At 43.4% G+C, this 144179-nt stretch overlaps 1 protein-coding gene across 22 annotated transcripts; it reads right to left on the bottom strand.

Moving 5' to 3' along the window:
* Positions 1–38840: 38840 nt before the first annotated feature.
* DUSP22 (dual specificity phosphatase 22) lies at positions 38841–132271 on the bottom strand. 22 transcript variants are annotated; one of them, XR_002787623.2, is made up of 8 exons: positions 131389–132271; positions 95756–95789; positions 88882–88964; positions 63766–63815; positions 48446–48520; positions 46077–46248; positions 45203–45610; positions 38841–43736 (listed from the first exon to the last, which is right to left on the bottom strand). XR_002787623.2 is itself a non-coding variant. In XM_023557621.2 (8 exons), the coding sequence occupies exons 1-8, from the start codon at positions 131440–131442 to the stop codon at positions 43690–43692; spliced, it is 588 nt and encodes a 195-aa protein (XP_023413389.1). In that variant the 5' UTR covers positions 131443–132268; the 3' UTR covers positions 42106–43689. The 22 variants fall into 22 exon arrangements, 21 of the variants coding, with proteins under 21 accessions (XP_023413380.1, XP_064135827.1, XP_064135837.1 ...); XM_023557621.2 differs by having other exon boundaries at positions 42106–43736; positions 45538–45610; positions 131389–132268; XM_023557612.2 differs by having other exon boundaries at positions 38841–45610.
* Positions 132272–144179: the final 11908 nt, after the last annotated feature.

The raw sequence follows: 144179 nt of genomic DNA, 5'->3' as shown, positions 1-144179 counted from the left end.
GGTGTGCATATATCTGTTTGTGTGAAGGCTCTTGTATCTCTAGGGTATATTCCGAGGAGTGGGATTTCTGGGTTGTATGGTAGCTCTATTTCTAACTGTTTAAGATAACGCCAGATGGATTTCCAAAGTGGTTGTACCATTTTACATTCCCACCAGCAGTGTATAAGAGTTCCAATCTCTCCGCAGCCTCTCTAACATCTACTATTTTGTGTTTTTTGGATTAATGCCAGCCTTGTTGGCGTGACGTGGAATCTCATCGTAGTTTTAATTTCCATTTCTCTAATGGCTAATGATAGAGAGCATTTTCTCATGTATCTGTTGGCTGCCTGAATATCTTCTTTAGTGAAATGTGTGTTCATATCCTTTGCCCACTTCTTGATTGGGTTGTTCGTCTTTTTGTGGTTGAGTTTTGACAGAATCATGTAGATTTTAGAGATCAGGAGCTGGTCTGAGATGTCATAGCTGAAAATTCTTTCCCAGTCTGTAGGTGGTCTTTTTACTCTTTTGGTGAAGTCTTTGGATGAGCATAGGTGTTTGATTTTTAGGAGCTCCCAATTATCGGGTTTCTCTTCATCATTTTTGGTAATGTTTTGTATTCTGTTTATGCCCTGTATTAGGGCTCCTAGGGTTGTCCCTATTTTTTCTTCCATGATCTTTATCGTTTTAGTCTTTATGTTTAGGTCTTTGATCCACTTGGAGTTAGTTTTTGTGCATGGTGTGAGGTATGGGTCCTGTTTCATTCTTTTGCAAATGGATATCCAGTTATGCCAGCACCAATTGTTAAAAAGACTATCTTTTCCCCAATTAACTGACACTGGTCCTTTGTCAAATATCAGCTGCTCATACGTGGATGGATTTATATCTGGGTTCTCAATTCTGTTCCATTGGTCTAGGTGCCTGTAGTTGTACCAGTACCAGGCTGTTTTGACTACTGTGGCTGTATAATAGGTTCTGAAATCAGGTAGAGTGAGGCCTCCCACTTTCTTCTTCTTTTTCAGTAATGCTTTGCTTATCCGGGGCTTCTTTCCCTTCCATATGAAATTGGTGATTTGTTTCTCTATCCCCTTAAAATATGACATTGGAATTTGAATCGGAAGTGCGTTAAATGTATAGATGGCTTTTGGTAGAATAGACATTTTTACTATGTTAAGTCTTCCTATCCATGAGCAAGGTATGTTTTTCCACTTAAGTATGTCCTTTTGAATTTCTTGTAGTAGAGCTTTGTAGTTTTCTTTGTATAGGTCTTTTACACCCTTGGTAAGATTTATTCCTAAGTATTTTATCTTCTTGGGGGCTACTGTGAATGGTATTGATTTGGTTATTTCCTCTTCGGTGTTCTTTTTGTTGATGTAGAGGAATCCAAGTGATTTTTGTATGTTTATTTTATAATCTGAGACTCTGCCAAACTCTTCTATTAGTTTCAGTAGTTTTCTGGAGGACTCCTTAGGGTTTTCTGTGTATAAGATCATGTCATCTGCAAATAGTGATAACTTTACTTCCTCCTTGCCAATCCAGATACCCTTTATTTCTTTGTCTAGCCTAATTGCCCTGGCTAGGACTTCAAGTACGATGTTGAATAAGAGCAGTGATAAAGGGCATCCTTGTCTGGTTCCCGTTCTCAAGGGAAATGCTTTCAGGTTCTCTCCATTTAGAGTGATATTGGCTGTTGGCTTTGCATAGATGCCCTTTATTATGTTGAGGAATTTTCCTTCAATTCCTATTTTGGTAAGAGTTTTTATCATAAATGGGTGTTGAACTTTGTCAAATGCCTTTTCTGCATCAATTGATATTGATAAGATCATGTGGTTTTTATCTTTTGTTTTATTTATGTGATGGATTACATTAATGGTTTTTCTGATGTTAAACCAGCCTTGCATACCTGGTATAAATCCCACTTGATCAGGGTGAATTATTTTTTTGATATGTTGCTGGATTCTATTGGCTAGAATTTTGTTGAGGATTTTTGCATCTATGTTCATGAGGGATATAGGTCTATAATTTTCTTTTTTTGTAATGTCTTTACCTGGTTTTGGTATCAGGGAGATGGTGGCTTCATAGAATGAGTTGGGTAGTATTCCGTCATTTTCTATGCTTTGAAATACCTTCAGTAGTAGTGGTGTTAACTCTTCTCTGAAAGTTTGGTAGGACTCTGCAGTGAAGCCGTCCGGGCCAGGGCTTTTTTTTGTTGGAAGTTTTTTGATTACCGTTTCAATCTCTTTTTTTTTGTTATGGGTCTATTTAGTTGTTCTACTTCTGAATGTGTTAGTTTAGGTAGGTAGTGTTTTTCTAGGAATTCATCCATTTCTTCTAGGTTTTCAAATTTGTTAGAGTACAATTTTTCGTAGTAATCTGAAATGATTCTTTTAATTTCATTTGGCTCTGTTGTGATGTGGTCCTTCTCGTTTCTTATTCGGGTTATTTGTTTCCTTTCCTGTTTTTCTTTAGTCAGTCTAGCCAATGGTTTATCAATTTTGTTAATTTTTTCAAAGAACCAGCTTTTGGCTTTGTTAATTCTTTCAATTGTTTTTCTGTTCTCTAATTCATTTAGTTCAGCTCTAATTTTTATTATTTGTTTTCTTCTGGTGCCTGATGGGTTCTTTTGTTGCTCACTTTCTATTTGTTGAAGTTGTAGGGACAGTTCTCTGATTTTGGCTCTTTCTTCTTTTTGTATGTGTGCATTTATCGATAAAAATTGGCCTCTGAGCACTGCTTTTGCTGTGTCCCAGAGGTTTTGATAGGAAGTATTTTCATTCTCGTTGCATTCTATGAATTTCCTTATTCCCTCCTTGATGTCTTCTATAACCCAGTCTTTTTTCAGGAGGGTATTGTTCATTTTCCAAGTATTTGATTTCTTTTCCCTAGTTTTTCTGTTATTGATTTCTAGTTTTATTGCCTTGTGGTCTGAGAAGATGCTTTGTAATATTTCGATGTTTTGGACTCCGCAAAGGTTTGTTTTATGACTTAATATGTGGTCTATTCTAGAGAATGTTCCATGTGCGCTAGAAAAAAACGTATATTTTGCAGCAGTTGGGTGGAGAGTTCTGTATAAGTCAATGAGGTCAAGTTGGTTGATTGTTGTAAGTAGGTCTTCCGTGTCTCTATTGAGCTTCTTACTGGATGTCCTGTCCTTCTCTGAAAGTGGTGTGTTGAAGTCTCCTACTATAATTGTGGAGGTGTCTATCTCACTTTTCAATTCTGTTAAAATTTGATTTATGTATCTTGCAGCCCTGTCATTGGGTGCATAAATATTTAATATGGTTATGTCTTCCTCATCAATTGTCCCTTTTATCATTATATAGTGTCCTTCTTTATCCTTTGTGGTGGATTTAAGTCTAAAGTCTATTTTGTCAGAAATTAATATTGCTACTCCTCTTCTTTTTTGCTTATTGTTTGCTTGATATATTTTTTTCCATTCTTTGAGTTTTAGTTTGTTTGTGTCTCTAAGTCTAAGGTGTGTCTCTTGTAGGCAGCATATAGATGGATCGTGTTTCTTTATCCAGTCCGTGACTCTCTGTCTCTTTATTGGTGCATTTAGTCCATTTCCATTCAGCGTAATTATAGATAAATAAGTTTTTAGTGCTGTCATTTTGATGACTTTTCATGTGTGTTGTTGGCAATTTCGTTTTTCCACATACTTTTTTGTGCTGAGACATTTTTCTTAGTAAATTGTGAGATCCTCATTTCATAGTGTTTGACTTTATGTTAGTTGAGTCGTTACATTTTTCTTGGCTTTTATCTTGAGTTATGGAGTTGTTATACCTTTTTGTGGTTACCTTATTATTTACCCCTATTTTTCTAAGTAAAAACCTAACTTGTATTGTTCTATATCGCCTTGTATCACTCTCCATCTGGCAGTTCAATGCCTCCTGTATTTAGTCCCTCTTTTTGATTATTGTGATCTTTTACCTATTGACTTCCATGATTCCCTGTTGTGTGTATTATTATTATTATTTATTTTTTAAATTAATCTTAATTTGTTTGTTTTTGTGATTTCCCTATTTGAGTTGATATCAGGACATTCTGTTTTGTGACCTTGTATTGTGCTGGTATCTGATATTATTGGTTTTCTGACCAAACAATATCCTTTAGTATTCGTTGTAGCTTTGGTTTGGTTTTTGCAAATTCTCTAAACTTGTGTTTATCTGTAAATATCTTAATTTCGTCTTCATATTTCAGAGAGAGTTTTGCTGGATATATGATCCTTGGCTGGCAGTTTTTCTCCTTCAGTGCTCAGTATATGTCGTCCCATTCCCTTCTTGCCTGCATGGTTTCTGCTGAGTAGTCTGAACTTATTCTTATTGATTCTCCCTTGAAGGAAACCTTTCTTTTCTCCCTGGCTGCTTTTAAAATTTTCTGTTTATCTTTGTTTTTGGCAAGTTTGATGATAATATGTCTTGGTGTTTTTCTTTTTGGATCAATCTTAAATGGGGTTCGATGAGCATCTTGGATAGATATCCTTTCATCTTTCATGATGTCAGGGAAGTTTTGTGTCAGGAGTTCTTCAACTATTTTCTCTGTGTTTTCTGTCCCCCCTCCCTGTTCTGGGACTCCAATCACACGCAAGTTATCCTTCTTAATAGAGTCCCACATGATTCTTAGGGTTTCTTCATTTTTTTAAATTCTTTTATCTGATTTTTTTTCAGCTATGTTGGTGTTGATTCCCTGGTCCTCCAGATGTCCCAGTCTACATTCTAATTGCTCGAGTGTGCTCCTCTGACTTCCTATTGCGTTGTCTAATTCTGTAATTTTATTGTTAATCTTTTGGATTTCTACATGCTGTCCCTCTATGGATTCTTGCAACTTATTAATTTTTGCACTATGTTCTTGAATAATCTTTTTGAGTTCTTCAACAGTTTTATCAGTGTGTTCCTTGGCTTTTTCTGCAGTTTGCCTTATTTTGTTTGTGATGTCTTGAAGCATTCTGTAAATTCGTTTTTTATATTCTGTATCTGATAATTCCAGGATTGTATCTTCATTTGGGAAAGATTTTGATTCTTTTGTTTGGGGGGTTGGAGAACCTGTCATGGTCTGCTTCTTTATGTGGTTTGATATGGATTGTTGTCTCTGAGCCATCACTGGGAAACTAGTTTTTCCAGAAAATCGGCTGACTGGTACGCTGGCTCCAGGCTCTGAAAACAATTGCTGCCTCCCTGTATTTGTTCATTCTCCGTCTCTAAATCTGTGTTTGTTGTTCAGGGTTTGTAGATTGTTATGTATGTGATTGATTCACTTGTTTTTCCGAGTCTTTGTTGCAAGAGGGATCAGCGGTAGCGTCCACCTAGTCCGCCATCTTGGCCCCACCTCCAGCCTTACATTCTTGACCTCTGTATATTTGTATGGTTCCCAGGGGTCCATGGAGAACTTCAGAGTTGGGTTTCCCTAAGCATCCTCTTCCCAGCCCAGCTTTGGGCTTGCTCTTAGCACATCCTAAACAGTACTTTCTCCTTTGCACTCCAAGGTAAGGTTCTCCTAGTTGGTACATGGAGTTGACAGGTCTGGTGAGGAGGTGATGGGGGATTGATCTGCCTGATCCCAGCATCATCCTACCCATGCTCCTGACCCTCCCTGTCTCTGCTGAAGAGTGTTCAGAACCCTGTAGAATACAATAAAGTATTTAGTTGGCCCAAAGATTTTACAGAACAGAATCTTCTGAGTATTTTGGGTAAAATTTTCCCTGTAGGTATCTCTTCAACTCTGGAAAAGGTACATACAATGATTCATAATAACAAACAGGTGTTACTTTGTGACACACATCATAACATAATTGTTATTAAAAAAAATTGTTATTACTGTACATAAAAGTGGAAACAAAACATAATTGTTATTACTGTATGTTAAAGTGTATCTGGAAGTGTTTCTTTAATGTTTTTATGCATGAAAAAGTGCTTTATATACTGTATACTAAGACAAACATTTGACCAACTGACATTAGATACAAACCATACCTAACTGTTCCTACTTATGTACAAATTCTACTTAAAGACATTCTTAGGAACAGAACTCATTCGTAATCCAGGGACTCCCTGTAGTGTTTTTGATTTGTAGCATTATGTTTTGATTATTTCTTAGTGTTTCCATCTCTCCGTTTGCATTACCCATATGATCTTGCATGATGTCTGCTTTTTCCATTAAACCCCTTAGCAAATTAATCATATGCCCGTTGCCATTGCATTAATTCCGATTAACAGCAATCCTATTGGACAGAGTAGAACTGCCCCATAGGGTTTCCAAGGAGCAGCTGGTGGATTTGAACTGCAAGCCTTTTGGTTAGCAGCTGAGTTCTTTAGTATTGCGCCACCAGGTCTCCCAAATTAATCATGGTTATTTTAAATTCCTGGTCCGATAATTCCAAAACATGTCATATTTTAATCTGGTTCTGATGCTTGCCCTATCTCTTCAGACATATTTTTGCTTTTTAAAATGTCTTATAAATTATTTTGTTGAGAGCTGAACACGATGCATCAATAAAAGGAACTGAGGTTCTTTTTGTTGTAATTCTTTGTAAAGCCCTGTTGATGTTGATGTGGTGATCAGATGTTGGAAGAGAAGTGTTATATAATCCTGTGATTAGGTCTTAGTCTTTAGTTAAGTGAGTCTGTGACTCTGGGTTCTGACCTTCATAAGTGCTTCTTTTTATTTTATGTTTTTTTTACCCTTAGGTAAAATAGAAAGGCTAATTTAGTTGACCGTAGTTGGCTATTTTCCTTTCCATAGTCAAAGACTAGAAGGGGGCTGAATTTGAGTAATTCCATTCCCCAACATGAAAGGTTAGAGGGGGCTGTACTTGGGTATTTCTCTTCCTGTACATTAGTTAGACTTTGATACTACCCATTGTCTAGGCTCTGGTAAAGTATTATCCTTGGAAGGCAGACTGTTGTTAAGGAGAATAGAGCACTATTTCAAAATGATTTCTTTTACCCTCTCCCTCCAGAAGCAGAAGGGAATTCTTCACAGTGAGAACCTGGTGGGGCTCCTGGTAGCAAAAATCACAAAAGTGTGGACTCCCCTCAAGTATGGGCCTTGAATAAACTCAAGACAGTACTGAGTTACCCAGAAGTAGGGTAATCATATACCCCTGTGTACCCTGGTAATGCCTATTGTCCGAATACAGTTCTTAATAATGACTCATTTCACTTTCAAAGTGTCCAATTTGGGCAATCCATTCTTTGCCAACCCTACATTTAAAGGAAAGATATAAGCGTGTCATAGGTTTCTTCTATATCAAACTAATATCAGGAGACCATAGAACAATGGCTTCAGAGTTTTGAGGGAAGAAGTTTGTTACCCAGCCCTTCAGCTACGCAAAGACTAAGAAAGTACACATTCCATGGACCCTTCTTGAAAAAGACATTTTCTATAGCCAAGGAGTGAGATAAAATACAGGAAATCTGAAAGGGGGAATGTTATTTGACAGAGTTACTATAAACATTGAAACCAATTATACAGAGAATTAAGTATAAATAATTGTTGTTGTTGTTAGATGCTGTTGAGCTGATTCCGACTCGTAGTGACCCTATGTACAACAGAAAGAAAAACTGCCCGGTCCTGTGTTAACCTCACAATTCTTGTTATGCTTGAGCCCATTGTTGCAGTCACTGTGTCAATCCACCTCCTTGAGGGTTTTCTTCTTTTTTGCTGACCTGCTACCAAGCATGATGTCCTTCTCCAGGGACTGATCCGTCCTGATCACATGTCTAAAGTATGTGAGACGTAATCTCGCCATCCTTGCTTCTAAGGAACATTCTGGTTGTACTTCTTCCAAGACAGATTTGTTTGTTCTTTTGGCAGTCCGTTCAGTATTCTTTGCAAACATCACAATTCAAAGGCATCAATTCTTCTTTGGTCTTCCTTATTCATTGTCCAGCTTTCGCATGCATATAAGGCTATTGAAAACACCATGGCTTGGGGCAGGCACACCTTAGTCTTCAAGGTGAGATCTTATTGTAGGCATTATTATAAAACACAACCCAAGTGTCATTAACAAGTCTTGAAAAAGAAGATGGCATAAAAGTACACACAATAATCTGTGTCTAAAAGCCCTGACTAGATCATCATCAGCAAAAACAAAATGAACTCTTGGCTTTGAAGGAAAGGATCATGACAAGGTGTTCCTAGAGGGTGTTCAAGCTGAAGGGCAGGTTTTTTAAGGGTGTGTAGCAGGGGCAGGGGCAGAATAACCAGTAAGCAAGGTAGGCATGGCCTAATTGTGTTTACTTACTAATCTGTAGTACACGATTTCACATGGGTTTCACCACACTTTGATGTGGTGAAATTGTGCATTATGGATTAGTAAGCACAAGTAAGCCTGTGTGTGCCTTGCTTACTGAGTAATCTGTCCCTGATGTGTAGATGAATTTATGTGTTAGTGGAGAGGGAAAGTTTAAGATAGAGGAAAGAACTGGTCTCATGGATGGAATAAAGTGATAGAAGAAATAGCAGATGTGCTTTGGAGAGCAGATTAGAGGCTTAGTCTTGGAAAGGGTGCCATTCCTTTCTCTGACACTGGTGGGAAGATGAGAAGGATAGATAAAGGTGAGGAAGTCTGCAAGTATGGAAGGAAGCAACTACAAGTTGCCTGGAAGCCTTTATTTGTTCTGTGAAGTACAAGGAAAATCCATATGCTGAGAATTAAGTAGTATGGGATGTGGTGAGAAGCTGGAGCCTGGGTAAATGCTTTAACACTTTATGCCTCAGTGAGACCCTGGAACTCTAACTCATCTTCACACAGAGATTCTGCTGGAGTAAAAAAAGCTGTTTACCAAATATCTATCCTGGATGAACATGGAATTTGCAGTGAATGTGTAGGCAGTGGTGGCAGCCTATAGAGCTCAAAAGAGAGCAAGGCCATGAATGTAATGGATACAGTAAGGAGAGAAATAAAGTACCTCATTTTCAATCCTCCAGGTAGTTGTGGGGGGCATCTTTCAGGAGAAGTAGCAACAGTAGCTTGAGCAAGAAACTTTTTGTTTGCACAGTACCAGTTTTGTCTCATCATGTATGTCTCCTGATGGAATCTTCTGGCATTCAGCTTTTGTCATTCCTATGTTAATGTTAACGTTGTCATTCATCTTCTCTGTTGGTGAGTCACTCCACTAACCACAGCTGAAATTGCACTGGGTTCAGTCCTAGGGACATCAATGGCATTATTGACATTCAGTTTCTGAAACCAAAAAGCACCAATGTTCCCATACTTAACAGCCCTCTTCACAAGGACAATTCTAATGTTGCTTGAATGACTTGTCACTTTTTTGTCCCTTGTACTTTGTTAGCACTCTCCTCTTCTACCACACAAATGCAAGCTTTTCCTGCATGACCTTCAAACTCAAGTTTCTGGGTGATTTTGTGACCCTCCCCCCCCCCGCCCCAGGTGAGCAGAGCAAGGTTCCTCTCTGTCACCTTCCCTCTTCACCTGTACACATCTTTGGTTGGGCACTTTTGGAACTGAGAACTTCTGGCTAATTCTTCTTTATTGGCAGAGGAGCAGCTTTAGTTCATGTTTGAGTTGCGAAAGGATGAGTGAGCCAGTGGATGAGTTATGAGGAATGAGGGCCCTGCTCTCTGCTCACACTGGGAAGGAAAGGCTCCTTTGCTGAACCTCTTCCTCTGACCACCTTTATATGTTGTTCTTCCCTGGGCTTAGTCTGTGGTCTTCTCATTCACCTTACTTGCTCCCTCTGGATGATTTTCCCCACCCTTTTTTTTTTGTGTGGCTTAACATCCACCTCAATGCTGGGTGTATTAGTTTCTTTCAGCTGCCGTAACAAAGTACCACAAACTAGGTGGCTTAAAAGAATGGAACTGTATTCTCTCACAGTTCTAGTGCCTGTTGTTGTTGTTGTTAGTTGTTCTCCAGGAACTGATTCCTCCTGATAATATGTCCAAAGTATACGAGATGAGGTCTCACCATCCTTGCTTCCAAGAAGTACTCTGGCTGTATTTCTTCCAAGACAGACTTGTTCATTCTTCTGGCAGTCCACAGTATATTCAATACTCTTTGTAAACATGATAATTCAAAGACATCAATTCTTCTTTGGTCGTCCTTATTCATCGTCCAGCTTTCTTGTGCATATGAAGTGATTGAAAATACCAGGGCTTGGGTCAGGCACACCTTAGTCTTCAAGGTGACATCTTTGCTTTTTAACACTTTAAAAGGTCTTTTGCAGCAGATTTGCCCGTTGCAATAAGTCTTTTGATTTATTGACTGCTGCTTTCATGGGCGTTGATTGTGCATCCAAGTAAAATGAAATCCTTGACAACATCAATCTTTTTTCCCATTCATCATGATGTTGCCTATTGGTCCAGCTGTGAGGATTTTTATTTTGTTTATGCTGAGGTGTAATCCCTACTGAAGGCTGAAGTCTTTGATCTTCAAGTCCTCTTTGCTTTCAGCAAGCATGATTGTATCACCTGCATATCACAGGTTGTTAATGAGCCTTCCACCAATCCTGATGCCACATTCTTCTTCACATAGTCCAACTTCTCGGATTATTTGCTCAGCATACAGATTGAATAAGTATGGTGAAATGATACAACCCTGACGCACACCTTTTTTTATTTCAAACCATGAAATATCCTCTTGCTTTGTTTGTTTACTTGCTTTGTAAGTACAGGTTCCTCGTGAGCACAATTAAGTGTTCTGGAATCCGCTTTCTTCACAGTGTCATCCATAATTTGTTATGTTCCACACCTTTGAATGCCTTTGCATAGTAAATAAAACACAGGTAAACATCTTTCTGGTATTCTGTGCTTTCAGTCAAGATCCATTTGACGTCAGCAATGATATCCCTCATTTCACATCCTCTTCTGAATCCGGCTTGAATTTCTGGCAGTTCCCTGTCAATGTACTGCTGTAACAGCTTTTGAATGATCTTCAACAAAATTTTACTTGTGAGTGATATCAATGATATTGTTTGATGATTTCCACATATGTTGGTTCACCTTTCTTTGGAATGGGCAGAAATATAAATCTCTTCCAGTCGGTTGGCCAGGTACCTGTCTTCCAAATTTTTTGGCATAGACAAGTGAGGACCTCCAGTGCTGCATCCATTTGTTGAAATATCTCAATTCATATTCTGTCAATTCCTGGAGCCTTGTTTTATGTCAATGCCTTCAGTGCAACTTGGACTTCTTTCAATACCATTGGTTCTTGAGCATACGCTACCTCCTGAAACGGTTGAACATCGACAAATTCTTTTTGGTACAGTGACTCTGTGTATTCTTTCCATCTTCTTTTGATGTTTCTTGTGTCGTTCAATATTTTGTCCATGAAATCCTTCAAAATTGCAACTAGAAGCTTGAATTTTTTCTTCAGTTCTTTCAGTCTGAGAAATGCAGAGTGTCTTCTGCCCTTTTAGTTTTCTAACTCCAGGTCTTTGCACATTTCATTATAATATTTTACTTTGTCTTCTTGAGCTGCCCTTTGAAATCTTCTGTTCAGCTCTTTTACTTCATCATTTCTTCCATTTGCTTTAGTGACTCTACGTTCAAGAGCAAGTTCAAAGTTTCTTCTGACATTCATTTTGGTCTTTTCTTTCTCTCTTGTCTTTAATGACCTTTTACTTTCTTCATGTATGATGTCCTTGATGTCTTTGGTCATTAATGTTCAATGTGCCAAATCTATTCTTGAGATGATCTCTAAATTCAGGTGGGATATACTCAAGGTCATACTTTGGCTCTCATGGACTTGTTTTAATTTTCTCCAGCTTCAACTTGAACTTGCATGTGAGCAATTGATGGACAGTTTCACTGATGGCCTCTGGCCTTGTTTTGACCTATGATATTGAGCTTTTCCAACATCTCTTTCCACAGATGTTGTCAATTTGATTCCTGTGTTTTCCATCTGGTGAGATCCATGACTATAGTTCCAGTTTATGTTGTTGAAAAAGGTGTTTACAATGAAGAAGTAGTTGGTCTTGCAAAATTCTACCATTTGATCTCCGGCATCATTTCTATCACCATGCAATCTACCACCATTGTTTCAGTCTATGGCCGTATTTTCCAACTACCAATCTTCTTCATTTCCAACTTTCAAATTCCAATCACCAGTAATTACCAATGCATCTTGATTGCATGTTTGATCAATTTCAGACTGCAGAAATTGGTAAAAATCTCCAATTTCCTCATTTTTAGCATTAGTGGTTGGTGTATAAATTTGAATAATAGTGCTATTACCTGGTTTTCCATGAAGGCTATGGATATTATGCTATCACTGACAGCATTGTACTTCAGGATAGATCTTGAAATGCTCTTTTTGACAATGAATGCAACACCATTCCTCTCTAATTTGTCATTTCTGGCACAGTAGACCATATGATTTTCTAATTCGAAATGGTAAATATCAGTCCATTTCAGCTCAGTAATGCCTAGGATATCAATCTTTATGTATTCCATTTCAGTTTTGATGACTTCCAATTTTCCTAGAGTCATACTTAGTACCTTCCATATTCCAATTATTAATTGGTCTTTGCAGCTGTTCCTTCTCATTTTAAGTCCTGCCACATGAGCTTATGAAGATCTTGGAAGCTTGATTCCATTAAAGTCAACTCTACTTTAAGGAGGTAGCTCTTCCCCAGTGGTATTTTGAGTGCCTTCCAAACTGAGGGACTCATCTTCCAGCACTATATCGGATAACATTCTGCTGTTATTCATAAGGTTTTCATCGACCAATTTTTTCAGAAGTTAGACTATCAGGTCCTTCTTCATAGTCTTTCCTAGTCTGAAAGCTCCACTGAAACCAATCCACCAAGAGTGGTCCTGCTGGTATTTGAAATATTGGTGGCAAAGCTTCCAGTATCACAGAAACACGCAAGCCACCACAGTATGATAAACTGATAGACTCTTGGTGGTCTGGTGCCTAGGAATCTGAAATCAAGGTTTGAAGTATATGGAAGGCATCCAAGCAAGGATGTGTGTCTGGTAGGCCATAGGGCATACAGCCTGGAAGCAGGAATTGGAGGATGTGGAGAAGATGTAGACTTGCCTGTTATCAGCTCTTATGGATTGAATTGTCCTCTCAAAATGATATATTGAAGATCTAACCTCGAATACTTGTGACTGTAACCTTATTCAGAAATAAAAAGAGGGCTATGCTTTCTATGAAATCTCCAAAGAAGGGCATGTGGGTCAGGTGCACCTCACAGCCTTTCTCTTAGTTTCTGGTATTCCTGGTAATCCTTGGCATTCCTCAGCTTGTAGACTCATTTCTCAGTCTCTGCCTCCATCATCACATGGCTGCCCTCCCTCTGTCTGTCTGTCTGTTCTTTTTTGATAAGGACCAGTCATGTTGGATTAAGAGCTCACCATAATGACCCTATCTTAACTTGATTACATCTGCAAAGACCCTATTTCTGAATAAGGTCACATTCACAAGTACTGGAGGTTTGGACTTCAGCATATCATTTTGGGGGGACACGATTTAATCCATAATAGCCAATCACTGCCAAATCTAGACCTCCTCCACATCCCCCAATTCCATCTTCCAGGTGGCCTACCGGACACCCATCCTTTCTTGGATGCCCTCCACATACCTCAAACTCAAGTTCTCCTCTGTCTCCTTCTCCCAGCAGCTGGCCACCATCCACACAGGTACTCAAACCTGAACTTCTTCTCTCCCTTGCCCTCTGTGGTATGCAGAATAATGTCTCCCAATGAGGCCCATGTCCTAATCCTTGGAAACTGTGTCTATGTCACCTTACATGGCAAAAGAGACATCGCAGACGTGATTAAATCTAAGGATTTTGGCATGGGGAGATGATCTTGAATTATCCAGCTGGGCCCAATCCAACCATCACATGAATCTTTAAAAAAGGAGAACTTTTTCCAGCTATAGTCAAAGGAATGAGCGGTGGTCGTTTCACCTAGAATGCACCTTATACACTGCGTCCACTCCTGATGAAAACCTGCTCATCTCTCAGAAATTGCTCAAGGTTTCCCAAGCCTTTCTTCACCCCCATGCCCTCTGGAGGGACAGACTGATCCCTCCTTTTGTCCTGCATGTCCTTCTAATGCATATCACACTTCCTAGATGACAAGCCTAGGAGGGAGGACTGTCTCTAGTCCATCTTTGCATCCTGGAGCCTATCATGGCCAGTCCATCTTTGCATCCTGGAGCCTATCATGGCCCAGAGTGCCCATGCACAGTGGTAGCACCAGACCCATGAGTTGAGTGAGACTGAGTCAGAAGCGAGGGTTGGACCATGCCGGCAGAATGAGCATCTGTAGGGTGTTGAGGCAGATGATCCTCCTAAATAGACTGAAGGGAAAGATTATTTTTTGGTAAATGTGGAGGACCAAGGGGCAGAGGAAGCAGCCCTTACTTAAACAAAAAAGTGGCTTATTCAATCATAGGTGGCCTTTACTCAGCACTTCCTGTGTGCCAAACACTGCTCTAGTGGCTTTTCTATTGACCCTTTCATCTCACAAATACCCTATGAGGGAGATACCATGACCTCAATCTTGTTCAGGAGGAACTGAGCCCCAGGTCACATGCCAAGGGCAAATGCCAGGCCAGTGGAGGGCTGGTATTCAGGCCCATGGGTGCATCTATGCTCCCCATGGGGCTGGGGATGGCAAGCACAGGGACCCAGAGCCACGTCAAGATGGCCCGGTTGCACTGAGTCAGACAGCAAAAGGAGCCTGACCCAGGGGCCCCAGGGTCATCAGCATAATCTGGACTCAGGGACATCCAGGAGAGGTGTGCAATTGACACAAATGTAGGAACATCTCCCTTTTAGGGTTCCAGGGACCCTCAGCTTTAGTTACTGCAATGGGCAGTGGCAGCTTCTGGGGCCAGTGGAGTAGAGTCAGAGCAGCCATGCTGGGCTTGGATTACTTCTCAGCAGAAAAGGTCTGCGTAGGCACACAGCTCTAGACTTTGGCCCTGGAACAATCCTCATGATGAGACCGAAGGAACTGCTCTGAGGAAGACAGACCTTCAGTCCTGGTACCACCACTGCCCCAGTGTGTCACAGCATTCACTGCATGCACCTGTGCCTGCCCTGGGAACCCCTCTTGCAGTACAGTGTTCGCCTACAGGACCCCTTCTTGGGAGGAGGGCTTACAGAAGCAGGATGGGGAAAACCTTTTTACACAAGTTTCAAGACAGGATTATGTCCCGAGTCTGAACAAAGCATGACTTTTTTTCTGCAGTTCTGTGGTGTATTTGTAAGGCCTAGCACCAGGTCTTGTGGGAGATATGCAATGGTCAAGGCGTACAGCTCGTCTGCAGGGGACACTCCACTCCCGTGGATATCATATGGCAGACTTACAAACTCACCCAGAGAAGGTGTCAACATGGAGGAGGTGGCCCTACCCAGTAAGTGAAATGCAACATAGTACAAACTCTGAGCCATAATTAAGATAAAACAGGAGGGCGCTTCAACTCCGGGACTTAAAGAAAGTGTGCGAAGAAGGCATTTGACCTAGACTTTGAAGGCCAAGGTATCGATACAGAATAAGAAGGGAAGGACATTCTAGCTGATAGTAGCATGGCCCAAAGCCCTATATGTAGTAGTTAAAATGCCCAGAAGCACCAGCTAGCCAGGGCAGGTGTGGACGCAGTGGAAAGGCCAGCAAGGCTGGAAGCCAATCAGGGAAGGTCCTGGAGGGCCTTGAAACCAAATTGATGGGTTTGTTCTTGGTCATAGAACGTTAGTTCTTAAACACCACTGTGTGTCAGCAGCACTGCCCCTAGAGTCTGTATCTCTACTGTACAGGCCAGGGTTTGATCCCCAGGGTCTGAATACAGCATATAGAAGGAGGGGTAGTGGCAGCACAGCACAGCACAGCTGGAGCCGGGAAAGGGCAATCCAGTCAAGCTCTAGGAGGGCAGCTCTGGAAGGGGTGAGTACCTGGCCTGGAGGAGAGTGGGGGTGGGAAGGCCAGTTCTATTTGGATGATGATTCAGGACATGGCCTCAGGCACTGGGCATGGCTGGAGTGGAGGCCAGAAGGAGGAGGACCCCCCACAGGGATCTTGATCCCCAGTGTCCCTGAGAGTGCAGTGTCTGACCAGAGATGGGAAATAAGGACAGTGGTGAAGTTTAGGATGGAAGGTCAAGTCTGATTTTGGGAACTTGGGCTTGAAGTGCCAGAGCACACTGTTCTGTAAAAAAGACCAGTACCAATTGTTGCTGTCTAGTCAACTTCGACTCCCGGCGACCCTATGTGTGTCAGTAGAACTGTGCTCCATAGGGCATTCAGTAGCTGATTTTTTGGAAGAAGATCACTAGGCCTTTCTTTCAAGGTGTCTCTGGTGGTCTTGAACCTCCAATCTTTTGGTCAGCAGCCAGTGTGTTAGCCATCTGCACCACCCAGGGACTCCTAGTCCTGTAAAAAGCAGGTGGAAGTCATACCCAGAAGCAGGCTAGGCAGATGGAGCAGGCCTGGGCCCTGCTGCTGCTCTGCATGCAGGGCGTATTGTAGGTCTTGTGTTTCTCAATTTTCCTGCCATTACTGGGAGGCTGGGGGCAGGAGAAGGTCAGGAGGAAGTAGATTTCCTCTGACCATGACGGCTGATCACTTCCCACCAAGTCAATTTTATTTAGCATAGCTCTGGAGTCTTTTGGGTGGCAGCAGCCCAAGAACACTTCCTTCTGAGACCTGCTCAGGTAACTGGACTCTGAGGAGACAACATTATATGATGCCAGGACTCCTCAGGCCCACGGGCGGGCCTTAGAAGGGGGCAGAATGCTGTCGACTTTACTATGAATTCAGGGATTCTTCTTGAAACATTAAGCTGTTGTGTCCGTGCTGTATGGATTATATTTCAGTGTGGATTGCACCTCAACATGAAGAAAACAAAAATCCTCACAGCTGGACCAATGAGCAACATCATAATAAACAGAGAAAAGGTCGAAGTTGTCAAGGATTTCATCTTACTTGGACCTATAACCAACAGCCATGGAAGCAGCAGTCAGGAAATCAAAAGCTGCATCACATTGGGTAAATCTGCTGTAAAGGACCTCTTTAAAGTGTTGAAGAGCAAAGATGTCACCCTGAAGACTAAGGTGCGCCTGACTCAAGCCATGGTATTTTCAATTGCATCATATGCATGTGAAAGCTGTACAATGAATAAGGAAGACCGAAGAAGAATCGATGCTTTTCAATTGTAGTGTTGGCGAAGAATATTGAATATACCATGGACTGCCAAAAGAACAAACAAGTCTGTCTTGGAGGAAGTACAGCCAGAATGCTCCTTAGAAGCAAGGATGGCGAGGCTGCATCTTACACACTTTGGACATGTTGTCAGGAGGGATAAGTCCCTGGAGAAGGACATCATGCTTGGTAAAGTACAGGGTCAGTGGAAAAGAGGAAGACCCTCAGTGAGGTGGATTGACACAGTGGCTGCAACAATGGGCTCAAGCATAACAACAATTGTAAGGATGGCACAGGACCGAGCAATGTTTCGCTCTGTTGTGCATAGGGTCACTATGAGTCAGAATTGACTCGATGGCACTTAACAACAACAACACAACCCTCGATGTAAGGACACATTCAGCCAGGAACCTCTAGCTGCCCTCTCGTAGACCTCTGTTCCATGGCTGGGGTGCCTGTAGGCAGGACGTGTGTTTCTACCGGAGCCTGTTGGACCTGCACTCAGGAACCACCTCATGTTGGGTCTGTGCCTGCCATGTGGAACTTTCTTCATGGATTTTGAAATCGCTGGTATTAAGAAACGAGCCCAATAAGATAAATACTGTCATACATGTCCAGCCACATTTATAGTGACAGGAGGGACCCCTCAGTTTAGGAAGCTCTCCACAGAGACCCACGGTGCCTGCTCTCCTTCCTCCTGGGGTATTCACTCAGTGCTGCCTTCTCAGGGGGCCTGTCTCACCCACCCCCAACCCACACACTTACTCCTTTATCCTCTTTCTCTTAATTTTTTTGTGTAGCATGTATCACCTCATAGTATTTCAGCCCGCTGCTTGTTTGTTCTCTCGACCATTTGTCTCTCCATGCAGGCAGGACTTTTGCTATCTTCCTCACTGGGCATCCCAGTGCCTACAGAAGTGCCCACACGTGTTAGATGTTTAATAATTTTTTTTGAATAAGTGAATAAAGGAGTGGATGATTATTAAAAGAGAGAGTAAAGTCACCATTCATTAAATGAGAATACACAAAGATAACAAGTGTGGTTGAAAAGAACACATTCCTTCTAGAAAGCAATCTGACATTCTTTTTCTAAGATGCTCCTCTCAGCATTAGTTACTGAAAAACTTAGATATAATTCAAATATCTAATCATTGGGGAACAATTAAGTGCACGTTGGCAAATCTATACAGTTGGAAAATTGTATGAAAATTTTTGTAAATTTGGGGGAAATGCTGATGATGTGAGGGAAAGGGAAGAGAGCAGGATGAAAAACTACAGGTAGGATAACCACCTTAACCCCAACACGTTAGCAATAGTTGTTTTTGAGTGGTGAAATTATATACAACTTATATAAAAATTTTTTTCTGAATTTTACACTTCTGGAATAAACATATATCATAATCAAAACCATAAAAATTTTCTTTTGAACAGAAAATTAACACACATTAAGACTGGCTAATCAGGTTGATTTCTGTCAAATCCTATGACAATGTGTTGACCTTCCTCTTCTTATTTATTCATTCATTCCTTAAACGTATCTTTCATACACATTTGTGCCTCTTTTTGGATTGCTTGAAATCTGGCTTTGGTTGAAGCTATTGGCAAGGAGACATAGAACCCCAGTGTCACAATTAAGTATGATATTCTGGGCTAGGTGTTTGGGGAAGTACAAAGATATATTAGAATGTGGTTTCTACCCTCCATGAATTTTCAGTTGAATAGCTCTTGTTCTCTGGTCTTTACCTTGGGGGAACTATTTTTACTAAAACCACCAGGGACATTCTTCCTGCAAAAACCCAATGGCCTTATTCCTTTTCTGTACCTCTGGGCCTCTCAGCGACTCTGTAGAGGCCCATTAGCCATGTCCTCTGTGACATCCCTCTGCTCTGGTCTTCAGGGACCTTCTGCACTCTGAATCATTGCTTTCATGACCTGTTGAGCGTCTAACTGCTCTCCTTTCCTCATTCTCAGAAACTCAAGACCTTACAAAGCTCTTGAATCAACCTCAAGCAGATACTTCAAAGATCTTTATCTTTATGACACCAATTACTCCCATGACATTTGGCTTAGTGGCCTGTGCTGCCCTCTTCAACCCAAAACAAACCCATTGCTATCTTTCACTCCTACGTATCTCCATCTCCTAACGATTCCGTGGGTCTGTCTTAGGCTTTTTATGCAGGCCTTTCTCCATCCCATAATACTCTTTTTGCAACCCTAATTCAAGCCACAGTTGGACTTCTTCCTGGACTAATCCTATTTGTCCCACTCACCTTTAAGAAAAAGCTGCCCCTTTTCTTAGCACAAGGCTATACATCTCAGAATGCCTGTAACATCTATGCATGCATTTTTGATCTTCGGTTTGTGTATTTCTCTTGTAATATCCTACTTCCCCCCTATTGAGGTGTCTCATATGTTCTATTTATAATTTTTCACAGGACTTAAAGTAGTGCTCTGTACAAGTCAGCTGACAGGCAAAATCAGGGAGCAATCTCAGGCAATTTTCAAATAATACTTTTTTTTTTTTTTGCTAATGAGAAAAATAAGAAAGTTCACTTTGCACTGTCTTACATCTTCCTCCACTTTGACCACGTTCAGGTGCTGTATTCTCTCCATTTCACTCTAGCCCTACAGAGACCTCGGAGCTACATTCTACTGACTCTCAGACTTTCCGTGTAACACCCAATTCCTGCCAGGATTTGGAGGCATCTCTTTATCCTAGCCCTCAGCTCTTTCCTTTTTAGGAGAGCATTTCATTCATATTTTTGTCGTTTTTATTTCGAAATAATTTCAGACTTTCAGAAAGTTATACAAACAGGTCAGACATTTCTTGGGGGCCTTTACCCAGTTTCCCCAATGTTAGCATCTCACGTAACCACAAAGCACTGGTCAAAGCCAGGGAATTAACATTGGAATGTCCTTTTTTTCCCCCAGGGTCCTGTCCAGGACACCACATTGCATTTCATTGCCATATCTCCTTGATCTCTCCAACCTGAGAGTTGCTTGTTTTGCATAACCCTGACGTTTTTGATGAGCACTAGGCAGTTATTTTGTAGAACGTCTCTTATTTGGGTTTGTCTGATGTCTGCTCATGATTGTATTGAAGTTCATGCTTTTTTAGCTGGAATACTGGAGAAGTGAACTGTCCTCAGTGCATCCTACTTTCAGGTGGTGTTGGCAGGCTTTCTCTTTGTAACTGACGAATCTCTTGGGGGAGATAAGTTGAGACTATGCAAATATCCTGTTTCTCCCCAAACTTTTGCCCGATGATTTAGTATCCATCAGTGAATCTTGCCTGGAACAATTATTACTGTACTGTTTGCCTGCTGGTGATTTTGTACTTTCTTCATTCTTTCTGCATTTATTAACTTGAATTCTTTTTTAAGGAAGAGCTGCCCCTTCTCTGCTATTTATTTATTTGTTCAATTATTTATTTACATCTCTATGGACTCATGGGTATTTATTTTATTCTGTGGGTTAGAATCCGATACTGTCATTATTTATTTTGTTGCTCAAAATGTTCCGTGTGGCCATGGGGAGCTCCTTCAGGTTGGCTCTGTGTCCTTTGATATGCCCCTTTCTTTTTTGAATACGCCTTACTTTCTGGCATTGTAAGATGCCCGAAGTTTCTCTCACGTGTTCCCTGCGTCAGCCCTGAAATCAACCACTTGTCCGTAAAATCAACCTCCATATTTTTGAATCTTTGTTTCACAATAGCAAATTGCATTCCAATGGCCAATCTTCTGATGGAGTTGTTGGTTCAAGGAGAGCAAGAGCCTTGCTTATACCCATGCCACCTAAAGCAGCACCTGGCACAGCTTAGGGGCTCACCAAAGGATCACCAAAGGCTGACTGTCTCCTGGTTGTTTGGTAGCTTTCTTTTTTAATTTTTATTGTGAAAGTTTACAAACCAAGTCCGTCCCTCATACAAAAATTTATATATACCTTGCTATATGGAGTATATAGCAAGGTATATATAAATTTTTGTATGAGGTATATAGCAAGGTATATATATAGCAAGGTATATATATATATGTATACAAAAATAAATATAATATATACAAAAATATATATAATATATAGCAAGGTATATATATGTATACAAAAATAAATATAATATATACAAAAATATATATAATATATAGCAAGGTATATATATATGTATACAAAAATAAATATAATATATACAAAAATATATATACTATATAGCAAGGTATATATATATGTATACAAAAATAAATATAACATATACAAAAATATATATAATATATAGCAAGGTATATATATGTATACAAAAATAAATATAATATATACAAAAATATATATAATATATAGCAAGGTATATATATGTATACAAAAATAAATATAATATATACAAAAATATATATAATATATAGCAAGGTATATATATATGTATACAAAAATAAATATAATATATACAAAAATATATATAATATATAGCAAGGTATATATATATGTATACAAAAATAAATATAACATATACAAAAATATATATAATATATAGCAAGGTATATATATATATGTATACAAAAATATATATATACCTTGCTATATACCTCATACAAAAATATACAAAAATTTATATATACCTTGCTATATACTCCATATAGCAAGGTATATATAAATTTTTGTATGAGGGACGGACTTGGTTTGTAAACTTTCACAATAAAAATTAAAAAAGAAAGCTACCAAACAACCAGGAGACAGTCAGCCTTTGGTGATCCTTTGGTGAGCCCCTAAGCTGTGCCAGGTGCTGCTTTAGGTGGCATGGGTATAAGCAAGGCTCTTGCTCTCCTTGAACCAACAACTCCATCAGAAGATTGGCCATTGGAATGCAATTTGCTATTGTGAAACAAAGATTCAAAAATATGGAGGTTGATTTTACGGACAAGTAGGGTCACTAAAAGCCAGAATCGACTAGACTGCACTGGGTTTGGTTTTTTTTTTTTTTTTTTTTTTGGTTATACTCCTAGTTGCTCTCCCTCTAATGAGACAGCACACCCCTTCCCTCCACTCTCTATTTTCATGTCCATTCTGACAGCCTCTGACCCACTCTGCCCTCTCATCTCCCCTCCAGACAGAAGCTGCCCACATAGTCTCACTTGTCTACTTGATCCAAGAAGCTCGCTCCTTACCAGTATCATTTTCTATCCTATGCTTCAGTCCAATTCCTGTCTAAAGAGTTGACTTTGGGAATGGTTCCTGTCTTGGGCTAACAGAAGGTCTGGGGACCATGACCTCTGGAGTCCTTCTAGTCTCAGTCAGACTGTTTGGTAACTGTCATCATGTAACCAGCAGAGTTCTGGCGGGTGGGACCTAGCTCCCTGCTTCCTAGAGACAGCATTGGTGGCTTTAAAGCAATTCCAGCTTCTGCCAGCCTGGGGAGCCTGATACCAGGAATCAAACCTCTGTCCTTATTTTTCTTTAAAATAGTTTTAAAGAAAACAGGATCCAGGAGAGCTGAAGTCACTCCACAAAGCAGAATGCTGCTTCAAGCCACCAGGAAGCAGGAGAAGTTCTAGGACAATTCAGCACCTATTTCATCACCATTCTTGGTATTTAGTGTGCAAAGCAGACTTGAATTGTGAAGAATTTATCAGCACATGCATGCAAAATGTATAAGCCTACATTTGAGAAGCTGGCAGAGGACTGCTCAGCAGGGCTATAAACGAGCAGAACTGACTCTGGATGGATGGAAAGGTGTGATGCATTAGAGCTGTGCTACTTATTGTTAGTAAATTCAGCAAAAATAAAGTATTTGGAAAATCTATTATCATCAACAGAAACATTGTAACTAATTGGACACTTCAAAAATACAATCTGAATGACGTGAGAGAGGTGGTAGTGCTCTCCGTTGTCAATACTACACTGCTACAACGAGGAGACTCACGACTGGGATTCAGAGAGGTTCATAAATGCAGTGTAAAAAAAATGTAAATAACCCCTTTATGCTTGACAATAAAGGGTCAGAGGTTTCTGAATTTTACAAAGTTGAATGTCAGTCCTGGTGCACGGCAGTGAATTGCTTTTACATGGCCCTTTTATCCATGGTCTTATAACTTCCACAAAATGATTGGGTGGGGCTATGTAAATGAGGTGAGTAAACCTCTTGCCAGGATTTGCTGAGGTATTCAAATAAAGTGCCTGTGGCCCACCGAGGAGATTGGTCAATTTTGCCATCCTGCTAGGCTTAAAAAGTTAGTGGGTTAGGCTTAAAAAGAGCCAATCCCAGAGGTTGAGGGGGAACCTCACTACATCAAGAAGAGGAATGGAAGCAGAGTGCGTCCTTTGGATTCAAAGTCCCTGTGCTGAGAACCTCCTAGACCCAGAAGACAGAGCTGTAACACTGGAAAACAGCAGTGGCAGAGGACCAGCAGGCAGATGCCGCTGGCTGGGCGACCCATGGAGTGAGAGAGCTGAGTGCCTTTGGGCAAGAGGCTCCCTGGAAGAGGGGAGTCCTCTGGGCACTTATCAGTGGAGCTAAAGAAAAAGCTATAACACTTCCCTGAGGAGGGCAGAAGCCAGGCCCCGAGCAAGGCCTGATGACAGCAAGACCCTAAACAGGGCCTGGTAGCAACAAGACTTCAGCAGGGCCCAGCAGCAGCAGTTGAGAAGAAGCTGTCCTGATTGAAGAAGTGTATCCTGAGTTGTTCCTATTGCTTCTGAGTTGATACTGATCCTGAATTGCATCTATTACTTCCCTAATAAACCCCATAATTGTGAGTAGGGTCTGTGAGTTCTGCGTGGCCGTTGCAATGAATTATCAAACCCAGCAGAGAAGTAAAGTGTGCTGTGGGAGGGACGGCTGGTATCAGAACTGGTAAAAAGTTGAAGGCTGGAGGTATGTCTGACCTCCACCTCAAAGGAATCAGCTTTGGGCTGTTTACGAACTTGATTCTCATCTCTCCCCCTGAAGTTAGACCAGGTCTGATGTCACCGTTTTACATCTGATTATACTCACTTTGAGAGAGGAGAACCAGAAAGTTGAGTGAGTTTTTGGCACAAAGGTTAAAGGCTTTATCCATTAACCAACTCTGCCCATTAACCAAAACTAAACCAAAACTAAACCAAACTGTTGCTGTTGAGTCAATTCCAACTCGCGGCAACCCCAAGCATTACAGAGTAGAACTGCTCCGTAGGGTTTTCTTAATTGTAATCTTTACAGAAGTAGAGTGCCAGGACTTTCTTCCACATTGCCTCTGGGTGGGTTCAAACTGTCAACTTTAGGTTAGTAGTCAAGCTCAAACCACTTACCCTACCCAGGGACCTTTCTGCCCATGGCAATACTTTAATCTTCCAGCCTTCATTCCCCCATCTGTTCAACAGTGATAATAATACTACTCGCTCACTGGACAATTCTATATTGAGCAGCTATCATGTGCCATGTTCCATGCTAGGCCCCGAGAGTAAGAAGTGAGGACAACAGATGGGTTCCTGCTTTCACTGAGTCTGAACTTTTTATATCAATACAAACTCATGGATATTTATTTTATTCTATAGATTAAAATCCAATACTATTATTAGTTATTTTATGGCTCAACTTGTTTCATCTTCCGCCATCGGGAGTTCCTCCAGCTTGGCTCTTGTATCCTGTGATATGTCCCCATTCTTTTCTGAGCGCTTCCATGCTTTCAGAGCACATTTCTGGCTCCATAAGTTGGAAGGAGATAAAGAATTAAACGGTGACAATAACAGGGATAACTACCATGTGTGAGGTGGGTAATCTGGAAATGCTGCCGCCTATTTTTTTTTTTTTTTTTTTAAGAGAGGTGACTTCTAAGCTAAGGCCTGTGGGGTGAGTGGGAGACGGGCTAGAAGGGTTGGGGTGGTAAGGATAGATGGTTGTTCCAGTGAAAAGTGCAAAGGGGAGAGGGTATGATGCTTTTGAGGAACTGAAAGAAGGATGCATGCGTGGGTGCTCGTGGAACTGTGGCCAGAGGGCTAAGAGGGGCCAGAACGTGAAGAGTATTGCAAGTCAAGCGAAGGGGCCTGGACATTATATTAATTCAGTTTTGAAGCCATTAAGCATTTTAAAAAAGGGCTGTTTGAGGATTAAATGAGATAATGTCTAGTATAGTGTTCAGCACGTCGGAGGAATGCAAGAAAGAGGGCCATTGCTGCCACTGCTGCTGCCATTTCTACTACTTCTGCTACTAGTGCTATTTTTATTGCTACTGCTACTATCACTACTGCTACTACTACTGTCTTTACTGCTACTACTACTAGTGCTTCTATTGCTGCTGCTACTACTATTACTACTGCTACGGCTGCTACTACTACTGCTACTATTGTTGCTACTACTACTACTACTGCTGCTGCTATTGCTGCTACTACTACTATCACTACTGCCACTACTACTACCACTATTACTACTGCTGCTATTGCTGCTACTACTACTACTACTGCTATTACTACTATTGCTGCAATTACTTCTACTGCTGCTGCTGTTGCTGCTATCTTTACTACTCCTAGTTCTAATACTTCTTGTTCTACTATTACTCCTTGTTCTTGTAATTAACCCCTATCTGGGAAGCTGTAATTAAAGCTCTTTTTAAAAGTGAACTCTTTGCATATCTGAAGACCCCAAACTGGACACTGGTCACACCATAACACCCTCTGTAAATTTAACAGTGGAGTTGTTCAGATTCAACGGGGCCAAGGGTGTGAGTCTGGAGGTCCTTTCAGCTGATGGGAAACCCCAGTTGAAGAAGACAGGCTACATCTCAGCTGACCAAGAGAACATGGTTCCATGTGAGCATTTTTTTAATTGCCAACTTATCAGCCCTCAATTCATGAACAGATGATTTCAAATTCAAGTGTCGTTTTCTTATTTGGTAAGTCTCTATGGAGTACCTACTCTATGCCAAGCACTGTCCTCAGGTCTGGACAAGGCACACAAAACTCCCTGACTCCACCCACCCCCCATGGGGGCGTTCATTCTTAGTGAGTGAACACAGGAGGTGGCCCAGAGCAGTGCCTTCCAAAGGATTTATCAGAACATCTATTTCTATTCATTTGAATCTAAAATATATAAAAGTAAGCTTAACTAATCTTTAACCTGGGCCATGACAGTGGGGCCTCAGGCCATTCTTGAGACTATGATGCTCTGCACTCCATGTGGGACCCTAGGGGGCAGGGCCTCAGAGGCCAGCTAGAAGCACCTTCCCACGGGCACTGCCATGCTGCCGTGTGCGTCAGCTGTAAGTGGATACAAGTAGACAGATCCCACGAGATCAACACAGACACCGTGAGGGAGAGACAACACCAAGAAGCACAAGCAGACTAGGATGGCACAGCTGGTCTTTACTCCTCTGGGGGAAGGGGCTTTATTGGCTACATTTTGAGGTTATAGACAACAGCACAATACTAACCAGGCCTGACCAGAAACGTACACATGCGTTTGAAATTCTTAAAATGACTATTTGAAATAAGGATTTACATCCTCTGTCACTACAGTGACCCTCATGCTAGAAGTATGCTTTGCCTTGAGTTATTAGCTAATTACATCAAACCTACCCCAGCAGAGGGGAGGCGAATGCTTTAACTTGCTTTTCTCCCCAGTGGGGATGCTTTATGTAAAAGTCTGGAGGACTAGAGTCACTCAATGGGTGCCATAATTCAGTCATTAACACTGATGTCAGATACCATGTTAGAAGTCAGGGATACTGAGATGAGTAAGATACCATCCCGACTCCAAGGGGTGTGCGTATACACACACACAGAGACATATCACACATGCAAATACATACACAGACAGACGCAGAGACACACTACACACACAGAAACATAGACACATTCAGAGAGACACATCGCACACACACAAAACAGACATACCACACACACACACACCAAAAAACACCACATGCACACACAGACACACACACAGAGACCCACCACACACAGAGGCACATCATACTTACAGACACAGAGATGTAGCACACACAGACACAGAGACACACTACACACACAGAGACACACATTCAGAGAGACACACTGCACACAGAAACACATAACAGACACACCACACACACACAGACACATACACAGAGACACAGCACACATAGAAACACATAACAGACATACCACACACACACACACACAGAAACACCACACACAGGCACACTACACACACAGGCACATACACAGACACACCACACACACACAGGCACACACACAGAGATATACCACATACAGACACATACACAAACACCACACACGCACAGACACAGAGACATACCACACACACACAGATACACCACACTCACAGACACACACAAACACCACATACACATACACAAAGATACACACACTCACACAGATACACACTCACTCTTAGACACACAGACTAGACACACTCTCTCACACACACACACACACACACAGTGCACATGCAGTGTGATAAGTGATATCAAGAAGGCGCTGACTTCTACTGTAGGAAGGGGCTCTGGGCACACAGGAATTCACCAGGAGGAGCAGAGAGGGCTCAGGAATGAGGAGCTAAGTCATGAATGACAGGGAGCTCAGCTGGCAGAGATGAGGGGCCAGCTCAGCCCACGCGTGAAGTTTGCTGGAGAGATGGCAGAGAGTTCCGGGGACTGGAATCTGGGAGGCCGATGAGAAGGGCAAGTGTTTCCAGGCAACCAGGCTCTGCAAATCACATACAACAGTCTTCCCCAGAAACTGAAGTCCTGTGGCAATGCCATGTGGTCCTTCCAGACAAGTGCCACGACTGTCCTTTAGGTGTGCCTCGCAAGCCTGATGACAGGACAGCTCCACAGGATCTGCACTGACAGGCCCAGCAGGAGGGGCCGGCCAGAGGTGAAGGCCCCTTGACTTCACAGCCACCCAGGCTCTGGCCCTGCCCCTGCCCCTGAAGAGCCCTCCACCTTTGTGATTCTGGACCACCCTCCTCCCATTTCTTACCATTCCCCTGCATTTGTGAACAACACATGGCATTTGTTGCCTTTTTTTTTTTTAAGGTTATATAAATTATGTCTATAATGTTTTATTTCTTTTGTACAAAAAAAAGAAAAAAATTTAAATTACCAAGTCTTATAGCAGGGAACTGGCTGTTTGCTATATGTACTTTGTTTATTTTGCCTTTCTTTTCTTAAAAACCCAGGAAAGCATGGAGCCCAGAGGCTGACAACCTCTCCTCAGCCCCACTCCATTCCAGTCCCAGAACCCAGGAGCTCTTATCATGAGCTCCTGGGAGCAGCTTTGTAAGTCCTTGGCAGGGATGGGAAGGCACTTGCCCTGAAGTGGTCTATGTGGTCCTCACCAAGGATGGCTGTGGAAGCTGGCCTGCCTCAAGGCTATGCAAACCAATGAATCTTCGGGGCCTCCCCACCTGGGGGCTGTCTCACTCTGGACCTGCTATCTCTGGACTCTTGTCTCTGTCCCTTGGATCACGGGACTGAGCAGGAACTGGGGTTGGGGGCAGTTGGGTGGCCTCTGCCCTCAATACCTAGAGTGGGCCCAGCTCCCACAGTGCTGAGTAACAGTCAGGAGCACTGGCCTTGGAGCCTACCCCCTTAGGTTTGAATGCTGGCCCCATCACTTCTAACTGTGTGACCATGAGCAAGTTTCGTGACAGTCTGGGCCTCAGTTTCCACACTGGTAAAGTGGACACATCAGCCCAGACCTGGGCTTGTAAACATCTGGCCTGGTGTGTGAAAGGCCTTCAATCAATGGCACTGTTGCTAGAAGTAGGTAAAGCTGAATGCTGACTGAACCTAAGGGTTAATAGTGAAGATGATCTTTCTCTAATTGTCACACTGCTCTCTGTGATGGAATAAAAATAAAACAGAACCTTTTTCTTTCAGGATTAATGAAAAACATCTCTTCTTCCTAGTGACAGTATTATGGTGTTAAAAAACTGTCGACAAAATGCGTGTTGTTCTTTGGTAGAAAAGATAGTGTATAAATACAAAATACTATGTCCTCTTCTTGATGCAGGGAGCTGACATCTGCCAAGTTTGGGATGGTTTTCCCATATTTCATCATTTGGGATTGACATCACGTCCCCTACCCTCTACCCGCTGCTGGTTGCACTTTAGGTCACTGTATGTCTCCAGATTTAGGATTAATATTTCCTGACTGCCAGAGTCCCATTTAAAAAATTGTGGTAAGTGAAAAGCTCTTTGGGGTTTCTATTTATAAGAGAACTTGGTTTCCATCCCGGGTCCACTATTTCCCAGCTATGAGGCTCTGAGGCTCATCAGTTTCACAAAAGAGTTTATATTCTAAACATTTGTAAAAATTAGGCAAACAAAACCTCAGTGGAATGACATGTAGTACACTCAAAGGAACCATTTCCAGTATGGGACACTTGGTTAAAACTAAAATATGCACCCCAATGACAAGGGGACCTTCAGGAAAGTCTAACCCAGAGCTTCTTAACCTCAGCTTTATTAACATTTTGGGCAGGATAATTCCTGTTGTGTTGGGCTGACCTGCGCACTGTAGGATGCTTAGCAGCATTCCTGAACTCTACCCAGTAGATACCAGTAGAATCTGCACCCCTGCCCCAGTTGTGAGTACCCAAAATGCCTCCTGAGGGCCAAGATGTCCTCAGTGGAGAACCATCAATCCAACACACTAGTGATCAATTCTTAACTCAAATAAAAAACCAGGTGAGTCAATAATGCAAATGAATTACTGATAGATGCTACAGCATGAATGAATCTCAAAAACATTATGTCAAGTGAAAGAAGCCAGACCATACATGTTGTATGATTCCACTTACATAAAGTGTCCTGAAAAGGCAGAAATTACATTTGTGGTTGTCTGCGTTGGGGGCAGGAGTGGGGATTACCTGCTAATGGGCATTAGGGATCTTACTGGAATGAGTAAATGATGAAAATGTCCTGACACTGGATTGTGGTAATGATTGCACAACTTGGCAGATTTAATAAAAAACCATTCAACTGTCCACTTAAAATGGGCAAATTCATGATAGGTAAATTCTACCTCAATAAAGTCGCTTTTAAAAAAAAGAGCATAAAAAAAATAGAAGGGGGAAATGTATTACAGAAGAAGAGTCAAAATAGGAGGACAGACTCAACCCCAGTCATTTCATGTAACTATGAGAAATAGTCTCCTCAAAACATAGTGGTCAGATTCCCCATATTCTACCAACTCAAATGACCGTTAGAGCAAAAAAAAAAAAAAAAAAAAAAAAAAGCCCACAATATTTTCGACAGTGGGGCAGCTGCGATGTCTGTTAGCACCTGATGTAGTTTAATAGGCTGTTTAATGAGTTCTGGTGTGTATTTTTCTATGGAAAATAATGGGTATGCATGGTCACCCATGGCCATCATGAACAGGAAGAAGACACGGCAATAAGAACAGGCTTGTCTTGTAGGACATTATATGTTTTCTCTTACTGTATCAAATACTTCTGTTATTGTATCAAATATTTCACATTGATGAAGAAACATGCTTGGTGTGATATGATATGTAAAAGGGAAAATGTTTGAAACCACCTAGAATTCCCCATTGCCCACTCAAACCTCTAACAGAGTAGAATTTCTTTTTTCTATTTCTCTCTCTTTCGGTTTGCATTAAGCTACATCTGTTGTTATTATTCAAAGAAATCCTAGGGACTCTCTTATTGTAAATGGGACAGCACATGCATTTCTTGAAGAATGTTCAGCTGCTGATCATTTACTATAAAAAATAGTCACTCTTTACTTAGAGACCTAGTGATTTTCAGGGGGTTCATGACCTCTCTGGGATGCCAGGAAGGGGGTGTTTGTCCACTACAGGAAGGGTTTTTCCTGGCCATTTTCCAACTTGGCTGATAATACACCCTAAGCCAGGCAACACCCTAAATTTCTAGGATCTTCAGCTCTGATGGAGCTAACCAAGGGAAAAATGGGTTAGAAAGTGGGGCTTTTGGATAAATTATCTCAAGACCTCAATCTGGTAAAGTTTTGGGTAAAGGAAGGTAGCAATGGTGTATTCGTTATCTCCTTTTGCATGGAAACTATAAGGACAAGGCCACATAAAGAGAGACTCTTTCTTCTTTTAATGATTCTACATCGGATACACTAGAAAACAGAGAAATTCTGAGAAATCCTGTCCCTATTTTAAGGCCTCGTAAACTTGAGACTTGAATCAAGCTGTCCCTGGGTAGGGAGGCCACCAGGAAGATTGTGTGTCTCACAGCACCTGATGTCATTTTCAGGAAAAACAATTGAATTAATACACAATTCAGATTAGGCCTAACTTACAAACTGGAGGTTGATGGTGGAAAGGTGTTGATCTACCTGATTAAGTCCCATCAGGTTCCTGAAACATGTCATGTTGAAAACTCTCTTTGATTTTTATTGATCATTAATGGTACTGAGAGATCTCTAGGACAGCAGCATACGTCCCATTCACGTTCTGTGAAATACGCACCACAGTTTTAATACAGTAACATCTGGTTGAGCAGGATTCAGGTAACAAACATACATTAAAAACAAGCATCTCATCAAATATGGAGATAAGATAAAAGTGATGTAACTGGAGAAGAAGCGAAGTTGTTTTTCTTTCTTCCTTGAACATTGCCTTTCTCCTCTTGGCAAATAAATAAATACAAGCTTTAGAAGTAATTTTGAAAAGTTTTCTTTCCATATATTGATACTGCATTATCAGGCCAAGAAGCACATGACTGGGGACAAAATAAAATCCTTGCTACCTAAATTAGGTTACTTTCCAAAATACCAAGTTGTCTTTTACTTCCAAAGAACATCATGGTTTTCTGCTTCCTAACCTTTGAGTTTTAGACTTATAGAAGCAAAAGAGGAAGTGGAGGTGAAGAGGGATTTATTTAACATGTTTAGCAGGTTTATTCTAAGAAAGTCAGAGCTATATTCACCGTTCTTGTTAACCACTGTCTTTTTAAAATAATTATTTTAATACCAACTTTTCAATTGCTCCATTGCTTTTTTTCCTACTCAAACTTTTCTTTTGAAAAAGTCTATTATTTTTGATGGACTTGTGATTTTTTTGGGGGGGGGAACATTTTGGAGCAAAATAATTCTTACCTCTGGGGCAAGAGAGCACTTACTCCATGATCTTACAAGTATGTTAACTTACGTATTGAGGGGGTTGGTGTTAGACTAGATAGCTGTTGTTGATAGCAAGGATTTTATTTCTTAGGATACATAGCTTAGCAATCAACTGCCCGTGCAGTTTCATAGGAGCACTGGGACACTCCTTCTGTTGGAGTACCTGCTCCTGACTCAGATCAGATTCCTTCTGCTCTGTATGCTCCACTCCCTTTTCCACTTCTGCCAGCCCTCATGCTTTTTTTTTCCTGGTCCTGCCATTGGCTCTTCTAGCAAGGTACCTCCCAGACAGGTGTGTCTATGTGCTGCCCTTCCTGATCAATGTGCCGCCACCAGATAGACCAGATCTCCTCATGGGATCCCAGACACAGCCCACTCAAGTCTACAGGCTTCAGAGATGGGTTCAGGTTCAAAGTCCTACAGACTAGCAAGCATATCCTTGTTGAAAGCAGTTTTCCTACGTAAATGTATTATGTGTGAACAGTTTCTCGTGGATTAGTTAATTGTGGTCTCCTCATGGAAACCCTGGTGGCATAGTGGTTAAGTGCTATGGCTGTTAACCAAAAGGTCAGCAGTTCGAATCTACCAAGGGCTCCTTGGAAACTCTGTGGGGCAGCTCTACCCTGTCCTGTAGGGTTGCTGAGTCAGAATTGACTCGACGGCAATGGGTTTTTTTGGGTTCTACTACTCATGTTTTTGAATTAACTTTAAAGTTAATCCATTTAGAACTGACTGTCATATGGTAAAAAAGATATGGCAGTCTGCTTCCATAGAGATCCACAGCCTTGGAAACCCTATGGTGTCGCTATGATTTGGAATCAACTTGATGGTAGTGGGTTTGGTTTTCAGGTTTGGTCACATGATAAAGTTGCCTTGACCTTTGTTTCTACATTATTTTGGCAGGATGTCTTTGTTCTGCTTGTGTGAAAAGCTCATTCATTATCCACTGGTTCCAGTATGTTGTAGTGCAAAGACAGCTGGACCAAGAGTTAGCCTGCATCCTAGTTACCCGGAAACAAATTAATGCATGTGAAAGTACTCTAAAAATGGAAACCACTTCATAGAGTATTGTAGAATTGACCAAATAAAAGTAATTTTCTGAATTCCATTGTGGACTTCTGTTATTTTCATAACCTCAGAAAGTAGCTGTTGGACAGAAGATCTAGAGGGTTGGCCTTTTTTCTGAGAAGCTGGAGGAAAAGATTTGCAAACTAAAGCAGGCTGTGCGCCCGGGTACTGCTGGTGCACTGCAACCTCAGCCGGGCGCTGCTGGGGGGACCCAGGCATCCTCGTGAGGGGCCCCCATCCTTGGCGTCAGCCGGTTAGCAGAGGGAGCATCTCTCAAAGGTTCAGTGTTAACTCATGTTTTTATTGAGAGGTATGGGATTCCAGCACCAGAAGCTGTGTATCTCTCAAAAGAAGTTGCTTTAAGCTAACGTTTCAATGGTGTAGTGAACTTTGTTCAGAGCTAATCTCACAGCAAATAGTCAGCATCATCAGCCTTTTCTGAGAAATGAGTGTAAATTGTGAGATAGGCAGAGAATGCAGAAATGCAGGAAACAACAAGGCTATCAGATAGTAAGTGCATGGATTTGAGTGAGAGGTGACAAGAATGAGGTCAATGATATGGTAAAAAATCGATACCAGCTCAAAGATTCAAGCCAGAGAAAGGCAGGAGAGGTCTAGACGTGGGTAGACGTGGGTCAGGATCTAGGGGCAGTGGGCCTTGGGTGGGTTTAGTTATAACAAACTGCAGAGGTTGACCATCAAACAGGCATCCAAATGCAGCCAGGACCCTCTGAGTTGGATCCCTGGGGTCTGCAGGGTAAGGCTCTAGTACACTGCAGGGGACACAGGGCACAACCAGTAATGTCCACTGATTAACTGACTGAAGTACAGTGAAAGGCGATTAGCATGTCAACACAATTTTTTTTTTAACTTAAAAAGGGAAAAAAAACAAGGTTAGGATGCTAGTAGAAAGGTCTTGATTAAAAGGTTTAAGAAGCTAAGATTCAGTTTCCAAAATGTCTGACTTTTCTTTAAAGGCTCAGAGACAAATATCGGCACACGGATTGATTATAAAGTTCCAGGCAGGCTACACCAGTCCTTCCCATTCCACAGTACACTCAAATTCCCAAGATTCCCAGTGTGCTACATGTATGGATGGCAAAGAAGGCCCCAAGATCTCTTGGGGCCTTCTTTTAGGACCCAGTACTAGAGGGTCCCAGGCTGATGTTAAGCCAGCGTGTGCAGAGAGGGCAAACCTGAGTCCAGGCTCCGAGGGCCACTCCCAGGGAGACAGAGAAGTCCTGAGATGCAAAGCATAAACATCTTGCCCTGGGGCTCTGACTTTAGGGCAGGAAGGGTGGCCTGGAGCCAGAGGGCCTCTAAAGCAGTATGCTGGTTGAGGGGTGCAGTATAGCCTGGAGGAAGCAAGGCCACTGGGACCTTCTCACACAGGCAAACAGTGATGTGCAGAGAGCTGCAGAACCAATGATCTGCCAAGAGTTCACAGGTAGAACATTCATTGAGCACCTCCTGTGGGCCAGGCCCATGGAGGCTGAGTCTGCCTCCATGAGACTAGTAGCACTGTGTCAGAGACTCAAAGAGAGGCACACGAAAATGGTGGCAGAGGCAGGGCCTCTTTGATGCTGAGGGGTCCTAAGAAACCCAAAAATGTTTACACTGGGGCACATCACCAAATAGAGATGCACTATGACTTTCACAGTAGAGGCAGTCTTAATAAGTTGTATGTACACGGAATTATTATAATTCTCTGAAGTGCACCAGGGCAAATGATAACCTAAAGACACTCTAATGGTAATTCTACGACCAAGAGAAGGCTGTTTGATTAGGGGAAGATTTAGCCTCCATCTGCTGCATGTAAAATGTAGATTTTTTTGACTATTGAGTCTCATATTGAAAGGGATACCCACAGGGGAAAGCAGCATAGGACAATTAAAGCAGGATCCTCAAAAATAACCAAATTTTCAATTTATCTCTGAAGACCAGAAAAAATGAAAGGAAAGTGTGGCAAGCCAGAGAACTTTCATTATTTTTCATTTTTTTTCTCTGTAGAAAAAATGAAATGTAAACAATAGGCCAAGTCTCAGTTGTGAGAGAAATCTAATAAAACCAAATTAGAATAGAGAAACAGTGTGCCCACTGAAACAGACTGCAGTGAAATCAGATGGGCTTTGAGGGCCTCTAGTTATTTCCTAACAAAAGGGGGTTGATGGAGAAAGAGGATAGTGAAGCATAAAAAAGTTTACTTTGTTTTTCATGAAGGACTTTGTAAGACTGTGTATAAACACTGGATAGAAAATGGTTTCCCAGAGGCATACCTCATGTATTTGACACCCCCCTCCAATATATGACAAAATCATTTTCAGCAATGATGGTGAAAGAAAACAAGTATTAATGAGACAGAAAAGAATAACATTCAGGAAAAAATTATTTTATTGAATTTTCTACACATTATTATGTTAGTAAAAACCAAAACAAAAATAATATTAAGGTAAAAAAGAAAAATTCATGAACCAATACTTTTTAATTTCAACAATACATATTTTGAAAGATGGGGAAAACCATATACCTATATATTGATCTGTCACATTAATGAATACTGACAACTTCCGATTACAAGCCTTGTTATTGAGTGTCATCGAGTTGATTCTGACTCATAGGAACCCCTCGTGACAGAGCAGAACTGCCCCACAGGGTTTTCTTGGCTGGCTGGAATCTTTATGAGAGCAGACTGTCAGGTATTTCTCCTGTGGAGCTGCTGGGTGCATTTGATCATCAGCCTTTCAGTTAGCAGTCAAGTGCTTAACTGCTCCTTTATTGAGCCATAACCTACTCACATTTGTTAACGATTTTGCCAAAAGCGAGCTTCATGTTCAATAAATAGGAGAGCCAGGTTTGTCAATCTATCTTCATTCTTTATTGATCAAGAAACACTATTTATTTCAATTTTCAAAACTTTTACATTAAGCAATGGATATATAAATACGAAAAGGGTAAAACAAAAAAAAACAAACAAAGACTGGGAAGGTTCATAAAAATTCCACTTCACATCAAATTCCAGGAACAGCACATCTGTGTTTCTTTGGGGTCAATTCTAGTGGCTTTCAAATCTCTCTGCAGACAAACATTTTAGACAAATACTTCCAGTGGTCTTATCACTGGTTATTGTGAATCTACTCATAAATGCAGAAATGGGACTCACACACTGGGCTGGGGGCATTAGCAGCCCCCACAAGCTGGAATGATCCCATACCACTAGGATTTACCCACAAAATGACTGTAGGTGAGTTGCTGTAACTTCCATGTAGGTGTTGTTAGATGCCACAGAGTTTGCCCCCTACTCATGAAGCATACTTTGGTAACTGAAGGATGCATGACCAGAACATGCTAAATTGAACTTTATATACATACTATTAAAACTCTAAGGCAAATGCAGCAGTTGTTTAGCCTGGGAACTCAGAACAACAAAAGGTCTTTTGGGAAGGAGTATTTTATCACTGAAATGGTTTAGGATTCTGGTTATTTGCTGAGGACTGTTTTTATAAGTCTATGGAGTCTGCACCCTGCTCCTGATACCATCAGTGGCTCCTGGGGCTGCAGTCACCCTTACACACCCCCCACACATGCCACCCTGTACACATGCCACCCACCATACACGCCACCACCCTGCACACACACACTCCTGCACACATGCCACCCTGCATACGCATGACTCTACACACACGCCACCCACCATACACACTGCCACCCTGCATACACACAAGACCTTATACACGCGTTATCCCGCATGTACATGCTGCCCTGTACATGCCACCCCCCCATCTTCACACACAAGCTTGCATTCATGCCGCCCTGCATGCACATACCATCCCACACACACACACACACACACACACACACACACACCCCAAACAACCTCAAACACATCCCACTCCCCATGCACATACCACCGCACGTACACGCCACCCTGCACACACATTTTACATTCCTGCAAAGTACTGTATGACCTCAGGGCATCCCAGGACTCTGACAGCCACTCCAGGAAATTACTGTCAGAGGCACGTGTGATAGCCACAGCACCTGTCCATGAGCAGTCTTTGGCTGAAAGAAGAACTGCATTTCCTGTGCACCACTAACCATCTGCACCTTCATCACCCCACTCACACTCCACAAAGACTCTCATCTCGGGAACCCACTGTCCGAGGAAAGGGTTAACAGAATGCGTGTGTTCACCAACACTGCACCAATACTGGTCAAGCCTCAGCCCACTTTGGCCTGAGTTGAAGAAATCAGACCACGTAGATTCCAACCCTAACTCAGCCACTTTCAGATTGCAGGGCTAAGCAGGTCACTCAAGCTCTCTAGAACTTGGTTTCCTCATCTGACACTGAGGATAATAACAATAGCATCTGTCTCGCAGGATTGTTGTGAGGCTGTAGGTTACAAAGAAAACAGTGCATGAAGCCTACACGCCAGCCCTTCCCTACACTTAGAGCCCCAGGACTGGGCCGTGTGGGTCTTGTCATCTCAGTGGGCAGCACTTTGGGGTCTCCTGGGGCCTTCTCAGACACCTGAGGAAGCCTGTATGTGAGGCTGGCTCTGGCCACATCCATGTGTCACCAGACTGGGTGTCCTCTGGTACCCTTCATTTCTTCCAGGGAGTTATTTCATGCCAGTCTTGAGGAGGAGGTCCCCACATGAGTGGGCTGCCCCCTGGGACTTCCTCTCACATTCTGGAGAACCAGGATCACACTGGACCCTACTGGGCCTGCTGGATGTGGGACTGATGTGCACACCTGGCCTGGGTGCAGGGCCTGGGGGGGGGTCTCATCTGGAGAGGCACTCTTGCCCCAACTGTCCATGGACCTGCACCACTGTGCTGTAGGCCAGGGTGGGGTGACTGTGAGGGGTTCTGGCAGAGCAGAGGACACTCATCTCAGCATGCCTAACCCACGGACACCTAAAGCCCGCTTGGGGCACCCTCCCTCTCACCTGCCACCACACCAGTGTGCTTAACACAAACCCAGGATGAGCCCTCTCAAGGAACTCCTGGGGAAGGTTCGTGCCAGAGGGGCCTGTCACACTTCTTCAAGCAGAAGGTGACCTTTCTCTAAAGCTCATGTAGAGCTTTTTTGTTTTCGAAAAGGCTCCATCAGTCCCATGGGGAAACCCAGGGCCAGCCAAAAGGCAGATGTACTCTCCAGCGAGCATAGCTCCTATTGGTGCTTGGGTGCTCTGGGGGTGGACAACGGGGCCAGAGGCAGGTGTGGTACAGGTAGACTGTGGGGAGTGGACACAAGACCATGAGCAGGTATAGTGCAGGTGGACTGTGGGGGGTGGACATGAGGTCATGGGCAGGTGGACTGTGGGGGGTGGACATGAGGCCATGGGCAGGTGGACTGTGGGGGGTGGACATGAGGCCATGGGCAGGTGTGGTGCAGGTGGTCTGTGGGGGGTGGACACAAGGCCACGGGGAGGTGTGCACAGGTGGACTGTGGGGGATGGACATGGGGCCATGAGCAGGTGTGGCACAGGTGGACTGTGGGGGGTGGACACAAGGCCATGGGCAGGTGTGGTGCAGGTGGGCTGTGGGGGTGGACACGAGGCCACAGACAGGTGTGGCACAGGTGGACTGTAGGAGGTGGACATGGGCAGGTGTGGTGCAGGTGGACTGTGGGGGGTGGACATGAGGCCACAAACAGGTGTGGCGCAGGTGGACAATGCGTGTGCTTCTTTCGGGCAGGAGGACCACCGTGAGCCAACACAGCCCTTCGGGTCAGGCTGGGAAGATGACGAACAGTGTAGCTAGACTATTTCTTAACATTGTCCCAGGCAACATCATTCCTTGAAGTGCTGAGGAAATAGTAACCCAAAAAGAATCTAATAGATTTTCCTCCCACTCCCACCTGAGTTTCTTAAAACAGGACTTTGTACACAGGATGTGTTCAGCAACAATCCCATTTGAAATGTCTCTGCCATTAAACTTAGCTCTAAAGAGCCAAAACCACATTCTGTTAGAATACTGAGCTGGTCAGTACTTTCAGATATCTCCGTGAGTTAGGTGTGCCAACAGGTGTGCCTGCAAAAGTGGCTCTTTAGACACCAGACTTAGTAACTGAACTTAGAAGCTTCATGAAAGCTTGTGTTTTACAACTGTGAACTACTAACTCTTTATGACCAACAGTTTGCATAAACATCTAGAGCAAATATAACCCCAAACTCACAGATGTTCAAGCACATACTGGCAATTTTTTCCCCTGATGGGAAGAGACTCAGACTCAGCAGTTGCAAACTTCAGTCACATGCTTATTTAAGTTGGTTAAGCCTGAGCTGCAAAATAGAACTTTAGTTTTCATACTGGCACAACTGTTGCTAAAATAAGTGTACCCATTATTGTGGTCACTTGTCTCAAAAACTCTTATGGGAACTGGAACACAAGAAAGCAAAGCGTCCCTCTTTCTGTGCCCTAAGGTTTGCAAGACACGCTGCTAGTGACACGCTAGTTCACACCCTCTGCTGGGTTTTGTCCAGGTAGAGGCACGGGAGACCTTACTGAATCCTACGCAGGGAATGAAAGCATGTTTTCAAGCCTCCAAGTGACATGACAAATCAAGGGAGATTTGGGTTGTTTTCCTTTTTTAATTTTCTTCAGTTTCTCCCTTTCCCTGGGCAATAAAAAGGAAAGGGAAGAGGAACTACCCTCTGCAGTCCTGGTGACTTCTTGTTAAATGTATACATAAATGCATACGTGTTGAAAGCACATTCTTAATAACAGTATTAATAACTCAGAGTCAGGATGGGAGGAGCTACCTAATGTGGGACCACAGGGTGCCGATTCTATGTTCCTTATTTTGTGACTAGATGCTGCTGTGCAGAGCAGCCCTGATGTTCTGGAGATGTTTCTGTGGGCTCCATAGGTACCTGCTACTCAACTGTGACTGAGCTCAACACACTCCTAGCAACTGCAACTCCCCTGAAGGCTAGAATATCTTTACAATAAAACCAGTAAACCACACACATGTGCATATGTGTACGCGTGAGTGCACACACACATCCCAGTCCCCAGAATTTATATGTTGTCTGTACATTGGAGTTATCACCACTTAACCCCAGGAATTGGAAATGGGGTACCCTGGTCAGTCAGAAACTAGAAAGAACCGGCACCCCATAACAAAACAGGTCACTCTCAGGACCCAGCCTCAGAAAGAACTGCAGCATTGCTGAAGGGACTCAAGGATGCCCACGTTTAACCAAGGTGCTCTGAACAGGTCTTAGGTCAGAGCCACCTTGGGCAGAAGGTGTGTACACAGAGGGGTGGCTGGCCCAGCAGGCAGACATGGTGTGTGAGGAAGTGTGAGCTTGGGCCATGGCTCCAGCAGGTAGCACCAGGCCAGGATAAACCCCGTCTGTCATGCTCCCTCTCTGACAGTCAGGGCTCACCACACAATGTCCAGTGACCAATGTAGTCTCCCAAAAGTCTTGATCAGAAGAGAAAGAGAACCTGGCCAAGGGATAAGATTTGTCCCTTATTCTGTCCTTTACAATAAACTAATATGCTGGCCATGTGAACTCATGAGTCGCAGTGAGTCTGGCTGCTGGGAGTCTGCTCTGGGTGCACTGATAGGCTGAGGGCCTAGGCTGTGAAGCTGGAGTTTGCCAGAGACGGAGGCTATGGTGTCACCTGGAAACACACCCTCTGGGGCCCTCCATCCTGGCAGTCTCTCAGCTCCAGCCTCCACTGCTGAAGCCTGCCACGGCTCCAGGTGCAGGGCAAAGATGGACACAAAATAATTCTGCACTGGAGTTGACCCCCAGAAAGGGGCAAACCACTGGGCTCACCCGCACTCATCAGTCACTGAGAACACCTGCTCTCCCTTCTCAGTCTCTCAAATCCTCTGCCCCTTTAGCCTCCTTCACCTCCACAGCCATGCCCCCATTAAGGGCCATCTTCTCTAACCCAGTCCAGTAAGAGACCCTGCTCTTCACGTGCAGCTGTCTGACCTGTGCCTGGTCCTGCTACCAGCCCGCTTGGTCAACACCAGTGTCTCCCACATCTGCAGAAGGGTGCCCACGCTGCTCAAAGGACACAGAGCAGAGGCATCGAAGTCTTTTCTGGAGTTGGACCTGCAGGAACGTGAGCAAGTTAACCTTCCTGGTTAGTTCAAAGGGTTGGTGTAAGAATTAAATCAGCTAATGTACGTCAGGTACTTAGCAGGCATTAGAGAAATGGCTGCGGTTACTACGCCTTCCCAGGCCTTTCCTGTTGCAGCCTTACCTTGCACAACCTGCCACTGCCACCTGCCCTCTAGGTGCCTGCACCCCCCATGCATCATGCCCAGCTAACTCATCACTTATGCTTCAGGTCTCAATGAGCTATCGCTTTTCCCAAACCAGATGTACCAAGGAGCACCTGTAATAGCACTTGGCACCCTGCTCTGCGATTTCAGGTTTTCTTAGCCGCCGAACTCACCCAGCCAGTCTTTCTGAGCACTAGCAATGTTGTCTGAGGAGTCAGGTTTAGCCCATGGCACCTACCATGATGAGGGGAGTGAGTAAGGTGGAAGGAGGGAAGGGCAGGCAGGATACTGTGCCCTACCTCCAGTGTGGCCACAGCTGCTGAGTCTGGTGACCAACAGCAAGGGGCCTCCGGCAGGTACCTCACATCTACCCACAGTCATTACCGTCTCCACAGGAAAACCCTGGTGAGCTCCCAGAGAACTGTCAGAGGTGACTGCCACCCACAGTGGCCCCAACAACTCCACAGAAACTAGGAAAAAGCGGCCAAAGCAAGTTTCTGGTTCTGAGTTGTGCTGACACTTTGCACGGGTCCCAGTTCTCCCTTTCCAAGGCCCAGAGTGTGGGGGCACCTGGATGAGTCCCCAGTCCCCTTCCCCAGCCCTGGCTGTTGCCCTCCCTGCCTCCCAACTTGCCCATTGATTGGGAATAAAAAGACTCAGGCTCAGGTCCAGCACCTGTTTGGTTTTGGGTATATTCCCTGGCCTCTCTGTGCATGAAGAAACTGAAATAGTACCTTCTCTACAGATATGTGAGGCTTAGGGGCTATGCCCTATGGCCGGCAAGGCTCATCACAACTGTGAAATGACTGTCGGTGTTGGACTGTCCCAAGTCAAGAAGGATGCGGGAAGGAGAGGGCACGAGACAGGGAGAGGTGCATGACCTATTACACTGGAGCTGATGCCAAAACCCACCTACGCTCGGTGAGCTCCTGCCTCATATCCCACACACAGCAAGTTTTCCCTCTGATTCTGTGCTTGGTACTGGCTGCTACTGCCTGAGTTCTCTACATAAGACAAGGCACCAGACACCCTCAGAGTTGCTAGGAGAGCTGCACAGGGACCACCCGTGTCACGCTGGGGCCTACAGGCTGCATCAGAGCGCACTTTCTAATGCCTGCGGGTGTGTTGTTGTGTGTGTGTTACCCACACCCACCAGGGGCTGCTGGCAGCCTGGAAGGTGCTCTTCGTACATCTCCTTGTCCCCAGGCATTACAAGCTGATCAAGACACAAGCCTGCCACCTACAGTCAAAAGGCTCACACATTAATGCTTGAGCATACCTGCTTTCAGTTCAAGCCAAGCCTATCCCTGGAGTAAAAAGTTAAATTTCTTTCCTCCCTCACTGGATCTATACAGGAATATTTAGAAAATTGACCTATATTGCTCTTCAAGCCAGTTTCTGCTCTATCAAACTAAAGCTCAGTGTGGAATCACAACCACTGTATCCAGCAGTGCTCAGTAAATGCTCATGGGGTGCCAGGCACAGCAATTCCGGGGTGCAAACACTCAGTCCTACCCTGTACAGGCAGAAAACAATACCTACACCCTCATTTCTTTCAGCTCACATTGAGGATCCTTTTTTCTCCCGTGGAGAAATCAATTCAGTTTTCCTGGTACCAGCCGCTTGCTTCACGGAAGAACACAAGAGCTTCCACAGAACAGCAGCCCGGCCCACACGGTAGGCAGGGGGCTCTAGTCACCATGGTCCTCACAGGCAGAACCCCGCCCCCACCACAGGAAGGAAGAACACAGTACACATAAAGTGAAGTTTGGATAAGCTGCCCTTTATTAACATAAAAGTGTAGCTTTTGGTAACTTCCACCACGGGGGACACAAACCATAAGAAACACACACACCAGAGCTGAACAGCACCTGTGCAGTCTACGCAGTTAGACCCGGCCTCCCGCTCCCCATGGCTGTCTGCTCAAGACAGGTGATCACCGGTACTAAGGGTCACCTAAGTCATCAGAGAGAGGCTAGAGAGAGCCCAGGCAGCAGTGTTAAGGTAAAAATGAAAAACGTTTTCTCTTGTTAAGAGTTTGCTGTCAACATTTGACATCATGACTGCATACCGTTCAATGTGAAATGGAAAACATGCAAGTTTACGAATCACGCTGGGTACTTAAACTCTAGGTTCTTTTTGGCAGCATGGGCCTATACACTGTGGCTTTCCAATATTTCAGCAACTTCAGGTACATTACACTCTTCTGAGGAAGTCCAAATATTTCAGAATTCCAGGAGTGGCTGCAGAGAAAGAACATCACTGGCAACAAATATCAAAACATTTTAAGACCTAGTGGAATACAGAGATGTTTGTAAACGTACACACATACTTACACATTTGAGCTAGAACTCTAAATACTTTTTCTATTAATATATTGACACTTCTTTTTGGTTTGAGGAAAACATAAACTTTGCAAGTAAATCTGGTTCAGCCATGGGGATGTGGTATGTGCAATGGGGCGCTTTCATTCCCCTCCCCAAAAAGCTCACCTCAACATGCCCTCTACTTGCCCAGCCTCTCTTCTTATTCTGGTGCTTTCTTGGTGGTGAAATCAGAGACCGGGCTACAACACCCCTTTAGGGAGAGGGCAGGTGTATTTTTTTAGGCATGTAGCTGTGTACTTCCAGAATGTGAGCTGTCATGAAGGATGGGACACAGACCTGCACAGCACCCAGGGGCTGCCCATGCTCTGACAGCTCTCCTGCCCTCTGGCCCAACCTGAAGGTGGAGCTCACCCCGCTGGAAGCATCCTTATTGGAGCCCAAATCCAAACCAGAAACATCACAGAGTTCAATGGAATTGAAGCTTTTCCATTCTAGCCTCAAAGCCATAGTGGCTGAATGTTTGAGACAGAGTCAGGGTAACAAAAAACACCTTTACAAAAAACTTTAATGAGGTAGCTGAGGTCAAACACCAAATCCAAAGCATATGCAAAGGTGCTTAATAAATGCTCAAGGCATTTTTAAACACAAATGACTACTGGACCTGATGGGTGCATGCAGACCGTGAGGCTGGCCTGACGCAGAGTAGGAGCAACAAGAGGGAGCCATGCACCTGGAGAGCTGAAGGGTGAAGGCCCTGGTGCACACCAACTTCAGATCCAGTGGGCTTGCAGCCAGGGTGCAGGGCCAAATGCCCAGATAGCAAATGACCAGCAGAAGTCAGCTGCATGGGTAAGGCAGTAGGGAGCCAGGACTGGCACCCACACTGTGGGAAAGGCAGTTTAGAAACGCCCTCACCCCTATCAGTCTAGGCCCCAGAAATCAGCCATTTGCCCTTGCCCTCAGCCCACCTAGAGACCAGCCATTTGACTTGCTCCCAGGCCCGGATGCTGCTTTCTGCACAGCCTTTTTCAGATGTGGAGCTCACAGGCCCTTCTGGGGCGGGGGGGGGGGGGGGGGGGGGCAGGACAAAGAGAAAGATGGTGGCACAAGTCCTAGTAGCATGCATTTTGTGACTTTTATGGCAGTATTGATCTTTAGGTTACACACGCACACAAGGTGCATACCTCCACACACTGCACGTTATGCACCCACCCCATGGTGCACACGGACACACTGTTGTACGTTACACCCCCACACTCGGTGAACGCAAACACCTGCATTCACGCATTACACACACATGTAGTGCACACCCACACATTACACACATGGGGTACACATGCATGCACACACAGACACACACTCACAGCTCTGGGCATGCACACCTGGGTGCTGCATGGCAGAAGAGCAGCGAAGGTGTGGGCAGGCCATGGTGGGGCAGGGGGTGCCAGTGAAGAGAGTCTGGAGAGCTCCACCGCTGACACCACCCTTTCCTGCTGATCCCTGCCCCCATCCCAGGTGGCAGAGGCATCCAGCACACCACTGTGCACACGCAGGGCACACTGAAGACAAGCAGGGCGAGAGAGTGAGGACTACCAGATCCCTCTCCATTAGGTCTCTGTTGTATAGTCACTGCAGGACAGAGGAGCCAGGGTCGAGAAGCCGCTCCACCGCCTCGTGCCAGGCTGGGCCTCCACGTGCCCTTGCTCTTTATATTTACCCAGAATGGTTTTGGCTTCTTCAGCATCCTGCAAAGGGCTCTCTCCATATTCCTCCTTCAGCCACTGCCGATACTGGAGAGGTTGAAGACAAAAGGAAAAGTCACACTTGGTACCCTGCATTCATGGAAACTTTACCTATCACTTTTTTTTTTTTAGGGGTGCAGGTTTTGCCAAATATGCACAGGAAAATAAAGGTGCCCTGGGCAACCATAGCACTGCTGTGGATCTGCCAGTGCTGAGCAAGAGAAATGTATGCTTTTTCAAAGTTTTAGTTTGGAATGAAAGTAAGCCAAACCAAGAAAAATGGCACATCACCAAAAGGGAGACACCCAAAAACTAATTTGGGGCGCCCAGAGCAGATACCACACGGCGAAAAGTACACAGTGTCAAAGTCTATGGCTCCACAGTGGTGACTTCCACAGACTCATGAGCTGGGCTGTCCTTGGACCAGATAACCCTTGTGCCTGTGCACAAGAAGACAAGGGCATCACCCTGGGGCTTCTGCCCGCAACTTCCAGGTCCCCTGAGGACTGATCACCTGGTGGACTTCATGCTCCTCGAACTCCTGGAGCTGCCTCTGGAAGCCCAGGTTGGGGTTGGCACAGGATCGGCCTGCACGCACAGTGTACAGGGCGTCTTCCCAGCCAAAGTCGGTGATGGTCATGATGTATGCCGTCACAAGGGTCACACTCCTGGAGACGCCAGCCAGGCTGCAGGCCAAAAGGTCAGCACATGTGAGGGGCCCCAAAGGTAAGTGCAGACATGCAATCCTGTCACCCATCCTCAGGGAGTGGGGGCAATGAGGCCACCTTTTAGAGTCTTACCGCCTTGGATTATGTGTGAATGGCAAGCAGGCGACTGGGAAACTGCTTAGCAGTAGAACCCAGCTTCCCTCTATTTAGCACCCTGACATCTCAGGCATTTTTTAGGTATCGTAGTGTCATTTGTTATTGATTTCCTACTGACATGACTCTGGACACTTTAGCTTTATGATTCTCTATTGCTCCTGGACCTTCCTCAGACAGATAAAACACTGAAGTGCACCAAGGTGACCTGTGGCTCCCAGGATCTATGTGCTAAATCCATTTATAACCTCGGTTTAGAATGCATCACATTTTTTAAAAATCTGGGCTTTTAAATCTGAGGGCTATATCTGTAACGTTTAAGACCCACTAGATACAGAAGCCCTTAGCGATCTTACTTTCATGTTCTGTCTCATAAACTGGGCTGAGTACAAATGCAGGCACACTCCATGCCCTCAGCCAGGCTCTCCGGCAGGTGGTCAAGGGGATGCTTTTTAGGCAATAACGGTTCATGATCTCTAGCAGGCTGAGTAAGGACCAATTTTAAATGCGTATGCAAATCAAAGGCAGTTACAGAAAGGTCGTGCTGTGTCAAACTTAGAGTCTTCTGAGCAACGGTTTAAGACGGGGAAGTTTAGCAAATGTTTGACTTTTGAAAAGCATTATCTTTAGATGTCACATTATAAGAACTAAGGTCCCTAGACTACCAGACCTACTCGTATTCAAATATAAATAATAAAAATCACACTCTCAGTGGAGGCTTCTCCCTGGGGCCTCCCATCACAGACCCACAGCTCTTAAGGTCTGCGTCCTCCTGGGCCAAGGCGGGAGAGGCTACTTCCGCAGGGCCGAGCAGAGCTGAGGAGCAGGGTTTCAGAATACCCCTTTAAACAACTCCAATTGCACCCACCCCCTTAAAGTGCTTCAGAGTCAACGTAAATGAAAGTTACAAAACTGCAATTTGTATTTATGATACTTCCTGCTCATTTTAAAAGTGAAATGAAAAAAATCAGAGTATTTCAAGAACTGCATAAAACTGCAAAATACCATTCTTAAGCAACCAAACTGTTTAGTCCCCTCCACCCCTGCCACGGACTATCTGTCGTTACAGCAAACCTTGCTTCCCAGGGGGTTCTCTCTGGAGCTCATGCGACTACCCTCCCTGCCAGGTGGGGTTGCCCCAGCCTCAACAGCAGCCCCGAGGAGAGACTACATCTCCCAAGGGCACACACTTCAGTAGCAACTTTTTTTTGGAAAATCAGAAGATTGTTAACACTTCAGTTTAGTAACAGTATACCTCATTCAAGATAGAGAGGTCACATGTTCAACCTACATCTGAACAGACAGCAGAGCCCTGGCTCCAGAGTGTCGGCTACTGGGTCCCCAGACAAGTCAGCTCTGTGATCGGGGTGATTATATGGTTGCTAGCAGCAAGAACAGTAACAGCCTGCGTTCACTGAGAGTTTACGAGGTGCCAGGACAGTAAACAGCTCAATATACATTATCCTTGGGGGCATGTTATCACAGCTTTTTTCACAGTGTGTGCGTATTCATATGCATGTGTGTACATACACACATGCGCTTGTGCAAAGTACATCTGAGCAGGGGGCAGCTGTCCATAAACAGTTTAATTCTAAGAGTCTATCCTGGTGCTTTCAAAGCAAAAGAGTAAGCCAAAACACATAAAAAGCCCTAGTCTGTAAATGGAGAAGCAGCTGTCATTTTGGGGTTAAAGCATGCTGACACCCACACACGTAATCCAAACTCTGCAGGAAGAATTTTGAAAATGTCCGGGATGAGCCTCAGCCCCTGCAGGAGGCTGTCTGACAGAATACAAGGGGCTAGTAAAGGACAATGTCTGTTGTCCAGCAAACTCTACAGTTCCCACAGAAATCCTAACAAGGGGTGGAAATGAAAAATTAGGTGCTCTTTGACAAAAGCAAAGGATGACTTACAAACAGCAGAGGCCAGGGTGGAGTGTGTGTTTGAGATTTGTAGGGTAGAAAAAATGATTAGGATGTCAAACAATCACACCCAAAAAAGTTCTCAATGAGAACCAAGGTACCCAGAGCATGGTGGTGCTCTGCAGTGGGTACATACGTACCAGTGCACAAGACAGCCCTCGCCCTTCAGCCGGCACTCGTGGATAAACTTGATGCTTTCTTTGAAATGCCTCGCCCTGGAGAAGAGAAAACAGGGAAATGACATCTTTCCACTTTATTCAACGTGGATGAAGAGAAAAGCCTGCTAAGGCTTTTAGAGAAGGCCTCAGAGCCCCACCACACCACCAAGGCCCTGAGTGCTGTCAGGGCCACAACACCTGAGCACCCACAATACTGAGGTCCTGGGAAAGTGGCTCAGCTTCGGAGTTTTCAGAATTTCTCTACAAGGAATCCCTGCTCTGCTCATCCCCTGGGTTCACTCTGAGCCTCCACTACTCAGCAGCCCCGACTGCCCCTCATGCTGCCTGGACATTCTGCAGCCATGTTGACCAATAAGAACAGCACCCACACCGTCTCCGTCCCCCCCACACTCCTCTGATGATTGAGAAACCCAAAACTACTCTCCAATTCTGGTCAGCTTCAACTTTGATAGGTTCCACCTTCCTTCAGGTCAGCAGACTGTTGTGGGGGATGGGAATGATGGCTCAAATTCCTGCTCTGCTACTTACCTTGGGAGTTACTTTGCTTCTAACCTCATTTGTAAAGTGGGAACATGAGACAATACATGTAAATATGCTTTGTGAACTATAAAGTCCTATGTCACTACAGGTACTGAGGTCCTCACTTACTCTGACCCTTTAGCTTATGGGCCCCCTCCCTTCTCCAACTGTTCACTCAGTCAACAGCCCTCTATAGAGAACCTACAACATCCAGGGCACTGCTCTATATCCTCAAGTACAAAGATGAACAGGGTCCATGTTCTGCCTTGGTGAGCCTGCAAACCACAATGTATACACCATCACTGTGCTGGCTACGTTTTAAAGTGTGCTGTGTGCTAAGTACAGATACTCTATGAGAAAGTACAAAGCACATGCTTTTAGATGCCTTCTACCTTGGAATAGTTCATCAAGCACTAGAATACCAAAAGTTACCCATTAACTAAATTCATTCTGCTTTAAACACTGATTGAGTACTGACAATTTGCCAGGGACTCTAATAAGCTGCAAGAGATTCAGAGATAAGTAAGATATAATTTTGATTGAAAAAACTCAGTCTACCGTCTCATAAGGGATGACAGAGCAAATGAATGTAGTAGGGATGGGAAATGCAGGCGTGCCACAATGGCCTCACACAGGGATTGACTGCACAACATAACACCTGACTGGCAGGCCACGCTAGGCAGGTGCTAAAGAAATTGTGAGTGTGCACATGCACACAATCACATGTACACACACACCACACACTCACAGGCACACAGGCACTCTGTCAATACGTGCAAGGCATGTGTCTCCACAAGCGTTGTTACACAGACAACCTGAGGACTCCAAGCTCTTACCTGAGCCCTGTCACCACCAGAACACTGCAAAATATGTTTCAGGCAACTTGCTCAGGGACAAATGCTCCCAGATGTTAGCTTTTGATGAAGAGATTCCTGGAACTACAAATCGGTTCCCAAGGACTGACTTGATACAGAGCAGACAAGAAAGGATGCTTGATGGAATTCTGAAATCTGAAGTGTTAGCCCCGAAAGAGACCTGACAGGGGCTGTGAAGCAGTGCCCACAGGCCAGGCAGGAAAGTAAAATGCATGGGGTGGGGGCGCTGGGGCAGGGTGGGAGGGCAGGTGGTGCTGTAAGTGGTGCTTCAGGCCTCAGGCCTCTCAAGCTAAACCAGCAATCTGAAGTGGGCAGGGGTCTTCTGATTCTGAAGTGCTAGAGCTGTGGCCAACGTCAAGACTGACTGGTGGGCAGAGCGTTTACCCTTAGGGACAGCCTGGCTGCCCACCAGTTTTGGCCACTGGGATAAGACAGGAAGGTTGTAGGGGTGGAGGAGGCTTCTAAGTTCCTCCTTCCCAATGGGAGGGATGCTCTGGGTCGCACAGGTGCAGGCGCTGAACTGAAGTGTCTGCTGCCTTGCAACCCAGGTGACAAGTAAGACACCAAGGCTGAGCCTGGAGGACAGAAGTGGCAGAGGGGAGGAGTGGGCCCCAGGAGCCACACTCCTGGCATGTGAGTTAAGTGAATTTCTTTATAACTTAAACACTGTCAATTGAGTATCCTGTCACTTATAGCCAAATGCAATCTACCTGATACCAGCAACTAATTCAAAAATTTTAAAATGCTGGGCCAATGCCCCTTGGCTAGAAGTATCTATGGTTCCCTGTTTACCATCTGTGTTATGGGGTCTGGAATGCCCACTCCTCCTGGCAGGCCATGGAACCCTCCAGGACTGGCTCAGCAGGGCCACTCATCTGCCCTGGGTTGTCCCAACCATAGGCCTTTCCAACTTGCAGCCCCACTACTCCTGCTCTGTGGGGCTCTCAGGTTGAGGTGAGCCATGTTTGGCCACAGGTGGGAATAGCACTCACCCATAGGTGCCTTGGAGCACACAGCACAGACTGCAGGGCTGAGGGGTAGCAGGCCCCCCTGCCAGGGCACAGCTCTGTACCTTGGGGACACACAGCCTCGCAAAGGAGACACCAAATCACTCTACTGAAACCTCAGAGTGGGAACAGCTTCTTGCATCTGGCACTCACACCTGCACTCACCACACCGCAGCCATGATGAAACCAGTTCCTTAAATACTGTGGGCTCAACGTGGGTTCAAGAGTCAGCCTCTTAAATATGAGAGTTGGCGGTGGGGGGGGTGGTGGTGGCGCAAATTCAACACGCAACACCCTCATGTGTCCAAAGAAGCTGACTCAAAGCCAGCCTAGCACCCACCGTGACCTGGCTGCTGCAGGCCGGGGGGCCTCCAGGCGGAGGCCCCTCCATAGCCCAGCCCTGTGCCCTCTGGACTTTGAGTCCAGGACAAACCCATGTGACACACTGTCCTTCACTTTGGTGGGGAACAAGGGACCAGAGGCCCAGGCATGACATCAGGGACCAGGCCACACTGTAGCCCAGCCCAGAGACACAGGCAGGCAGCGAGGGGGCTGCTCAGAGCCTGCCACAAACCTGACTCACGAACATCATCAGCCACGAGGCCAAGCCAAGCAGACATTCCTTGAAATGCCTTTTCCAAGAAAAGCCAGAAGGTGGGTGAGCTTACTACTTGTTTAGAATTAAACTGTACTGCATAAGGGGGTTATTTCCAGGGAAGCTAATGACATAAGTCCAAGCCCTGGTCACTGAACCCCCTCCTCCATAGTGGGAAGTACCGGGACCTAGTCCTCGCATTGCTCAATTCCCATTTGAAGCAGAAGCACACATTTCAAGCTCTCTCCCTACCACAGGCTGTTTCAATGAACACAAGTTCCCTATTTCTGCTCTTCATTTTATTGGCAGTTAGCTTTTACTTCAGAAAAAAAAAAAAAAAACATGTGAAGTGAGTCCCATGCAGGAGGATGAGATAAAAAAAAAAAAAAAATTTTCTTTTTTTTTTTTTTTTTAAGGCTTATCAAAATGGAAGCACTACTTAACCTGTGTTACACTGTCACAATAAAGCCTAGGAGCCATCTGCACCTCTCAAGCAAACTGCGAACCACACAGCCAACTCTGCTGAGAGACACCAGGTCAGCAGACACTTTACCCTGTGGAGAAACAGCTCCCTCTCTCCTCCTGCCCTCCCAGCTGCCCCTCTCCATCCAGAGACCAGGAGCAGCAAACACCCAATCCTTCGTGCCCTGGAGGCTGTCACAGAGAGGCTGCGGCAGGCATCTGGTAAACCCCCCTGCACGTTCTCTGAAGCATGTCTGTGCAGGGGCCAGCTCATTCTGGGGGTGCTCACTTACTTCTTACTCCGAGCCTTGAAGGTTTGAAGGCTGTAACCCCCCACTGTGGGATCTGAGACAGCCCTGCCCCACTGACAAGTACTCTGGTTACTGGATTGGGAGCCTGGGGATGTGGCCAAGCTCCTTGAGTGGCAGCAAGTTTTACCCCAAAGACAAGGTTGTATTTGACTGTAAAGGCCACAATAGTGTATGTGTGTGCATATTTATATATATAGGTTTGTGTGTACATGTATATGTGTATGCGTGCATAGATGTATGTGTATGTACGCACACGTGTGTGCATGTATGTATTTACATATGTGTGCATCTACATAGAGTAGAAAAACCAGGAAAGGCAAGCACCCTTAGATTTTTCCCTCAGAAAGGCACACTTAGAAAAGCAAATGGGTAAAGCATTCTATCTAGGCCCAGGCCTGGGAAGGTAGACTCAGAACAGAGAGCTGCTTCCTCCTGGAACATAATCAGTCAAGACCCCCACCCCTCCAAAGCCCTCTCCCAGCCCCTCTCTGACCATGAAGCCCCTACCCCATCCAGCAGGAAGGCACCTCCTTATCTGCACACATACCTGCCAGTGTCCAGCATTAAACCTACAGTGCCACCTATGCTTCTATCAGTGACAGCCCAACTTTTATACAGGATGCACTCTCAACATGTAAAAAAAACTGGGAGTGACTATACCATAGTTTTTATTTTGCTAGATCAAATCCTTTAAAAAATAAACGGAAAAAGCCTTTCTCACACTCTTTAGTTAACATCAAAAAAGTAAAAAAGACATAATCTTAGACTCAAAGATAGTTCTTTAAGCTGAATAAGTGAAGTCTTATGAAAGATGAAAAACTCCACACACATTTTCCTTCCTTCTCTCTTCTCACCTTGAACGGGGAAATGTTGTGCATCCCTGGGGACCGTGTGCACAGGTGTGCACCTCTGGAGGCGAGATGAGGCTCCAAGGTCTCGCCCAGCTCTGATTTTGCAAAACCATTCTTTAATAATGAAAGTGAAGAAAAATGTAAGTGAGAGAAAAGGACAGACAACATCAGCTGAGCTGAAGAAAGAACAGACAAAAAGGTAGGGAGGTAGGATAAGGCAAGGGAGTTTAACTGATATTTTCAATACAAGCTCTCTGTATTGCTACTGCCTCTTCTCCCACAAAAACCTCAAGAAATTCAGAGACTTGCTCAGCTCTCAAACCACTGAATATTACACAGGCTCTGCCAAAATGATGCAATATTACAGATGCATATAGCCTACTACAGACAAACTCCTGTCAGAAAAAAAGATAAGGACTTATAAATACAAAATACCAACTTTATATAAAATAAAAATGAGTAAATACAAGTTAATATACATTCAACTGTTCCCTCTCAAGATATATTAATATACCTTATTTGAGTGGACTGCAATATAACTTTATTTTTGGAAATGCTTCGTGTTCATGAAAAACACTTTTACATATACTATCTCACCTAATCCTGTGAAGCAGGGATTTTATATTTGGGGTTAAAATGACTTGTCTAAGAAAGTCTAGAAAGACAGCAAGCACATAATTATTTCCAAAAGCCATCACTCCTAACCTGTCCCCATCACAGAGCAAATCCTGGGAGCACACGTGGCGTGTGTATCTGGTGCAAACTCCTGGGGCCTCTAGTTTGACAAATCGTGCAAAACCTACCAAGCTGGGACTGTGGGGCTGTTGTAACTATGAGAATTTGAACTTTTACATTTTTTGTCTCTGCAAGGCAAGGTGGTTGGGGAATCGGGCCAAAATTTTAATGCGTTAATGTTATCTCAAACCAGGTTTCTGCATTTTAAGTTCCTAGAAGACCAGAGTGGAAAGAGTTTTTAGAAGACCAGAGTGGGAGATTCTTAAGGACTAAGCACAAGACAGGAAACTGACCTTTCTGGGCAGGTTGCAACAACTGAATGCCAAGTGAGAGCCGTCAGTCTCAAAGGTCAAAACCTTTAACTAAGCATATTAGTCAGAAGTGTTCCTGTTGGTGTAGGAATTTGGGGGGGGGGGGGTGGGAAGATTTAGGTTATAAGACCTTAAATTATATCAGAGTTTGAAATCATTCTTTAAACTTATACCTAAGTTTAAAACAGTAAGCAATATAGTGTTCTAGAGTTTATTTTGTCATTAAATATAGGAACTCTCAGGCCTCAGGAATTGAAAGTGGCTAGACTAAAGAGCCCTGGTGGTCCAGTGGTTAAGAGCTCAGCTGCTAACCAGAAGGTCAGCAGTTTGGATCCACCCTATGGGACAGATCTGCTCTGTCTTATGGGAGGTCGCTATAAGTTGGAATCAACTCGATGGCAACGGGTCTGGAGACTAAAGAACTATGATTTCTAGCTGTTTTGGTCAACCAGGGCATCAAAGGCATTTTCCTCCTAATCATCCACATGGCTGATGATACAGAAAGGGAAGGTTCACTGTCAGCTCCCCTGTACCCCTCATGTTTGGTGTAATGAATCCAGGTGGCCTGGAATGGGCCAGGTGGTGCAAACAATCAAGTGCTCTGCCTGCTGACTCTAGGCTAAGAGTCTGATTGTGCTGTGAACACATGCTCATCACTAAAAACTATGTCACGCTTTTCAATGAAACACTTGCAATGGGTAAAGAGAAGCTCAAGCTATTTTATACCAAGTACATTCAAAGTTCCAAATAGAACTCTATGATCTTCACAAAATTTTAGCAAAACAAGAAATATTCACAGAATCATGGATACTTATGTCCTAATAGCCATATTTATGTATAGGCTTTTGCTATTACTGATGGACTTAAAAATAAAAATCCCCTCAAAGAATCACAAACATGCCCACGAGCGTAATACTTAACATTAGAGCACTGAGTTTTGTGCCTTTACAGGTTATGGTCTTGGCTCCCTTTTCCAACCAAAACAGATGGTCCTATTGTTGTAGGATCTCAAAGGAAAGGATGATAAATCTTTACTCTAAACATCAGCATAAATATGCTGTAACCACTACCCAAACTACTGGAACCTGAATCCCACTCCACATGCTCATCCAGATGCCAAGAAAGCATTAAAAAGGCAAACCACAGACTTAAAAAAACCCTCTTTACTCATTGGTTCTAGAGAACTAGTTCAAATATTATAGGCGAGTCCCCTGTCACCAAGCCACAGAGGTGTTTGGCGTGTGTTGACAGAGGACTTCAGTGACAGAAGACTAGAAAGAGACACTGGAGTTCAGAAATGAGGCTGCTGTGTCCTTTCTCACCTCGTCTTTCAACAGAAGCAGATCTTCTGAAGACAAAGAAATGGACCCTTGGGTACCAAAACTTTTTATTTCAACTGCCTTTTCTTTAATTCTCAAAATACATTAATACCTTTTGACTAGAGTAAGAATATAATTTTATTTCTGAAAGTGCTTAGAGTTCATAGAAAACACTTCTACATATATGATCTCATCTACAAAAATCCTGAAGACAAGTCATATCAAAAAACACAACACACCACAACCAAGTGGAATTCATACCAACCATGCAAGGATGGTTTATCATTAGAAAATCAATGTAATCCACCACATAAATAAACAAAAATAAATCACATGATCATATCAAGTGATGCAGAAAGGCATTGATAAAGACCAACACCCATTCCTGATAAAAACTCTCAACGAAATAGGAATAGAAGGGAAATTTCTCACCATAATAAAGGGCATCTATACAGAACCAACAGACAACATCATTCTCAACTGAGAGAGGCTGAAAGCATTTCTCCTGAGAACGAGAACAAGACAAGGAGGCCGTTCATCACCAATCCTATTCAACACTGTGCTGGAAGTCCTAGCTAGAACAATAAGAGAAGACAAAGAAATAAAGAGCATCCAAATTGGAAAGAAGTAAAACTACCCTTATTCACAGATAATATGATCCTATACGTGGAGAATCCCAAAGATTTCACAAGAAAACTACTGGAACTAATAGAAAGATTGAGCAGAGTAGCAGAATACAATAGAAATGTACAAAAATCAGTTGGATTTCTACACACCAGCAAAGAGAACTTCAATAAGGAAAATAATACCATTTATGTTGTTGTTGTTAGGTGCCATTAAATTGGTTCCAACTCACAGAAACCCTATACACAACAGAAACACTGCCCAATCCTGCTCCATCCTTACAAACAATGGGCTATGCTTAAGCCTATTGTTGCAGCCACTGTGTCAATCCATCTCACTGAGGGTCTTCCTCTTTTTTGCTGACCCTCTACTTTACCAAGGATGATATCCTTCTCCAGGCACTGATTCCTCCTGATAGCATGTCAAAAGTATGTGAGATGTAGTCTTGCCATCCTTACTCCTAAGGAGCATTCTGGTTGTACTTCTAAGACAGATTTGTTTGTTCTTTTGCCAGTCCATGGTATATTCAATATTCTTAGTCAACACCACAATTCAAAGGCATCAATTCTTCTTCGGTCTTCCTTATTCATTGTCCAGTTTTGCATGCATATGAGGTGACTGAAAACACCATGGCTTGGGTCAGGTGCATCTTAGTCCTTAGACATCTTTGCTTTTGCAGCTGATTTGCCCAATGCAATGCGTCTTGTGATCTGACTGCTGCCTTCATGGGTGTTGATTATGGATCCAAGTAAAATGAAATCCCTGACAACCTCAATCATTTCTCTATTTATGATGATGTTGCTTATTGGTCTAGTCATCAGGATTTCTGTTTTCTTTATGTTGAGGTGTAATCCATACTGAAGGCTGCAGGCTTTGATCTTCATCAGTAAGTGATTCATCTTCAATTCGGCAAGCAAGGTTGTGTCATCTGAATAATGCAGGCTGTTAATGAGTTTTCCTCCAATCCTGATGCCCTGTTCTTCTTCACATAGTCCAGCTTCTTGGATTATTTACTCAGCATACAGACTGAATAGGCATGGTGAAAGATGCAACCCTGACACACACTTTTCCTGACTTTAAACCACACAGCATCCCCTTGTTCTGTTTGAATGATCCAGGTACAGAATCCTCATGAGCATAATAAAGTGTTATGGAATTTCCATTCTCTTCAATGTTATCCATAATTTGTTACGATCGACACAGCTGAATGCCTTAGCATAGTCAAAAAAACACATGTAAACATCTTCCTGGTATTCTCTGCTTTTGGTCAGGATCCATCTGACATCAGCAATGATATCCCTGGTTCGACGTTCTCTTCTAAGTCAGGTTTGAATTTCTGGCAGTTCCCTGGTCCGTATACTGCAGCAGCTGCTTTTGAGTGATCTTCCGCAAAATTTTGCTGGCATGTGATAGTAATAATATTGTTCAATAATTTCTATATTCAGTTGGATCACATTTCTTGGGAATAGGCAAAAATATAGATCTCTCCCTGTCAGTTAGCCAGGTTAGTTGTCTTCCACATTTCTTGGCACAGACTAGTGAGCACTTCTAGCACTGCATCCGTTTGCTGAAACATCTCAACTGGTATTCTGTAAATTTCTGGAGCCTTGTTTTTTGCCAACGCCTTCAGTGCAGCTTGGACTTCTTCCTTCAGTACCATCGGTTCTGATCATATGTTACCTCCTGAAATGGCTGAACATCAACCAATTCTTTTTGGTACAGTGACTCTGTGTATTCCTTCCATCATCTTTTGATTCTTCCTACAGAATCCTTCAGTATTGCATCTCGAGGTTTGAATTTTTTCTTCAGTTCTTTCAGCTTAAGAAATGCTGAGCGTATTCTTCCCTTTTGGTTTTCTATCCCTTTACTTTGTCTTCACAAGCTGCCCTTTGAAATCTGTTCAGCTCTTTTACTTCATCATTTTTTCCTTTTGCTTTAGCTACTCGACATTCAAGAGCAAGTTTCAGAGTCTCTTCTGACATCCATTTAGGTCTTTCCATTCTCTCCTGTCTTTTCAAGGACCTCCTGCTTTCTTCATGTATGATGTCATTCCACAGCTCATCTGGTCTTGGGTCATTAGTGTTCAACGCATCAGATCTACTCTTGAGATGGCCTCTAAATTCAGGTGGGATATACTCAAGTTCGTACTTTGGCTCTCGTGGACTTATTCTAATTTTCTTCAGTTTCAACTTGAACTTGCACCTAAGTAACTATGGTGTGATTCACAGTCAGCCCCTGGCCTTGTTCGGATTGATGATATTGAGCTTTTCCACAGATGTAGTTGATTTGATTCCTGTGTATTCCATCTGGCGAGGTCCATGTGTATAGTTGCCGTTTATGCTGGTATTTGCAATGAAGAAGTCATTGGTCTTGCAAATTCAATCATGTGATCTCTGGCATCGTTTCTATCCACAAGGCCATATTTTCCAACTACCAATCATTCTTCTTTGTTTCCAACTTTTGCACTCCAATCACCATTAATTATCAGTGCATCCTGACTGCATGTTCGATCAATTTCAGACTGCAGAAGTTGGTAAAAACCTTCAATTTCTTCATCTATCCCCTTAGTGGCTGGTGCATAAATGTGAATAATAGTCGTATTAACTGGTCTTCCTTGCAGGCATATGGATAGTATTCTATCACAGACAGCACTGTACTTCAGGACAGATCTTGAAATGTTCTTTTCGATGATAAATGCAATGCCATTCCTCTTCAAGTTGTCACCCCCAGCACAGTAGACCATATGATTGCCCACTCAAAATGACCAATACCAGTCCATTTCAACTCACTATTGCCTAGGATATTGATCTTTATGTGTTCCATTTCATTTTCGATGATTTCTAATTTTCCTAGATTCATACTTCAGACATTCCAAGGTCTGATTATTAATGGATGTTTGCAGCTGTCTCTTCTCATTTTTAGTCATGCCACATCAGCAAATAAGGCCCCCCAAAAGCTTTACTCCACCCATGTCATTAAGGTCGAGTCTACATTGAGGAGGCAGCTCTTCCCCAGTCGTATTTTGAGTGCCTTCCAACCTGAGGGGTTCATCTCCCAGCACTATATCAGACAATGTTCCGCTGCTATTCTTAAGATTTTCGCTAGCTAATTCTTTTCAGAAGTAGACTTCTGGGTCCTTCTTCCTAGCTTGCCTGAATCTGGAAGCTCAGCTGAAACCTGTCCTCCATGGGTGACCCTGCTAGTATCTGAATACTGGTGGCACAGCTTCCAGCATCACAGCAACATACAAACCCCACAGTTTGACAAACTCACAGACGCATGGGGGATACCATTCATAATAGCCCCTAAAAAGATAAAATGCTTAGGAATAAATCTAACTGGGGATGTCGAAGACGTACAGAAAAAAACTACAAAACACTATTGCAAGAAACCGAAAGAGACCTACAAAAATGGAAAAACATACCATGCACATGAATAGGAAGACTCAACATTGTGAAAATGTCTGTTCTACCCAAAGTTATCTACAGATAGAATGTAACCCTGATCCAAATACCAGCAGCATTCTTTAATGAGATGGAAAAGCTAATCACCAACTTTATATGGAAAGGAAAGAAGCCATGCATAAGCAAAGCATTATTGGAAAAAAAAAAAAAAAAGAACAAAGTAGGGGGCCTCACACTAGCTGATCTCAGAACCTACAATATAGCCACGGTAGTCAAAACAGCCTGGGACTGGTACAGCGAAAGATGAAACATAGACTAGTGGAACAGAGTCAAGAACCCAGATGTAAATCCATCCACCTATGGTCAGCAGATTTTTGACAATGAACCAAAGTCCATTAAATGTGAAAAAGACAGCTTTTTTAAACAAATGGTGCTTGCCGGTCTAGCTGTAAAAAAATGAAACAGGTCCCACACCAAAAAAACTAACGCAAAATGGATCAAAGAACTAAATATAAATCCTACAATGATAATGATCATGAAGGAAAAAATGGGGACAATGCTAGGGGCCCTAATACACGGCATAAATAGAATGCGGACCACAGCTAATAGTGCACAAACACCAGAAGATAAACTGTATTACTGGGAGCTCCTAAAAATTAAACCCTTATGCTCATCAAAAGACTTCACCAAAAGAGTAAAAAGAGAATCTACAGACTGGGAAAAAACTTTTGGCTATAATATAGCCGACAAGGGTCTAATCTCTAAAATCTATAGAATACTTCAACACCTCAACAATAAAAAGACAAATAATCTGATTAAAAAGTGGGCAAAGGATATGAACAGACACTTAACCAAAGAAGACATTTAGGTAGTTAACACACACATGAGGAAATTCTCCCAATCACTAGCCAGTAGAGACATGCAAATCAAAACTACAATGAGATACCATCTCACCCCAACATAACTGGCATGAATAAAAAAAAAAAAGAAACAAACTTTGGAGAGGTTACGGGGAGATTGGAACTCTTAATGCACTGCTTGTGTAAGTGTAAAATGGTACAACCACTATGGAAAACGATATGGTACCTCCTTAAAAAGCTAGAAATAGAAATACCATACGACCCAGCAATCTCATGCCTAGAAATATATCCTAGAGAAGTAACAGCCATTACACAAATAGACACATGCACACCCATGTTCACTGTTGCATTATTCACAACAGCAAAAAGATGGAAACAACCTAAGTGCTCATCAACAGATGAATGGATAAACAAATTATGGTACATACCTGCAATGGAATACTATGCAACGACAAAGAACAATAAAGAATCTGTGAGACATGGATGAATCTGGAGGGCATTATGCTGAATAAAATAAGTCAATCACAAAAGTATAAATATTTCAAAAACCTAAGGTTTACACACAGAAAAAAATAATCTTTGATGGTTACAAGGGTGAGGAGGGGTGGAAAGGGGAAATCACTAACCAGATAGTAGACAAGTGTTAACTTTGGTGAAAGGAAAAACAACACACAATATAGGGGACGTCAGCACAACTTGACCAAGGCAAAGTCAAAGAAGCTTCCTAGACACATCCAAACACCTTGAGGGACCAAGTTACCAGGGCTGAGGGCTGGGGATCATCATTTACCACCACCAACAGCTCTTACAGGGATCACAATAGAAGGTTCCAGACAGAACAAGAGAAAAATGTAGAACAAATTCAAATTCACACAAAAAAGACTAGACTTACTGGTCTGACAGAGACTGGAGGATCCCCTGAGACTATAGCCCCTGGACACCCTGCTAACTCAGAACTGAAAAAAAAAAAAAAAAAAAAAAGTGCTGAAGCCACTTCCAAAGTCCACTTTTCAGCCAAAGATTACACAGGCCTATAAAACAAACAAAAACACAGATGAGGAACGTGCTTCTCAGTTGAATCAAGTATATAAGATCAAATGGGCAACACCTGGTCAAAAGCAAAGATGAGACGGCAGGAAGGGACAGGAAAACTGGACGAATGGACATGGAGAACCCAGGGTGGAAAGGGAATGGGGGAGACTGCTGCACATTGCGGGGTTTGCAACCAATGACACAAAACAATTTGGGCATACATTTTTTAATGAGAAACTAATTTGCACTATAACTTTCACCAAAAGCACAATTAAAAAAACAAACAAAAAAACCCTGAAGGCAGGCATTTTTCAGATAGAGAGCACTCAGGTTTAGAAGGGTTTTAATGACTGTCCAAGATAGATGGATCTGGTTGTGGACTTTGCATTTCCTAGCTGCTAGGCCTAGTGCTCACTAGCCTGCGGTGCTACTCCACACCTGGTAAGTCAGGTTGTCATCGTCATGGGCACTCAGGACAGCACTTGGCTGCTGGCAGTGGAAGAGTCCCAGGGACAATGCGAGCACAGGTGGCTAACGGCACATGGCCAGGATGTTTATAATTCAATTCTTCTAGAGAATCATGCTGCTAATCAGGTACAGACAAGTTCAACAGTATGTTAGAACCTCAGTTTGAGATGAGGAAAGTAGCCATTCTAAAAATAGCCACCAAAAACATAGGCCAGAAGATTGCTGTGATCTTCAGAGAAAAGCAGTGGTTCACTTCCTTCCGTATGCACCATGCCCTTCCAACCACTTCTGTTTCTTGACACGACTAGTCACCGAGAAGTTCTCTAATGCTTCTTCCCTTCCATCTTAGCCTAGGGTGTTAACAGTGTTTTCCTAGTAGTTCTAGTAGTCTCTCCTCCACCATCCTCAATCTTCAAGATTCACCTTTTTGGAAAATATCAACAGTCAGTGTAGAAACATAGCCCTTGGGTAGAACATATCTGCCACCACTTCCTTTTCCTGGTCTAATTCTACACTACTTGTCTCCTACCTCCCTTTATCCTATGTCAATTGGTCTGACTCTAGCTCCATGTCTTTATCAGGTCTGTCTCACAAAATTACCGCATAGCCTGTGTTCTCTCTACTCCCCAGCAGTGAAAAATCAAGGCCAGCTGACATTCCCATATTTGATTACTTCCAGAGTGCCAGGACGCACAGGTATATTGTCCATAGGACCGATGATTAGGACTTGGATGCCACAGAACTGGAGCGCCAAGAAGGATGATCCTGACCAGCTCGTGGCCACCCAAATTCACAAATACCACCAGAGTGTATGCATTCTGTGGTGGAATACCATAAAATGCCAACCCTGTGAATGCCTGTGTCTTGGACCTCCAGTGCACAGTACAATGCCAGACAGGTCAGAAGCTGGCTCAGCTAGACAGGCTGACCAGCTGCGTGCTCTCTTCCCACCTAGCCTCTCAGCCCGTGGAGTCAAGGCCATGCTCCAGCAAACTACCCACTGCCCCATGTCATGGCCTTGCTGGGCCACTTCTGGACTCTCAGGAGTGTGGCCTGTAAAGCCAACAATGGCCAGGGGTCTCCAGAGAGCCCAAGTCCTCTGACCAAAGCCCAATCCACTGGTTCACATTGTTGCTGTGACCTGAAGAGGACAGCACTTATAAATCTCTCCTTGAGATTCATCAACAAAGACAGAATGGCATCAAAGATTGATTCAGCTGTGAAGAAAAAGAGAACTGGATTTCCCTAAACCAGAAAGATCGCCTCCTTAGCTCAGACAGGCTTTAGAATTGCATTGTCCCAAACGGAGACCCCAAGCCTCCAGTGGCTATCAAGCACCTGCAGCGGGGTTGGTCAGGTGGAAATGTGCTGCTGTATAAGTACACGTGCCAGGCTTTGAAGACTTAGTGTTAAAAGAGATATAAAGGAGCTGATTAATATTTTTTATATTGAGCACATGATGAAATGATAACATACTGAATATACTGTGTTAAATAGAATATATTATTAAAATTTATGTCATCCTTTTTCTTCTTTATGTGGCTATTAGAAAATCTAAAATTGCATCCGTGGCTTGCATTTGTGGCCCACATCATGTTTCAACCCAACAGCTTCTTTAAGGGTCTGCTTCTAGAGAAGGACGGGCATGCTAAGGTCTGGTTTGAGGTGCCCTTTCTGAAAACCAGAGTACCCCCGTGAACACTCAAGTTGCCCATGAAGGCCCAGGACAGCCCTGGGACCTGGCCAGGTGCCTGACCTCTGGGGTCCACAGCCTCCTCTGCAGAGAAAGGGATGTACACAGGCATCAAGGTCCCATGGGCTCTGCTAGCTTCATGATCCTTTATTTATTTGACTCTATAATCCTTTATATATTTTTGATATCTCTAAATAATACAGAAAAAAACTTACAGGTTTTGAGATGGTGAATCTGCTGCTGGGATGCACAGGTATTTAACCCCCTGTAGAATGATAAACAAAATTAAAAAATGATACTCAGTGGAGAAAAGTATTTAGAGGAACTACTGGGGGTATTTACTCAGGTCAAAAATACAAAAAATAAAAAGAAGAAGTTTTTCACTAGTCTTTCGTTGCCAAGGAACTGGAGGAAAACTCTTTAATGAAGGCTCGTCGTCATGGGAACCACGACCATGCGTACAACTACTCATACTCTAGTTTGTAAACAGCTTGTAGTTTAGACAAAATTCAAGGGTGCATCAAAAACTGACACAATTGAGTACCTTTCAGTAAGTGCCAGCAAGTTCCAAAACTACCACCTCAGACATGTGTTCATTATTTCACATTTTCCCCTCTCTCATTAAGGATGCTGAGTGACCAAAAATGAAGCCCTGTTTTAAAAGTCTCGACAGATGACTGAACGTGACAGTCTCCTGTTGCAGCGTCTCTACCAAAAGTTTGGTGCAATGCAGATGATAAACAATTTGCTTCATTTTGCTTGTTTTTCAGAAGGTTAAAGTTTGAGTACCAAATTAATGCATTTTTTAAAGAATGGCCCAATTTTGGGGAAAAAAAGAACTTAATATAGTCCTCTTCTAAAAAATCTGTAAAAAAAATTTTTTTTTATATAAGCTCATGTTATAAAAATCATGCTAAATTGGAGTTTGGATTTAAAGTATACTTCAAGAGCATCTTAAATACCAAGTAAAATACCAAACCTAATAATCTCAGTGACCTGTGCAAGAGAATATGGCTTTATGAAGAGTTAGATGAGTTACAATAAAATCTGCGAAAGCCAAAACTTGTGTAAGGTGGAAACCTGTCAAAGAAGGAAAACTAAAATATTTTCCACTAAAATGAGTGATAGAAAAGTGGTAAGACTGCACCCTATCAAAGGTGGAAAATTTGCGAGTTCCGGAAAAATAAGGCAGTCCCACTGAGTTTGCTGTTTTTTTAAATCCTTCCTTTCTAAGTAGCCTAATCTCACAGAACCTTATCACCATGTCATGGACAACAGCTGGCAGGGCAGGGCGGCGGGAGGAGAACACATTGGAAACTAGAAAAATAACCTCAGAGAGTAAAAGAATTTCAAATATGTATAGCAGTGATACAGACAACCAAAACTCCCTCAAAAGATAAAGTATGTTGTCTACTGCCTCTATAAGAATGGATAATATCTTATAAAATAACTTGTCTAGAATTATGTGAAAATTTTTGCAGTTGATCATTCAATTTTTACTGTTAACTCACGTCATGTCTGTGCTGTATTTGCTAATATAGGTAATCTTGCAGGGCACACCTAAATTGTGACTGCCCAAAAGCCTCTAACAGTTCTGTACACTGTGACCATTCCTCTGTACACTGTGAGTCCACCTTCCCAATACAGACTCCACATAAGGAGGTTCCCAGCCTCTCTTGCTTTGGTTGCAGACTCCTGACCTGGTCTCACCAAAATGACACACCTGAGACTGATTTGGGAGCAGGGCATGGGAAGGAACGGTACGCAGAAGGCATCGTGCTGCTGGAGCAGTTGGAGGCAGGGGCAGTGCCTCTCCTCAGCCAGGTGTTGGATGAGGTTCTGGGCATCGGTCCTGGAAGTTACCTCAAAGCCTGTTTCTCCAGCTCTTCTCTCTTTAAAAAGCCCTTCCTGCTGAAACTGGCTCAAAGGAGAATCGTGTCTACAACCAAGACTTGAGGGATACAATTCCCCTTCCCATCACCCACCACTATGAAAAGTCAGAAGAAGCCTTATTTCCTAAACATTCTCACTATGTTCTTTCTAGCTTTGAGTCAGTCATTACACCTCCCAATAAAGGCTCCACTGGGTCTTTAAGAATTTAACCACTGCTTAGCATATGGGAGCCCTTCACATCTGACCAAACAGGCTTTAACCATGCTAATACTTAAAATTCAGTGGTCAGCTGGTAGAAGAGGACACGGAAACACATTCTTTCCCATTCAAGTGTCAATTTGCTATCCCCATCTACCTCCTTCTCTGTCTGTCCTAACTCTTCCTGGACTGGGAGGGGAATATCGAGGCAGCTATCTGAAGTTCTAATGGCCCTCCCAACGCAGAGGTATTAGAGCAGTGATTCCAGGGGCAAGAAAACTAAAAAGGAAATACCACTGTAAAAAGTCACCTTGCTCCTTCCCTGCATCTAGGCCAAACGAGTTTATGCTGTAGATACATACACTGACCATCTGGTACAGCCATATTAAAATTACTCAGTTAATTTTCTTCTTTTCCCCTTAAGTGAGAGTGGACAGTGCACGCGGCCCATCAGTTTGTGAAATGCCTTCTTACCCACACACTTCCTCCAGCCCCTCTGAGGCCAGTCTTCCCAGAGGGACTGAAGAATTCTCTGGTTTCCACCTTCCCTTCCACTGCCATTTCCAGCTAGAGTGGCTTATACCCATCAAGAATCCTGAAGCATGGGTACAAAGTTTTATTTTGTCCTTGCTAACTAAAGGCTGAAAAAGAAATTTTTCCAAAAGCAGTGATATATAATGATAATGCCACTCTGATATTTTAGTTTTACACATATTTTTAAATAAAAACCCCTCTGTAACATTAAAAAAAAAAGAATGCTGAAGCAATTCCCTGCAAAGCTCCTGCTGCCAGCTGGCCACACTGTGGACTGACATCACTTTCTTCTACTGGAGTCTAAAATTAGCCTGAAGAAAAGAAGAAGACCAGTTGGGAGAAGAGCTTACTAAGAGCTGTTACATCAACACCCCAGTGGAGTGATGGATGGGGTCTGTGCTCTTCAGGTGTCCTGCGGGGTTCACAGCCCCTTTGAGGGGTCCAACACACATGAGGAAGCGCGCCACTGGCCACAGCAGGAGGCTAGTGGGTGTGACGACCTGCAGGTGCAGTCCTCCTGGGAGCCACAGAGGCTGAGGCTGCAGCGCTGGCCACAGGCACCCCCTCCACGAGTTAGAAGAGGTGTGGTGGCTACAGTGGCCTACCGGTGGAGCAACAGAGTAGCTCCTGATCACAAGTTTGGCGGCTCCTGCTATTAAGGCAGTGAAGAGAAAATACAAAATATAAAATGATACCATGTCTCTCAAAAAAGATGGAACAATAATAATGCTACAGCAACTTCCCTGGAACCATGCCTGGCACATAGTATGCACTAATTAAATATCTGCTGAATGATGAGAACAAGGTGAAAATCAGTTCACATGAAGATCACACACTGTAAGAATAGTGCACTGGATAGAAAAACATTGTACTGCAGCCCTAAGATATACTGGTGAGTCCTGACCCGAGAGTTGGGCGGACGGAGGCTGGGCTGAGGGCACGCTCACCACAATCTGCTCCAAGGCAGCAGTTTCTGCCTGTCCACTCAGACGGGACATGTCTAAGAACCAGCTAACAGTGATCTAGAACAGGAATGGAACAAGTTATGTAAATCAGTAAAGAAAAGAGTCAAAACTGTCAAAAGGCTCAACTGCTTGCCACCCAAGAGCATCTACTTATTTTGGCTTAGTCATTAGCAAAGCAAAAAAAAAAAAAAAAAGTCTTTTTGAGGCCATAGACTACAGAATTCGTGCTACCTACAAAAGGGCTTCCAATATGCCTGCACATTTGTACAGTTCATGAAAGTTAATTACTAATCCAGAAAGCAGCAGAGATCTAACAGCACAAAGGACTCCAATGCCACAAGAAAGCTGGACAGCCTTAAAATTACCATACTGCTAATGAGTTAAGTTCTTAAATGATTTAATGTCATGTGTAATGAATTTTTCATCTAATAGGACCTAAACAAAGAACTCCTCTCTAGTGCTGAGGTGTAGAGAGAGATAAAGGATAGGATGTGTTTAGCTATATCATGGATAGTACACTTAAGGTTAAAAAAAAATGTGTATATATAGATAAAACATTAAAAACAGTTTAGAATAATCTGAAAACTTCATAAATAGTAAAAATTGCAGCAACGTTTCCATTAGTGTAGTGTTCGTTACATGACATTTATTCCTTCACATTACCTCTAATATTAAAAACAGAAGACAAAAAATAAAATTGGTTACCTTCTTCCTTGAAATAAAATTCTTATTAAATAAAAAAAAATTCAGCACTTTCCATGATGTTTATAAAAGGGCACCAGTGGAAAGCCCACCAAACAGTAAACCTCGATGGAGAAGACAAACGTCAAGTTATAGCTTCACCGAGAGCTGGCCCAAGACCATCTTGAAATACAAAATCAGCCCTTCTGCTTAGTTAGGGGACCAGTCCTTGGTCTTCACAGAGGATAAAGACACAGTAGCTAACCTCCTTGACTATGAGGCATTTTGCATGCCACAAGCCCAGAGAATCAAACCAATGCATTATGAGGTAGCCTCAGAGGGAGGAAAAGTCTCTTCCTATGCTGAGTGACCATATATATACAGACCACTCATAATACCCAGCAACACATTAATTCATATGAAGAAATGTATCATAAAATTTAGTTAAGTAGAGAAAAGAAGTGAAAGAGTTAGGAGGGATCGGCTAAGGAAGGAAGGGTTGCCAGGTTTTGAGAGAAACGATGGCCATCCCTTGGCTGAGAAGAAAGTTCAGAAAGTATTCAAGAAGACTCTTCTTGAACAAAAGGCTAACGCTTTCTAAGTCAATATTCTCAAAAGTTTTAATATTTTTTCAGTTTTCTGTTTCAACAAGCATAGTAACCACCAAAAGTAAGGCTTTTGCCTTTCTTTGGCCCTGAAACTAGAGGTTACACTTAAAACAGCACATAGGCAAGTACTTGAAAGGCCAAGGACAATATTCTGATTTCAAGACTGATAAAGAGATCAAACTCTCGCTTGTTTCAAGTACGATTTCTAAAATTCACTATTCCTTCCTTTCTGAAACATCGTAAGTAAGAGTCTTCTAAAGAACCGAATTGACATTCTACTTCTCAAAAGAAAGACCAAGCCATTCAGAATTTGTTTTCTCTCTCCCAGGAAAGCTAGTGAAAACTGGTTATAAAACTGGTTATAGAATACAACAATATTCTCTGCAAAGGCCTACCCAAAACCTAAGAGGAAACATCAAGTGGAAGGAAATCCACATAATGGAAGTTACTTTAGCTGCTCATAAAACAGGCACAATTAGGAACCATGGCTTCTCATCTTACCCTGTCAGTGCCAGCAACAATAGAGGTGTACAGCAGAAGGGCCCCTGAAGTTATCATGTGGTTTCTTATCAAACCATCACTGTTAGGAGGCAGCTGGGCAGAGAGTTGATTGGACTGGGTAGCTTCCAAACAGAAGTCTTTACTAACTCCGATCGTCTAAAACTCATTACTGAGATTTAAGATCTAATTTCAGCACATTAAAAAAAAAAAAATGACTCCAAAAAAGAGAAATACAATAAGAAGAAAAATCCTGGCTGCCCCACACCTGATCAGAAGCAAGACCACAACTTATACATACAATTACCAAAAAATGAAACACAACAAAACTCTCTCCCAGTAGAGATAACACCATCAATCAGCACTTTTATATAAACCTAAAGACCAGTAAACTCTAAAACAATCAGTCTGCTCACACTGCTGAAGACCAGGACTCCAGAGGTGGCACCTGCTGCCTGGGAAGTGCTTTTTTGTGCTCTGTGGGCTGGCAACCAAGCCTCCTCTACAAAGTCCCTCACAGTGTGTCGACTCATGGGAGCAGCATGGGCTTTCCACCCTGGGACATTCTGTTTTTGATTCCTCCTTAATTTAAGAATTCACACAGCCAGTAAGGTTTGTAGAAATTATGGAATATTAAAGGAAAAAGGAAAAACATGTACTATAGAGCTATATTCATATAATGATGACATCTGAAAAAAACTGTGTCTGCTGTGGACCAAAAACCGGAAATCAGCAGAAAAAATAAAAACACATAAGGCACAGGGGAGCACAGGGGATGAAATCCTGGGTGATCTTTCTTTTTTATTTTCTTTACTGTTTGTACAATAACAGAAATCTTAAGGGAATTATTGTAGAAATTCACAACAGAAGTTAGACACAGTCCTGTAGCTGTGCTAGATAACACACGTGCTAAGTCCAGCCAGGCTGTAAAACCAAAGATGTATTTTCTTGAAGTACCCACTTGCCACTGATTCCTTCCTGCACGAGCTAAATTTAGGAGACACGACTACAAATAACAACTTCCAAGAACCATGCAGTACTTGACGGGGGTGGGGAGGGGGTGGGAAGGTCAGAGTGGAGAGACAAGATTTAGCCCTTTGTGAGACAAAATGCAAATGATAAACCTCCAACACCTGCTGACTTCTTTCAGGTTAGTCAAAAAACTACATATATTTGACTTGCGAGGTCAACAGATGAGGACTCAAAGCTTATTTTTGTCAAGGTGTTTCAATGAAAGACTAAAGTGGGCACAGTCAGCACATCGGATTTCCTTGAGCCAATACAGCCTTGGCTATCAGAGGTCAGGGGCACCCGGGTGGCTCTACTCACAACCAGACGCCCTCCTTGTCCTTTGGGTCAGGCTGGGATGCTGCTGATGGACACTATGTTTAAGCCATCACTGCAAAATCAGGCCATTCTACAGTGTTATGTATTATGTATTGAGTGTCAGTGTTAAACAACAATATCAAAAACTACTGTTTATGAAAACTGATGCTTATAGGGAAGGGGTAATCAGTAATAGATACTTCAGGAGTAATCTACACATACCTTTAGGAAAAAATTTATCTTTTTAAAAAGTAAATTTTTATTCGATCATACATCCCAGCTGGTAAAAAGCATTCTGTGGTGACTGACTCTTCACTGTCTGCAAAACACAGTCTTGGCCTCCAGAGTCCTACAGAGCACCCGCACCCCCCATTCGGCGCCGCCTGCCTCAGGCTCCATGCACTCGGGCCGCCTGCAAGGCTCTCCAAATGGCCTGTACTTTTTGGCCCCTCTACGCTGCAGCTCCCCTTTGTGGAATACCCTTCTCCTTCAGGGCCCTTCCCCAGTGGTACTGCCACAGTGAACCTCTCCGATATAACCCACCACCTCTCCCCACAGAGCCTGCCGTGCCCTCACTTGTCTCCACCCTCAGGCAAAGCTCAAGTTCCCTCTGGAGAATGGCACCTAGCACAGGGCACTATAAACAGCTGCTTGTGAGCAGGCCAGTTGCTCGGACTCCCACCAGACTGCAAATTCCTTGACTGCTTAGATCCTGCCTTAGGCATGGTATCCTAGTACCCCTCTCCTGGAAGAAACACATCAATAAGTGCTTGCCAAACGAAGGAAAGAACGCAGGGGCAGGGAGCTCAATTTTTAGAACTTAAAGATATGGCCACCAATCCAAAGTGCCACAGACAGCAGGGCTCATAGGCTGGCCTGGGACCCCTCCCGTCAGCTCTGCAGCCACCTTCAATGCAGACATGCTCACTTACGCAGGCTGAGGAGGACTAAGCCTCCACCTTGTGTTTACACCTTGTGCTACGAATGATCTCAGCAGCATGTTGTAACCAGGAATCACTGACAGTGGGAAATACCAGAGGTGAAGAGAGGCAAAGGCAGGGAGACACTCTCAGGATTGTAAACTGGGGGCTAAACAGCCCCAAACTTTGGACCCAGCACAGGCCCATGGAAGTATGATGGCCAAGTTATCTGGAGGCCCATCCCAGCTCTGTTCCTGACCACCTGTGCCCTAGACCCAGAACTGGCAACCTATGGTCCATGAGCCCACACAGCATGTGGCAGCTTCCCATAGTAGGGGGCTGAGCAGCCGTAACAAAAAACATAGGGCTTGCAGCACAAACTTTACTATCTGATCCTTTGCAGAAAAGTTTGCAGACCCTTGTCTAGACAGCCCATTTCAAAACCAAAGTCATTCTGATGACTTGGAGTTCATTTTGCACTTCACGTTTTTCTTCTACATTTACGTGACATATAGCGTGCCACCTTCTTAGAACTGCAAAATTCTTACCGTAAATCTTGTCAATTCTAGTCCTCCCTCTGCGAGAGAGAGTAACAGAGGAATTTTACTCTAATGCAGGATGTTTTTTAACAAGGAAATTAGAGGCAATGTGTGAATAACACCAAGTGCAATGCCTGGCACACAGACAGTGCTCAATGAGGGGTGAGAGGTGGGCTTGCTCAGAGTGGCCTCTAAGATGGCAGTCCCCTCTGCTCGCTGGCGGCCAGACAGCGGCCTCACACGAGGTCGCCAATGCAGAGAGGAATGGACTCTCCTGGAAAATCAGGAGAAAGCAGGTGCAGGCTCCCTCTCCTTGGCACCAGCATCTTCCTGAGTTGCCCTCATCTGTCACAGGGTCACTATGAGTCGGAATCGACTTGACAGCAGCGGGTCACAGAACAGACTTCTCTCCCGGGAACACAGCTCTCAGCCCAGGGGGTAGACTGCCTCGGACCTGACTTATGGCCTCTCTGGCAAGGCAGGCTACTCTCAGATTCACTCACTTGGGACAGAATTCTAAATCAGCTACAGGGTGAGTGACTGACTCTGTCGACTGCCACACCCCTGTAAACCTGGACCCAAGGAGCAGCCCTTAAGAAGCTCTTTCTGCACAGCACTCAGTCTCTCCAGCCGAGTACCAGTCCTCCCTCTGGGATTAGACCCTGAAAGGAGTAAACAGGGACCCAGTGCCAGGCCCTACCCCGGGGCCTTCCCTGAAAAGGCTGTGCTTGTAAATGCAACTGCCAGTGCTCAACCCATGCCAAAAGAGCCGAGGAGCTCCAAGTCACAAGAATCCAGTGGGGAGAGAGGGCAGTAAGGAAAGCAGAGAACTGGAGCTCTCCCCTCAACAAAGGGAACAACTCCTGCACAACATGGGCACGTGGGACTTACAAGCCTGCCCATCTTTAGTTATAAGCCTCTGGGCCTGCACTGCTCGTCTTTACTTGTAAACCACTGGGCCTGCACTCCACGGTTTGGCCTGATGCTCACTAATAGCAAGTGTGGGGTTTCCTGGCTGCCTTCTTGGCTCTAAGGGCTAGTGGGTCAGGGTCAGGGCAGCAGCCTGCAAGCAAATCTGTTTTCCAGGGCCTTCCTTTGAAGAGGCAACTTGTCACCAAACTCTTCCCTGCTCCAAGGTGACCAGTCATTGGGAGAAACCCAATGGGTAGCAGCTGGCCCCTCTTGCCCCACTGCACAGAAGGATCCTCACCAAGACAGAGCGTGCCTGGGTGAACAGAACCACGCGATCGTCTAGTCAAAGCGGCTCAACTGCTAGGACGCTGCAAGGGCAGGAGTGCAGGGAGGTTTTAATTCAAAGGTGGAAAGTCTTCATTTAGAGGAATGGATTTTTTAAAACACTCTGAAATGTTACTCTTACTCTGTTAAGTTAGATTTTTTTTTTCCTTTAAGGTTTGGGTCAAGCCACTCCATAACATAAACTGACGATCATTTAGAGTAGCTTGGGAGCTATGTTCCCTTGGATGCCCTGGAGCTGGTCTCCACTAAAAAAGGCCATTCAATAGGAAAGTGGTTTGATCTGTCCCACTAGTGCTAGGCCCCAACAGCTCTACAGGTCAGTCTAACCCAAAATGATGTATAAACCATTCTGACTAGGCAGAGTTCCCGCAGCTGGGGGTTCTCAGCAAGGTCTGGCCTCAGCTCTGCTTGCCCAAGCCTCCATCTTCTCGAGCCTCACACCATCACCAGGGGAAGAACCACAGGGGGCCTGCCTCTTGCAGCTTCTGTCACATGGTAAAGGACGAGCCTCTGGCGCTGCTCTGACGTGCCCTTTCCCTTCACCAACAGGTGGCCGTGGTTCTCACTGAAGTAGCCAACTGCCTACCAATAATCTTCCTCGAGTGGGGACAAAATCTGAGATGAAACAGGCCCACAAGCTGGGCCTCAAGAGAAAGAAGCTCGAATTCAGACTTCAGTCCCAGTACTTCCTCCTACTCACCCAGCACTGTAAGCCAGCCGTGGTTGGGTTAGCCCTAACTTTCACCACCATTTCTTGGTGTGCACATCAGAAAAGAGGGCAAGCAATACTGAAGACGCTGTGCCCAGGAATGGGTGCTGGAATGTAACATCTGTACAAGCTGTGGTGATATCTGAGAGGGGAGAATAGTTCTCCCTATTCAAACTTAGGGTTTGATACCAACTGAACCCCAGCACACATACAAAGTTCTCAAGACATCCCAAGAGTAAGACCACACAGAGAAGGGAAAACTGTAAAAGACATGGGGGCAATTCCTTGTTCACTTAGCCCACACAGAGGTGATGGAACCAGAAAGGTGCTATAGCTCTGTTCTCAGAAATTTAAAGTGAGGTTGGGTTACTTCCCTTGCAGGTGTGGGCAGACACAAGGTCCACCAATACCACCTACTGGGTAATGAATTATTAAGAGCACTTAGAAAAGGTAGATTTGTTTAAGTCAGGCTACATTTAAATCATTATTTTTCTAATGGCTTAAAACAATTAGGGTGCTCAGAAAACGGTTCAACTTTGCTTTAACCATCTCTAACTTCACACGAAAATTTCTGGTTTCAGACTCGAGGCCCTTCACCCAGGAGCCTGCGACCCACCAAATGCCCTTGGCTGGACGTCCTCATCCCTCCCAATAGTGCTCGGGGCTCCTGCTAATCCGGCAGCTACACAGTGTTGTCCTGACCTGATACTCTCTACTGATACTCTCCTGGGTTGTTTCTGCCAAGCTAAGCTGCTCCTCCCGTTTGAACTCCTTAATGAAACTGCCTCCCCTATTAAACTTGCTGGATTTGCTGCTCTATCACTGACTCTCCCCATCCTCGTGCTCACAGCATCAGCACAGCTGTGCCCGAGCACTTTCCTGTTAAGGGGTGTTGACAACCGGCTGTAGGCTCAGCTTCGAGGAAGAACACAACTCACACACCTGGGCCAGAGCGCCTCCTGCCAGGCCCTATGCCCTCGTGGAGCCCTGAGGGGACCAACCAGAGCTTACACAGTGGAGTGGTCTTAGCACTAGGAGTCAAGACACACGCATATTACACCACGGCATGTGGGCACCTACCAGAACTGACACCGTGACAGCATGGCACCGCACAAGGGCAAGGAGCTTACCACCCACCCTCTGGTTGCATTTTCTTGCATGGCTTTACTCAGCCCCACAGCGTACACTAAGGATGCCTGTCCCCGTCCTGAGCGCTAGACCTCTGCCCCGGCCTACTTGTGAGCATCGTGTGCGCACCTTAACCAGAATGGGATTTGGCACAGCTCTGCCTCCTGGTTTTCCAGCCAATCCAGCTGCACCTCATGTGTGCTCACATCTAACTAGTGAACAGTCATACACGTGCCACTAAGACCTGACTTTCTATATTAGATGCATATGTGTCCACAGCTGCGATAACTTCTCACTGGGTTGTTCCATTTGTTCATTGATATAGTTTCCCTTTTTTATCTCGATTACTATTATTTTGCATTCAATTTTATTTTGTCTGATGAAACTATTGTTGTGCCAGCTTCCTTTTGTTTTCGGGAGTATATTTTACCCTCCTTGCACTTTCAGCCTTGCTGTGTCACTTTGTGGAACTCACTTTCAAACCAAATCTGACTCTTTCGCTTCTGGAAAACTCCCTCTTCCTAGTGTCCCAGTTCAAGCCCTGATAATTCTATCAGGATACTTCAGGAGCTTCCCAACGGTCTCCTGACACCCATCTCCCTCGCTGCGTTCCACCCCTAATCCTGGAAAAGAAGTCTGGGCAAACGTGACTTTTCTGCCCTGGTATGAACCTCCTGTTGTAGTTCTGCTGAGCCCTCCACGTGCATGTGCCCGTTTGTGCCCGACCTCTGCCCAGAGCTCCAGTTCACCCTCACTCTCAAGCATCCTTGCTGATGCCTACCTCACCTGGTGGGCTCTGCCAGGTACTCCACTGTGTATTCATTCACAGCTCGCACTGCAGTAATGACTTACGTGACTGCTTGTCTCTCCCTGAGGTAGGTGCTCATGAGATGTTTACTGATTCTGAAGGAATAACTCAATTTGGCCCAAAGGAGGGCCGACTATGAACTGCCCTCACCCCACTGCACTGACCACACTCTGCACTCCACGATTGGGGGCCTCCTTGATGTCCCCCCTCCACCAGACCTGAAGGGCAGCTCTTACTTGAGACATGTCCCCTCCTGCCTCCCCACCAAGCCAAACTGCACCCATCCTTCAAGGTTGGCTCAGTATCTCCTCTCTGAACAAGTTGGTCCCAGTCTGACAGCCCATGAACAAGCTTATCTGCTACAGGCTCAGGGCGCCCTCGTGTCTGCACCACACACTTCAGCACTTACAGTCTGCTTATAGGTGTGCCCTGTCATCCAGGTTAGAGAGCAGGGACAAGACCTCAGTCTGCAGATTCTGGCAGCAGAGGAGAGCACACGTCCAACATCAACCCCAAGGACACAGAGCCAGGTACACCATCCACTGTTCAGGAAGAGGAGCGGGGAGAAGAGAGATGAAAGGGGGCTGATCAGGAAAAGCTCAAGAAACTGGGACTTGACTTAGAGGAAAAATCTAGGAAGCATGTCAGTAAGCATGAGCACTAAGGAGAATATAACACAGCTGAAGCACTGGGGTTTTGGAAGTTCTGAGTACCTCTAGAAAGCCAGGCAAAAAGAAGGTTAATGTCTATGTCTTAATTCAAGATTTAAAAAATACAGTTTCCTCCCTCGAATCAATTAAGTACGAGAAAATTTCAAGCCCCTTCTCGCCTCTCCTCTCTGAGTACCTCTAGAAAGCCAGGCAAAAAGAAGGCTAATGTCTATGTCTTAATTCAAGATTTAAAAAATGTGGTTTCCTCCCTCGAATCAATTAAGTACGAGAAGATTTCAAGCCCCTTCTCGCCATACTTAAACCGGGATTCTGTTTAAAAGTGAGACTGTGACCAGTAGGGTCAGCAGCTGGAGGAAGAACACTTTGTGCACTTGACTGCCTACATGCAGGGGACTTAGATACAACCGAATTCAAGAAACAGCGATTACTAGACAGCTTTCAATACCTGCCATCATCATTTCTATCTGAGTCATCTCTATTTAAGTGTCTGGGGTTGGCTTCAAAAAATTTACCTCAACACATCAAAGCTGCTGCAAGCGTTTGCTAATGAAGGTGCCGTGGGTACTTGGGCAGCATCAAAGGATTTCCCTAGAGAGGTGAGCACCCACCACTGAGGTTCTGGAAACAACTGCCCATCGGAAAACCACTCCAGGTCAGATGGTTACTTGTTTTCAAAAGCTCTCGACCTCTTTAGCGATCTGATAGTGTGGTGTTTTTGAGATGCCACTAAGAGCATTTACATACTCCACCCTGGAAATAACAGCCAAGCGAAACAGTAAATCTGCCCTTTGCCTCAGGCTGCATCACTAGGGAATGCGTGAGTCCTAAAAAGACACACAGACTCCTTAGATGAACCAATCAAACAAACAGAAGTACAGCATAATTGATACGAAAAATAAAATCTATATAGTTGAAAGGTGGGTTTTGGTCATCTTTGAAGATAAAGATGATATAAATGAAGTAGATATACTTGCTTTGTACCTAACTGACCTGTTAAGCCCAAACCTACTGCCATCGAGTCGATTTTGACTCATAGTGACCCTATAGGACAGAGCAGAACTGCCCTACAGCGTTTCCGAGGAGCTGCTGGTAGATTCAAACTGCTGACCTTTTGGTTAACAGCCATAGCTCTTAACCAGTGTGCCACCAGGGCTCCTACCTCTTGATGGAGGGCAACAAATACAGGGCATGTTTGTGGTCACCACGAATCCCTGGGGAACACAACAGGTCCCAGCCTGAATATTCGAGATGCAATCTCCCTGCCACTGCTACAGACACCCAGAGTGTGGTCCTCCACCCACCTGCCTGCTCCCCCACCCCTCTTCATTCAGAGGTAATGTGAAGATACTCTGGTTGCAAAACAAAAAATATTTCAAGTGATAAAAAATTAGAGAAAAAACAAGAACGTCATCTTTCCCATCCAGTATGGTCCTTCAAGCCCTTGTCTGTGCTTTTACATGCTTATACATGTACACAGAGAGACACACAACTGACTTTTAATTTTACACAAATAGGATATTATGGATATTATTCTACAACTTGTTTATTTTGATTAACAGCTAACTTTACCCTGGGAACACATATAAACTTTCCTCTTCTTTTTGAACTGCTCAGAGTATTTCTTCATACAAAGTACCATAAGTGACCACTGCTGTTCTGATGAATGTGTAGGCTGGCTCTGATTTTTGCCATCACAGGCAGAGCTGCCACAACCGTCCTGGCCAGAACTCTGCCCACCAGACTTGTGTCCTCCAGGAGGACATCACCCATTTGTACAAGGAGCACGGCCCACAGCTCCATGACCAACAGGCCTCAAAAAGGCTGGACCCTTCACACTGAGGTGACCATGTGCAAGGCAGAGCTGGAGATGATGCTCTGCAGGTCAGCCCGTGGCTGCCAGGGGAGGACCACTGGGCCAGGGATACCTTCAAAGTCAGAACAGGAGTCCCTGTGCTGAAATGTTCTCTTAGCTTTTCATGACCTGCCCTCCCAACCTGACTCTAAGCTCCTCAAAGTCTGAGACGACGTCATAGCCAACACTGGGCCCCATGCCTGGCACACTGCCTTGAACACAATAAATCTTGTTGTAATGATTATTCACTGTCTGAGCCTGAGATGCAATATCCTCCTTATAGGGCCGAGCTTCTAATCCAATCTGAAGGTAGCTGGAAGAACCTGAAGAGATCAATAAGAAGTCCACAGAAGCCTCACAGGACAATCTTGGTTCTAATAACTTAATCAGAGATGCTTCTGCACTAGAGCCCCACCAGCTCTATAAAACAGGTGTCCACACATGCCAATATTGCTGGATGTGAGGAACTGCACAGTGAAACAGCCCATATCAATTGGGCTACATTGCAGCAATGACGTCCTTTGGCTTTACCGGTTGCCTTTCACAAATCACCCAAGGCCCCGATTAATGCATCCTTCCTAAGCAAAGCCCAAGAGACACAGGTAACCACAGAATCCACTGCCCTCTCTGCAATGAAGATAAGGGGTGTATGTTCTCAGGTCCCTCAGTGAGTCCCTTGTGGAAGCCTCTGTGGGCCAGGCCCAGGCTGGCGCATGGGCGTCCAAGGAAATCTCCGCCTGGACCTGCCTGCAGCAAGCGACAGTCTAGCTTAGGAGCTTGGACAAGTGCAGCCAAGGGTTAAATCATTCCATAAAGGGGCAAGAAGCCAATGGATGCAGTAATACAGAAGCTGCCACGGTGCACGTAATTCATTTCCAGAGGAGTGCAAACTACAAATACTGTAGAAGAAAGAGGAAGGAGTTGCTGTGGTTGGAGGCAGTGTGGGAGTGGCCCCTTTGCAGAGGAAGGAGAGCCTGGGCCGGGCTTTGAAGGGAAGCCAGGACTTGGGTGGGCAACACAGACTGGGAAGAAAGAAGAAGAGTGAATAGAGGCATGCTCTCTTAACGTTAAATATCACTAAGCACCTTGATTGTGGTCTGCTCTACATTTGGGAAGCCAACAAAACCCCTGAAGGAGAGAAAGAGCATGGGTCACAGGGAGGGATGCGGGAACGGTGGGGCCAGGGTCTCTAAAAACGCCCATCACCCTTGGAGATGTCCAAGCCAAGTGGACATCTCAGCTTGGGGCAAGTGTCCTCATACGCAGGCAGCAATGAAGATACAGAGCTATACAGACATACAGACCAACATGAGATATAGCATCTATGTCTAGACACACATATACACATGGATAAAAGAATAACTGAACCAGGAACAGTAGCCAACTGCAAGCAAAACTAACAAAATTCACTTCCGAGCCTGGACACCACAAAGAACAGCCTCAGGGAAAATGCTTTAGTGTTGAAAGAAATAAACGGTATCACCAAGAATAAATGCCTACCTATGAAAACATTCCATTCTTTAAAAAAAAAAAAAAAAAACTTAAATGGTTCAAAATATAAAAGCCATAATTTAAAACGGAAAGAATATCCATGCTGAACCCAACCCAGCTCACAAAATCGAGCTGGTATACATATAATACCCTGGCTTGAATATATGAACATAAACATGTTTTTCCCTCTATTGAATTCTATTTAAATGCATCACTTAAAAATTAAAATTCTTTGTGTTATCAGTCCAGAAAAGGCACGAGAATACTTTTTAAGGCATTTTGTTAATAGTGAAAAATGGTTTTGTTTCCTGCAGGTGCTCTGGTTAAATACACAGAATGAAAAATGAAACAAACCCTGAAATTTTTACATTAGAAAGATGTTCTGTTTCTTTTTTCAGGGGAAGGGAGAAACCTTTCATTGCTCAATATTACTTCCTCAGCACCTATAAACAATACTGGGTTTCTGATTTGAAAAAGTACCGTCTCTGTAATACGAGTTAGCACCAGCCCTCACACCTGCCCCCAAATAAGGACAGCCCTATTCAGCACAGGACAGACACACACACTCTGGCAAGGCCTTGATCATAGAAACCCACAGGAGGCTTTGTCTCCTTTATCACTGTGGGCCTGGGTTTAATTCCTATTTGAAATTCATATTAGTGGCAATGATTGTTTCCTCTAGTATCATGTACTCCAAAGTGCTGGTATGGCTGGCAAGAAGGACCTGCCTCTGTAGTCAGAAGACCTTGGGTTTCAGGCCTACCTCTCTACTTGCTGTGGGGTAGGAGCAAGTCACCTGACCACGCCACCACATGACGGCAGTAGGGCCACACGGCTGCCTTATCAGGTTCCTAGAGTTCTTGGAGGATCACATGAGACCACAGAGGAAAGGGGGGTTACACCAGAGCCAGGCATCTCTTGATGCTTTTGTGCCAGGTTCCCACTGGCCGGAATACCATGAACTGGATTTTCTGAATTCCTAGTCATTCCCAAAGACCCAGCCTAATGCCTTCTACTGCAAAAACCTCCAGACACACACAGGAGACTCCTCCTCTGAGTCTCCACAGCCTCTGTTCCTACATGAGTTATAGAACGAGGGCCTGCCCTGAGCCAAAGCTCCTGTCTTATTGTTTTATTGTAGTTACTGTTAACATTTATGACATAACCATAATACTTATCTTATTCATACATGAAGTCTTTTGCCAGGGCAGACAGATACTGGGGTTAATTCACTTTTGGTATCTCTAGCATCTGTCCTCGGGCCTGGCACGTAGTAGGATCTTACAAAATCAATAAATCAATAACCCCTTGCCTTTAAGGGGAAGAATTGTCTGGACAAATGAAACAAAACAAAAATATTAATAATTAAAAGTAAAATAATAAAACCCTGTGTTGGTGATAATATGGGAGAATAGGTACTTTCACACTGCTAACAAGAGCACAAACGGTACAATGGTACAACCCTTTCCAAAGCGAATTTGGCAATATTTACCAATTTAAAATGAACGTAGTCTTTGACACAGAAAAATCATTGCTAGGAATGTACCCTGTGAATACGTTAACACAATTACACCAATAGGTAGATATAACGAAGTTCACAGCAGTGTTGTAAAAAAGAAAAATACAGAAAAGGCTTAATGTTCACCAGGAGATTATGTAAATAAATTTTGATATCGTGTATACCAGAATTTTGTGGAGCTGTAAAAAATTACATACATGCCTGTAAAGATTTCTAAAGATTTTCTTTAGTGAAAACAATTACATAACAGTTTCATAGTATAACTCATTTGCATAAAAGCCAAATTTTACTGAGAAAAGTTTTGGAAGGATACTTGAAAAACTGCAAACAGAGGCATTGCCTCTGCAGAATACGAGTAGGCTGGGGGAATATGAGGAAGAGAGATACACTCTTCATCCTGTAGCTGGTGAGAGCACCTTTTCATTTTAAGAAAAAAAAAAAAGCAGTTACATGAAAAGACCTGATCCTCCTTCCTCCTTTGCCCAAATCCAGCTCAGGACTATCTTAACATACACCCTAAATTATACCACGTTATTACACTTAAATTAAGCTCATCTATGAGAAAGAAATGATCTCACAACTCCAGTTGGAATTACATTAAGTTTGTCTTACTCCATCTGCCTCAAACTTCTTACTAAAAATAAAATAAAATCTCCTGGCTGTGGGAAAGAAAAAAAAAAAAAATGCACTGGAGTCTGTCTTTCAAAGTGACTCACTCTAACAAAGGTTTTAATTCTGGGAGGAGAGTGATCATCAAAAGGGTTTGGCAAGGGAATATCTGTGCATGTATATGCACAAAGATGTGCACAGTGTACGCCTATGGAGCCACAAGACAACAGTTCTGCTGACAGCATCAGAAGGCCAGTCAGGCAGGAGAGCACTGGGACAGTGAGGTGCTCTGGGAGGATCCCTGGCCTGGGGAAGAAGACCTCAGGTTCCATTGAGCTACCCAGGCCAGCTGTGGGGCCATGGGCAAGTCCATTCACCCCGCAGAACATCATTCTCCTTGTCCCCCCAAGGATGGAGTCTTTGATTTCTCTGTCACACAAAGAGCAGCAGCTGTAGAGATGGAGGCAGAGCCTTGAAAATCTCAGATGTTCATTTAGAGCTGAGTCTGGTGATTCTGGAGGTCCCCATGATCCCAGCACATTTCTAAGAGTCTTCAATCTGAAAGACTGACTCTTCAATGACTCTTCTGAAGATACAGTCATTGGAGCTTTGAGCCTCTTTCCCTTGACTAACCACAGAGCCCCCTGGCCGGAAAGATAAACAACCTGTGTCCACCCACCGAGAAGCACTGAAGACAACTCTGCCTCAATCAATGACCAGCAGCAATGCCCCAGCCCACTCCAGAGGCCTGACAGCAGGATCTGTCTCTCATCCTCCAACCAGGCTGCCAGGAAGAGTAAGAGGCCTTGCTAATGCTATTTTGGGAAATCCCCTAAGAAAATCACTCAGATAATAGAGGGTCAGATCTAACCTCACTAAAATCAACCAAGACATGAGTTACTTAAAGTCCTTCCTAAAGTAAACTCAGTAAGTGACTAAATATGCCTTCAGCATATCTATCGGGCTTTTCTTAAAGGAGGCAGTGCACTTTATACTACTGCAAGTGGCCAAGTGTTGCAACAGATTACAAATCATTACATCCAGAGAGGATGTTAACAGGCACAAAATCTGTGTTATCTTCCATTCCACCTAAAGCACATCCTCACAGCCAAATAAAGGAAACAATATCAGAAGGTAGCATCTGGTACTGATGTAGTCTCAGCTGTTAGCAAGATCAGGTTTGGAGCCTTTTCTTTGACCCCTGCTGCCTCAGTTTACCAGCTGTAAGGCACATGCCTCCAAACAAGCGCTCACCCAGGAGGCTCACCCTAGTCTCCGAGGGCAGCAGACCCACTGCCTATTGAATTTTCCAGAGGCCTCCTTAATCTAGGACCCATGACCTGTTCCCACAGAGTACCACAGGACACTGGCAGGAATGGGCCACTTGGCACACACACACCATCTGATCAGAGACTGGTAAATATGTGTCTTCACTGCAGAGCCTTTACTTTGCCGATACACTGTCACTCTTTAAGAGGCGCTTGTTGCTGTTGTGTGCCGTTGACTCAATTTCAATTCACAGAGACCCCATGGGATAGAGGAGAACTGCCAGGTCTTTCTCCCACAGAGCATCTGGATAGGTTTAAACTGCCAACCCTTTGGTTAGGAGACAAGTGCTTAACCACTGCACCACCAGGATTCCTTAAGAGGGGCCTGTTGCTGCTGCTGTTGTGTGCCAGTGGGTCAATTCTGACTCATTGCAACCCTATAGGACAGAGTAGAAATGCTCCATAGGGTTTCCTAGGATATAAATCTTTACTGGAGATGGCCAGGTCTTTTCTCCCAAGGAGCCGCTGATGGGTTCAAACCATTGACCTTTTGGTTAGCAGCTAAGCACTTTAACCATTGTGCCACCAGGGTTCCTTTAGAGGGTGCTAGGGTGTGCTAAATTTCCTATACTTATTTTTTTTTGCAAAGCATCGCATCCCAGAAACCACATTAAAACCACGTTAAACAAGGAGCCCTAATACATGGCATAAACAGAATACAAAACATAACTAGCAATGCACAAACAGCAAAAGAGAAACTAGATAACTGGGAGCTCTTAAAAATCAAACACTCGCAACACTCAATACATGGAAGGTCAGCTCAATTGGACTGGACCAAAAGCAAAGAAGTTTCCGGGATAAAATGAATGCTTCAAAGGTCAGCGGAGCAAGGGCGGGGGTTTGGGGACCATGGTTTAAGGGGACTTCTAAGTCAATTGGCAAAATAATTCTATTATGAAAACATTCTGCATCCCACTTTGAAATGTGGCGTCTGGGGTCTTAAATGCTAACAAGCGGCCATCTAAGATGCATCAATTGGTCTCAACCTACCTGGAGCAAAGGAGAATGAAGAACACCAAGGTCACACGACAACTAAGAGCCCAAGAGACAGAAAGGGCCACATGAACCAGAGACCTACATCATCCTGAGACCAGAAAAACTAGTTGGTGCCCGGCCACAATCGATGACTGCCCTGACAGGGAGCACAACAGAGAACTCCTGAGGGAGCGGGAGATCAGTGGGATGCAGACCCCAAATTCTCACAAAAAGACCATACTTAATGGTCTGACTGAGACTAGAGGAATCCCGGCGGCCATGCTCCCCAGACCTTCTGTTGGCACAGGACGGGAACCATCTCCGAAGACAACTCATCACACATGAAAGGGACTGGACAGTGGGTGGGAGAGAGATGCTGATGAAGAGCAAGCTAATTATATCAGGCGGACACCTGAGACTGTGTTGGCATCTCCTGTCTGGAGGGGGGACGGGAGGACAGAGAGAGTTGGAAGCTGGCAAAAATGTCACGAGGGGAGAGACTGGAAGGGCTGACTCATTAGGGGGAGAGCAAGTGGGTGTACGGAGTAAGATGTATGTAAACTTACATGTGACAGTCTGACTTGATTTGTAAACGTTCACTTGAAGCTCAATAAAAGTTAATAAAAAAAAAAAAAAAATCAAACACTCATGTTCATCCAAAGACTTCACCAAAAGAGTAAAAAGACAACCTATAGACTGGGAAAAAAATTTGGCTATGACATATCCAATCAAGGTCTAACTCTAAAATCTACAAGATACTGCAAAACTTCAACAACAAAAAGACAAATAATCCAATTAAAAAATAAGCAAAGGATATGAATAGGCACTTCACTAAAGAAGACATTCATTCAGGCAGCTAACAGATACATGAGGAAATGCTCACAATAATTAGCCAATAGAGAAATGCAAATCAAAACTACAATGAGATACCATCTCACCCCAATGAAGCTGGCATTAATCAGAAAAAAAAAATACAAAATGAATAAATATTGATCTGAGACTAGCGGAACCCCCAAAGATATGGCCCCCGGACTCTCTGTTAACCATTCCCGAAGCCAACTCTTCAGACAAAGATTAGACTGACTATTAGACATAAAATGATACTCGTGAAGAGTGTGCTTCTTAGTAGATACATGAGACTAAATGGGCAGCTCCTGTATGGAGGTGAGATGAGAAGGCAGAAAGGGATAGGAGGTGGTTGAATGGACACAGGAAATCCACAGTGTAAAGGGGGAGTGTGAGGTCACATTGTAAGTACTGCAACTAGGGGGGCACATAACAACGTCTGCATAAATTTTTGTATGAGATAAAATAACCTGAGCTGTAAACTTTTACCTAAGGCACAATAAAAAAAAATTTCTTTTTTCAGAATTCAGGGCTCTGCCCCCACTGTTCTTGAATCAGATTCTCTAGCGGAAAGGCCAGAAAATCTCTTTTGGGGACAGCACCTCAGGCCCCTCTCATACTCAAGCAAGTTTCAGAAAAGGTCTCATATAGTTTCTTAGGTATCTCAGACATGGCTCCTGCCCTGGAAGCATTCTAAGTCAAGATAAATAGCCCAGTTCCAAAAAGCAAAAGCCCAGAGAGATCTACTATGAGGGGAGAAGGATGCCAATCAAAGTGAGCAAATAAATACATTAGCTGGGACTTCACATTTGGGCCCTAGGGCTGGTCGAGGGTATAGCCCATGCAGCAAACTGCCTCAGGCCCTGCCATGCACCAGCTGTGTGACCCAGAACAAGTCCTATAACCATTTTGAGCCTCAGTTTCCTCATTTATAATGTACAGATAATATGGGACCTAAATCACAGAATTGTTGTAAGTGTGCAACAAGATCAAATGAAGTGTGCATGCAGTGAGAAAGGCTCCCTAGGTAGTGCAAATGGCTAAGCACTCAACCACTGAGGGATTGGTGGTTCAAACCCACTCTGTAGTGCCTTAGAAGAAAGGCCTGGCCATCTGCTTTCAACACGTCATACATAGCCTTGAAAACCCTACAGAGCAGTTCTACCCTGCAACACAGGGGGTCACCATTTGTTGGAAGTGACTTGACAGCAACTGATCTTTGTTTGTTTTTAATACAGCAAGCAGGTGTTCGAGTAAATGTTAGTTTTCATCCTAATGAAAATAACTAACATTTTTGAGCACTTAAAAAAAAAAAAACCACATTAAACAATAGGACCATCCTCTCTCACAGAGCCTCCTTCTCAAGAAACGCATAACTAAAGATTCTAAAAGTCCTTGATAATTGACATTAAGCACCACTCATTACAGGTCAACTCTTTCCAGGCTCTATGCTGCTTTTAAACCCGTTCAGATGTTTGTGTGTGAGAAAAGACCCAAAGAAATAAATACTAATGGATAGTGTCTGATATATAACCACACAGCGCCAAAGCTCACAGAATTGCCTCATGGATCCAGAAGCACTAAAGTCTTAATTTTTAATAGTAACCACCTCCCTACTTCTGGCCAAGGCCCAGGCTAGTACAGTCCAGAGTAAGCTAGGGGCCATTCAATAAACATCCATGGTTTTGAAGATGTCAGAAATAAAGCAGGCCATGCTCTCCTCTCCCACCCCTTCTCCCTCACTCTTAATTAATGCCACCCATCAGGCTGGGAAGTAGGCCTCGTAGCTGTCTGGACCGTACGCTACCTGCCCTTTCCTTGCTGTCTTCTCCCTACCTCCCTCCAAGAATCAGGACCAGCACAACATGGAGCTGCCCAAGAATAAACCTACCTACTATATCCCTACCAACTCCAAACAAACAATGTCCCAAGTCATCTTGGCCTGGGTGAGGTCAGGGCTTCTGGAACTGGATTTGAAACGAAGATGGAAACTGCCTGCAAGTACCAACCATGGCTAAATAAAGGCTAACCTGCTGGGGCTCTACAGAACCTCCTCTGTCCAGTAACGTGATGTGAGTGCTTCAGGTAAAACAGCTTCTGGGGCCTCAGTTTTTCCACTTGTGAAATCAAAAAGGCTACTGTTTCAAATTATTCATGGATTACTTGTAAAATTAAGAATGAATAAGATGAGAGGGACAATGCTAACCTAAGCTATGATATAAAGGCAGGTCACTTAACTCTCTAGCCTTAGTTTCCGTATAAAATGGGGTGGCTGGATGGATAAGGATTAGAGCTCTTTCATTTCCAACACTTGAAAACCTTGTATCTAGATGGAAGTTATACTTTGAACAGATTTAAGGTCCAGATTCCTAGGTAATAATGTGGTAAGTTAAATGTAGTGTAAAGCAACAAAGCAGCCTTGAGAATGGAAAGAACACAGTGTTGTTGGGTGCCTTCTGGTCAAATTTTGACTCATAGCGACCCCATGTGTCAGAGTAGATCTGCCCCATTGGATTTCCTAGGCTGTGATCTTTCCAGGAGCAGATCACCAGGTCTTTCTCCCATGGAGCCACAGGGTGGGTTCAAACCACCAACTTTCAGTTAGCAGCTGAGTGCTTAACTGCTGTACCACCAGGGCTCCTTGGAAAGAACATACGTGTAATTTATTTTAAAAAAAAAGGAAACCTCAACCCTCATCCTGCATTTTAATAGGAAATCAATCATGACAAGTGTGCAGTTTAATTTAACATATCATCTTATAGTTTGGCTATATTTTAAATACAAACGATTATTGATGAATTAAAAAAGAGAGTCAATATTTTTAAAGAACAGTTAGGCTCTTAGTAATGATACATTTTAAATAAAATCATGCTGCAACACAAATTATAGCACCTTTACAAAATACTGTGAGCTAAAACAACAGAAGGAAGTATGAACTCACAGATATGGAGAAATAAATTGATGTATGTTCACCAACTGCTATGCTCTAGTGCTACAAAGTTTAATAAAATCATTTATGATTCTGTGTTCTCATTTGTTTAAGCTTGTTTCATATTAACTGAAATCTGGCAGCTCTTATGGCTAAATAGATAAATCTAAACTAAAAATATATTACCTATTCTTAAATAATATGAATTTAAATGAAAACAGCTTAAACTAGGATTATTTCTTTCAGAACAAGTCACCCCTCCCTCTCCAACACCCCACCCTAAAGTAGAAAAACACATACGTATCACAACCACACATGCATCATTTTCTACAAAGGGGTGACTTGGTCTCTGTCAAGGCTAATAAACAGAAATAGATTTCACTCCCGGCCAACAGCTAAAACCGTGCATTTGGTTAAAATTCAAGATGTTTTTCGAATTAGTGTACAGGCAGACACACCCTGTTTACCCCCAAAACCTAACACACAACAACAGCTTATACACTGATCCTCTCTAGACCAGAGAAAAAAATGGAAAATCTCAAGTGACACTTGACCCCTGATTTGTCTTTTATTCCTGAAAGCAAATGATAGATAACTGAGTTTAAATGGGAAAAAAATCAGCCTAAATTATTTTGGATTCTAAAATAGGAGATTATTTTGAAAGGAATGAAAATGAGTTTTAAATGCCCTTAGGATCCAGAGGGAAATGCAGCATCAGCTTATTCTTTGGCATGTAGCCATGAAAGCCAAGCTAGCAATGCAGCTGGAGTATAATCAGGAAAATAACACATCCTTCTGCCAGGCCAAAGACAGGGCATCAACACAAATGTGACCTGAGCATAAAATTAATACCGCTAACAATCACAGGAACACACTGGTGTCCAAGAGAGCATGTTCACCTTCACTAATGTCATATTCACTCTCACTGAATACAAATGAAGAATTACAGGTAAACACTAGAGCACACAAACACACAGACACAGAGACGACACACACACACACAGAGACACAGACACAGACACACAACCACCCACAGCTCTCTCTTACCTCCAACATAGGCCTGGCACTATCATGGACTGACAGAATATGTGTCACCTTATTCCTACTCAATTGCTCTGCATCTCTTGCATCTGTCATAGAAGAAAGAAATTGGACAGTTTAATATTCTCTGTATGTTAATTACTCCTAAAATTTAGCTGGTAATAACACAAGGGGACTGGCATATTTCTTTCTTGGAACTTCATAATTATCGACACCCAGAATAATCTAGATCTAGAGAATTCAGGGTTATTGCTTTCATGTATCACACAAATAACTAAGTTTATTACTTAAATAACACATATTTAAATCCAAAGTGGCCACCTAAAACTCAGAATGTATTTAGATTAACAAACATTGTAATCATGATGGTTGCTGTTTAAAGGAAGTGAACTTAGAAAGTCATTTTGTTGTTGGCATTTGTAAACTGTGGACATTTAGGTTAGTCTTTTATATGAGACACATAACAATAAAGAAGTTGTCTTAGTCATCTAGTGCTGCTATAACAGAAATACCACAAGTGGATGGCTTTAACAAAGAGAAGTTTATTCTCTCACACTCCAGTAGGCTAGAAGTCCGGATTCAGGGCACAGGCTCTAGGAGAAGGCTTTCCCTCTCTGCTGGCTCTGGAGGAAGGTCCTTGTCATCAGTCTTCCCTAGGTCTTGGAGTATCTCAGTGCAGGAACCTCAGGTCCAAAGGACGGGCTCTGCCTCCGGTGCTGTTTTCTTGGTGGTAAGAGGTTCTCATGTCTCTCTGCTTGCTTTTCTCTTTTACATCTCAAAAGAGATTGGCTTAAGGCACTATCTAATCTTGTAGACCTCATCAATATAACTGCTGCTAATCCACCTTATTACATCACAGTGACAGGATTTACAACACATAGGGAAATCACATAAAATGGTAGATAGTCACACAATACTGGGACTCATGGTCCAGCTAAGTTAACAGATATTTTTGGGGGACACAATTCAATCCATGACAGATCTTTAGAATGGTTTTGACTTTAAAAAGACAATTATCTCTTAATGACTAGTAATCTAAGTTAAAAATAAAGACAAACGCCCACTAACTATAGAAGATACAGGAATCTGCCAAGTCTTCTTTACCCTGGTGTCAAAAGCAGGTACAGGTCTCCATGAGACAAAGCTATGGTTTATAACCTCTACATTTACTTTAGGACAAAAGTAAAACTGGGAAAATTTCTGGGAATTTCAACCGGAGCTGTCCATCTGTTATCTGTTGGCTATCTGCTTATAAAACTAAGGAGACAGCAAAATTATATCACCCTCCAATTCTCCTCCCTGCAGACAGAAGACCCAGTAGTGCCACTCTCCTGAGCTTGAACTCTCAGAGTGTCAGCCCTCATACCCTGTCATGGACTGGGACCAGCTTTGTAAAATGACACAGGGTAAAAACGGATCCAAAGGCAAATGTGTAATTATCATGTTTCTGAAGAATATTTAATGACATGGGAAAATGCTCAGGACATAACGTTAAGCAAGGGGAAAATGCAGGTACAAAATTATAAGCTCAGTTTGTAAAAACACATAAAAGCAAACAGAAAACAAAACAAAATGCTGTATGGACTTAGCCCAGACAGTAATAATCTCTGAGAGATGGATTATAAGTGGTTTTTGTTTTCTTCTTTATAGTTACGTGTGTATGTGTTCTCCATGAGTAGTTCTAAAGGTTTAACTTGCCTGTGAACTATTTGGGTTTGTTAAAAAGGCAGATTTCTGAGCCCCAACTTAGTTGGAGGTTGAAGTCAGGGCTCAGGAATCTGCATTTTTACAAGCCTCAATGATTAAGGCAGAAACTGAGAAAACACAGTTTCAAACATTCTGCAATAAACACGCACCACTCTTAAAGTCAGAAAAAGATGTTTATAAAATGTTGGTTTTAAGACTCTACATTGGTCCAGCCATCTCAAGCTTCTAATCCAGATGTGCACAGCAGCCACCGACATCTTACACATGGGGACACAATCCCAACCAGCCCCTGTCCCTGCCCCCAACCCAACTCAAATAATGAGGATTAAGCAAGGTTGGCTCTAAAAATTAGGACCCCAAAGACACTAGCCTCCATACTCTTTCCAAAACACAATTTTCAAACCACCACCAGAAAGCACGTTTTAGCCAAGGAGTGAAACAAGCTAGAATTGGAACTTCAGGAACTTACAGGACCACCCAGACAGTATGGGGCAGGCAGATGCTGAAGAACCACCTGACACCCTAGGAAGGAGGCCAAGGTGAGCACAGAGCCCCCACTATACATCACACTCTGTCAGCCAGGTTCCTCCTGATTCCAGCTCTGCCCAATGCCTTCAATGTCAGTAATCAATATTTGTTTAAATATACCTTTATAACACAGATTAACACAAAACTAGTGCTTTGGGAATAAAAATGTACAGTCTCCTACAGATCACTCAATACCACAAAAGAACCAATGGCCTGTTGGACTCCAAAGAAAATGTATGTAACTACTGGGTAACACTCCTTTTCCCCCTGCACTACTTCCTATTGTACCAAGCACTGTCTGCAGAGTCATGCTATGTTTGGGGTTATCCTTTCCCAGAGGGCACAGGCCAAATATGTCCACGTGTTTGTGAGTGCACGAAAATGCTTAATCAATGCCATGCAATGATGACATTGGCCTTTCATTCTTCATAACTTCAAATTACTAATCACTCTGGATGGCCACCTTCCAACCATGGGCATGACAATAATGAACCGTCAATCATAGCTATATGGCTCATCGTAGCATCACCAACTTGATGGATGCACTGCAAAAACCTTTAGAGTTCAAGCAGCCCTCCCTGGACACAAAATCACACTTAGCTCTTTGCTACTCAGAGTGAGGTCCACACAGCAGCAGCACTGCCATCCCCTGGGAGCACATCAAAAATGCAGAGTGTAAGGCCCCACCAGGCCCACACATCAGGACCTGCACCATAGCCAGCTTCCCAGGAGAGCTGTGTGTAAAGCATCAAGTCCTGGGGAGCCGGGAGGGAATGGGCGAAGTCATCTGACAGGCAGCCACTGGTGCTCTCCCCACTGTGGAGTTTAATGCTATTTCAAAGCCAGAAAACTATTCAGTCACTTGCAATCACAAACTCAACAGGTCAGTACTAATAAAACCACTAGGAAGGCTGCAGGTTAGACTTCTCATAGACAATCGAATCTCGAGGAACGCACATGGACCTGCGAACCAGTTATCTCGGGAGGCGGGGTCGCAGGAAATTTTCACTCTCTTTAGCATAGTTCTATCATGTTTGGATTTTTTCTTAGTTTTTACTAAAGTGCCCAAATTACTTCTATAATCAGGAAAAACAATATTTTTAAAAATATTGTTAACAAAATTCAATATAAATGCGTTACTGCTAACCATGTTCTTTTCCTCTCTCTACCGGCCCCTCTCCTGGTCCTGGACTCCTGCCCACTCCACCTCCCTTGACCTCCTAGGGCTCCACATTGCCTTCTGAAAACAGCAAATGTCTCCTTCATACACGCCGGGCACTAAAGTAGAAATCCTTTCCCTCTGGTACCGTACACTCCATCCTTGGCTCAAAAGAAGACCCACCAGTTCCTGGTGAGGCCTCTCTGGGGTAATGGATTAGTCTGCTGGGAGATGCTGAAAGGGCAGGGTAACCATCTGAACAACCCAAAGCCATACACTTCCTTAGGAAGGAGAATTAGCACTCTAGTTGTCACAGTGATACAGAAGACAAGCAGAGGTAATCAGCCCTGAGGTGTAGTACATGCCAGAGTGGCCATGAGAAATAAGCTAGCCAGGCAAAAGTCAAGCAGACTTGCCTTTGCATAAAAGTAACAAAAATATATTGGAAGAAATTAACACTATCAATACAAGTGCTCTAGAAAAAAAGACACCTGGCAGGAAAGACCTTCTGTATTAGTGCCTTTCAATCCCTCCTTCATTCAGGGTCTTTAGGATGAGGGAGGGGACGCAGAAAGAAGCTGGGACGGGGGGTGGGGGGAGAGGGAGACTCAACTTATTTGGCTCAGAACATGCAGGCCTCAAGTCATGCTCTGAGTCATTTCCCAAACAACTTTTCTCTCCCAAGGTAAGAATGTGATGGTCAAGAGATTCCAATGTGTATGGCAGTTATACTTCCCACTGAGAAATTAATGACTTCTAGAGTTATAATTGTTACAAATAATAATAACTTCTAGAATTAAACATTAGTTATTACTGGGTTCCATCTTCAAACTGATTTCCACCTAGGCTGGGGCTAAAATGCGGCGACATCTGCCCCCTCTTCACCACTAACCAAGTGGAGGTGAGGGAAGCCAGGCCGTCTGGCTCAGATCCTGGCTCTGACACTTACTGGGGCTGACCCAGGGCGAGTTTTCCTGTGCCTCATTTTCTCATCTGTAAGTGGACGAAACATTAGAGCACCCACCTTGAAGAGCTGTTGTAAGGATCAAGTGCTATGAATCACTTAGAACAGTGCCTTGAGTTAGTGTTCGCTGTTGTCTTCACCGTCATTGTCATTACTGCCCAATCAAATCCAAGGCTGGTCCTGGGCCTCGGCCCTTTTACCTCTGAATGTTTCTAAATTCACACTTCCTTCAGACAGACCCAGAACTCCACTCCATTCCACCTGGCTGTCACCGTTTGCAACCAGGGCTCCTGGTCTAAGCAGTTCACTGGGCTCGCCATGTCTCAGCAACCAGTGAGGTCATCTGCTTACCCTGCAGACAGACGCCAGCCACACCTACAATGCTTACACTTGTTTCCCACTTTCCTAGATTTTGTGGACATCTTCAAACAACAAGGGCTACCTCTATCAGCAGACAGTGAATGCGGTATGTGCTAAGCTTGGAGAAAGCAGTTGACCACCTCCCTGGGCCTCCCTTCCACTCCCTGCCTCCCCCATCTTCAGCATCTCCAGTTCAAGCCAGCAAAGCGTGTGCTTGCTGCAGGCTGGCCAGCAGAGGCTGGGCTGTTCGGGGGCTTTCTATGGGTGGGGCTATCCCCAGGTGTTTGAGAGCCATTCATAATTCAGTGCAGAGGTGCTGCAGAGTAACATGTAAAGGATGCCACTCAAAGGAAGGATGGAAGAAGGGAAGAGACAGGAAGGAAGAAAAGAAAAGAAAGAAAAGAGAAGGAAAGGGAGAAAGGACAGGAGAAGAAGTGACTATCTACATTTCTTTATACATTTTTACATGGTTGTCGTGCTACAGTAAAAAAAAAAAAAACGCTACGGTAGGTGTGTATTATTCTGTAATTCATCAAAATGCAAATGAATGACTGAATGTGACACCATGCGCACTCCCTGAAAACACTGGATTCACTCTCAGGCCTTTGTAAAAGAGGCCCCATTTCACAAAGGAGTCTCACATTTACTAAGTAACCTTTACCAGCAGACATAGCCAAACACCAGACATGGTGTGAGGGCTTTGTAAGCACCTATGGCACTGACAGACAACCTGAGCCGTGTGTGGTTCCCTCTTGGGAAGACGCCAACATCTGATGCACACACCATGTACCAGGCACAGAACTGCCCCGACAATGTGCAATCTCCCATCCTGCGAGGTTATGTGAGGATCTTACTTCCCATGTATAGGCTGTCACATGTTGAAGGTCCAGTGGCTAGCACTGGGTACAACCAGAATCCAGGGCAGGGCTGGCAGGCCATGGGGCCAGGATCCCTCTACTCCACAGGGCACTTCCTGTCTTGAAACCGCCCTCTAAGCTCTGCCCACGGCAGGTTGGGGGGGCGGTGGGGACAAGGTGTGGTCTACATCCAGCTCTCACAGCACCCAGACAAGCCTAGGAATGAGGTGTGAGCTCATGGGCACAACGCAGAAGCCCCTATGACCCTCCCTGAATCCCACTGACCCACTGCATTGTCGCTCCTCTGTCTTCCACAGGCCTCACTCTGGTGAATGCCTGATACGTGCTCAATGAACAAAAGGTCACCTCTGTACACCTAACAGTGAAACCCCAAATCAGCAGCTGTCAGCTCCCCATGCTCTGTTCCGTCTATGGTCAATTAAGGCCCTAGGAGTCCACTGAGGAGAAGAGGAAAAAAATAAAAAAACACCATGCAGAGAAATTTTTACAATCAGTTATAACCTCAACTCAAAAATTTAAGCAACAGCCAGAAGACAGATGACAGAACACACTGTTGCAGGTTCTGACTTGCTTGGGAAAGGTGTGTGTCGGGTGCTTGGCTCTCTCTACCTGAACACAGGTAGGGCCTTGTTTTTGCCACTTTCCTGGGTCCATTCCACCCCATTAAGTACACTCCATCTCCGATGCTGAGGAACGGGTGTTTTCACTTACACAAAATCAAAACAGTGTGTATTGCAGCGCAAGCGTGGGCCCACCCTTCTGGTTGAGAGGGGGCCTGCTCACTGCCCACCGGGCCAAGCCCAGGGGTCTGTGCCACTTCCTGAACGATGGAGCACACTAAGATTGAGGTGTTAAAACAAAGGCTACATCTGACAGCAAACTGATAAATGCTGAACACGCTGCAGGGAAATGTGTACAAAGAGCTGTCAGCACAAGGTGAGTGTCATCTGCCAGAGGTGAAATGTTCACTTATTTGGCCTGGGCGATTAAAGACAATGTCTTCTGAGAATCTAGTGGCAATAACTAGAAAACAAGAGAGACAAAAGGTGATAAACAATTCCACACTGCCAAATGTGCCTGTGGCCCTTACTGTCCAGACAGGTGTGCAGGGAGGGCTGGGACGAGGTCTGGCCAGACGAGTGGAAACCGCTCCTCCTAGCCCTCACCACCACCAATCCTCAGCCCAGGAGCTGGAGGGTGAGGAGGGCCTGGCCTGATGGGGGGGCACCAGGTTGCCAATCGTGCACAGAGGTCGTAAGGTGACTCTTTAAAACGTAGACTCACCTTTGAAGCTGCCGATGTAAAGCCCAGGCAGGATCTAGGAGAAGGAGAGGCATGAGATGTGAATGTTTACAGAGCCAAAGCTGACAGCGGTTCGTGCACCTAAAGGCCAAGATGCCCCAGGTCTGTCTGCCACCTCCCGACCACCTCCCTGTCTCCAGGACCCCTGTCCACCCACACACTCTGTGGGGGCTGCACATTGGTGCCACTACTCGCCGAGTTCCGGGGGTTCACACCAGCCATAGCACATCCTCCCAGCCCCAACTGCTCCAGGGGAAGTTACGTTTTATTCTTCCACTCCCACAAAAACAGTGGACCACGGCGTGGACTGGCACGCTCTCCAAGTGGACCTCTTCAAGCATCTTCAGACAACCAGTTGCCTTGCTAAAAACTGATGGCACGAGGGCATGTCACTTCAGGAGGATTCTGTGGCAAATTTCAGGGCCGCCTTCCAAAAGCAAGGGCCAAGCTAACAGGCCAGAGAATTCATAGACCACACTAAATCCCTCTGAAAGTGGAAGGGACACTATTCATAATTTCGCAGACGACAGGGAGGAGTCAGAGGACTGGGTACACTGTGTGACCACCCCAGCTGGCCCAGACTCCCTGGGAACAAAAATAACTCCAAGAGTGCACCAGGGTGCCACGAGGCCAGGCCACATCAGCTCTCTGACTAGGAACATGGGAGACAGTATCTGGAAGAAAAACAGCACTGCTGTTGAAATTCTTGAATCTTTCTCCTGGGAGGAAAGGTGGTGTGGTACTTTGTCATTTCTGCTTTAAGCCATGAGAACAAGGCACACTCCATCTTGGAGAGAGAACAAACCAGTGCTCTCCAGCAGCTCCTAGCTGCACAGAGCTTCCTCACGTGTGATCTCCAGTTGCCAGGATCTCTCCATCTTCATGCCAATGCTGCACTTGACACTGAAGGCACAATCACCACGTGGCTGTTGCGACTGATGGGGACTGAGGTAGATCCAGACTCGTACAGGTGGCCAGTATAATGGGCTACAACACAGGCATGTGTGTCTGCCCGAGACACAGCATGTGTGTAGCACAGCAGGTGAGCACTGGCTGAGCACTGGGGACACAGCAGTGACCATGAGGGTCTGGTTCCATGCTTGCAGAGCTTTGCCGAGGAGATATGGACGTCAGGAGTGCTCTAGGCACAATACCGGGGCCCAACAAATCTGGAACCAAAACGGACTGCCCAAGGCCCTGATGTGAAGAATAGTACACCAGCCTAAAAAGCCTGCAAGTGGCCATCCAAGGCACAACAATTGATCTCTGTTCTCCTGGAGCAACAGAGGAAGGAGAATCAGGAAGAGCAGGAGGATGTAGGATGTGTGGCTAACTGCTTCATGAACAACTGCCTCTTTTGCCACGAGACCAGAAGAACTAGATGATGCCTGGTTACCATTTATGGAAGAATCCTGATCAAAGGGGGAAAAATACAGAACAGAATTTGAAATTCTCACAGACCTCAGACTTCCTGAAGGCATGGAGGCTGGATAAACCCTTGAAAACTACTGCCCTGAGATAATCTTTAAATCTTAAACCAAAAATATCCCCTGAAATCTTCTTAAAACCAAAAAATAGTTTAGCTTAACTAGTAAAAAATGTCTGCCTCTTTTACTAACTACCTATATGGGATCGAAGTGACTACAACAACACGAAAGATTAGATAGGAATCTTAGAGGGTAATGAGTTTATGTTAATGGGGGAAGAACAATTCAGAAAAGGACGGTGAGAATGGCTGTACAACTCAAAGAATGTAATCAGTGTCACTTAACTGTACATGTAGAAATTGTTGAATTGGTGTAGGTTTTGCTGGGTATATTCTCAAGAACAACAAAATAAAATTAAAAAAAAAAAAAATGGACCAGGCAGAGACAAAGGCAGGCTGGTGGGAAGGACAAGGCTACAGAAGGCAGTCAGGAGGGAGGGGTGCAGTAGGCTATGAATAGAGAATGGGTGGGGGAGATGGCAGACAAGGCTGCAAAGGAACTTCAGCCTGTGAGACAGACGGAGTTGATTTCTGTGACCTGGACACAGCTGTGTGCCTGGACTGGGTACACAGTGTGTGACCACCCCAGCTGGCCCAGACCCCATGGGAACAAAAATAACTCCAAGAGTGCACCAGGGCGCCATGAGGCCAGGCCACATCAGCTCTCATGGCTCAAGGTTAGATGCCATGGAAGAAATGCTGCTAAGATGCTTACAATGTGTGGAGCTGTTAAAAAGGAGATCTTGATATACTTTCTGGAAAATGGTGGCATGAGTGGCTCTACGCTTCCATCCCCCCATACTATCTCTGAAGTGAATGATTAAAAAATCAGTAGAAATGGCTTGTAAGATCTCTAAAAAGTAATCAGAGAGTTGTAGCAAACAGAGGAATGCTAAATCAAGGAAAAGGAGACTTTAAAATACAGGAAGTCCCTGACTTATGACGGGGCTTCGTTCGATGGTTCCGTCGTTAAGACGGTTCTGGTGTAAGTCAAAAACTTCATTTTTATTTTTATTTTTCATTATTACTGCCTTTTATTATCAGTATCTTTATAAATCCAATCTCTATTTGTCTTTGAGGGTCAGAAACATCACATAAAAGTTTACAGATACATTTTAATACATACATGCATACAAATATACAAATTATAAAAATTTACTACAATGAAGAAGAGTTTGACAACACTGGCATTTTGTCAGCTGAGGTAATATCCCTACTTACAGAAGGTTCTGGGCCATCTGGATTATCTCTGGGAATGGGGATGGGGTGTCTAGTCAGAAAATGAATCGGAGTTGTTTGTATGATCCTTTTCTTTTTTTCTTTATATAGTTTGTGGTAACATCTCACTGCTTCCCGAATCTGCCTATTGACTTTAGCAAAGCAATCAGCATTTGGGTCCATGTTTTGAAAGAACTGAAGCCCTTGATTTAATTTAGAAAATTAAATTTATATGGCTGTTTTGAACAGTAAATCATAAAACTGAACATCTCTGAGTGAACATCTGAGAATGATAACATCAGCAAATTACATACTGCAACTGTACAGGACATATTACTAACAGTAAGATGTACACACACACACACACACACAAAACCAAAAACGGGACAGTAGTTAAGCGTGATTCGTCATAGCTCAAATGCGTCATAAGTGGAGCAGTGCGATAGATTGCTTTTGTGTGGCCTTTCTAGCCATGGTCTTGTAACTCCCACCCAAGTGACTGGGTAGGACTGTGCAAATAAGGCAACTATGGCCCACAAAGGGAACTGGTCAGTTTTGCCTTAAAAGAGAGCCAATGCCAGAGCAGAGAGAGGATCCTGCCACCACCAAGGAATAACTGCCAGAAGTGGAGAGCACGTCCTTTGGACCCTGCATCCCTGAGCTGAGAAGCTCCTGGAACCAGGAGAGAGAGAGAGAGAGAGAGCTCAAGAAGCGGTGGGAGAGAAACAACAATAGAAGACGGCACAGTGGGCTTCCTGGCCCATGGAACAAGAAAGCTGAACTCATTTGGGGAGAAGGCTTACTGGCAGAGTAGAGTGCCTCTGGGCACTTACTGGCAGAGCTAAAAGAGCTTTATAACACTTGCCCAAGGAGGGCAGAGGCTGAGGGCCAGAGAGGCATGCCTGCAAGCATGGCTGAGAAGAGGCTGTCCTGATGGAAGAACTGTATCCTGAGCATTCCTGAACCTAAATTGTAAACTGTTACTTCCCTAATATACCCCATAATTGTGAATATTGTCTGTGAGTTCTGTGTGGCCCTTGCAATGAATTATCGAACCTAACGGAGAAGTAGAGGGTTCCGTGGAAGGGATGGTTGGTATCAGAGCTGGTAAACATGAGAGGAGGCATGTCTGACTTCTGCCTCACAGGAATCAGCCTTGGGCTGTTAATCTTGATTCTCCTCCCCTCAAGTGACATTAGAGGAGGTCAGACAACGTCCCCAGCCCATTTTTACAGCTGGGGACTACCTGTATTGCCTTTGCTGTATCCCATTAAGTACTGGTATGTTGTGCTGTCATTTTCATTTGATTCTAAGACATTCGTTATTTCTCTTTTGATTTCTTCCTTGGCCCACTGGTAGTTGTTACATATTGAATTGTGTACCCCAAAAAAGTGTGAACTTGGCTAGGCCATGATTCCCAGTATTATGTGTCTGTCCTTCATTTTGTGATCTGATGTAATTATCCGATGTGTTGTAAATCCTAACCCCTTATGATGTTAACGAGGGAGGATTAGAGGCAATTATGTTAATGAAGCAGGACTCAATCTATAGGATTACACTGTATCTTGAATCCATCTCTTTTGATATATAAAAGAGAGAAAAAAACAGAGAGAAGAGGGACCTCCTACCACCAAGCAAGAATAGCTGGGAACGAAGTGTGTCCTTTGGACCTGGGGTCCCTGTGCTGAGAAACTCCTAGGACCAGGGGAAGACTGATACCAAGACCTTCCCCCAGAGCCAAAGAGAGAAAAAGCCTTCCCCCTGGAGCTGGTGCCCTGAATGTGGACTTCTAGCCTCCTAGACTGTGAGAGAATAAATTTCTGTTTGTTAAAGCCATCTACTAGCAGCACTAGATAACTAAGATAGTAGCTTAACAGCATGTTGTTTAATTTTCACATATTCTGTCTTTTCCAATTTTTCTCTTATGAATTTCTATCTTCACTCTGTTGCAGTCAGAGAAAATACTTTGTATGATTTCAATCTTTCAAAATTTACCAAGATTTGCTCTGTGACCTAACATGAGGTCTGTCCTGGAGAATGATTCATGTGCAGTGCAGGAGTGTATATTGGGCTGTTGTTGGGTGGAGTGTTCTATGTATGTCTGTTAACAAGACTCTATTTTCTGCTTTGAATTTTTTTTTTTTTTTGATACCATGTGTTTTCATTAATTGAAGCATACACAGAGTTTTGCAGTGTGTTTAAATTTTTGGCTGGTAATATGGATTTTGAGAAATATTATTTGGGGATACATGGGCCCACAAACCTCAATGGGTTCCCAGGTACCAGGATTGGTGGGTGCCCACCTGTCCCACTGATCATGGGTGGCGGGATGTATTGCGACACATACGCACACAAAAGAAACCAAACCCACCAGGGTTTTGTAACTGCCACAAAGACAGCATAAATATGCTTACAAGGCTTATCTAGCTGTATAAAAGCCAAAAGAGACAAAATTTTTACCCAGTTACACTTCCTGGATGCACTACCTTATATTTAACATTTCTTTTGTCTTTCACCATTACACAAGTCCCCACATGAGGGCAGCAAATACTTTTACTGGGGAAACCAGAGTCCCAAGAAAAATGAGAGCCGGAAAAAGTGGGTGAGATATTATATACCCCATGGGTAATGAATGGGTTATGTCTAATTGTTTTACAGTGTGGTGTATAGTGACAAAATGTCAATGTCGTCCAACTCTTCTTCATCATCGGAATAAGTTTTTATGATTTGTGTACTTTTTTAATGTATGTATGTGTGTACTAAGATATATCTGTAAGTTTACATGTAATGTTTCCAACCCCCAAAGGCAAATAAAGATTGGATTTATAAAGTTACTGATAATAAACAGCAATAATAATGAAAAAAATGAGGTATTCAGCTTACATCAGAACTGACTTAGAACAGAGTTGTCGGAACAGAATCCCATCGTAAGTCAGGGACTACCTGTACTCAGAGTGAAACAGCAATAAATGCCTAGATGAAAAAAGAAGAAAGATCTCAAACAACAGCTTAACTCTAGAGTTAGAGGAAGTAGAAAGAAAAGAGAAAACTAAGCCTAAACTTACCAGAAGAAAGGAAATAACAAAGATCTAAGCATAAATAAATAAAATTGAAAACAGAAAAATGCTAGTAAGAATCAACAAAACCAGAACTTGGTTCTTCGAAAATGTCAGTAAAATTGAACAATCTTTAGCTAGACTGACAAAGAAAAAGAGGAGGCATTATAACTGACCCAACAGAAATAAAGAGAATTATGACAGACCATTATGAACAACTGTATGGTAATACACTGGATAATCTAGATGAAATGAAAAATTTTAGAAGCACAGAACCTCTCCAAACTGAATCAGGAGGAAATAGAAAGTCTCAAGAAATCCATAACAAGTGAAGAGACTGCATCAGTGATCGAAAACCTCCCCAAAACAAAAGTCCTGGACCAGATGGCTTCACTGGGGAATTCTACCACACTTTCAAAAGAAGCGTTGCCACTAATCTTGTTTAAACTCTTCCAAAAGATAGAGAAGGAAGGATTACTTCCTAATTCATTCTATGATGCAAACAGAATCCTGATATCAAAACCATACAGAGACACAAGAGAAGAAAACCACTATAAGCTAACATCTCTTATAAATATACAGGCAAAAAACCTAAACGAAATACAAGCAAACAGAATCCAACAGCGTATTAAGAGTCATACACCAGGACCAAGTGGAATAGAATTGACAGTCCAGAAAAATACCCACACACCTACAGTCAACTGATTTTTGACAAGGGTTTCAAGCCCATTAGATGGGAAAAGAAGAGTCCCTTCAATAAATTGTGGTGTGAAAGTTGGATTTCCACATGCAGAAAAATGAAACAGGATCCATGCCTCAAGCTGTACACAAAAACAAATTCAAAAAAGATCAAGGACCTCAATGTGCAAACTAAAACCATAAAATGCTAAGAAGAAAATGCAAGGGCAACACTTACGCCTAGCTTTTAACAAGGGATTATCTAATATAATAAGAAAAGCACAGACAGCAAAAGACAAAATAAATAAATGGGACCTCATAAAAAATAAAAATAATTTGTTCACCGAAAGACTTTACCAAAAAGCAAAAGGACAAGCTACAGACTGGGAGAGTATATTCAAAAATCATATATTTGATAGAATCTAATAACCAAAATATATATTAAACTTTGACAGCTTAACAACAAAAAGACAACCCAAACATAAAATAGGAAAAGTACATTTTACCAAAGAGGACATTCAAATGGCTACCAAGCAGATAAAAAAGATGTTCAATGTCGTTAGCCATCAGAGACACAAATCAAAACCACAATGAGATATCATTTCACTCCCACTAAGATGACTATTATAAGAACATTGGAAAACACATGTTGGTGAGGGTGTAGGGAAGTCGGAACCGTTACCCATTGCTGGAGGGAATACTAAATGGTACAGATGTCCTGGAAAACTGGGGCAGTTCCTCAAAAAAACTAAAAACAGAAGTATCATATGAACCAGCAATTCCACTCCTAGGTATATACCCAAAAGACTTAAAGGCAGAGTCTCAAACAGAGACTTGTACACCAGTGTTCACTGTAGCACTATTCACAATAGCCAAAGAGTGGAAACAACCTAAATGTCCCAAAACAGATGAATAGATAAAACAAAATGCGGTACATACATACAGTAGACTACTACGCAACCAGGAGAAGAAATGAAAGCTTGATTGTTGGTGTTGTTGTTAGGTGCCGTTGAGTTGGTCCCAATTCATAGACAGCAACCCTACGTACAACAGAAGGAAACACTACCTGGTCCTGTGCCATTCTCACAATCGTTATGCTTATGCTCATTGTTGCAACCACCGTGTCAATCCATCTCATTGAGGGTCATCCTGTTTTTCGCTGGCCTTCTGCTTTACCAAGCATGATGTCCTTCTCCAGGGACTGGTCCCTCTTGATAACATGTCCAAAGTATGTGAGATGAAGTTTTGCCATCCTTGCTTCTAAGGAACATTCTGGCTGTACTTCGTCCAAGACAGATTTGTGTGTTCTTCTGGCAGTCCATATTCTTCACCAACACCATAATTCAAAGGCATTAATTCTTCTTCAGTCTTCCATATTCATCGTCCAGCTTCCGCATGCATATGAGGCAACTGAAAACATCGTAACTTGGGTCAGGCACACCTAAGTCATTAAAGTGACATCTTTACTTTTTAACCCTCTAAAGAGGTCTTTTGCAGCTTGCTACATATTACAATATGGATGGAGCTTGAAGACATTATACTGAATGAAATAAGTCAATCACAAATAGGCAAATATTGTAGGACCTCACTTATATAAAATGACAATAACAGGTAAATATATAGAGACCAAATTTTATAAGTGTTATCAGGGGTTGTAGGGAAGGCGAGACAGGGGTTATTGCTTATTGTCTTAGGCTGGGTTCTCTAGAGGAACAAAACCAGTGAAGCGTGTGTATATATACACAGAGAGAGAGAGAGAGAGATTTATTTCAAGGAAATGGCTCACACAGGTGTGGAGGCTGGCAAGTCCCAAATCTATGGGTCAGGAATCAGGCTGGAGGCTTCTCCTGACAGATGTGGTTGCAGGGGCTGACGAACCCAAAACCAGCAGGTCAGACAGCTGGCTGCTTGTTCGTGGGGCTGCGGGAGCCAGTGAATCCCAAAAGCTGCAGTTCAGGTGGCAGGCTGCTGGCTCCGGTCCCAAGAACTGGAGGTCAGATGATGATGAGTCAGTTGCAGGATCAAGGCAAAAAGAGCTTTGCCAGAACATCCATATATACTGGATGCAGGCCACACCCCCAAGGAAACTCCCCTTACATCAGATCACAAAATGGAGTATAAGTACATAATACTGAGAATCATGGTCTAACAAAGCTGACATATAACCTTAACCATCACAGTCTGTGCATATCCCTTTAAACTATACATAATCTCTAAATGAAGACAATTAGAAAGTCATACTTGTGCCTATATGATACAACTAACATGCATACAACCGAAAACCATCAATAAATGAAGGTCCTGAAACCTTTACTCCATCCACATCTGAGTGCCTTCCAATCTGAAGGGCTCATCTTCTGGCACTATATCAGATAATGTTGCACTGTGATCCACAACTTTTTCAGAAGTAGATTGCCAGGGCCGTCTTCCCAGTCTGTCTTGGTCTGGAAGCTCCACTGAAACCTGTCCACTATGGGTGACCTTGCTGGTATTTGAAGTACCAGTGTCACAGCTTCCAGCATCACAGCAACATGCAAGACACCACAGTACGACAAACTGACAGGTGATGGGTCAGGAAAAAAGAGGAACCTTCAACACAGTGGCTGCAACAATGGGCTCAAACATAGCAACAACTGTGAGGATGGTACAGGAATGGGCAGTGTTTTGTTTTGTTGTACGTGGGGTTGCTATGAGTTGGAACCAACTTGACAGCACCTAACAACAAGTATATACAGACAAACATACATACACACACACACACATATATGGAGCTCTGGTGGCATAGTGGTTAAGTGCTATGGCTGCTAACCAAAAGGTTGGCAGTTCGAATCTACCAGCCTCTCCTTGGAAGCCCTATGGGGCAGTTTTACTCTGTCCTATAATGTTGCTACGAGTCAGAATTGACTCAATGGCAACGGGTATAAATATATATGTGTGTGTGTGTGTATACATAAATACATATAGACACACACACATAACAAATACACACACCCCCATATATGTATAATAAAACAAGGAAAAAACAGCCATAACATTACATTCCTTGTTTCTGCAACTGGTCATATAGTCATAACTGGTATTTAGAACTACCTTCTTCCATCACCCATTCCGTATTCCCTTTGCTCTCAGCAAGCACCTCAGCTGGTTGCGGTCCTTTGCCTGGTGGGGTGACTTTAAACCTTCTTTCCTGAAGGGTCTGGGCCATTAGCAGTCATGTTGGAATTGGGTTGCTGTAGTTTTTCATTGACTTTAATCACTGGGCATGGTAGTACTAAGAAACATCCTAAGGGATTTCCTGCATTCCAGACATACTCTTCTTTACCTCCACTATGTAATATCAATCTGATTTCCTCTTGGTCATCAGGATTAATTACACCAGCTAATACGGTAACTCCCTTCTTTGCCTGTTGATCCAGAGGCGTAAGTAGCCCAAAGTGGCCAGGTGGCATTCTTAGCTTCCAGTTCAATGGAATCAGTGATGTATCTCCAGGTGGGAACATTCCTCCCTTTGGAACTAAGACCTCTAGAGCCGCAGAGCATAGGGTTACAGGGACAGGAAGCAAAAATTTTGTGAATGAGTCTCTAGAGGTAATAGTGAGTATATGTCTCTCCCATTTCCACCCCCTCATTCCTGCACCCATGAATCCTGGCTATGGGAGAAACGGCATCATATATTGGATGCTGGTTTAGGGTACATAGAGCCTCCTGATGAACACTGTTCCAGCCCTACAAGGTACTGCTACCTGGCTGGTGCTGTAATTGTATCTTTAGAAGGCCATTTAATAGTTCTATCAAGCCAGTTGCTTCAGGATGATGGCAAATACAGTAAGACCAATGAATTATATGAGCATGGGCTCATTGCCACATTTCATTTGCTGTGGTGAGTCCCTTGATCAGAGGCAATGCTGTGTGGGATACCCTGACAGTGGATAAGGCACCCTGAAACGTCTATTTCCTCCCCAATGAACATTCACTCTTGTAAAAGGTAAAGGTCCCTTTGGGGAAGACTGGGAGAAAAATTAACAGTATAAATTTTTGGCAGTGCAGTGAGGTCTTTCCTCAAGGTGACCCAGCCTCCCCTTTATTCAAGGGGCTGTGGGTCTGTAAACTTGCTCAAGTCTGAAAATTGACTGAAGGGCCACTGAGTCTCTATTCTGGCGATTAAACTGCTGTTCACTTGACCTAAAATTATTCTGCTTGTACAGATCAAGAGATTTTTTAATAGATTTCTGATCTACTTCACTCCTAGGGACACCATGACTAAGTAGCCAAAATCCATGGGAGTCATACTATTCTGATTACTGCTTTGATTCCACTGTCTGTTATGGTAACCATGCCCAGCTTGTCTTTGTTGACTGAGTGTTGCCACTTGGCCCCCTACCACCAGGGGGTACAATCAGTCGCACTGTAGTCTTAATTCAGTTAGGACAGCTTCCACTGTCAAATCTGACTTACGTGAAATAGTAATCACAGCAGTCTTCAAGGATGCTAGGGCTCCCTTCACAAATTTGTTCCTCACCATTGTGGTAAAAGGTGTGTTCTCTGGGCACTCTATGTGTGGGTCTGTGGGTCTAACCTGATAAATCCACTTTAACATGCCAATTTCCCTAAGCCTTTAATGGCAGTATACCAATGCAAGTGTGCTACTTCAACTTGATTTAGTGTAGGCCATAGCATAATCCATGCTTCAGCGACCCAACCAAATAAACTATTAGATCCTTTCCTACCCTCACAAGCTGAAACACTGAATGAAGAATCTGTGCTAAGTTAGCCCGTATTATTAAACTCAGACTGATCCTTCTTTATATTCCTTGTACCATTATCCCACACCCTTAATAGTCATTCCCACACATATTCTCCAGGTTTCTGTTTTTATGTATTAGGAAAGTCAAGCAGTAGCGTACCTCCCCCTGGGTCACACTTTGTACTTCACCTTTTGGAGCTCGCTGAGACTTTAGTCTAGGTCTAGAAGCTAAAACGGGTGGTGGGGATGTGTTTTGAGAACATTCAACATTGTCTTGTAAGGCACCTGGCTCAGGCTATGTCCCAGACAATGACTCAGACAAAGGCTCTTCAGACACAGTGGGTTAATACAATTAGATAGGGCTGAAGGGACTAACGGTTTTACTGGTGAAGGTGGCTTAGCAGACAAAATGGAGTAATCTCTTCAGATGGGAGTGAGAAGGATGATTCTGTTGGCAGGAGTGATTCAACAGAATTTAGGGGCTCAGTGTCCCCAGTTTCCTGATTATCTGTCCATATGTCCCCATCCCAAGTTTCAGGATCTCATTTCTCCCGAATTGATGCCCTCACTTTAACTCCAGATTGCACTCAGGTTGGGAATTCAGTTGGCATTGTAATTTAGCCACTCTTACGATAAGACTCTGGGTTTGGTTTTCAGTAATATCAGCTTTGTTACTACAAGAAATAAGGCTTTCTTTCAAGGCACCTGAAAGCACTTGAGCTTCAACTCTGAAGCCCTGAGCTCATCTCTTTCTTTCACCACTTTGTCTAGTGAACAGGGACCAACCAATCAGCTTCCCTATACTTCCCATTATGACAAAACTGTAGGAAGGTATCAAACGTGCAATCACCCAGAGCCTTGCCTCTCACTAATAGTTGGTCTATCGGTGGTGAAATGCTGCATATTTCTACTGCCACCTCATAGCATAGATTAGTAGAACTCTCTTTACTACTGGAAGCACAGTCATCAACATCTTTAAGACTAACCAGACTTGAGAACCAATTTAGAATTGGTTTACAATTCTGTTTCTCTAGAACCACTCTTGGTACCAAATGTCTTAGGCTGGGTTCTCTAGAGAAGCAAAACCAGTGAAGCATCTATATATATACCCAGTGCCGTATGTATATGTGTATATATGCGAGAGAGAGAGAGAGAAAGATGAACAGGAGGCAGCTGCAGGATTCAAAGCAAGCCTTGCCAGAAAGTCCACCTATATTGCACGCAGGCCATTCCCCCAAGGAAACTCCCCTTCAACTGACTGGCTACTCACAGCAGATCCCATCATGGAGGTGACCACATTATATTAGATGTGATCATGGAAGTGATTATGTCATTATATGACTACCAAACTACATCATAACTGCCAAACCATTGAGAATCATGGCCTAGCCAAGTTCACACGTAACATTAACCATTACAGCTAGTGTTACTCACGCCTCTCACCTTAGCATTCATTACTGTCAGACATATGTCATTAATGGCCAAAATAGTTGGACAGTAGATTTTTTACTATTGTCATAAATGTGAAATGTCATATCATGAGATAGTCGATAAGTGAGAAGTAGGTATAGTTCTACAATAATATCTGGAGACCTTAATATACTCTTAATAATGGATAGAACACCTAGACAAAGCATGATAAGGAAATAGAGGATTTAAACAATACTATTATAAAAAAAAAATTTTTTTAATAAACCAACTTAGACCTAACAGATATGTATGTGTGTGTGTGTGTGTGCACGCATGTGTGTACACTACCCATCAACAGTACAATACACAATCTTCTCCAGTGCACATGGATCATTCTCCAGGACAGACCACATGCTAGGTCACAAAATAAGTCTCAATACATTTAAAAAGACTGAAATCATAAGAAGTATGATTTTCAGCATACAAGTATATTGAAAAGCAAAGATGTCACCTTAAGACTAAGGTGCACTTGACCCAAGCCATGGTGTTTTCAATCACCTCAAATGCATGTGAAAGCTGGACAATGAATAAGGAAGACAGAAGAAGAATTGGCACCTTTAAATTGTGGTGCTGAACACACCATGGACTGCCAAAAGAAAAAAGTACAACCAGAATGCTCCTTAGAAGCAAGGATGGTGAGACTACATCTCACATACCTTGGACATGCTATCAGGAGGGACGAATCCCTGGAGAAGGACATCATGTTTGGTAAAGTGGAGGGTCAGCAAAAAAGAGGAAAACCCTCAACGAGATGGATGGATACAGTGGACGCAATAATGGGCTCAAGCATAAAGATGAGGATGGCGCAGGAGTGGACAGTGTTTCGTTCTGTTGTGTATAGTCACTATGAGCCGGAAACAACTCGATGACACCTACCAACACCATCATCATCATCTCTGACCAAAACAGAATAAAGCTAGAAATCAATAACAGATGGGAAACTGGTAACTACACAAACATGTGGCTATTAAACAACGCATTTTAAAATAACCAATGGGTCAAAGAAGAAATTAGAAAGGAAATCGTAACATACTTAGAAACAAAAAGGAAAGCATAACATATTGAAACTTATGGAGGCAGTGCTCAGAAGGCTATTTTTAGCAGGAAACACCTATATTAAAAAAGAAGAAAGCTCTCAAATTAACCTACCTTTGCAAGTTGAGGAAATAGAAAAATAAGAGCAAGCAAACACAAAGTTACCAGAAGGAAGGAAATAACAAAAAGCAGATATAAATGAAATAGGGAATAGGAAAATCATAGAGAATCAACGTTTGAAAGATCAGTAAAGCTAACAATCTTTAGCTAGACAAAGGAAAAAAGAGGGAAAGAAGATACAAATAAAAATCAGAAATGAAAGCAGAGACATTCCTACCAAGCCCACAGAGATAAAAAGGATTATAGAATATTACTATGAACAACTGTATGCCAACAAATCATATAACCTAGATGAAATGGACAAATTATAAAAATACAAAACCTACCTAAATTGTCTCAAGAAGAAACAGAAAATCTCAACAGATCCATAACAAATGAAGAAATTAAGTCAGTAATTAAAAAACTCCCAACAGAGAGGTGGAGCTAAGATGGCAGAATAGACAGACGCTTCCAGCGAGCACTCTTTACAACAAAGACCCTAAAAAACAAGTGAAACGAGTATATTCGTAACAAGCTGGGAGCCCTGAGCATCAAAGGCAAGCTTAGACAACGAACTGAGGGGCAGGTGGAGGAAAAGACTGTTCAGAAGTGGAGAGGAATTACCGGACATGAGTCACAGGGAGCACTCAGGCACCAGTCCTGGAACAGCAGCAGAGATGGCAGGCTGGGACTAGCGTTTGGCCGCAGTTTCCTCAGGGAGAAGCAGCCAGCCACGCAGCATGCTCACACCTCTGGAACCTGAGGAGAACGGCACTCTCAGCAATAGCTAAGTACTTGCGTGTATTTTACTGTGCCCGCCCCACCCCGCCCCCAAGCCGGTTTCACCGGCTGAATCCCTGGGCCTGAGATAGACCCTGGTGAGCACCTAGAGTCATCCTCCCAGCCTTGGGGAAGGAAAAAAATTGCAACTGGGGGGAAAAGATAATTTGCTAGCTCTGTTAATCAGGGGAGCTCAGGATAGAAGCGGCTCCTGTCCAGGCATAAACCATCCATGGACCCTGAGCACCTTTCCCTTCTGCATGGGCCTGTGTGGGCCTGTTTTGGGAGAATAGGCCCTTGTTGGCAAACTCGAACCATTTCAGCTGTGCAGTGGAGACGTGGGTGTTTGACGTTTGACATTGCTTTGCCTATTAAACAAAGCCCTCACCTACCCACATCAGGAACCTAAGGACTGGTAGCTCCACTCAGGTCACCCAGCCACTCGCGACAGGGGTCTAAAGATAACTGGTACCTCCCAGTCTTTACAACCAAAAACTTTGGATGCCCATGGTCCCTCTGCAGAACCCACCCACCAGCACGCTCTAGGGAACAGAGACTCATTTTCCTCAGAGACACTTGGGGGTTGGTTCTCAGCCCCCTGCCTTGTTCAGAGCGTGACCCCCTGCTGCAATCAGATACCAGTATATACGCCAATCACCCCTGCCCCTCTAAGACTGTAGGACAGAGCCTGTACCACACACTTGATATCAGCTACCTGGAAACCTGAGCTGAATTCATACAAGAAAACTGAATGGACTCCTAGACTGATATACCTGATAACAGCTCTAGCCAGCTGGGGACAGGACACCAGAGCTCCAAAGGCAAAAATAATCAAGCTAGCTCACTCAAGCAACCCATAGGGGTATACTAAAACAGAACAAAGCAAGCAGCTACAACACGGTAAGCAAGCACAAACTAATACAATAACATATAGATGGCTCGGAGACAAGTCAATATCAAGTCACATAAAGACACAGACCATGATCACCTCAACAGGCTCTCAAATAAAGAGTCCAGGGATCTTCTAGATGAAAGCGCATTCCTGGAATTACCAGATGCAGAATACAAAAGTTTAATATACAGAACCCTTCAAGACATCAGGAAGGAAATGAGCCAATACGCAGAACCAGCAAGGAACACAGAGATAAAGCAACTGAAGAAATTAGAAAGATTATTCAGGAACATAATGAAATGTTTAATAAGCTGGAAAAATCCATAGACAGACAGCAATCAGAAATTCAGAAGATTAACAATAAAATTACAGAATTAGACAACTCGATAGAAAGTCAGAGGAGCAGAATTGAGCAAGTAGAAGCTAGAATTTCAGAACTTGAAGATAAATCACTTGGCACTAATATATTTGAAGAAAAATCAGATAAAAGAATTTAAAAAATGAGGAAACCTTAAGAATCATGTGGGACTCTATCAAAAGAAACAACCTACGAGTGACTGGAGTACCAGAACAGGGAGGGATAACAGAAAACACAGAGAAAATTTCAAGATTTGTTGGCAGAAAACTTCCCTGATATTGTGAAAGGTGAGAAGATATCTATCCAAGATGCTCATTGAACTCCACATAAGATGGATGTTAAAAGAAAGTCACCAGGACATATTATAATCATTCTTGCCAAAACCAAAGATAGAGAAGTACAAGAGCAGTGAGGGATAAACGAAAAGTCACCTACAAAGGAGAGCCAATAAGAATAAGCTCTGACTACTCGGCAGAAACCATGCAGGCAAGAAGGCAATGGGATGACATATTTTAAAAATTGAAGGAAAAAAATTGCCTGCCAAGAATCATATATCCAGCAAAACTGTCTCTTAAATATGAAGGTGAAATAAAGACACTTCCAGATAAACACAAGTTGAGGGAATTTGTAAAAACAAGCCAAAACTACAAGAAATACTAAAGGGAGTTCTTTGGTTAGAAAATCAATAATATCAGGTATCAACCCAAGACTAGAACACTGGGCAGAGCAACCAGAAGTCAACCCAGACAGGGAAATCTAAAAAAACAAACAAAAAAAAGCCCAAAACAGGGTAACAGTGATGTTATTACATAAAGCAAGACATTAAAATAATAGAAACAAAATGAACAACAAATATGAGGAAATGACAATATATATATAAAGTCTACTAAGCACATAAAATCAAGTGGGAAAAAGAAACTGTCAATACACAAAAAAAGACATCAAAATGATAGCACTAAATTCATAACTATCCATAATTACCCTGAATGTAAATGGGCTAAATGCACCAGTAAAGAGACAGAGAGTGGCAGAACAGATTAAAAAACATGATCCATCCATATGCTGCCTACAACAGATGCAGCTTAGACTTAGAGACACAAACAAACTGAAACTCAAAGGATGGAAAAAAATATATCCAGCAAACAACAATGAAAAAAGAGCAGGAGTGGCAATATTAATTTCTGACAAAATAGACTTTAAAGTTAAATCCATCATAAAGGATAAGGAAGGACACTATTTAATGATTAAAGGAACAATACACCAAGAAGATATAACCATATCAAATATTTATGTACCCAATGACAGGGCTGCAAGATACATAAAACAAACTCTATTAGTATTGAAAAGTGAGATAGACAGCTCCATAATAATAGCAGGAGACTTCAACACACCACTTTTGATTAAGGACAGGACATCCAGAAAGAAGCTCAATAAAGACACGGAAGATCTAAATGCCACAATCAACCAACTTGACCTCGTAGATACATACAGAACACTCCATCCAAGACCAACCAACTATACTTATTTTCCTAGTGCACATGGAACATTCTCTAGAATAGACCACGTATTAGGTCATAAAGCAAGCCTTAGCAGAATCCAGAACATTGAAATATTACAAAGCATCTTCTCTGACCATAAGGCTGTAAAAGTAGAAATCAATAACAGAAAAAGCAGGCAAAAGAAATCAAACACTTGGAAACTGAAATATACCCTGCTCCAAAAAGACTGGATTATAGAAGACATTAAGGATGGAGTAAAGAAATTCACAGAGTCCAATGAGAATGAAAACACTTCCTATCAGAACCTTTGGGACACAGCAAAAGCGATGCTCCAAGGCCAATTTATAACAATAAATGCACACATCCAAAACCAAAAGGGCCAAAATCAAAGAATTATCGGTACAACTTGAACAAATAGAAAGAGAGCAACAAAAGAAACCCACACACACCAGAAGAAAACAAATACTAAAGATTAGAACTGAACTAAATGAAATAGAAAACAGAAAAACAATTGAAAGAATTAATAAGACCAAAAGCTGTTTTTTTAAAAAAATCAACAAAATTGGTAAGCCACTGGCCAAACTGACAAAAGAAAAACAGCAGAGGAAGCAAATAACCTGCGTAAGAAATGAAATGGGCAAATATTACAACAGACCCAACTGAAATTAAAAGAATCATATCAGATTATTATGAAAAACTATATTAAAACAAATTTGAAAACCTAGAAGAAATGGATGAATTCCTAGAAACACACTACCTACCTAAACTAACACAAACAGAGGTAGAACAACTAAATAGGCCCATAACAAAAGAAGAGATTGAAAAGGTTATCAAAAAACTCCCAACAAAAAAAAAGCCCTGGTCTGGACGGCTTCACTGCAGAGTTTCACCAAACTTTCAAAGAGTTAACACCACTACTACTAAAGGTATTTCAGAGCACAGAAAATGACAGAATACTACCAAACTCATTCTATGAAGCCACCATATCCCTGATACCAAAACCAGGTAAAGACACCACAAGAAAAGAAAATTATAGACCTATATTCCTCATGAATGTAGATGCAAAAATCCTCAACAAAATTCTAGCCAATAGAATTCAACAACATATTAGAAAAATAATTCACCATGACCAAGTGGGATTCATACCAGGTATGCAGGGATGGTTCAACATTAGAAAAACAATTTTGTAATCCACCACATAAATAAAACAAAAGACAAGAATCACATGATTTTATCAATTGATGCAGAAAAGGCATCTGACAAAGTTCAACACTCACTCATGATAAAAACTCTCAGCAAAATAAAAAGGGAAATTCCTCAACATAATAAAGGGCATTTATACAAAGCCAACATCATCCTAAATGGAGACAGCCTGAAAGCATTTCCATTGAGATCGAGAAACAGACAAGGATGCCCTTTACCACCACTCTTATTCAACATTGTGGTGGAAGTCCTAGCCAGAGCAATTAGGTTAGATAAAGAAATAAAGGGCATCCAGATTGGCAAGGGAGAAGTAAAAGTATCTCTATTTGCAGATGACATGATCTTATACACAGAAAACACTAAGGAATCCTCTAGAAAACTACTGAAACTAATAAAAGAGTTCAGCAGAGTATCGGGATACAAGATAAACATACAAAAATCAGTTGGATTCCTCTACACCAACAAAAACAACATCGAAGAGGAAATCGCCAAATCAATGCCATTTACAGTAGCCCCCCAGAAGATAAAATACTTAGGAATAAATCTTACCGGAGATGTAAAAGACGTATACAAAGAAAACTACAGTACACTTCTGCAAGAAACCAAAAGAGACTTACATAAGTGGAAAAACATACCTTGCTCATGGGTAGGACAACTTAACATTATAAAAATGTCTATTCTACAAAAAGCGATCTATACATTTAATGCAATTCCGATAGAAATCCCAACGACATTCTTTAAGGAGATAGAGAAACAAATCAATTACTTCATATGGAAGGCAAAGAGGCCCCGGATAAATAAGGCACTACTGAAAAAGAAGAACAAAGTGGCAGGCCTTACTTTACCTGATTTTAGAACCTATTATACCACCACAGTAGTCAAAACAGCCTGGTACTGGTACAACAACAGATACATGGACCAATGGAACAGAATCGAGAATCCAGACATAAATCCATCCACATATGAGCAGTTGATATTTCACAAAGGCCCCAAAACAGTTAAATGGGAAAAAGACAGTCTTTTTAACAAATGGTGCTGGCATAATTAGATATCCATCTGCAAAAAAATGAAACAAGACCTGTACCTCACTCCATGCACAAAAACTAATTCAAAATGGATCAAAGACCTAAATATAAAATCTGAAATGATAAAGATCATGGAGGAAAAAATAGGGACAACGTTAGGAGCCTTAATACAAGGCATAAACAGTATACAAAACATTATAAAGAATGTAGAAGAAAAAGTAGATAATTGGGAGCTCCTAAAAATTAAATACCTATGCTCATCCTAAGAGTTCACCAAAAGAGTAAAAAGACTACCTACAGACTAGGAAAAGGTTTTCAGCTATGACATTTCTGATCAACGCCTGATCTCTAAAATCCACATGAAACTGTAAAAAGACAAATAACCCAATTAACAAATGGGCAAAAGATATGAATAGACACTTCACTAAAGAAGACATTCAGGTAGCTAACAGATATGTGAGGAAATGTTCACTATCATTAGCCATTAGAGAAATGCAGATCAAAACTACAATGAGATTTCATCTCATTCCAACAAGGCTGGCATTAATCCAAAACACACAAAATAATAAATGTTGGAGGGGTTGTGGAGAGACTGGAACACTTATACACTGCTGGTGGGGATGTCAAATGGTATAACCACTTTGGAAACAGATTTGGCGCTTCCTTAAAAAGCTAGAAATAGAACTACCATACGATTCAGCAATCCCACTCCTTGGAATATATCCTAGAGAAATAAGAGCCTTTACACAAAGAGATATATGCACACCCATGTTTACTGCAGTACTGTTTACAATAGCAAAAAGATGGAAGCAACCAAGGTGCCCACCAACGGATGAATGGATAAATAAATTATGGTATATTCACACAACGGAATACCACGCATTGATAAAGAACAGTGAGGAATCTGTGAAACATTTCATAACATGGAGGAACCTGGAAGGTATTATGCTGAGCGAAATTAGTCAGCTGCAAAAGGACAAATATTGTATAAGACCACTATTAGAATAACTTGAGAAATAGTTTAAACTGAGAAAACATTCTTTTGTGGTTACGAGAGGCGAGACGGAAGGAGGGTAGGAGAGAGGCATTCACTAATTAGTAGATAAGAACTACTTTAGGTGAAGGGAAAGACATACAATAGAGGGGAAGTCAGCACAATTGGACTAAACCAAAAGCAAAGAAGTTTCCTGAATAATCTGAATGCTACGACGGCCAGAGTAGCAGGGGCAGGGGTCTGGGGACCATGGTTTCAGGGGGCATCTAAGTCAATTGGCATAATAAAATCTATTAAGAAAACATCCTGCATCCCGCTTTGAAGTGTGGCATCTGGGGTCTTAAACGCTAGCAAGCAGCCATCCGAGATGCATCAATTGGTCTCAACCCACCTGGACCAAAGGAGAATGAACACCAAGGACACAAGGCAATTATGAGCCCAAGAGACAGAAAGGGCCACACGAACCAGAGACTACATCATCCTGGGACCAGAAGAACTAGACGCTGCCCGGCTACAACCGATGACTGCCCTGATAGGGAACACAACAGAGAACTCCTGAGGGAGCAGGAGAGCAGTGGGATGCAGACCCCAAATTCTCATAAGACCAGTCTTAATGGTCTGATTGAGATTAGAAGGACCCCGGTGGTCATGGACCCCAGACCTTCTGTTAGCCCAGGACAGGAACCATTCCTGAAGCCAACTCTTCAGACATGGATTGGACTGGACAATGGGTTGGAGAGGGATGTTGGTGAGGAGTGAGCTTCTTGGATCAGGTGGACACTTGAGACTATGTTGGCATCTCCTGCCTGGAGGGGAGATGAGAGGGTGGAGGGGGTTAGAAGCTGGCAAAATGGACATGAAAAGAGAGAGTGGAGAGAGAATAGGCTGTTTCATTAGGGGGAGAGTAATTGGGAGTGTGTAGCAAGGTGTATACGGGTTTTTGTGTGAGAGACTGACTTGATTTGCAAACTTTCACTTAAAGCACAATAAAAAATTATTAAAAACTCCCAACAAAGAAAAGTCCTGAACCAGATGGCTTCACTGGGGAATTATAATAAACATTAAAAGAATCGACATCAATTCTTCTTAAATGTTTCCAAAAAATAGAAGAGGAGGAACACTACCTAACTCATTCTATGAGGCCAGTATTACCCTGGAACCAAGGCCAGACAAAGACATAAGAAAAATACAGACCAATATGCTTTATGAACATGGATGCAAAAACCCTCAAGAAAATACTGGCAAATGGAATCCAACAGAATATTAAAAGTATTACACATGATAAGTGAGATTTATCCCAGGAATGTAATGGTGGTTCAACATAAGAAATTCAATCAATGTACCATCACATTAATAGAACAAAACAGAACCACATGATCATTTCAAATAACGCAGAAAAGGTATTTGACAGAAGCCAACGATCTTTGATGACAAAAATGCTCAACAGTCTAAGAATAGAAGGGAAATTCCTCAACATTTCAAAGGGTACTTATGAAAAACCCACAGTTAACATCACGCCATGGAGTGAAAGACTAAAAGTTTTCTCCCTAAGATCAGGAACAAGACAGGATGCCTGCTTTTACCACTGCTATTTGACAAATGTGCTGGAAGTTCTAGCCAGAGCAAACAGGCAAGAAAAAATAAACAAATAAAAGGTATCCAAATTGGAAAAGAAAAAGCAAAACTATCTCTATTTACAGAAGACATTGACCCTATATATAGAAAATCCCAAATAATTCACAAGAAAGCTGCTAGAGCTTATAGCTCAATTCAGCAAAGGTGCAGGGTACACAATCAACATGCAAAAATCAGTTGTGTTTCTATACAACAGCAATGAGCAATCTCAAAATGAAATTAAGAAAGCAATTCCATTTATAATAGCATCTAAAAGAATAAAATACCAAGAAATAAATTTAACCAGGGAGGTGAAAGGCTTGTCTACTGAAAAATGATAGAACATTGCTGAAAAGAGAACTAAATAAATGGAAAAGATGTTCCATGTTCATGGATTGGAAGACATAATATTGTTAAGATGACAATACTACCCAAAGTTATATACAGATTCAATGTAATCCCCATCAAATTCCAACACCCTTTTTTGTATAAACAGAAAAGATGTTTCTCAAATTCATATGAAATTGCAAGGGGCCCCAAATAAGCAAAGCAATCTTGAAAAAGAAGAACAAAGTAGTCGGACTCACATGCCCAGATTTCAAAACATACTATAACGCTACAGTAATCAAAACAGACTGGTACTAGGACAGTAAAATCTGTGAAAGTCAGAACCTATGTAAGGCAAAAATTTGTCTGTCTTAGTTATCTAGTGCTGCTATAACAGAAATACCACAAGTGGACGGCTTTAACAAACAGAAATTTATCTCTCACAGTCTAGGAGGCTATGTCCAATTAAGGGTCCCACCTCCAGGGAAAGGCTTTTTCTCTGTTGACTCTGGGGGAAGGTACTTGTCATCAATCTTCCCCTGGTCTAGGAGCTTCTCAGCACAGGGACCCTGAGTCTAAAGGATGCATTCCACTCCTGGCACTTCTTCTTGGTGGTATGAGGTTCCTCTCCTTTCTGCTCTACTCTCTTTTTTATATCTCAAAGAGACTGACTTAAGATACGACCTAATTCTGTAGAGCCAGTTCTACCTCATTAACACAACTGCCTCTAATTCTGCCTCATTAACATCACAGAGGTTAGGATTTACAATAAAACATAGGATAATCACATCAGACCACAAACTGGACGACAATCACACAATACTGGGAATCATGGCCTAGCCAAATTGACACACATTTTGGGGGGCCACAATTCAATCCCTAACACTGTCAGAAAAGGAAAACTCAAATATTTTCCACTAAAATGAACTCGCCAGACCTGGAAAGACAAGGCAATCCTGTCAAGTTCCAGCTCTCACAGGTTTCACTGTGTACAGATAAACATATACCCACCGCCGTTGAGTCGATTCCGACTCATAGCAACCCTATAGGACAGAATAGAACTGTCCCATAGAGTTTTCAAGGAGCCCCCGGCAGATTCAAACTGCTGATCTCTTGGTTAGCAGCCATAGCACTTAACCACTACACCACCAGGGTTTCAGATAAATATATAGACTAATGGAATAGATTTAAGAGTCCCGAAATAAACCTACGCATCTACGGTCAACTAATTTTTGACAACAGTGCCCAGTTCATCCAACGGTGAAAGAAAAGTCTCTTCAATAAATGGTGCTGGTTCAACTGGATAGCCACATGCAAAAAAAAGAAAAAAATGAAGTTGGACCCACACTTCACACCACATAAAAAACTTAACTCAAAATGGATCAATGACCTGAATATAAGAATTAAAACCACAAAACTCTTAGAAGAAAACATAGGAGTAATGCTTTGATACCTAGTTTTTGACAATGGATACTGAGATATGACACCAAAAGCTCAAGCAACAAATGAATAGGTAAGCTGAACTTTCAAAATTAAAAACTTTTGTGCATCAAAGGAACTTATCAAGAAATTGAAGAAACAATCCACAGAATGGGAGAAAATATCTGATACTAGTTTAACATCCAGAATAGGTAAAGAATTCCTATAACTCTACAACAAGAAGACAACGAATTAAAAAGGGGCAAAGGACTTGAAAAGACATCTTTCTAAAGAAGACATACAAATGGCCAATAAGCACATGAAAAGATGTTCAATGTTATTATTCATTATAAACCTTGTTGCCATTGAGTAGATTCTGACTCACAGTGACCCTACAGGGCAGAGTAGAGCTGCCCCATTGCATTTCCAAGGAGCAGCTGGTGTATTACAACAGCCAACCTTTCGGTTTGCAGCCCAGCTGTTAACCACTGCACCACCAGGGAAATGTAAATGAAAACCACAGCGAGACACTACTTCACGTACACCAGGATGGCTAGTATCAGAAAAACAAAAAAATAACAAGGGCTGGCAAAGATGTGGAGAAATCGAAACCCTCATTCCCTCATTGCTGGTGGGAATGTAAAGTGGTGTAGCTGCTGTGGAAAACGGTTCAGCAACTCCTCAAAACATTAAACAGAATTCCCATTGCAGCATTATTCACAATAGCCAAAAGGCAGGAACAATTCAATGTCAACCTACTGATGTATAAAAAAAAAAAAAAACAAAATATGGTATATCCATACAATGGAATATTATTCAACCATCAAGAGAAATTAGTTCTGATACTTTCTATGACATGAATGAACCTTGAAAACATTGCTCAGAAAATAAGTCATACACAAAAGGACAAATCTTGTAGGGCCCCACTTAAGTAAATGAAATACTTAAAATAGGTAAGCGCATAGAAACCAGTTTGTTAGTGGCTGGAAGAAGGGGGAAATGGGGAGTTAAGGTTTAAGTGGTACAGAGTTTCTGTTTGGGATGAAGAAAAACATCTGAAAATGGACAGTGGTGTGGTTGCACGACACGGTATATTCCCTTAAAAATGGTAAAAATAGAAAATGCTTTGTCATATATATTTTACCACGACTTTAAAAAAGGAAATCGCCTTATGTGTTTTTATCTACTATAGTGGAAACCCTGGTGGCATGGTGGTTAAGTGCTATGGCTGCTAACCAAAAGGTCAGCAGTTCAAATCCACCAGGCACTCCTTGGAAACTCTATGGGGCAGTTCTACTCTGTCCTATAGGGTCGCTACGAGTTGGAATCGCCTCAACGGCAACAGGTTTGGTTTGGTTATATCTTGGAAATGTCAGGATAAAAGAAAAAGGAAAGATGTAAAGTCACGGAAACAGCATTAACTGTGTTCACTTCTGTGAAGAGGGAGCTCGGGTCAGGGCAGAGACAGGGAGAAGGACTTGAATTTCTGTTTGTACTTTCCTATATAGTTTGAATGTTCTAATCATATGCAGGAATTACCTTCATTTACATATTTTGAAAGTCAAAAGGGGTTACTTGGGGGAAAAGATTATAACACATTTTTGCTCTTCTTTATACTTCTACTATCTTTTCTACTGAAGATAAACTAATACGTTTTATGTTATTTTTTGTATGAGATTAGATCCCCTTGGAGCACTGATGTTCTAGAACCTGATTCCACCCTCTAGAACCAGTTCCAGTACTGTCTTCCACTCCCTGCTTGGCTGTCTTAAAGCAGATCATGGTCTCTTCCTACCCCATTCTTAATGCCTTCTGTTCCATGAGGGGGTAACCTGCTAGCAGTTACCCAGAATGAAACACCTGGAGTCCCCACCACCAAAGTGTCTACTTCCTTCCCTCCCCTCCCCTCCCCCAGTTAGTCACCAAGTCCTCCTGGCTCTCTTATCCAAGGTCTCACATCCCTCCCTCTCGGCCTTACCACCTGTTAAGGACTGAATTGAGTTCCTCAAAAATGTGTGTCAACTTGGCTAGGCCATGATTCCCAGTATTGTGTGACTGTCCACCATTTTGTCCTCTGACGTGATTTTCCTATGTGTTGTAAATCCTACCTTTATGATGTTAATGAGGCAGGATTAGAGGTAGTTATGTTAATGAGGCAGGACTCAATCTACAAGATTAGATTGTATCTTGAGTCATCTCTTTTGAGATATAAGAGAAGTAAGCAGAGGGAGAGCAGGACTTCATGCCACCAAGAATGAAGAACCAGGAGGGGAGCCCGTCCTTCCACCTGGGGTCCTTGTGCTGAGAAGCTCTCATTCCAGGGTAAGACTGATGACAGCGACTTTCCCTCAGAGCAGACAGAGAAAGCCTTCCCCTGGAGCTGGTGCCCTGAATTCAGACTTCTAGATTCCATGACTGTGAGAGAATAAATTTCTGTTTGTTAAAGCCACCCATTTGCGGTATTTCTGTTACGGCAACACTAGATAACTAAGACACCACCTAAATCCAGAACTTCTGTTCACACATAGCAGTAGCCATTTATTTCTCTGTTCTTTTTTTTTTTTTTATCACATTAATTTTCCAAAGTCACAAACTTACTGGCTCCTTTTCCAGATAAAAATGATCTGCAGCAACCCCTTTCCCAAGAAAATAAAAGCCAAACACTTTAACTGGAACTTTAACAGGGCTCTCCCACGGTATGTATCCAATCCACCCATGAAAGTCCTCCACCCCCTCATTCTCTGCAATCCTTTATTCCAGCCAAGCCAGCCTAATCCCCATGTTTCCAATACCCTTTAGTGGCCCTGCCTTACAGTTATTACCTTACTTTGCCCCCCAGTGTTCTCTCTAAACAGAGAAGAGGTCTCCACTGTTTGGGGTCTCTCATCCCCTTATTACCCTCAAACTTTACAAACCCCATAGTAGACCTGAGTCCTTCCCTACGTTTGGGGAATTCTCCACCTTGGTGGCAAGTTGGGCCCAGCTCATATTACAGAAGCCGCAAAGGCAAGATGCTTGCATGCATACACCTTTACTGCTGTGGCACAGGTATGTGACCTGCTCAAGAAGGGACTCTAGGGATCCCAAGAGCCTCCTCCCTGGCACAAGGGCAGGGCTGGCAACATACCATATGGCAGCACCAGAGACACTCTCACCCTCACCAGAGTGAGGGGTCGTTCCTGGTGGAAGAGCCTCTAAGCCTGTCTCCCCAGCCTTCCTGGCCATCTTTCCTGTTCTACTCAAAGCAGCCACATTTGGATTCTGATGCTTATAACCAAGGACCCTGATGTGGCCCCTAACCTGCGTAAAATGCACAAATGCAAAAGAGCCACACAGATCCTCAGGCAAGTCATGGACTTCATACTCTTCTCCTCCGAACTTTGCTGAGTCCCACCCACCACCCAAAGGGCACTCCAGCAACCATTCCTCCTTCCTCTGGGCTCCACTGTGCCTCCTTTAGCATTTACTTCCATGCCTCAACAGCTCCAGTTTCTTCTTCTGCAAACTTCAACACCCTCTGTTTACCTCCCTATCACCTCTCCTTTGAGTTATAGCAACAACCTCCTCGTGATCTCCCCACCTCTGGACTTGTCCCTACAAAGGGACAAGGTATTTACTTTAAAATGCCCAGTTGATCATCGTATAACTCTTCAGCTGGAAGTCCTCTTGAGGACTCCATGTAGCTGTCAGTATGAAATCCGGATTCTGCACTTGGCAAATGAGGCTCCTAATGTATGAGTCCTCACGGCTGCAGGCTTGGCCCTCTGCTAACATTCCCCTGCCCTCACCTCATAATCAGCCAAGGCTGCTATGCAGAAGCACACACCAGTTGCCCAAGTTCCAGCATACAAATCTGATGTGAAACAGCCTAGTTTTTAAATTCTGTCAACTAAATTGAAAAAAAAAAAAAAAGTAATCACTGGCAACAAATAAAGCACTCCTAACCCTGGTGGCATAGTGGTTAAGAGCTATGGCTGCTAACCAAAAGGTCAGCAGTTCAAATCCACAAGGCGCTCCTTGGAAACTCTGTGAGGCAGTTCTATTCTGTCTTATAGTGTTGCTGTGAGTCAGAATCAACTCAACGGCAATGCGTTAAGGGCTGACTACGGCCCATGATGTCCAATCTGCAGCCTGTATCACATTTGTGAGCATATTTTCTTTAAACTTGACTGATTCTCCATGGACAGGAATTCAAGTAAATATTTCTTTAATGAATGAATAAATGAACAGACAATATGAACAGGGTGTGTGGAGAGGAAACAAGGTAAGGAGAACAACAGAAATGATACACAAAGCCTAAGACAAGCTTTGCCAGAAATCAAACTCCTCCCTTTGTGTGTGGGCAGGTTCCACATGGGGCCAGGGACCCAGGCAACACTGCAATGGAGAGAATGCCAGCGCAAAGTGCTGGGAAAGGGAGAAGTCTGAACTGAGAAGGTGACTCACAAAGAATAATTTGAGTATTCTGCATGCATCCTAAATACGTTTAAGAGAGGACAAAGTTGTGTCCTACGTTTTCCTGACCAGGAAAGCAAGCTGGAGTTTCAGGAGCTGAAAACAGAAAGCAAGTTGCTTCATCCTAGTTCCTGCAGTCAGATAACTCTCTCCACACAGATTTAGAAAAATTAGGAGGGCTGAAGGCCTGGCCATCAGCAGGCAGAGAAAGTCTGAGTTTTTTCCAAGGAAAACTAAGAGCCCATGGATATTTAAACTTCTATACCAGTGAGCCTCAAAATTCAAACTTAAAATTCAAAAGATGTGACCTTCTACTTCCCAGATATTGCTGCTGTAATCCCAGAGTACAGAGAGAAAGAGACAGTGAAATGAAACGACTTCACAGCAGAGAGATGACTTACAGAGAAGGCCAGGGAAGAGCCACAGTGTTTATCAGGGATCACGTGGCTGACCAGCCAACGGCTGCAGAATCTGAATTCCAGCCAGAGCAAGAACAGAGTAGAGGAGAATCACCACCCCCTGTAGGCAGTCAGGTAGGTTTAAAAAAGAAAAAAAAAAAAAGGGTTTGTAATGCATCTTGGAAATTTTCTACTACTATAAAGAATAAGTGCAGAATTGGTCCTAACCCTCTTTTGGCCTTGGAGATAGTCATCCCTTCTCCCTGCCAGGATACCCTTCTCCAGATGTTCACTGGTGCCCCTTGTTGTCAGCTCCTCCAGGAATGACACCTCCTGGGGAGGTCTTTCCTGACCACCCAGCTCCTAGGTGCCATCTGTTGCACCACTCTGCTTCATTTTTCATCCCAATTACCAGTACCTAAAATGATTTTACTTACTTGTTTGTTTTCTAAGTGACCTTGAAACAGGAGTGTGTGTGTCTGGGTCACAAGTAAGGGAAAATCACTGAGTAAATGGTGAAGAAGCACACACAAAGCAAATGAGATGCTTTCTGACCGCCGGCCAGTCAGCAAAGATCCTCGCGCTCTGTCAAAAAAGACTATGGATAAATAAGGAAGGCAAGGTCTTTCTGCAGAAAGACTTTGATAGCAGATGACTGACTCTTCCTCGCTGATGGCTCTTCTCATCTACACCCTTCATACCCACACAGAAATGCAGAAAAACAGATTTGCCACAAACAACTACTTGGGCACAAAAGAATGCTGCTTCTGAGGCAGGAAACATTTGGGGTTTATTTTTTAAACCAATTCTCTCACTACTTCAGGATACCGTGGACTCTAAGAACTCACCCAAACAGATGTGAGATATAAAATCCCCCATCAAGCAGCAGCACAAACCAGTGGGATGGGGCAAGTTTAGTTCTTTCAGGGTCAGAAAGGAAGGACTGGATTTCAGAGCCAGGGTGAGGGAGAGAACTTCAGTGGATTCCCTGAGGATTCAATGTCATAGAGACTTTCTTAATGACATTTAGCCACAATTTCTGCATTTATAAAGGGAAGCATCAGAGAATATTCTGTCTGCCTTACACATCTGTGACTCCAAAGTGAAATATTTCACATTTCCAATGTGAAATAAAAAGATGTGAAGAGAGAACACATTCTGGGGTGGTGTTGAGGAGAGGAGAGCCAGAGAGACAGGAATTGCCAACACGCTCAGGTAGAGCCCAGCCACACACACCCACATGCCATGGACGGACTTCTGTATAAACTTCCCGGTGCCAACTGGCTGGGCAAGGTTTTCATGTGTTTCAGATTTAACTTCCCACTACAGGATCTAGCACTGTCCCCATTGCCGTAGAGTTGATTTCGACTCATAGCAACCCTGCAGGACAAAGCAGAACTACTTCATAGGGTTTCCAAGGAGCAGCTGGTGGATGTGAACTGCTGACCTTTTGATTGGCAGCCATAGCACTTAACCACTATGCCACCAGGGTTTCCGGATAAAGCACCGTGCCTTGAAAATAGGTGTTCAATGATATCATTTGATGAATGGATGAGGGAATATAAAGACAGCCAAGTCATGTGCTACTCTGTAGAAAAAGCTGCATTTAACAGCACAAACATCTGGCATGTCAATCCCCTACCATACTAAAACAGGATCTCCTTTGGTAACTATCAAGTTCCAGATCACACAGGCCTCAGGAGATGCAGAGATTGAGAACCCTCTGCCCGTGGTTCTCATTTGGGGTGATTTTGCTGCCAGGAGGCATATGGTGATGTTCAGAAACATTTTCAGTTGTCTCGCCTGGGGAGCGGGGTGCTATTGGCATCTAGCGGGAGGCCAGAGATGCTGCTAAGCATCCTACAATGTACAGGACACCCCCATAACAAAGAGCTGTCCAGCCCAAAATGTCAGTAGTGCCAAGATTGAAAAACCCTGCCGTATGCTTGGGGGTGGCATATTCCTCTCCCTCTTTTCCCCATGAACTATACTTCTTTCTCATCCACACTTTCTCTTCCTAAGGAGGAAAGAGCTGTCCTAAAACAGGTGTCAGCCATATCAGAGGCAGATGCCATCACTTAATCACTGATGAGGCAAACCCAAGAGCACTAGTGACAGCATGCCTGCACTTTACAGTTTGCAAAATGTCTGCCAATAAATTCTCACGTGCTCTCCCAAGAACCTGAGACGTAACTGGGGGAAGGTATCATTATACTCCTTTTAGAGCAAATAAGGCGTTATGGATTGAATCGTGTTCCCGCAAAGTACCCAACCAAAACCCAAAACCCATTGCCGTCAAGTCGATTCCAACTCGTAGCGACCCTATAGGACAGAGCAAAACTGCCCTATAGAGCTTCCAAGGAGCACCTGGTAGATTCAAACTGCTGACCTTTTGGTTAGCAGCCATAGCACTTAACTACTACAAAAATACATGTTGTAAATTCTAACCACTATGTCTGTGGTTATCTCATTTGGGGCCTGCCAGGGCCAACAGTGTGGGGTTGCCACTCAGATGGACAAGGATCCCAAAGCGAAGGAAGCAGAGTTACCATCCTAGTAGGCCTAGAAGGTAGAGCTGAAGCCCAGGGCCGAGGGGCCTCCACCCAGAATCCAGAGGGCATCGCCAACAATCAGAGTCTGAAGGGCAGGGCCACTACCCAGGTTTCAGAGAACAGAGGATTATTTTCAAGCCTTGAGAGCTAATATAAATTGTTTTGCTGGGTTTGGGACTTGCTTGGTGCCAGTTATCCCCTCTTTCTCTCCAATATCTCCCATTTGTAATGGAAATGTCTACCTTGTACCTGTTCCACCGTCGTACTTTGGAAATATGTAGATAACTTGTGGTTTACATTCCACAGGTTCACAGACAAAGAAGAATTTTGTCCCAGGACGGAATACGCCTGAAGTCTCACCCATATATGATTTAGATTATTCAGAAGATGAGATTTTAGACTTCGAATTGATTTAAGACTTTTGGGATGATGTGATGGGGTGAATATGTTTTACATGTGGCAAGGATATGAATTTTTAGGGGCCAAAGGGTGGAATGTTATGGATTGAATTGTGTGCCCTCAAAATATGTGATGTAAATCCTAACCTCTATGCCTGTGGTTATCATCTCATTTGGGAATGGGTTGCCTTTGTTATGTTATTCGGGCAGGACTAGCGATTAGTGTAGGGTGTACCTTGAGTCAATCTCTTGAGATACAAAGAGATCAAACAAGACACAAAAAAAGCAGATTAGAACAAGCAAGCAGGCAGAGATGGGGGAAGAGAGACCCAAAGCCAAAGGAAGACTGCCCAGGAACAGAAGCTCAGAAAAGACAAGGACCTTCCTCCAGAGCTGTCAGAGAGTAAAGGGCTTCCCTTAGAACCAGCACCCTAAATTTAGACTTCTAGCCTCCTAAACTGTGTGAAAATATATTCGCCTGTTAAAGCCACCCATTTGTGGTATTTCTGTTATAGCAGCACTAGATAACTAGGACATAAGGAGACTATACTGAAGGTCTTTTAGTTCTCAAGACCTATGAATCCAAGGAGGTAAAGGACGTGAAACTCAGAAACTAGGACTTGCCCAAGATCACACCCATGACGTGGCACGGGGAAGAGACATGTTAGGTCAGGTTTTCTGGTAGCCCAGCTCTTTCTCTCACTCCAGAAAGAACAACAATGGGCTTCGCACAGGCAAGTGATGCACCCACTGAAGTGTGTGCCTCCCCTCACCATGAGCAAGTGCCCCATGATATTCTGGACAGCGTCCATGTCTCTAGGCCTAACGCCTCCAGGACCATCAGACCCCACCACTGGTGCCAGGTGAGCAGAATCAACCCTGGCAGCCAATGAGGGGAAGATGTCAGAGCCAGAGGATCCTGGTGTCCCTACCCTAGTTCTAGTGGATGACTAAAGGCAGGCACACAGAGAAGAGATGTTGGGGCAGCTTTCTCTGGCATAATGCTCAGCTAGAGACTAGGTTTTTTTGTTGTTTTTAATGAGGTATTGTAGTAGTTAGAACCAATAAGATGGCAGGGAGGATAGGAACTGGTTTATAGGCCCCGCCCTCAAAGATCTGGAGGTTCAGACTCTTGAGAGATTAACGAGTCAAACAGGAGTTTACACCTCATGTGATAGCCTGCTTCCTTTACCCAGTCTGTCAGAGACACTTGCTTGGCCAATCCTCCAGCACAGCGCAGTGAAGCCCTGCGTCCCACTATAAGCCAGACTCTTGTGCTCATATCCAGGCTCTGCTATTCACTAGCTGTAGGACCTCATGCAGGTCTTGTGCCCTGTGTGCCTCATCTGTAAAATGGAGGTGAAGTGAGGTGTGTGGTAATGTGCTCAGAGTAGGGCCGGGCATACTGTAAACTCATTGGAGATGTTAATTTTGGGCAGCTCCAGGCATCTATTAGGGCATTGTGCAAGAAATAATGAAAATCATTTTAGTCACCTGCCTTTTCCCTCCTCTTTCTCAACGTCAAACATGAAGAAAGAGAGGAGGTGGCTCTGCCCATTTGGCAACGTATTTGCAAGTATGAGTAGCTTTTCTGGTGATTTTTTCAGGGTCTTTGGCACTCATGTGGGATGAACTAGCACCACGGCTCAAAGGAAAGATTTCCATTGTTTTTGAAATTGATGGGGACTTGGTGCCAAATCCAGCTCTACCACTTCTTATATTAGGTCCTTAGTCATGTTACCTAACCTCTCTGAGTCTGTTTCTCAGTCTGTACAAAGAGGGTAAGAAAGCCTGACCTCATAGGGCTACAGTGAAGCCTAGATGTTATAAAGTGCAGGCATATGACATGGGCTCAAAACATACTAGGTCACCCCCATCGTGTTGCCTTCTTTATTTCCTCATAATCTCTAATTGGCTGGAATACAAAAGCCCCGTTTGTGTCTAACACTCTGTGTACACCTAACCAAGACAGGTGGTATGTTCTGCCACACAGAAGACTTGGACTCATTGAGAGGATCCACTCTGGGGACCATGAAAAATAAATAAAAAATGTCATTCTCAAAGCAGTCAGAATGGAATCTGTACTGTTTAGTTCACAAATTTTCTTTTGCCAAAGATAACACACTTGTGTGAGAATGAAATCTCGCCCAGCAACCTAAAGGGTACACATTCAAAGTTATGTTTTTGTTCCAAGGTCATTATACATTTTTATGTATAATAACACCACTGATTCTGCAAATCAGCTGTTTTTTGTTTGTTTCTTCTTCTTCTCTTTTACAGATGAAGAAAATAGGACTCCTTGTTCCATGTCACACATTAATACATGGAAAAGCCACAGTTAAGGCTCTTAGTTTCACCTATTTGCCACTAACTAACCTTGTAAGTCTGGGCTTTTCCTTCTGATCTCAGCTTAAGCCTGTTTACTACAGAAGGAACCATGCTTAGATTGGATGCCCCTTTCTGGGATGCTTCCATCACATCTGCCTGTTTTATTCTCTGGAGCCTCTACCCTCCCCATCTTGTGTTTTCTCTCTCTCCCCTTTTCTCTCTTTCAAACACACACACACACAAAACCTATGTTATTCAACATGGTAGCCATTAGCTGCAAGTGGTTATTGAGCTCTTAAAATGTGGCTAGTCAGAATACAGATGTGACTTAAGAATACACACCAAACTTTGAAAACTTAGTACAAAAAATGGTAAAATATCTAATGAATAATTTTATATTTGATTATATGTTGAAATAATATTTTTAATATATTGGGTTAAATAAAATATATTATTAAAATTAATTTCACTTATTTCTTTTTAATTTCTTAGTATGGTTACTAGGTAATTTTAGATTACACATATGGCTCAAGTTACATGTCTACTGGCCAGCACTGGTCCATACCGAGAACTTTAAAACAAGGAGCACAGCGCTGGCCCATAGTAAGTACACCATCAATATACGTTGAGTCAATGAAATCTCTAGATCTCTGTATGCAAGCTTCAACATCTCCACTCTGGAGATTGTCACTCTATAATAGAAGATGGTTACAATAATAAAATAGTGAAGAATTTCTTTTATTACTTTGTAAAGTAAAAAGCATGATGTGAATATTACTGCTTCTGCTAAAAAAAACCTGAAAATACATGGATTTGTAATCCTAAATACATTCTTTCAGTAAGAATATACAAACACTGCAAATTAAGCACAGAAAGAGTCAACAGCTCAAGGCGGGAATGCTGTGGAAAGAACGAAAGGAAAGCGGAGGTATGAGGGCAACCAATAGGAAGCAAGCTGAGCCCACAAAGTTGTGGAGAGCATCTTTACTGCTCTGTTTTAGATTTAAGAGGCAGAAGACACCTGGTGCTGATGGATTCCAGTACAAACGGGGACACAGTGCAAACATTTATCCAAAGAGAGAAATCGGCTCTTTCTAAACTTCAGCACTGGCCAAATTAAAACAAACAAAAAAAAGTAGATAAAATCTTGTTTACCAAAAAACCTCAGTGAAGTGCTACGTTCAACAGCCCCTTCATAAACTGGGCGGTCTTCAGGACACAATAAATATGATTTGGGCAGATAGAGAGTGAAGTAGACTTCACAGAATTCACCGTCCTGCTTGCTCCCTGCCCTAGTGTCTCCCCTTCCAGCACTCCAGCTGAAAGAACAAACCCCTGCCGGCCCAGTGCTGAGACAAATCAGAAAAGGAAAGGAAGCCACACTGTCATATCCCAGATAGGACAGCTGGGTGTATGTGGAGGTGTGATGGGTGGAACACAGCGTGGGAGTGAGACGCAGAAAGCCAGACTCAATCACACTCAGGGCGCTTTCAGAGACCTGTAAAGAGGCACTCGTCTTTGTTGACAGATTTTTAAAGTCTTGTGAGTCTTTCCTTTAACCCAGCACATATCAAACAAGTTCCTAACCTTGTGGTTGGTATAAATACATCCCAGGTGGCTCTCAAGAGCTGGGAATGGCATCTTCGGGTGACAGCAAGGACAGAGATGGCCCGTAGCGGGGTGCAGGGACGCTGGACAGCAGAGGGTGGGGCAGGGCAGGGCCAGCGAAGAGAGCAAGAGATTCTCTCGAGACGGTGTAGTCGTTACGCGCAGCCACTTAGCTGGCTGCCCTTGTAGCAGAAGCCACACAACCGACGACGAATCGGTTCTCTCATTCCCAGGTATTTAAAAAGCGCTCAACGGGTAGGCCCCGTCTATTTCTCTGTACACAAAAAAAACTGCTTTGTGTGCACGCGGAAAAAAAAAAATCTGGGGAGAAACAGGAGAATTCAGAATAGAAGACCCCATCTACGACGTTTCCCAGTGATGTGGGCGGTGACACTTCAAGAGCTGAGTTGGGGCGGGCTGGGAGAAAAAGAAGAAACCACATGCCTTCGGAGCTCAGCAGAAGTCCCGGCAGAGAACCGTGTCACCGGCTTGTAAAGGGCACGGAGGGCTCGACTGGTCCCTAGCGCGAAACGCCTTCCCGGAAGCGCGCGGAGTGCGGGCAGCCCCTCAAAAACCCAGCCAAACCTCCTCGAGCCGGGACGCGCCCGGCCCCTCTCCTGCCCCCCACGCTCAAAGTCGCGGGGCCCCAGGCCGGCACAAACGGAGGGAGAGGCACGGTACCTTGTTCATTCCATTCCCCATCGTGCGCCCAGACGCGCAGCGCGCCGACTACCAACGACAGCGGGCGGGGACTGGCTGCCCGCAGTATCAACAACAACAACCACACCGCCCGGGCGGCCGGCAGCCGGCCAGACGCTCCGCAGGCCGCCGGGACCTCCCTCCACGCGGGCGCCTAGAGCGGAGGCGCAGCGCCGGTCCGGAAACGCGCCCGCGCCCCGGCGGCTCCTGGGACTTGTAGTCGAGCCCGCTGCCCCCACCCGGGCCCACAGCCCTCGCCGGCCGCCGAGTCCCCTCCCGGACCCGGCTGGCGGACTCGCCCCGGAGCCTCCGCGGCGCGTCCCTGGGCGGCGGCCTGTTCCGGGCAGTCGCCGACCGCAGCGATGCCGGGCCAATCCAGTTGCTGAGCCGGCCGAGGCCCTAGCTGCCGCCTGCGCGGAGTTTCTGTGTGGGACACATTTAGGCCGGGAGATTCCGGCGGTCGGGCCCCACCCACCAAGACCGGGAAGGCTCCCTGGTGGGAAGAGGGGATCAGTGACTCACCCCTGACAGCTCTACCCGGTCTCTGACCTCAGACCGCGGCTTCGGCCTCCCGTTATGTCTCCGTAATGAGATCATACACTGACTTTAGTAGGTGCATGGGTGCATTGAGTCGGAATCGACTCGATGGCAGTGGGTTTGGGTTTTTTTGGTTTTTAGGTGCATTGATACAGTTGCTTCTGGAAAGCCTCCTCCCTTGATAAGAAAGGTAGCAATGCCTGTATTGTGGTTCTGCGTGGAGTGGATCGCTTTCTAACTTGTAGCAGAATTGTTTTAGGTATTTTACCACCGTTTCTATAGGGTCGCTGTGAGACGGCATGGACTGATGGCAATGGGCTTGGCTTTTTGTTCACCACCTTTCCTAAACTCTTAATTTCCCCCCGGGGAAGGATCCTTGAGCTAGGGGAATCTCAGTTTCGGTTTTACATCTTCAGCAATGCCCACCAGTGCTCTGTACACAGTAGGTGCTTAATAAATGCCTGTGGCGACCTTGGATGTACCATCTCACCTAGCCCAACTCCCACTGAGGCCCTCATCCCACCACTCAATCACTCAATCACAACTCCATCACTCCAATCACTCCACTCCTTCCTCCACCCAGACTCTGCCACAGCTCTTGCAGGCTGGCTCCTATTGTCTTTAAGGTCTCGCCACCCTATCAAAGAGAATTTTCCTGACCACCCAGTCTAAAGAAGACCCTCATCAAAGACCTAAATATAAAATCTAAACCGATAAAGATCATGGAAGAAAAAATAGGGGCAACGTTAGGAGCCCTAGTACATGGCATAAACAGTATACAAAACATTACTAACTATGCAAAAGAAAAACTAGGCTCCTAAAAATCAGACACCTATGCTCATCCAAAGACTTCACCAAAAGAGTAAAAAGATTACCTACAGACTGGGAAAAAGTTTTTAGCTGTGACATTTCCGACCAGTGCCTGATTCCTAAAATCTACATGATACTGCAAAAACTCAACTACAAGAGGACAAATAACCCAATTAAAAAATGGGCAAGAGATAGGAACGGACACTTCACTAAAGAAGACATTCAGGTAGCTAACAGATACATGAGGAAATGCTCAGGATCATTAGCCATTAGAGGAATGCAAATCAAAACTACAAGGAGATTTCATCTCACTCCAACAAGGCTGGCATTAATCCAAAAAACACAAAATAAAAAAAGTAATAAAGTAGACCCTCCGGTCACTGTCACATTACTCTGTATTATTTTCTTCATAGCACTTAACAGGGTGGGAAACTATCACACTGATTAATGTCTTATCTGACGTGCACTAGACAGTATCCTCCAGAAAAGGAAGACCTTCTTTATCTTAGTCAAGACTATAGCCATTGTGGCCTGGCGCAAAATCAGAGTACAATCAATATTGGTTGAATAAACTAGTAAATTCCTGTGGGCTGAGAAAACAGCATGAGATCCTGAGGAAGAAGGTTGGCATTGTGGAAGCAGCTTGTGTCATCTGTGTCATCTCTCTCCTTGTGTACCATGTCTTCTGGGCAACACAAGGTCTCAGAATGCCACATGTAGGAAGTCCCTACTCAGTGCACCCCTGGGTTGTCTCCTGTAGAGAGGATGGGGCCCAGACCAAGCAGCACCCTTCTTGCCCCTTGCTTCAGGAATTTTCCTTCCCTTCCACTTCCCTTTCTCCCTCCCACCACCAAGTCACCTGGACAGCCTGCCCTTGTCCTCTACTGTCTGCCTGCTTAGAGACTAGCCTCTGCTCCTAACTCTCAGAGGGATCTTAGACAAGATGGTCAACTGTTCTGACTCAGTTTTTCCTCTGTAAAAGGAGCATGCTGAACTGTGAATTTGTAAAGGTCCTATCCAGCAATCAATGAATTATTATTTTCCTGTACTCTTCTTGTGCCATTATTACTTCTTGTAGTCAGACACAGCCAGTTCACTAGTTGGTAAAAACAAGTTGCCGTCGGGTCAACTCTAACTTATGGTGATCCCAGGTGTGTAAGAGTAGAGCTGTGCTCCATAGGGTTTTCAATTGCTGATTTTATGGAAGCAGATCACCAGGCCTTTCTTCTGAGTTGCCTGTGGATGGATTCAAACTTCTAACCTTTCAGTTAGCAGCCCATCTGTACCATCCAGAGAGTCCTATTTTGTTGGTCCAAAAATCAAAACCAAACCTGTTGCTGTCAAGTCGACTCTGACTCATAGCAACCCTATAGGACAGAGTAGAGCTGTCCCATAGGGTTTCCAAGGCTGTATATCTTTACAGAGGCAGACTGCCACATCTTTCTCCCGCAGAGCAGCTGGTGGGTTTGAACCACTGACCTTTTGGTTAGCAGCCAAGCACTTAACCACTGCATGACCAGGGCTCCTTACTTGCGCATAAGTGACAGATCCATGCCCAGCTTTTTTCTTCTGCATTCGTCTGGGACATTTCTCTTATTCATGTTCTTCTTATGAACTAATTTCTCCAGATCAGCTCATCTGCTTGACAATCCTATGCAGGCCCAAAACCGGCTGTGGTGATGTCTTAACAGTCTAAGCGAGGACTCTGCCTGCATGCAGGGTAGCCCTAGAAAGTCAACATGCTCAGAGCTCATTGAAGATTCTGAAATTTCCCTTTGGGGTTAAATGGCTAAAAGGGAGACCATCAACACAGAAGGCAGAAGAGCCCAACTTTTTTTTCTTTTTTTTACTTGGGAGAAGGATTCCCTACAAGAGACTGTCCCCCGACACTCACCTTCTCCCTACCCCAGAGCGTAGCCCTCTTCTCTCCATCATAACACAGTAATGATCAGTTTATCATGTCTTACAATTTATGAGTAAGGAAAAGGACGTGGGAAGGCAGAGCCCACTGGGTAACACATCTGCCTTTCTCTTTTAATTTTTGTAGCACTACTTCTGGGATTTCAGGTACGGCCCTAACACAGTCAGGCTGCCCATTTCCAAGCTCTCACCTGCCTCCTTTTATTCCCTGTAGCTCCCGACTGGAAAGAAGGGAGAGAATGGAGGAGAGAAACGCTTAGACAGAGCTGGCATACTTCCTATCCAAAGTAGAGATATTTACTCATTTGTGTTCTCTACTCAATAAAATTTTTAAGGAATCACAAGCCTAGTGGAACTCCACTTCATTTGAGAAGTTTACTTCCACTTTCCTTCTTGTCAATTTCCTTGCACTCAGCGCAGCCAATCCCACAAATTTTGGCAAGAACTCCCAGCCAAGCAAAGACTTCCTGTGTGCAGTGAGGACTGGTCCGCAAGTTGTGTGGGCCAGCAGGGCTAAAGATAACAGTTAACAGTTTACTTAGCAACAGCTTTGAACGTTAAGGTAAGGGTGCATAAAAAGCTCAGCCGTTGTTATTGTTGTTAGGTGCTGTGGAGTCGGTTCCGACTCATAGCTACCCTATGCACAACAGAACGAAACACTGCCCAGTCCTGCGCCATCCTTACAATCATTGTTATGCTTGAACTCATTGTTGTAGCCACTGTGTCAATCCACTTCGTTGAGGATCTTCCTCTTTTCCACTGACCCTGTACTCTGCCAAGCATGATGTCCTTCTCCAGGGACTGATCCCTCCTGACAACATGTCCAAAGTATGTAAGACGCAGTTTTGCATCCTTGCCTCTAAAGAGCATTCTGGCCACGCTTCTTCCGAGACAGATTTGTTCGTTCTTTTGGCAGTTTATGGTATATTCAATATTCTTCGCCAACACCACAACTCAAAGGCGTCAACTCTTCTTCGGTCTTCCTTATTGTACAGCTTTCACATGCGTATGATGTGATTCAAAATACCATGGCTTGGGTCAGGTGCACCTTGGTCTTCAGGGTGACATCTTTGCTCTTCAACCCTTTGAAGAGGTCCTTTGCAGCAGATTTGCCCAATGCAATGCATCTTTTGATTTCTTGACTGCTGCTTCCATGGCTGTTGATTGTGGATCCAAGTAAAATGAAATCCTTGGCACCTTCAATCTTTTCTCCATTTATCATGATGCTGCTGATTGGTCCAGTTGTGAGGATTTTTATTTTCTTTATATTGAGGTGCAATCCATACTGAAGGCTGTGATCTTTGATCTTCATTAGTAACTGCTTCAGGCCCTCTTCACTTTCAGCAAGCAAGGTTGTGTCATCTGCATAATGCAGGTTGTTAATGAGTCTTCCTCCAATCCTGATGCCCCGTTCTTCTTCATATAGTCCAGCTTCTCATAATGTGTGTTCAGCATACAGATTAAAAAGGTATGGTGAAAGAATACAACCCTGGCACACACCTTTCCCGACTTTAAACCAATCAGTATCCCCTTGTTCTGTCCGAACAACTGCCTCTTGATCTATGTAAAGGTTCCTCATGAGCACAATTAAGTGTTCTGGAAGTCCCATTCTTCTCAATGTCATCCATAGTTTGTTATGATCCACACAGTCAAATGCCTTTGCATAATCAATAAAACACAGGTAAGCATCCTTCTGGTATTCTCTGCTTTCAGCCAGCATCCATCTGACATCAGCAATGATATCCCTGGTTCCACGCCCTCTTCTGAAACCGGCCTGAATTTCTGGCAGCTCCCCGTCGCTATACTGCTGTAGCCATTTTTGAATGATCTTCAGCAAAATTTTGCTTGTGTGTGATATTAATGATATTCTATAATTTCCAAATTCAATTGGATCACCTTTCTTGGGAATAGGCATAAATATGGATCTCTTCCAGTCAGTTGGCCAGGAAGCTGTCTTCCATATTTCTTGGCATAGGCGAGTGAGCACCTCCAGTGCTGCATCTGTTTGTTGAAACATCTCAATTGATATTCCATCAATTCCTGGAGCCTTGTTTTTCGCCAATGCCTTCAGGGCAGCTTGGACTTCCTCCTTCAGTACCATCGGTTCCTGATCATATGCCACCTCTTGAAATGGTTGAATATCGACTAACTCTTTTTTGCATATTGACTGTGTATTCCTCTCCATCCTCTTTTGGTGCTTCCTGCATCATTTAATATTTTCCCATGGAATCCTTCACTATTGCAACTCAAGGCTTGAATTTTTTCTTCAGTTCTTTCAGCTTGAGAAACACCGAGCGTGTTCTTCTCTTTTGGTTTTCCGTCTCCAGCTCTTTGCACATGTCGTTATAATACTTTACTTTGTCTTCTCAAGAGGCCCTTTGAAATCTTCTGTTCAGTTCTTTTACTTCATCAATTCTTCCTTTTGCTTTAGCTGCTCGACACTCAAGAGCAAGTTTCAGAGACTGCTCTGACATCCACCTTGGTCTTTTCTTTCTTTCCTGTCTTTTCAATGGCCTCTTGCTTTTTTCGTGGATGATATCCTTGATGTCATTCCACAACTCGTCTGGTCTTTGGTCACTAGTGTTCAATGTGTCAAATCTGTTCTTCAGATGGTCTCTAAATTCAGGTGGGATATACTCAAGGTCATATTTTGGCTCTCATGGACTTGCTCTGATTTTCTTCAGTTTCAGCTTGAACTTGCATATGAGCAATTGATGGTCTGTTCCACAGTCGGCCCCTGGCCTTGTTCTGACTGATGATATTGAGCTTTTCCATCGTCTCTTTCAACAGATGTAGTCAGTTTGATTTCTGTGTGTTCCATCTGGCGAGGTCCATGTGTATAGTCGCCATTTATGTTGGTGAAAGAAGGTATTTGCAACGAAGAAGTCATTGGTCTTGCAAAATTCTATCATTGGATCTCCAGCATTGTTTCTGTCACCAAGGCCATATTTTCCAACTACTGATCCTTCTTCTTTGTTTCCAACTTTTGCATTCCAATCACCAGTAATTATCAATGCATCTTGATTGCGTGTTCGATGAATTTCAGACTGCAGCAGCTGATAAAAATCTTCTATTTCTTCATGTTTGGCCCTAGTGGTTGATGCGTAAATTTGAATAATAGTCGTATTAACTGGTCTTCCTTGTAGGTGTATGGATATTATCCTGTAACTGACAATGTTGTACTTCAGGATAGATCTTGAAACGTTCTTTTTGACGATGAATGCAACACCATTCCTCTTCAAGTTGTCATTCCCAGCAGAGTAGACTATATGATTGTCCAATTCAGAAAGGCCAATACCAGTCCATTTCAGCTCACTAATGCCTAGGATGTCGATGTTTATGTGTTCCATTTCATTTTTGACAATTTCCAATTTTCCTAGATTAAGACTTTGTACATTCCAGGTCCTGATTGTTAATGGATGCTTTCAGCCATTTCTTCTCCTTTTGAGTTGTGCCACATCAGCAAATGAAGGTCCCAAAAGCTTTACTCCATCCACATCATTAAGGTTGACTCTGCTTTGAGGAGGCAGCTCTCCCCCAGTCATCTTTTGAGTGCCTTCCAACCTGGGAGGCTCATCTTCGAACACTATATCAGACAATGTTCTGCTGCTATTCATAAGGTTTTCACTGGCTAATGCTTTTCAGAAGTAGCCTGCCAGGTCCTTCTTCCCAGTCTGTCTTAGTCTGGAAGCTCAGCTGAAACCTGTCCTACATGGGTGACCCTGCTGATATCTGAATACCAGTGGCATAGCTTCTAGCATCACAGCAACACACAAGCCCCCACAGTACAACAAACTGACAGACACATGGGGGCTCAGCCGTTAGAGTCAGCCAAATCATTAGGCTTGTTAGTGGTAATTTTAGAGAATTCAGAATGATGTAATCTTCCTTTGTCTTTGAAACATACTGTAATTCAGGGTTTTTCCACCTCAGCACTATGGATATTTTGGGCTGGATTATTATTTGCTGTGTACTCTGTCTTACGAATTGTAGGATGCTTAGCAGCATCCCAAGCCTCCACCCACTAGATGTCAGTGGCCCTACCCCTTCCCCCGTCATGAGAATTAGAAATGGCTCCAGCCCTTGCTTGACTGAAAGTAAGTTAGCACCTAATGACTTGTAGAAAGAAAGTGGAGTCTAGAATAACCAAAGCAAAAGCACAAAACATATGCTTCATTTTGACAGCATTGTCCAGAAAGAGGGTGCCCAGATCTACTGATTGAGCTCTGGACCTGTGCAAAGCAATCTGACCTTGAGGATGGGCCCCATAGTTTATCACAGTTTGGGGACTTCAGCGTTTAAGGCCACCAACTTCTAGCCTTCCCGGCTGCCTTTTGATCGTGACCTTGGTTTTCTTCTTTCACTTATGAGGTTTGAGGGTTCAGGTCTCAGAGCAGAGGGATTGGAGAGTGTGGGGTCAGAAAGAAGAGCAAAATGAAGGGACTACCAGGTATGTGAGACAGGCAGAGAGACGGGGTTGCAGAGCTGGGAGGACGGACTATGGAGAACAGCTGGTGGGCATGTAGCTGGGAGTCAGGAAAGTCTGTCAGCATGTGGAGTTCCTGGGAGGTTGACAGAGGCAAGGCTGGTCTCAGGAATTAAGTTATCAAGCAGATTATAAAGAGAGAATAAGAAGAACCCTAGTTCCTAAAACTTGGGTGGAAGGTAACACAATTGTTAACCTACAGGTCATAGCAGGTACATCTGTGTATTATCAGCACTACTAGTTAACAAATTTCAAGCTTCATGAGGGTAGGGACCAGGTGTTATCAATTTTAGTGTCCAACTCTGCATCTAAAATAGTTCCTGGGTAGATGTTGGTTGATTAAAGGAAAAAAACAGTTGTGAGCGTATTGCATCGTCCAGGCGTGAAGTTCACAAACAATTCATCCTTCTGAGCGCTAGGTACTGTATCAACACCTACCTGCCCTTCTTTCTCCAGAGCAATGTAGGTTCCATGTGGGAAGGCTCTGGGTCCTCATGTCCTTCGTTTTTGAAAGTGATAGAGTGTACACCCAAGAGAGAGAGAGACTCCTCTACTTGCAGGCCCTCGCATCCATCATGCTTACATGCTGCTGTGATCATGGAGCCCAACACTTTCCTGTCACGCTGCCTGCCATCATTTTGCTCTGAGAGCTCTGGTTAAGAAACCATTCCTGATGTCCCAAGCCCATCTTGCAGGTTGGCTATACTTATTTTCCTTATCTGGAATGGTTTGGCCTGACGCATATACTTCCCTCCCTGTGGCAAAGAAGATCCTTGCAAAGCTTTCATTGTTGATGACCCTAGGCAAGATCAACTAGCCAAGTCTGAACCACGAACGTCCTCTTAGACCCAGCAGAATAATCATCTTTTCATCTGTTTCTGACAGGACTGGCATCAGGTACAGCCTGGGTGGGCCTTGCATTCTCACCCTTCTCATCTGGGCCCTGAGGGCACAAGGGAGACACAGTTAGGGGCCCTTAGCAGAGGCCTTTTATGTAGCATGTCTGCCCATGGTCTCCCAGGTCCACAATCCCCTGGGAGAAAGTGGGGGGCACAGAGTGCCCCTCATCAGGGCATTCCTCAGTGGCAGTGGCCACTTCTGCTTCTTCAAATGTCTGCAGGAGCTGGGCCAACCCAGAACTAAGAGCAAGGGAAGCCCCATTCTTTGAATCGCCCCGCCCGGCAAGGGCAGCCTTCCTCAGAGGCAGAGTGCCCATTTGCTATGGGTTCCTTGAGAGCTCTTTCCCAGTGAGGAGTTTGGGGGTTTTTTTTGTTTGTTTTTTTTCCCATCTTTTTTGTGAAACAGAAATTGAACGGAATCTGAAGATACTAAAAAATGTCTAAGTAGGTGCTGGAGGGAGAAGGGGCTTTCCTGAGAGGATGGAATGTCCCAAGAGCAATTTCATGTACGGTTAGAGGGAAAGTCCATTTCACGTGACATAAAGTTGTCATTATTTAACACCATTGGGTTTTACCATTGTTAATGTTTATCATTATTTTAATTAGTCATTCATCATTAAAACCCTATGATTGTGAGAAAATCCTCATACATGAAGACGAAGGGCTGTCTCCTTTAGTGCCCACAACAGGACAGCGATCCCACAGGAGTGGAACTGCCCTGTGGCACAGGGACCCCCAGTCTGACCTCAGTACTTCATGCCGCTCAGCCTGCAGGTGGGGGTTACCTGTACATGTACCATCTCTGTCACACATGTCTGCCCCTCTACACCCAGATCCCCTGCAAAAAAATGATGAAAAGAAGAGCAACATCTGAAAAGAGGCCCAAGAGATTGCAACGCAAGGCACGTCACAAAAAGTTAAGTATTTCTCTTTCACCTCTCATATATCCCACCCCTAAAAAAGGGAAAGTCTGAGATGGAGCTTGCAGTTTCACCAAGGCACATCTTGCATCACTGAACAGACTAGAGCAATGTCTCAATCTAAAAGCACTTATATCTGACTTGATAATGACATCAGTTTCTCCCTCACTCTACCCCAAAAATACAGAAGAGTACTTATTTTAAATTTTAATAAATTAAAAGGCCCGTGGGGATGATTTTTCCCAGATGAAGCCACAATTTGCTTCAAAAGTGATATGAAACCTCTACCGCTAGAGACAAAAAACTGTAACTTTTAAATGAGGGTTCCCCCTCCTGCTTGGTAAGGTTGGGTCAGCCAGTGGACAGACAGGCAAGCATAGTAGGCGGGTAGAAGTATAGTTAGATCACTGATTTGTAAGATGATGTGATAGATATCTTTACTCACTGCAGTGGTTTTAAAAATATGTTCAAGTTAAGACAAACTTTTGCTTTTAAAATCTATTTTTGTTGTAGTCATGACACACCAAGCAAACAACGCAGGAAGCTCTCTGCATTGTGGTTATTTTTCAAGCCATGTCCTGAAGCTTCTTTTTGGTATAAAGGTACGGTTTCTTTACCCCCTTGAACGATAGCAATTCCAGAACTTCAGAGTAAGTATAAGTGCTGATTTCGATTGCTAGAATTATATATGTGACTATCAAAGGGCTGCAGAAGTAAAACATGTGATCAAGCGGTCTTTGAATTAGAGCATGTTTTGTTCTAGTTGTCAGTTAAGTGTAATAGTTTCACAGAGTTAGGCAAATAATCTCTTAGCCCTCTTTACCTGTTTCCTTACAGAGATGCACTGCATTAGTCGCTTTCTATTCCTTTTTTTCATTGTGACAAAAATGTATATAACAAAACACTTGACATTTCAATATTTTTTACATAAACAATTTAGTGACATTAATTTCACTAAGTTGTACAGCCATCACCATTATCCATTTCCAAAATTTTCCATCACTCTTAACAGACACTCAGTGTCCCCTAAGGAATGACTCCCCTTCACCACTCCCTCCTGCCCCTGGTAACCACTAATAAATTTTGGTCTCTATGGTATTTATACCTTTGCCTAGTCAAGATATTTCATATAGTAGGATCATTCTGTTCTTTTTAATTTTGTAGAATTTCTTACTTTTAAAATGTTTAATAATCACATGACAAGGGGGAATAGTTCTTTGGCTTGATATAAAGCTTCCAATATGTTGGTCTCTGACTTGTTCTGCTTTGCCCAGGAGTTTCCTGGTTTTAAAACTGAAAGTCTTACATCTCAGGAAACCCTTTAGTCCCTGGTCTTCTGGGACGGTTAGTCACTACTATGGATTGAAATGTGTCCCCCAAAAATGTGTGTCAACTTGGCTAGGCCACGATTCCTAGTATTGCGTGGTTGTTCTCCATTTCGTGATCTGAAGTAATTATTCTGTGCTGTGCATTATAAATCCTAACCTCTACGATGTTAATGAGGCAGGATTAGAGGCAGTTATGTTAAGGAGGCAGGACACAATCTAAGGGTTAGCTTGTATCTTGAGTCAATCTCTTTTGAGACATAAAAGAGAGAAGCAAGTAGAGAGGAGAGGGACCTTGTACCACCAAGAAAGAAGCTCCAGGAGGGGAGCGTCTCCTTTCAACCCAGGCTTCCTGTACAGAGAAGTTCCTAGACCAGGGGAGGATTGATGACAAGGACCTTCCCCCAGAACTGACACAGAGAGAAAGCCTTCACTAGGAGCTGGTGCCCTGAATTCAGACTTACAGCCTCTTAGACTGCGAGAGAATAAATTTGTTAAAGCCATCCACTTGTGGTATTTCTGTTATAGGAAGCACTAGATACCTAAGACCTGCATCTCTGGTATGTTTTGGTGAAATATACACTAGCTTAAAATGAGAAAACAGACTTAATTATTATTTAAACCCCTTCCTTTTCAATGGAAAAGCTCAATATCATCAGTCAGAACAAGGCCAGGGGCTGACTGCAGATCAGACCGTCAATTACTCATACACAAGTTCAAGCTGAAACTGATGAAAATTAGAACAAGTCCATGAGAGCCAAAGTACCACTTTGAGTATATCCCACCTGATTTTAGAGACCATCTCAAGAATAGATTTGACACGTTGGACACTAAAGACCCAAGACCAGATGAGTTGTGGAATGACATCAAGGACATCATACATGAAGAAAGCAAGAGGTCATTAAAAAGATAGGAGAGAAAGAAAAGACCTAAATGGATGTCAGAAGAGACTCTGAAATGTGCTCTTGAATGTCAAGTAGCTAAAGCAAAAGGAAAAAATGATGAAGCGAAAGAGCTGAAAAGAAGATTTCAAAGGGTGGCTAGTGAAGACAAAGTAAAATATTATGATGACATGTGCAAAGACCTGGAGATAGAAAACCAAGCGGGAAGAACATACTCAGCATTTCTCAAGCTGAAAGAACTGAAGTAAAAATTCAAGACTTGAGTTGCAATG

Source organism: Loxodonta africana, chromosome 1 (assembly GCF_030014295.1).
Source record: "Loxodonta africana isolate mLoxAfr1 chromosome 1, mLoxAfr1.hap2, whole genome shotgun sequence".
NCBI classification, from domain to species: Eukaryota; Metazoa; Chordata; class Mammalia; order Proboscidea; family Elephantidae; genus Loxodonta; species Loxodonta africana.
This window is presented reverse-complemented; position numbering and strand designations above follow the sequence as displayed.

What these genes read in the sequence shown, in the direction of transcription:
- DUSP22 (XM_023557612.2), bottom strand. Translation starts at nt 131,442, where the DNA reads ATGCCATTCCCAGCTCTTGAGAGCCACCTGGGATGTATTTATACCAAC. An exon ending in GTGCCAGGCCTATGTTGGAG is followed by an intron (nt 63,816 to 88,881) that starts GTAAGAGAGAGC and finishes ATCATTCTACAG; the next exon opens with GGGGTTAAATACCTGTGCAT. An exon ending in AGGAGCATGAAGTCCACCAG is followed by an intron (nt 45,611 to 46,076) that starts GTGATCAGTCCT and finishes CAACCTCTCCAG; the next exon opens with TATCGGCAGTGGCTGAAGGA.